The sequence below is a fragment of the Varanus komodoensis genome, unplaced genomic scaffold (assembly GCF_004798865.1).
Source record: "Varanus komodoensis strain SLA01 unplaced genomic scaffold, ASM479886v1 scaffold18_1, whole genome shotgun sequence".
Lineage (NCBI taxonomy): Eukaryota > Metazoa > Chordata > Lepidosauria > Squamata > Varanidae > Varanus > Varanus komodoensis.
In genome coordinates this window covers 6,744,793-6,888,971 of record NW_025335548.1, presented here as the reverse complement: position 1 = coordinate 6,888,971, position 144,179 = coordinate 6,744,793, and the positions used below count along the sequence as shown (strand labels likewise).

Genomic DNA, 144,179 nt, shown 5'->3' with positions numbered 1-144,179 from the left:
TTCTCACTGAGAATCCCAAATGCAGCCATTTTTCTGTGGCTGCCCATTCAGTCTGATGCTGCACGTGAATGTTCACGTTGAGTGATACGCTGCCTGGGATATTTTGCTTAGGCAGAAAGCCCCTGGCAGATCCCGTCCTCCTCTAAATTCCCTTTGCTCTTCTCTCCAATGATCCAGGAGCGCAGTGGGCCAGTGGTTCCCAGCTGGTTCTCCCAGCCAACTCCTTTTGTCTCCCTTTCCTCACAGAGGTGAAGGAGACCAGAGGAGAGAGAGGAGCTGGCGGACAGGAAGCCATCTTATGTTCTACCTTTAACTCAGCCAGCTCAATCTTCTGGGTGGAAAGAAATATTTTCAGGGAAAGATAGTGCTGCCCTGGTCCCAGTCCCCAGTTGAGGTCACTGGAAGTGCCACTTGCATGAAGGAAGGGGTGGTTGGTTCTTTAGGCCTCTTCGTCGGTTAAGGGAACCATTCCCTTTCGGTGACAGAAGTCGCTGTAACAAAATCACAGACTGATCTCCCCCTGCCACTTTACTATGAGGAGGTGGTTGCTGAAGTATATTATGGGCTTAAACCTGCTTCCTCCAAGAAACAAAGGACCTGCCTAGAAGTGGCAAGGCCCAGTTCAAAGCTGGCTGGAGCTTGAGGAGCATTTGCAAAGGAAAAGCATGGGGCTATTTTTACAGGGACTGCTGTCCATGCAGAGTGGTGTTCCACCCTTTCAAGGGGAAGGTTGTTGCTGGAAGAAGTGGCAAGTTTGGGAATTGGCTATTCCAGAGGCTATTCCAGAAGGAATCCCTCAAGGATCTGGAAGTTCTACCATAGCTGTTGAGAGCTTATGAAACGAGCACAATGTGAGGTTAGGCAGAGCAAGCAAGGCAGGTGTGTTGCGGTAATCCTACAGAACATGTTTGAACTCTGCAGAAAAGCAGGAGCAAGGAACTTCTTAAAAAATATGCCATTTGAAATTTGAATATTCTTCAAAACCCAATGCACCTGTTGTGGACATTTGGCAGCAAACGACAACAGTCCAATTTGTCCTGATTGGTCCGGGAAAGTTGCTCAAGTTCCTTATGTTAAATGGGCTAGGATTCCTGTGGAAGGTCTCCAACGGTGTGAAGGCCTCAAAGGTTTCATAGTTTGGAGAAACTTTGGGATTGAATATCCTTACAGAGGCTGAAAAACAACCTACTTGATATTTGTGATCTTTGTTTAGCACCTGAAACTTCCTCTACAATGTATCCGGCTGCTATCTTTGCTCCTCCGGGATCTGCCAAAAAGGTGCCAGTTTCAGAATTCAATATGCCAAGCACCCAGCTTTGATTCAGGTTTCATTTCCTGGGTCTCTGTAGCACCATACAGCCTGTAGCACTTGCTCACTATGAAACTGAGATAATCTCATGGACGTTTATCAGAAGCAAAGACAAAAGGTATAATTGGTAATACCGTGTTTCCCCGAAAATAAGCCCTAATCGGAAAATAAGCCCTAGCATGATTTTTCATGATGCTCGTATGATAAGCCCTACCCCACATATAAGCCCCAGTTAAGATCGTCAGCCAGACGTCCGTTGCAGCACAAGACAGACGTATTGAATTATAAAATAATAATGTTAATATATAATTAACTATAAATAAATAATATTATTGACATCAATACTTCAAATAAATGATAATATACATTATAATTAAGTATTTGTAAATACTGAAGCAGACGCCATTGGATGAGAGGTAGATGCCTATGTAAACCGATGAACGCGAGACTTATTGCCAAATGACCAATTGGAGTACAGGCACAATGCACGAGTAGCATCAACACATTGAGCATCGCAACGGATGCACTTAATGCATGGATGCAAAATTCAGGATGGGTGCAAAAAGGAAGAGCTATTTCATGGAGCACAAGAAAGGAATCGTGGAGGACCCTCGGGGCAGGAATCTTATGGCTTTTGCATGAAAAAATAAGACATCACCTGAAAATAAGCCCTACTGCATCTTTTAGAGCAAAAATTAATATAAGACCTGGTCTTATTTTGGGGGAAACATGGTATCTGAAGAGGGCAAAGGCAAGGTGGGATTGGAACTTGGAGAAAGCACCTGGCCTGCAAATGAGCACTGGATTCTGAGGATGACAGAGAACAAAATAAATCAAGATTTTTTTTAATGGATTACAAGAATGAGAAGAGGGAAGTGCTATCATGTGCAGGGACATTTGAAAAGCAGTTACATCTTCATTGTATTAAAAAGTTACATGCAATGGAAGCATAAACACATGGGCCATTCAGTCAAATGTAACAAAAGGAACATTTGTGTGCCTGTGTATGAGACTATATCTTTGGCAAATCTTAAGCATGGACTTCCCATCACAAAATTGTCTTTTCCAAAAACTGCTAACATTCATAAACATTTATGGTCATGTAAGCAAATGGGCAACGGCAGCTTTTAGCATACATGCCTGTTTGTTTCTGCAGGAAATCAATAAAATAAGAGAGGCTTCTCTCCCATGGAGATTTTCTTTGGCCAAAACATGATGCTCTTCAACTGAACCATTTCACACAACCATCAAAGGCAGGGAAATTGAATGCTGAGAAATCATTTGAGAAGGCAATACCTGCGAGGACTGGCCTGGAATGCTTATTTCCAGCACTAACTGCATTTCCTGCATTAACTTTGTAAAACATATTAAAAATGAAAGTTGATTTACAAGCCCAGTGCTGCAGGGTAGAACACCACTTATGAGCACACGTCTTGGTAGTGACATCTGATACTTGCTCAATCCGAGAACCTGTTCCTTCCAAGCCTTTATTCTGGCGTGGTTGGTACCAGCTCTTGCCAAAGAGGAGTTCAGATTCTAAGCAATGTTCCTCATGTAAAATACCTGAAGTAAACATTCACCAAATCAAATATAAGCATGGGAAATATACCAAAGCTTACAAATGCCACATATGCTTCCAAGTGCAGTTGCAAACATGAACAGAGTGCAGAGGTCTAATGTAGCCCCAGAAAAGCATGATTCAATCGTTTTCCACCACGAAGGAAGTTCGACTCCTGCCTTTTCCCATTTCTTTTAAAGACCTGTTACAAACCATCCACCCCACAATTCGCCCCAATTTTCCTGGGCATGCAGGGGGCACACTTGTTTACAGGTTTAGGTGCAGGTGCTTAGGCTGATGCTTCCATCTGGAAGGATGAGAACAGGAGCTCAGGGTTTCCTTCCTTCCGTGCCCTCCCTCAAATATCCCTTCTGCTACTTCAAGAGAACTCCCTGGCCACTAGCGCTCTCCTCTCAGCAGCTGCCACCCCCAGTAAACTTGGCTGGTTCCTTTTAGCAGGGAAGATAGAAATGTAGGTCTAAGTCACGTCAGGATCAGAAGTGGGAGCTCCCGGGGACCTCAGGAACTGCGTGAGGACTCTACCTTGTGGCACAGTCCCTGAAACAACTGATCAGGAATGCTGATTGTTTTAAAAGACTGTGCATAGGAACATCTGCTGCCGTGCTTGCACACACTTGGACCTGGGCCCTCGCCTTAGGTAACTTCCACAACATCTGCTCTAATATACACATGAATATGAAAGCGCACCAGGTCAGGATTCCAAGTTGGCACATTTAATGAAAACATAGTTTCCATGAGAAACAAAAGATATGAAACAATGTGGCACAATCTAGGCCAAAAGATCAGATAAACAATCATACACTTTTGTTGAATAATTACAGACATACACCCACTTTCATAATGGAACAGGATATCAAATATTAATGGCATGGAAGGGCTGGCATGCTTGTATAAACCATTTTAAATTTGATACACCCTTTTCTTATTTAGCCGCCTAGTGCATGTGCCAGTCGAAATTTCAGGCAATTTTGAATAATTCAGATTGGACTCATTTTAGGCCCAGTCTTTAGGGGGACTTGCCTTGCTTTGTGAATTTACCCTTGTTTGAAGAAAGATCAACTCATCTGGGTTGGTTCTCCTAGATCTCTTAGCAGCTTTCAGTCCCAGTTGCATGGTGACCTGCTGAAAAGGTTATCTAAACAGAGAAATAGAGGCACAGTTTTACAGTGCTTCTGTTCCTACTTGGATGGCCAGTTCCTGAATATGCAGTCTGGAAGCAGTGCCGAATTGAGCAGTGAGGCTGCTTACTGGGACTGGCTGTTTGTGACTCCGGTGCAGCATCAGCTGTACTGGTTGCCATTCAGTTCCTGGACGTGATTCCATTTAGTTAGTGCTAAATGGCTGAAGGCAAGTCTGCCTGCAGAAGCATCCCCTCCCAGATGTCCCTGACCAAGGGCCATTGCTCACTAAACTACACTGGGTGACTAACATGGAAACAGCTTTCTCTACAGTGGCCCCTGTCTGTGGATGCCCTTCAGAAGGTATCTGCTTAGCACCTTCACTGTGTAGGTTTGCATACCCGGTGAATACTGTCCTCTTCCAATAGGCATTTAATTTTTAATCTGGTGCCCAACTGGCTTTTTTACCTTTTTATATTTTCACTATGTATGGGCAAGAAAGCTGGACATTGAAGAAAGCTAGCAGGAAGAAAGCAGATGTGTTCAAAACATGGTATTGGAGAAGAGCTTTGCAAATACCCAGGGCCAACAGAAAGATGACCAAATGGGTCCTGGACTACACAAGACAGAGCTTGTTCTGGAAACGCAAAAGGGTAAAGTTGAGATTCTCATACTTCAGGCACAACATGAGCAGGGAAGAGTCTCTGGAGAAGACAGGCTAGTGAAAGTTGGACATGATGGTGAAGAGAAAGGTCAACTATGAGATGATTGACTCCATATAGGAAGCTCCAGTCTTGAGTTTACAAGAGCTGAGCAGGGCTATGAAGTGCATTCTGAAGGGCATTCATTCATAGGGTTGCCCTAAGTTGGAGACAACTTGATGGCACATCACAGCAACAAAAACTATTGTTATTTTTTGTTGTTGTGTTTTTGAGTTACTGCAAACTGCTCCAGAGGTACCTCCTAGTTGGAAGAAATATGAGTAAAATAATTTTCAGCCAGAGCTTGCCTTGATCCATACCAAGGTAAAACAACTGGCTTTAGGTAGTACTGGATTTGAAAAATTGGTGCCTAAAAGTTGCAGCTAGTTGGCTCAAGCAGGTGGCTGGTGTAGTGATATTATTTTATTTCAGGCTGTAAAATGTCTTGGACTAAATATTCATTGGATATCAAAAGTCTTCCTGACTTTAAGGATCTGACTTAAATTTAAGTCTAAAGTTTAGTCCATTCCCCACAAAGGGGGAAGGAGAAAGAGAGAAATGCTGTCTGCAGTTTGGTCTAACAAAATGGCTCATTCTCTTTGTGCTTCCTTGGTGGAAGGCTGGGCCCTTCCAAGGACAGAGCTGAAATGAAGAATAAAAAATCATACCAGAGCTGTATTAACTAATAGTTTCCCCTTCACTTTGTGAATATGATTAAAATTATTTGTCTTCTTCCTGTTTTTCGTTGGTTCATCTCCTAGACAGCCCTGGCAAATTATTCCTGTATGCTGGTGCATTCTTTGATTGAGTTCAGTTTTGCTGCCTTGCATATCCTTTCAACCCAGTCTGAGTTGTCATCTTTATCTCATATCTTTATCTCTATCCCTCTCCTCCTTCTCCTCTCCTCCCCATATATATTAATCTCTTTGGTTTATAGGGGAAGTTTTCATCCTTTAGTAGCAACAAAGGAACTGGCTTGCTCAGGCTTCTTTTTAATCTCAGCAGACAATGAGAGATGATTTCAAAAGAAAGAATGTGCTAAGCATTTTGTGAATACAGAGCTGATGGCTCGCTCCTGCCAAATATGCTTTTGCATTAAAAAGCAATGAACAGTGTCTCTTTCTATGCACTTACACAGCTGGTACTGTATTTGGCACAAGACCACTAAATATACAGTGCTATAAAATTAGGTGGAATGACGGCATGCCTTCACATCAGGGTGGTATCCAGAGTCAGACCATGGGAGAGCTGCAAACTCATGGATATTCTCTGTCATCCGCCCCACTCCACCCTACCCCATGCTCTGCCTTCATTTGAACCTAAGTCTCTAGCTCTTCAGCCTGTGGTGCAGTGGCATCAAAATCTAGTAGCTGTTGTGATATTCTGCATTCTTTATTTAACAGATCTGTACACCACTTACCATATATCTTTTAAACTCTTCTGTGATGCAGTACAGAGCTGGGGCAGAGCAAAGTGAATTCTTTCTGATCTTGTCCACATGTAGGGCGTTTTTGGGTTTGTGGACAAACTCTGTGAGGACATCACAGTCACTTAGATCAAGAGCCAAGAAGCAAGGAGAAGGTCTCAGTGGGTTGACTGGTTTTCGAAATCCATTCCTATGTTTTCCTTTGAAGCAAAACTTCCCCATTACAGCTCACGTTGAAAACAGAATACAATCCTATGTGACACATCACACATCAGGAAAATCCACAATTCAAAGCTAAAATATTAGAGCAGCAGCAGTTAAAAACTATGCTAAGCATCAGGCAGACTAATTAAAGCAGGTTGATTTTTTTTAAAGGTCTTCAATGCCTATTTACATATTAGATATCAGCTGGTAGGAGAATAAAATCAACAGTATCGAAAACTTTGAGGTTTGGCTACAAAGGTTAAGCGTATTATAAAAAAGTGATTTAAAAATATATTGTTCAATAACTGCAACACTGTCATCATTGCAAGACGATCAGGCACTCATTTTTCCTTTCTTTTTAGAAATAAATGGTTTATGCTTGGGTGTGACTAATACTTAGGAATATTTAACTGTAGAATACAATAGCCATTCAATGACTGTATTCAGACATCATGTCCACAGATGCAAGAACGGGGGAATATGGGCAGTGCGATTCTTCATTTTTTCCAGAGCAGGCAGGGATATCATCTTCCCAATTGCAAAAGGAATTGATAGATTCTCCCTGCTTTGGCAGGTACATGCAGTGATGACAATAGCACTGCCTGACTATACTTTGTGACAGATTAGCAGAGAGGAAGCCGGAAATAAATAAAATGTTTAAGTAGAGGCAGGATGCTTCTTTCCTTATCTCTGATGGGGTTCCCGTACGACTGGGATTCCAGTTCTGAGCAGAATGAATGGCGACACTGTTTTGTGAGATTGTTTACATTTCTAAATCAAAGCTCAATGTTGGCGGGTGATCTTTTGCTAAAACTTTAGAAGCTGAACTTACACGTTCAGAAGGAAGCAATACTGAGTTCTATAGAGGTCATTCTCAGGGAGCTATGGACTGCTACCATACTGTTCATAACGAACAGGGTATTCCTCTATGGACTGTTGCGCTTTGGTGTGTGTGCTAGAATTAGTGCCCGTTCGTGAAATTTACCATGACATCACGACAGCAGTGAGCTTTCCCTCCCCCGGACGCATCCTCCTCTACCAGCGCAGCCATAAGGAGGAGACAAAAAGATTTGACTTCCAATGTAGATCAATTTTGACAATAAAACCCACATTAAAACAACAGTCAAGATATTCTAGATATTAAAACACTAGTTTCTGACTGCATGTATTCACAGTGTATGTATCTGGTGCCTTGGAACGCTGTCATTCTAGATATTTTGAGCAGGTCAGTGTTCAGGCCCAGAGAGTTTAGCAAAATGTCTTTGCCAGAGAAGACAGCCTTGGGTTATTAGCCCAGCTGGACCGATAGCATAAGAAGGTTGGCCTGGCATATGGAGGCTCCATGGATTTCAGTGAGGGATGGATCTCTCCTGCTGTGTTTAACAGGCTGAAAGCACTGATTTCAAAACAAAGTGATGGTTCATAGTCTGTATTTTTTGGATTAGTCGCAGTAAGTATTAAGAAGAAACTTGGTCTAATTGCATTTATTTTATGCGGGGCACAACCTAAGTCTTGTTAATTTTTCTTTTTCTTTTTTGGGCTTGAGCCATGTGTTTCAACAATAAAGCTTAATAAAGGGAAGCATAACATATAAACCAATATCCTGTCCTAGCATTAAGAATACAAATACACACAGAGAGAGACCCCAGATCTGTGGGAATAATGAAATCCATTTGATTAAGGAAAGCATTAGGATCCACCCTACTTCAGAATAACTTCTGGTAATTAAGAACAACAGCATAACATGCACTGAAAGTTGCCCTGCTGGGAAATAATGCATGATAACCAACTGACATTTTCAAGACTTTCTTTTACACCATCATGGAAGTGAAAGAAACTTTATACTGAAGATGCAGAATTAATCGCTGGTTCTAGCAGGCGCTAGGAAGATGGACTGTTCTCATGCAAAGCAATGTCTTGCTCTTTGCTGTGGTGACTCCTGAAAAATGAAAGAGTTTATGAAGGTTGATTAATGCATAATTAACTCCAGTGAAATCCATCATTTTGCTCACCACTTCTAGCCGCTAGAAATGAAATGAGTAGTGTTGAAGAGGACCAGGATGTAGGGATGGCATCCCTCAAAACGCCTTCCCAGTTAGAAAGATCAGATTTGGAATGTGAATTTGACAGAGAAGGAAGGAGGTTGGAATATGGCACAGAAATGTCAAGGTTAACGAGTGAGATTTGAGAGACAGCTGCTGAGAGCCCAGTTCTGTCAGGTTTGGAGGCGATGTTGTAGATCAGGAGGAAAATGGGTGTGAATTCATTAACCAGGAAGCCAACATCAAGCCAAATGTGTGGCCCAATTTCGTGGTGTTCCTGCCACCCGGCACATGAGCTGTGCAAACCTCCCTGGGGATGGAGTCAAATCTTGTGGGAAAGGAAGGAAGGAGGTGGTCCTCAGTTTGGAATCTACTCTTCACATGTGCAAGAGCTGCTTCCAGAGACTGGAGAAAATGTTACTTTGACTGATGCTAGAGAACAACCCTCTTATGAAGCACCCTGTATCAGAAAAACCTGTCTGGATCAAATGGAAGACGGCCTTTCAAAAGCCTTTGGTTCAGATCTGCTGGAAAGGGGAAATGGGGAGGAGGTGCCTAGGACACCAGAAATCGGGTTCAAATCTCCACTCAGCCATGGAACTCACTTGCCAGCCCTGGGCCAATTATCATCTCCTCTGAGGTGAAAATAAGCAAAGATGCAAGGACCATATCCCTGAGCTTCTCAGAGGAATGGTGGGGGAAATTATGATAAATCTCCCCATTAAAATTTCCTAATTTTCTAACACTAGGCTTTTGATGCTTAGCTAAGAACATTTCCGTCATCTGACTGTGCGTCAGACCAAGACAGCATCCTGAAGCATGTCATTCAAATAAATAAATAATAGCTGGTCCAGGACCACACCATTGTGAGAGAGGAGGAGACCTGTAACACTGCCCTCTCCAGCCGTGATCATGACATGCTGCTATTTGTTCCAGAGGAGAACACCAGTTGGAGCTTTTGTCCCTGGTGATGGGTGGGTTGTCATCAGAGTCATGTGTGTGGAGGGAATGTTTTCAGTCTCCCCTCCTCTCTGTGCCCATGTGGTCATGCCAACTAAACACTTTCCCCAATATCCATCCTTCCTTCCTTCCTTCCTTCCTTCCTTCCTTCCTTCCTTCCTTCCTTCCTTCTTTCCTTCCTATCTTAGCATGCATGGGAATGATACATTTAGCACCGAATCTTCTCTGGTCCTCAGCAGTGTTAGGACGAGGGCTGTGCCTGTGCATGAGCGTGCAGGTATTTGCTTCTTCTTGTTCTGAGATCTGGTTGATCTTTTTCAGGGACCTGAACTGAAGGTGCTAAAGGGCTGTTGTAGCCTGCCTTGCTGTGGAAAGCCATAATTCCAGGACAGGCCTAACTGCAGGCTGGAGGAACCTTGGGCTGGAGACTATGCTCTCCGGCCTACATTTGGTCTGATGGTCATTTCCTTTCACTGAAGAGGGATATGTTTGAATTGTCACTCCCCAAGTGGATCTATGGCTGGATTTGGATGTGAAGCCACCCTGCCTGCATTATAACCCCTGTCACAGTTCTTGGTGTGTCCATTTTTATCCTTTGCGTCTGCTGGAGTTGGCCTGAGACCACAGTATGTGACTGTATCCTCTTCTGCCTAAACTCTGCCCAGAGACTGCCGCAACCTACTGCTGAGGCTTACCTCTGTGTGCCAGCCCTGAGGGAGGGTGGCAACAAGGGAGAGCGACTTTCTAATTCAGGAAGAGGTTCCCTAATTATGGAAGTGTCCTCCACTGAGGGCCATCTGGCACTAACACGGCCATCTTTTTGGTGCCAGGTCAAGACTGTCCTTCACTCCTGGGCATTTGATGGCAGATGACAGGAAACGCCAGCTGCTTTTAATAGGTCTGGTTTTTAACTGAAACTTTTTTCAGCTATATAAGCTGTTTTCAATTTTGTATTTTGCAACTGTATGCTGCATTCTACGATAGTATCTATGTCTTGTATTTCACAAACCGCTTTGAACTGCCCAGCGAACTTCAACCATTTGGCAGTACAGGAATGAAATAAATAGTTAATATAAATAGTGATAATAAAAATGGCTAGACAATGGAGGTTGGTGGGATATTCAAGAGAGTGCTATTTCTCTAGCAACATTCTGATCATGGAATGCCTTTCCCAGGGACGTGAGATTAATTCCCCATTCATTCATTTAAAACTTTTGTATGCCGTCCCTTATGCCTTGGCATCTCAGGATGGCTCACAATTCATAAAATTGAAATGCAATAATACAATAAAAATAAAATCACATGTATGAAAGCATAACATTTTCAATAACATTTACATAAAAGACAAAATCAAAGCGACTGTTCGACACAATTAATATATTAATTTTTAAAATAGTGATTAAATAAGAAGGTTTTGACCCGGCACCGAAAAGTATATAAACTCGGCACCAGGCGCACCTCTCCAGGGAGAGCATTCCATAATCTATTATGGTCTAGGAGAGCAGCAAAGTCCCTCCTACTGACCTTTTGGTGGTGCCATTTTATGCCACCCTTAAATGTCACTCTGCAATGTTGTTGCTGAACTTTTACTGGTGTGTTTATGTTGCTATTGTCATTTTTATTTTAGGATGCGGTTGTCATTGCAGTTCAATTGCATATGATTCCAGCTACTTGGAAGAAAGAGGTGCAAGACACCCGTTTGTTAGGTGGATTTCCTCTTTTGTGTTTCCTCTTTTGGAACAGCGCCTGTTATTTGCCTTGGGAGAGTGTGAGATACCATTCTGCGACAGTCTTCGGGAGAAGGAATAATAAAAGTAAATGGGGAAATTGCTTTCTTAAAATCAAACATTTTAAACATCTCATCAGATGTCAAAAATCTACCTAGCCCAGCTTCTATCCATAAGCCATTATTAACATACCGTAGTTCCTCAGTTTATTTGTGTTATTAAATTAGTTAACTTCCGACATCCAGATTGGTGGTCTCAGAGCCTTTTTTTCAAATAGCGTATAGCTCCAGAGAAAGACTGTATTAATGGTGCTGTTCTTGAAATATCTTCTCTCTCTTTCTCTCTTGAGTTACAAGGTCTTGCTTTGTAAATGTAAATTCTTTCTATTCATTTTGTTAGTCAGAGGATATTGCCTGATAAGTAGCATGACACATGAAATGGGCCAAATGAAAATTAAACAACTTATCAGACAATCCTCCCCCACCACCCCCAACATTTAGAAACTGTTGCAGAATGCGGTGAGTTGCAGAGGGCAAAGGAAGCTGGGGGAGATGACATAGATCATGGAAAATTGGGCAGAGCCACCATCTGTGTGCAGGGACCTCAGACCAGTTTTGCATTTTGTAATAAGGGAGGGTTGCTTCTATAATTTTCTAGATGTCTTTTCCAAATCTAAAACATTACTGTGAAGATCATGGAACATAAAACACCCAAGGGTTGAGGCAGGAAAAGTACTTATGAGGGGAGGAGATTATACATTCTTAATCTCAAATTTTATTATGCAACTGTGTTAAAATCCATTCTGTCCTGGAAAAATAATAAAGAAGAAATCCCATGGCTGAAATTAGAACAGGAACATGCATCCCACTGTCAATTCTTTCACAGTCAAATAAGAAATATTAGGTTATTAGGAGAATCATCCCATGTAAAGAGACTGCTCTGGCAGTTCAGGAACAATGGAGAAAGATACCTAGTCCAGGTTTATTACTGTTGACTTTTTGCATTGTTTTGTCTGTGATGATATTATGTTGATTTAAGACCTGATTGACGAAGACAGGCAAATAAAGATGTAATTCTGCTTTTTGAAAAAGGAGATATTCATCTTTTATGGCAATCACATACTATATAGGAAGAGACACAACAGTTTGGTTCCAATTGTTTTTAGCTGACTTTTTTAAAGTTGGAATTTGCAAAGTGGAGAGAGGGCCCTTTCATAGGAATGACCACAGTTTGAAAACTTCAGGTACAATGAGAATAAACTGAAGAGTTTCTTCTGCTAGTGCACTTTCTGCTTATATTGCATGGGGGGTGGAGGTATGGTTTCAAGAAAGGATGGGATAATATCCTGAAATATTTAAACCTTCAGGCAAGAAACAATTTATTGTGTGGTGAAGTGTAGAGCCAGTGTGGAGTAGTGCTTAAGAGCCTGGGACTGGGACTCAGACGATCTGGGTTCTAGTCCCCACTCAGCCATGGAGCCAACTGGGTGACTTTGGGCCAGCCACAGACTCTCAACCCAGCCTACCTCACAGGGTTGTTGTTGTGGGGATAAGATGGAGGAGGAGATGTAAGCTGCCTTGAGCCCTTTGTAGGATAAAAGCAGGATATAAATCGAAATGATGATGATGATGATGATGATGATGATGATGTTTACTAAAAGTGATGCTTGATCATCCCAAGTCAAGACTGAGAAAAGCCTAATATTTTATATCAGCATTATGTCACGCCATATGAGCAGAATCTGCAATAATATTTGTAATAAATGTTGGAGGTGTGGCCAAAGCAAAGTGAATTTTTACCACATTTGGTGAAGCCATACGGAAAGAGTTGTGTGTGTATGGGGATCACATGCTCTTTCAATCTAATGATGGGTAGTGTGGCTGAGTGGTTAGAAGTGTTGGACTTGGGAGAGCTTTTCTCCACTTGGACATGGAAATTTCTGGATGATTTTGAGCCAGAAACCAACCATTCAGCCTCACTTCCCAAGATTATTGTGAAGGGAAAATGCAGAGGAGAATTTTGGAACTTGATTGGGTTCATTGCAGGAAGAATGGTAGGATATAAAGGTAATAAATATAAAATAGATTGGGTGTCTGGAGGGAGCTTTCTGCTCTGTCTTCCTGGGATATGCAGATGAAAGGAATTACACCAAATGGCAAAGTGTTGGTGTGGCAGTTATTAACCACAGCTAAGTATTGACAAGCACCTACAGAGTGGAAGGTGCCTAAAACTTTCATTTTGCTTAACATCGTCTCAAGCTTGGTATTCTTCAGTGGGGTCATTTCAGTCGTTCAGCTGTTGGTCAGCAAGCATAGAGCGTTCTGTTCAAATGCAGACAATTGAATGTGCACACAAATGTGACCCATGCTAGAGAGTCCATGATATCATCCTCCCATCTGATGGTTTCCAAATTTCCATTGTCCCCTGGTAGTTCTGCTTAGCTTCGCGCTCCTTTCAGAGCCAGGTGAAGACCTTCTTTTCCCAGGCATTTTAGTCTTTCGGTTCCTGTTGTTTTCAATCTGTTATTGCAATTTAAATATTTGCATTGCTGTTCTGTTTTCATTTGTTTTTGTTGCCATTTCAATGTTTAATCCTTTATATTATGTTTGATTGTGCTGCATTTTATAGTTTTAATGGTTAAAAGTAAACCAGAGAGCTTTGGCTGTTGGATGGTCTGACACACCCCACAGCCTCGCCTTTATGGAAATACTTAGTAAAGGGTTTATCCATTTTTTAACCTTATGTTTTTAGTATGAAACTTCTCTGCTCAAGCTGTGGGCCTTTGTACTCAGACCCCACACCCAGTTCACTCTATTCTGCTCAGTATCTTGTTTGCCTCTCATCTGGGATCCATGGAAGACACTCAGACTCTTCCGCTCAGACTCCCTTCCCAGTCCCTCAGAGACTCCAGCAGCTCCAGACTCCCTCTCTCCTCAGGCCTTCAGGCCCAACCACCTCAGGCTAACCAGACTAATGGCCTAAATAGTGGGTTTTCCCTCACTGTCCCCACAAAGATGGGCTTGTTCCTTCCCTTAGTCTCTTGCCCTAGCATTAAGAGTTCGCTACAACAACAGCAAAGTAGTTCTACATGTGGAAACAGTTGATACATTCAGGTGTTTGCCTTTCTCAAGGCTGAGGTACCTTGAGTGGAAAAGGTCTATCCAAGGCTATGGTACCTTTTCCATGCACTGTCCCTCTACAGCCTCTACTCCTGCTTCTGATTCTGTCCCTCAGTGGTTTCTCTTCTCCAAACCAAAGGCAGCTTGCCTCTCAGACCTGCCTCTCACGGCACTGGATTGGCTCTGGTCTCCCAGGATAAGAGAGCTGCCCATCACAACTCAGCTGCCCATCACGAGTGGTATAGAAATCTAAAAAAAAATGTTAATTTAAAATGTTGTTTAGAGAAACATGCTAAAATTATACCGGCTGTCCTGTAATACTTTCTATCACTCCGTGGGAGAAAGGGCATTGGCAATATATGCCTCATGGACTTGCCAGGCCTCATTTTAGTCTCTCCACTGCACTTTCCTATCCTTTTACCCATTTCCCCAGCCCTTTGAAATGCATATATTATGAGCCGTCCGAGGCTTTGTTGCGATGGGGGCAGCATAGAAATGTTTTAAATAAATAAATAAATAAAATATATTCATAAGCACAACAAAGGTCAATGAGTTCATGCCTTGGCTGATATCAGCAACCTCCAAGGCATCCTCGATATCTCGCTTCCTCCTCCTTCAGTTAAGTCTTTTGTTAATTCCTATTGCTCATGAGGCACATTCCTGGTCCCATTTCCTTATACGAATAATCTTATTGAAGCACAGAAGAGCTATGCATCCCCATTGTCCCTCAAGGCAAAACTCGCATTGATTCTATATGTCCATTTTTGTTGGCAGTAATTTCATTTTAGGGGAAAACTTAAATTGGTTTTATCAGAATAGGAGTAGAATAGGATTTCCACAGTGTTGCTTAAGTCAGAACTGGGAGCTAGACTGGGGAGGCAATATTTTTGGGCCCTTGAGCACACTTGGTAATTTGAGAAAATATTCTGGACACTGCTAAGAACACATGCCACGAGAGGCATAGCTGCCTTACACCATTTAGTATCTTCTTGCATTCACACCAGTGTGTGTCCATTTTATTTTCCTCAGTTGGGCAAGGCTTTTCTGAAGGGAACTTCTTTTTTCCCTAAGGGCAACCTTGAAAATGCTTGTTAACCATCCCAGTGACTTCAGATTGGTATTACAATATAATCATGTTTGTAATAGTTTATGGTGTCTTAAAGACAGAGCCCCCTTGTTCTCTTCCAGATAAGGTTTATACAGTATACTTCTTCAGAAGAGAACCATTTCAGGGGCATTAAACACTGCAGCATTCTAGTAAGGTTATTAAATATACTTTATGTGACTCTTGTGTTCAAAAATTTAGTAAGAGAATACTAATATCAACTCTTCAAAAACTCTCCCACATTCTAGTAATTAATCTTATCGAGAACATCATGGTTCCCAATCATAAAGACCATTCACATTTCATATTCTTTCTGTTCCCTGCTATATCTCTTTGAAGTGAATAGATTATGTTGAAAGGGGACGATTCTTTGACCAAGTGAAAGCAGGGATATCTTACAAGGCAGAAATGGTGACCCCAGACTTTTACAAAGCCATCTAAGTTTAGACATACGCAGACTCTTTCACACACATTCAATTCGTGCCATTGCAAGTTATATGCTTTTTGGAGGGGAAGCATTTTTTTTTACTTTTTTACTTTTCATTCCTTTTTATGTTTTAGTTTATAATATTTAATGTTTTAATAATTGTGGTTTTATTATCGGAATTTTATATTATGTAAGCCATCCTGAGTGCTTGTGTGGAAGGACAGGATACAAAGGCTTGGAATAAATAAATAATAATAAATGAAAAATATGTCCTGCCTTTTTCCCATTTTAGTTTGCCATATTAATATTTAATACACCGCTTTTGCTAGATACAGATATTTTATAACAATCAGCCTTTTGCAGCAAAGGAGATAGCAATGAGAAATTCAAATGCAGAAAGAAAAATGTTAAAGTTTTGCCCAAGATCACTGGGCACATCACAAGATGGGCTTTTCCCTAGGGTGAAAATGACAGTGACCCACAGACCTGAGAGGAACTCATCTCCCTCCTCTCCTGTGTGCATCCTTAAAGAGTAGTTGAGAGGCAGAAGGATAAGATAGCACCTTCTCCCAAGCTGACTGAAGCAGAATCCTTCTTCACTGTTGGCAATGGGACAGCATTTCCCATCACATCAGGAGGTCGCAGGATGGCTTCATGGGTACAGAGCAGGCCACGTGGCCAGCAGTGCTTTCCCCCAGCATCTGTCTACCACCTCCCAGCATCAGCTGCCTGAGCAACTACCTCACTCCACCTCATGGAGAGGCCAGCCCTGGCCTTGCTGGCTCACTTGCATTTCACCCCCAGTTTCCCTCCACTCACCATGCAGGCAAACACCAGTTTGGGGGTTCTGTCAGAATAAAAGTGTTAGCCTTTAAGGAAGGTGCTTAGAAACTTGCAACCAGGGGCCAACATTGTCCTTGAAGAGTTCTAATCTGGTCCTCTGGAGTTCCTCAGAAGGCCGAATCCCATATAGAAAGAGGGAGATAATCAGCAGCATAAGGGCTGCTAAGGACTCAGTGGCACTGAAGCCTGCGTATCAAAACCATTTCTCTATAAGTTCTGCACTGTGGGGCATGAGACTTGGGGAAGATTTTTTCCCCCAAGTGAAATGTCCAACAGTTCCACCAACACAGTTTCATCGTATCTGCCCTCCTTGCTACATTAGGAAAGTGATTTCGATGGAAGGACTCGGCAGATGTGCAGAGAGACTCATACAACAGCGCTGTACATGTTTCCTGAGAAGTAGACTCCATTCAGTGGGACGTAGAGCTAAATGATGTGCCACTCAATATAAGCAGCATGTAGCTGAGGACTGTGTTTTGCTTTACTCTAACTGTGTGTAGTTATAATTAACGTGCAGCTTGGCACTTAACCCCTGGTAATTGTGTTCTAGAGTGCAGGCTTAAAGAATATCAAACAGTGTAAAGAGATGCAGATGGATCCCCATTGCAATGTATAAGGGACACTGTGAAGGGTGGGATATAAAAGCTTTAAATACATAAATAAATAAAATAAATATTCTTTGCTTCCAGCTGAGCGATACCAAGCTCCCCTGCTTGTGGAGTCATCCAGCACCTTGCATTGCATGGTACTGCTTCTAACACCTTTCTTTATGAGCTGGTCCACTAACATCAGTCCAACGGTTGTTAATGCCACTTAAGCTGCACTAATCTCTACCGCAAGGGTGTAATACTGTGCCAGGGTTAGTTTAGGGTTACAAAGATTCAGTTATCTGTACATTCTTATTATGGCATTCTGAAAGGAATTTATTTGCAGCTAAAACTATGTAAACAAAAAGGGAACTGGCCATAGGCATCTTGGGAACAGGAAGGCTAGACCTGCTGGTGGTGAAGTTTTGCCCTTAGAAAGAAAATGGGTGGGTGGGTGAGCGAGAGAGAAAGAGAGAGAGAGAGAGAGAGAGAGAGAGAGAGAGAGAGAGAGAGAGAGAATGCTTTTAAAGTATTTGTCTGTGTATAGAACATTTTTAGCAAGAATGATGAACTGAAAATCTACAGTTCATCAGTTTCCTGATGAAAAGACATCAGGAAAACACAAGCTCATGTATGCCTCTCCACAATTTTTCTGCTCTGCAAGAAAACATACACATATGCCAGTTGGTGCTGTGAGATCGCAAAGACCTGCATTTACCATGTCTTTGGGGCCTGTTTAAAACTCAGAAGCTATTGAACTTCACCTTAAAAGATATTAAAAAGATGACAAGATATGATATTTCTCTTGACCCTCTGATAGTACAGTTTGGTTATGTAAGGGTTCATGTTGAAGAACTTATCGTGGTTATACATACTCGTACGCTGATCATTATACCACAGCTGGAAGAAAGCTGAATTGGCATCACCTAGAGAATGGCTAAAAGATCTATGGGGTATATGCGCTATATGATTAGACCAACAAATCAGGTAAAAGTGAGAGAGGGGAGACAACAGGAGAACAGGTTTATAGACAAATGGAATAGGTTTATATACTTTTGGAATAATAAGGTTCTATATATTATACACCTGTACTGATTGTTAGGGATGATCTAAAGGTACAATTTAAGATATATGGCTTACTCAAAGGAATTTTTTAGAGTATGTAAATTATTCATTTGTTTAGAGAAGTATTTTATTGATATGCATAGTTATTAAATAAAAAAGAAAAAAGGGGCATCAATTTTCATAGCATGTGTATATGCTAATTTATAGAGATAACTATATATAGAAATATAGTTATCAGAAGCTAATTTAGAAATAACTAATTTTAATAAAAATACAACTCATAGCATGTGAGGTATGTACCTAGCACTACTGTTGGTTGCCAAGTTTAAGATATGTGAATCAGCAAAATTCAAGTTCATTATCATCCTGAAGTTCTTTTGACTTGAGTCTGGCTTGTTTTTCTTTCCACATGAAAATGCATTTAAATATATATATCAAAATGTACATATCAACTTTGCGCATCTCTGAAAAGTATGCATGCTTCCTCTATTGATAAAAATATACTTTTGCACATTTTTCAAAAGTATTTCATGCCCTCAAAAGCAATTTTTTAAATTCATGTGGCCTAGGAAATACATGGGCTACAGCTGCAGATTGCATCTGAGACCATTTTCAGTCTGGAAAGTGTGAACTAGCCAAATCTTGATCAAAAAAGAAGAGGAAACAAATTTCTGGTACATTCTTAGGCAACTTCACGTTCCCTTCAAGGCCATGTCAAGGGTTAGTTTTGTTTTGTTTTTTGTTTTACTTTAAACCAGATTTGGACTGAACAGCTGTTCAGCAGCAGAAAGCCTTCAAACTGAGGACTGTCCTCTGTAAATTAGAGCACCTGGCCACACGATCACTGTGCACCTTCACTGGATGCATGGATTAGGGCATGGTTGACTGACCGAAAGCGGAGGGTAACCATTAGTGGAGAATCTTCGGGATGGCGGCCAGTGACAAGCGGGGTCCCCAGGGCTCTGTCCTGGGCCGATCCTGTTTAATCTTTTCATTAACGACATGGAAGAAGGGGTGAACAGTCTGCTGATCAAATTCGCAGACGACATTAAAACTGGAGCAGTGGCCACAACTGAGGAGCAGGTACTCCAGATCCAAAAGGATCTGGACAGACTATGGAAGTGGGCAGGAGACAACAGGATGGCGTTCAATATGGATAAGTGCAAGGTGTTGCACTTGGGGCATAGGAATAGCTGTCATAAGTACAGGTTAGGTGATAAGTGGCTGGAGAGCAGCACTTGTGAAAGGGACCTCGGGGTGCTGGTTGACTGCAGGCGAAACATGAGGCAGCAGTGTGATGCGGTGGTCAAGAGGGTGAACGCCACCCTTGGTTGCATAGCCAGAAGAGTGGCTTCAAGATCAAGAGAGGTATTACTACCACTCTATACGACTCCGGTGTGCCTGCAACTGGAGTATTGTGCTCAGTTTTGGGCCCCTCATTACGGGAAGGATATAGCCAGGTTGGAGTCAGTGCAGCGTAGGGCCACAAGGTTGGTGGCCAGTTTGCAGGGGATGGGGTAAGAGGTGAGACTGAGGGAACTGGGTCTCTTCAGCCTGGAGAAGAGGAGACTCAAAGGGGATCTGTTGGCGACATACAGGTATGTGAGGGGATGTCACACGGAGATGGGTAGAGACCTGTTCTCCCCTGCAGAGGAAGGCAGGATGCGCTCCAAGGGAGCAAAGCTCAGGGAGCCGAGGTTCCATTTGGATGCCAGGAAGCATTTCCTGACAGTTAGGACCCCGAGGGTGTGGAATGGGCTTCCACGAGAGGTCACTGAGGCCCCATCGGTGAGGGTGTTCAGAGATAGGCTGGACGTGCACATGGTGGGCATGTCGTGAGTGGGGCCGGCTGGTGCCGCAGGTCAGACTAGATGGCCCGGGAGACCCCTTCTGACTCGCTCTGTTTCTATGTTACTATGCTTTTTTCATTTATTCAGCTGCAGAAATGTAGGTATCCAAAGGCCTCACACTGGAACTACACTGCAGTGCTACAGTAAATCTTGCTGTGTATCCATGTATTTATTTTCTATCCCACCTTTCAGCCAAAAAACAGTACTTAGGTGCATGGAGAATAAAATCTAATTTAAAATAATAATAAAAAGCAACAACATGAAACAAAAGGAGTAAAACTTCCCTCCGTGATGAGCAAAGGCCTTCCTGAGCACAGATGTTCTCGCCTGCTGGCAGAAGGGCTGCTGGCCTGAAAGAGGCCCAGCTGTGAAAGAGATCGCTCAGGTTCCACTTTGGCTTACGCGAAGAATTCCCTGGGCAGCCTGAGGCATTGCTCATCCTCAGTCTCCCACCTGCAGTGTGAAGCACAGGAATGCAGAAGGCTGCTTTAACGGAAGTCTGGAGAGTGGTCCATCCAGTTGGACTGGCGGTGGCTCCCTTGGGCTTCGGGCAAGAGACTTTACCAACCTACCTGGACATGGTAGGACTGAAGCTGGGAGTCTGGGCATCCCAAAGCAAAGCCTCCATCAATCAGACCCCTACCCAGCAGACCCCTGTAAAAATTGCTGAGAAACCACAGGCGATTGGAACACCCCAAAGCAATTCATAAATGCTTGTTATGCTGCCTATTTGTGATCTTTGCACTCTCATCTCTACAATTAAAATTATATGCCAAGGCTATTTCACAAGAATAAAGCTTTCAGTTGCATGATAAATAATACAATTTGATTTGTCATCTCATTTATTATGAAAAATACAGAGACTTTTCCCCAAAAGTAATGGTTTACAACATATTGTCTTAATATCTGTTACAATTTTTTCATAATATTATTACTCAACATTAGCAAAGATGCATTACTCAGGCCATTTGTCCGTGCCAAAACTAGTAAAAAGCTTCTCTTTTTTTGTTTTTAAGGAAAGAATAAAAATCCATCCTCAGCTGAACTTCTCTATTTTGAATCTTCCAGGCATTGTGTATGATTGGCCCAAGAACTACTACAAATTTTAAAAGTGGAGACACTCTTAGAATACCCAGAAGATACTAATAACTTTGGATAATTTCTGCTGCATAGAAGGCCATTGTGAAGTGCAGATCTTGCGATACCTAACTTAGTAAGCCAGTCTATATAGACTCCTAGAGAAGTAAAGGGGTCTGGCATCGACTTCTGTGACTGGTCAACAGGACAAAGCCTCTGGATTGGATTGGCCTCAGTGAAAAGCCTGGCACTTGGCCTGGTGGAAAGAGCATCCATGGTATACTGGCTATACTGGAACTATTTCATTTCCCTGGGCAACAAACAGGTATAGCTTCCCATGATGGACTTAAGAATAAAACCAATGAGCTTCTCTTTGTTCGATAAATGAAACAACTGGTAAACTTCAAGGTGCCTTCAAGAAAGCCCAGTGCAGGTCTGGGACATCCTGTACTGAGGCTGAAAAGGGAAGTATGGCTTTTACCAATACACTTCCATCCATAGGTTTGTGTGTGTATAGATGTCTTGTGCATATGGTGCATAGTCTTCGTTAAGCAAGTTCTCCAGTATATGACCTTTCTGTGAAATATGTTGATCAGCTGCCTCCATTAAAATGACTGACTGAGTCTCAGTAGTTGTGTGGACTGGCCTACCCTGGAGCTCCTGTGCCTGAACTGGACACTCACTTTAAACACAAGGGGATCACTCTGTCTGAAAGGCTTGTCTGTACTGGATGAGGGCATGGTGAAGAGTGATCTGATTTAGGATATCGCCTGTTCATTAAATGTCTTCACTGGGAGAGGCTGGCAGACTGGAGGTTCCCCAGGCCAGCCCTGTCGTTAAGTAGAATGAGCCAGCTGCCTTGGATGGCAGATTCTGGGCCATGGGGAGCAACAGTAAGAACAAAGAGGTGTGTGCTGCCACTGGGCCTGCCCTATACCTGCCTCTCAGAATCTGACCGTTCACACTGAAATGAGATTCAACAACTGGTTTGCTCAGTTAAGCCAAGATTTATGGCTCGGTTTCCTTCCAGTTTTTCTGGCATCTGCAGCTCACTGCTGCCTTCAGATAGGGCTATCTGAGGATGCAAGGTTTGGTGCGGCAGTGCCAGCTGGTACTGGCCACCACCACCAAGGGTAAAACAAACCCAGCCCGTTCACTTCTTGAGCTGTTTCAGTCCACCAGGGTCCCTTGTGTTGCACTCCTTTGCAGTTATGAGGAGAGCACAGCTCTCCTGCACATTTTATACAACATGTTGTGTGCAAGCTGCAGATTGGAAGAGTATTTGTGTGACTCCAAAATGTGGACACACCCTTGTGAGCCCCCCCACCCCACTTTCATCTGCAAAGCTCCCAGTCTGGGTTTTGATGAAAACAGGTAAAGTATTTATTAAGACAAATAAACATTTCAGAGTGGTGGATCAGTGGGAAAAGACAAAGGAAAAAATGGGAAAAATACCGTCCAGTTAGCTCAACACTCTGCCAATTGCCTACTGGATTCCTTGAAGACCTACCAGGTCTATGTAAGGTGCTCCTGGTGACTTTGTCAAGTCTTTCCTCTTAATTACCCGGAGGAGGGCTTTCTCTGCGGTGGCGCCCCATCTATGGAATGCGCTCCCCAGAGAGGTCCGCCTGGTGCTGTCGTTATTTGTTTTTTGGCACCAGGCTAAGACCTTTTTATTTAAAACTTATTTTAATTGTTAAATTATTTGTATTTATAGGATTTTAAAATTTTTAGCCGAGATGCACCGGGGGTTTTTAAATAAAATTTTTATTGTTATATTGTTATTATGTATGTATGTATGTAGTTGTTTCTGTTGTGAGCTGCCCCGAGGCTTCGTTGTGATGGGGGCGGCATAAAAATGTTTTAAATAAATAAATAAATTAGGGAAGAACTACCCCTGAGCACTTGTACTGGAGCAGTCTTCATCCAATCTCTCTTGGCACTGAAAGACAAAGACCTCAAGCTTCCTATCTAGTGGGGCATATTTCCTCTGCTCCTTCCACCCTTGCCTGGATGGAGATTCCTGAAGAATCTCTTGTTTTTTGTCTGTGCCTGTCCAGAAATAGCTTATCCTCAGCTCTAAGATAGATTGTAGGAGATTCCTCAGGTGCAGGCCCTTGGACAGTGTATCATTCAGTAGGTTGGCTAAATGGTCATGCTTGGCCTATAGGTGACTTCAGCCAGGTCACCTGCCTTGTAATGCCATCATCCAGATGACCTGCCCTTTTATTTAGGCAGAGGCTTGCTACTGATTGCAAAAGGGAAGTTTCCATTTCTAGAACCTGGGTAAGATGGAGTCGACTGAGTGAGTCACTCCTGCCCACTTCAGGCTGACCATAACAGAACCAGAATAGCTATGCAGGGATAGAATGATTATTCTCAGCTAGATGAATGAACCGTTGCCAGAAAGGTTCCACCTACCATTGACGATCAGGAGCCAGGATTGAGAATATCATCACAATGCTGCCTTTCATCTTTATAATGAAGTTCTTGCCTTCCAACACATCCAGAAACGAGTATGTCTTGCTTTGGTAAATATGCAAGGTCTCCAAGTTAAACACAGCACTTTTTACTACCAGCTGAATGCTATCTTTCAATTAAAAAGCAGTAAAAAGAACCCCAAGGACTCTGAGGCATAAAGCCAGGATGATACAACTTAATTATGAAAATGTGGTGATAAATAGAAAAGGGCATTTTATTTGGAATTTAGTAGATATTAAAACATAACCATATAGGAGTATTGACAGAACAACGCAAAGCAATACAGGGATGTCAAAATGACTGTTATATGTTGTTCAATGAACAGTTTCTGACTAGCTAACAGTTCTAATATTTGAAGTAGCGCTGTTAATGTTTGACACTTCTGCTGTGTCAATACATTTTTGTACATTTCCCACCAGTACTACTGCTGGTTCCTGGAACAAAATCACACAATAGTTTCCAACAGGCACACAGAACAATAGTTGAAATATTGGAAGATGCTTCAGATTCGTCTTCCTGTGGGGCTCTGAAATAAAAAGGCAGGCACTTTCCAAACATAACAAAGATTGGGAAATGCATAGAGCATATCCACACTGCAGACTTAAGCTGTTGTAGATACAATTTCCTCTCAGCAGGGGAGGCTGGGAACTGTAGTTCTGTGAAGTTTGTATGGAGGAATCTTTAACACAGATGTTATAAATTTATGGGTGGGGGAGCACTGCCAGAAACCATAATACGTCCAGTAATTTAAAACTAAATTATGTATCTGTAGTGCATTTATCTCTGAAACAGAATGTTTAACATCATATGCTCAGCTACGCTTTGTTATGCTTACTATGTTGTGTTTTGTTATAATTATTTATTGTTTGATTATTTGTGGTTTGCAAGCCATCTTGGGATGTTTTGTAAAGGATGGGATATAAATATTGTAATAAAATAAATTAAATGTCCACTATGAATTCACATATTAGGATTAATATTATTTGCAGTTTGCAGATGCATAACAAACTTATAACTTTCAGGGTTCCCTGGAAGGAGGGAATGATTGATAGAGCAATTTAACCTTCACCCCACATTCACAAAAACTAACATTTGCTGCAGCTGGGGTCATTTTATTACCCCATTAAAAAGTGTCTCAAATCAGCATAAAATTTGCTTTCAGTTCTCAGCAAGTATGGGCAATTTACAGCAGAACGATAAAATCTGCCTAACAATGCTTGGCCTATTGGTGAGAAATTGGTAAGGGCATTTTATTTGGGATTTAAGCATAACAACAGTTTAACCTACAACAACAACAGTGCTTTCCCACGTGGATTTTAATTGTGCTTTGCTGGAGGTTTTAACTAAGAATCTTAGCTTTCAAAGGGCACCAAGATGACCTTATTGAACCTTCTTTTCATCCTTTGGGGCTTATCATTTGGAGTATGCCATAGAATTATTCTCAGTGAGATTTTGTGGAAAATTTAGGCCACTGTTATGCTTTGGTTTATAGAATAAACAAGAAAAAGTATACAAGTCAGGAAGCTGAACTCTGGGAGCTCTTGGGCAGTTTATGACAATGTTCTAGGACAGGTCTGTAGGACTACTTACAGTAAGTGTAAATTAAAATATAGAATGTGAGCCAGGGGTCCAACTAGTTATCCCAGAACATGGGATAAATAAGATGTGATTTATATTTGAATGCATGCATGATACAGCACGTGCTTTTAGGTGTCTAGTTACACATTGCAGGAAAAAAAGAGCACACAAGATGCTAATTTATTTGTATAGATACATGTTTAGAAATAATTCCTACAATTTAAATTGAAGTATAGCAGTTGGTGCCACACTTGCAAAGACTGTCCGGATTGCTCACTTGGTTATCCAGGTGCTTCCTGTAGGCGGAAGATCACCCTCTTATGGTTCTTTTTCTTTAAACTAGTCTTGGGCTGGGCAGCTTTTAAACAGAGAACATCTTCAAATACAGAGTTGCCTCTGATATACATTCAAATAGAGGAGTATCCTCTGTAAAGTTGGACACCTGGCACCCTATGATTTCTATGTAGCTAAAAGGATCTCAGGTAGCAGGGTGAGGAAGGATCAGTTCTTGTAGACTTGCTCTCACTGCCTGTGTTATGTAATGCAAACTCCATGGTCTGACTTGGTAGAAGGTATGTCTAGCACTAACTCTTCTTGTTGAGTCCTGCTACACTGTGCTATATTTCACAGACTAATAGGACACAGCACATCAGTACTAAACATTAAAAAAAAGTTAAACAACTCTGCCTAAAGGCAATATTACTGAAGTTAGCAAAAGTACCACATTACTGTTGGATTTTTGTTTAATTTTCTTTCACATTTTGACAGCAGAAGCATGCGAAAATTTTAATGATTCATGTGGGACTGAATCTTGTTTACAAACCATGCATTCAGCCTAGTTTATATCCTGTGAGACTACTATTCCACTTTCTTTTGACTGTCACAGTTGTGTTTCTGTGCATGAAATCGAGTGCCTAAGGGCATAACATTGAAATGGAAAATGCTCTTTGGCTCTTTGAGGGAGGATTCAGATATATTCTCATCTCTCCGTTTTATACACCATTTGTGCACCTCTGGAAAATGATCATCCAGGGGCCCAGCATTACCCCAGTGGGGCAGGGGGAGAGAATTTAACCCTCTGCTGTCCCCTGCTCCCTTTTGGCGTCCTCACCGCATCCCCATGGCTCAGGAGAAAGGCTGCTATGAGGGTGGTTCTCCTTTGGAGAAGCTCTTAGGGGGCACATCCAGCTACATCTGTGCGTGATCAGGTGGGAGCCATGTTGAGCATAAAGGGTTGGTGCCCCAGCCTGGATCAGAACCCCAATAGCTGCTGTTTAGTAAGCAAGGATCAAGCACGTAAGGGTGGATTGATGGTCTGGAGAAAGAGGAAATTACTAGGGGAAGGGATGGGACCTTAGAAGGCTGAGTTGGGAGCCCAGGAGGAAAAATTTTCTCCCTGCGCCCAAAACTGAGGCTTTGCTTTCCTGTCCTAAAGCTTTTGATATGTCCATATGGAGTTACTATATGCGTAAACGATTTCTTTTGATCATACTTGTGAATAACAAATCCGACATTTAAGCATAAGATTCTATTGTGGAGATATAATTAAACTTCGTTATATATTTATTAATTTCCATGGTTTTCCTTATGCTTTTCTTGTCTGTGCAGGGGGAGGTTGTTGCTTAGAACACAGTCGGCTGGCTCCAGGGTTTTCCTTCCAGGAATGGGAGGCGTGCTTTTGGCAGAGCAAACTAGAGTCTTCCCACTGGAGGACGGTGGGGTTGGGGTGGGGGGTGGTTTTGCTGATCTGTCCCTGCCTGTGCAGCCACCAAGCACATCTCAGTCTGTTCTGGAATCCCTCATCCCCTAGAGCAGACTTTCGGGAGCAGCTGGGTGTGAGGGGAAGAAGAGGACGCAACAAAAATGGCTCTCCCTTTTCTGCCAGTAGGCGCATACCGGTGTCAGAGTCCCACTCCTCACAATGCTGTTTCCAAACTCTTATAGTCTTTTTGTTTCTGCAGTTATTGACCTTAATATTTTCTGCATTGGCACATTCACAAATTTAATTAGAGAATGATGGGGGAAATATATGCATATTTACATATTTAGCGTGTTCCATTATGAATAACCTAAATGCAGAAGTGACAGTTTGATCCTATTTATTTATTAGATTTATCTCTCTCTCCCCCCGCCCCTTTTAAGGACTCAAGGCAGCTTACATCATTCCTCCCTCCTGCTCTCAGTCTTATCCCCACAAAAAACACCCTGTGAGGTAGGCTGAGCTGAGAGTCTGGGACTGGACCAAAGCCATGAAGCTGGTTCCATGGCTGAGTAGGGACCAGAACCTAGAATGCCTGAGTCCCAGACCTGAGCTGTTAACCACTGCACCACAGTGGCTTCTGTTCATTTAGTGAACTTCCTTTGGTGACACCCACCTGATCAACAGAGATGGGAATTGCTACCAGCAAGCATTTTCTCATTGGACATACACTGTAAAACCCAAATGGTACATTCATCATTCTCCTCCAATGTTTTTCTCTTGCTTTGAAGGAATCAACTAAAAATGTCTTTGTGACAAAACAGTGAATCCCTGTGATGTGCCAAAATAGTTGGTTATTCAGTGATCCTATGTACTTTTTTAAAAAGGGTTATTTGGCTGAGTATCAGCAAGTGACTTCAATGGAGAAGTGGGAAAATTCTTCGTCAGATTTTCCAAACTTTAACTTTCAAGTAGTCTGAGCCCAGGCTACTTCCATGAACTATATTTAAAAAGATAAACAAAGGAAAGCCCCATCAAAAATACAACCTTTACCCCCACAAACCTACTAAAAACTCTCCAGAATCATCTATGCTGATGTGATGCCCATACAAATGTATTAAATTTGACAATACAGATGTATTCTGCATTGAGCAGTATCCAGTGCTGTCCTTCTGCAGGCTCAAAGATCATCCATGCACCTCCACCAAACCTTTCCCTTGTGCAGTACACTTGCACAAATATCACTTTAGCTGGATTCTTATTTTGGACACAGAACGTCAGTGTCTCCTGCTCCTAAATCCCCTTGAGACTGACCATCCTTTGTGCCTCACGTGGCTTCCTTAGAAATTGAGAAGAGCCTGCAGTAATGAACACGTGTGTGTTTGGTTCTAGCCGTGTTTGCTGCTGCAAAGGGTTTGTGAGGTGGGGTTTTGGCCTCACACGCTGAGCCTGTAAAATTTTTATGCCTGGAAGTGATGTTGCTTTGGAGCTGACATCGTTGGTTCTTCGAGGCTGCAACTATAAATCTCTTATCTGGTGCATCTCTAAATAAAGAGACTTTTATGAAGACAAAACAAAGTCTCCAGCCATCTCGCCTCCAAAAGGAATGAAGTCTGTTCAGGTTTCAGTAAAACCTCCCATCAGCCAGAAAGGAGGACCGATGTATTATAGCTGCTCACTTACATGTGCAAATTCCAACAGGGTACTTTAAGTTAGGTGTATCCAAACAAGCTCTTTTGTTGTATTTAATCTCTGTTGTGAAGCTCACTGTTGCTGTAAGTGCTCACACATGCATTTCTGCTTTCCTAGAATTAAGGGGCACCTCCATGCAAGGTGCAGGACTTCTTTTCTCCAATTTGCGGCCCTCCCATGTGTTCCCATGGCTCCTTCAGTCTTTTTTCTTACTAGAGAACATAAGAAAGGAACGACAAAGTAATGCATTTTAATGCTTGGCACTAGGAGCCCTCCATCTGGAGGCACCCTAGCAAATTTTGGGATATTTTTCCTTTTCTGATAAGAGGCTGAATTTGTAATTTCACGCCAGCACTGATGAGAAAATACCAACTCTCCAGGCAATAACCACTTTCGTCAAACAACATCTGCAGATTCTCTGCTCATTGCACTGGAAAAGCCTTTCCAAGGACCAGAGATCCTGCTGAGGAGATTGAGCTGTGGTGTGAGGGGGTTTGTGGGAAACAGGAAAAGATCACCAAAGCTTGGGTGGAGAAACATCTTCCATGATCAGAACTCTCGTTCATGCAAGACTCCTCTGCCTAGTTTTTGGAAATCTATACTTTTTGCACCGCAACTCGGACCACATAGCAAAATCTTCCCCTGACCCCAAGGAAAGGTCTTTCCTGGGGCTGCCAGAAGAAGAGGAGGGGTAGAAACTCAGTCTTCTGCTCACCCCCTCTGTCAGCATTTCTCTGCACCCAGTCCATAGTATGTTGCCCTAGCATCTGTTATATTTACATTTTTATGGCAATGAATGATGGCCTGAATTCCAGTGCTGCAGAGCTCAGACTGGAAGGAAGGGCCTGCCTTGAAAGCAGAGATGTCAAAGAAATCTTCAAATATTGTAAAATAAATGAGATGCATTCCTATGAGTCTGACCTGTAGAATCAGCATTGAATTAAAAAAAAAAAACTTTTTTGGGGTGGGGATTTGCATGATGTTGTTAATTGACTGATTACATTTTAATACAGCCCAATAGCTGACATTCTGGGGGCTATTGGGAGCTTCACATTGGTGCAAATGCACACTTGTACCAAAAGTGAAATTGTCACAGAAAGCACCCAGTTTCATCAAAAAGCAGATGCTGGAATGAAAGATTCCTATATGATGAAAAGATTGAACAAGATCAGTCCCAGGACAGAGCCCTGGAGGACCCCACTTGTCACTGGCCGCCTTCCCGATGATTCCCCACTAACAGTTACCCTCTGCTTTAGGTCTGTCATCCATGCCCTAATCCATCGGACAGTGCTTTGGTCTATCCCAAAACTCCTCAGTTTCTCAACCAGGATGTCATGCAGCACTTTGTCGAAGGCCTTGCTGAAATCCAAGTAAACCACATCCACCGTGTCCCCTGCATCTAGCCACCTTGAAACCTTGTCATAGAATTCCACAAGGTCCGTCTGACAAGACCTGTTTTTGTGGAAGCCATGTTGTGTGGCTGCCAACCTCCCTTCCTTATCTAGGGTTACTAGATCTCACACTATTACGAGCCTTTCCACTGTCTTTCCTAGAATGGACATAAGGCCAACTGGTTGGATGGGGAAATGGCAGAAAAACTGATGTAAGGGGATTTAGCTGCCTCTTCTAGACCACCATGGTCCTGATGTGAATATTGAGAACCTATGCCTACATGATAGCAAACCATAGCTATACACTAATTAATTGGTGTACCATGTATTTTGGCTGTGACAATCAAAGAATATGAGTTTGGTGGTGGTGGCAGGGTGAGATATGTTACCTCTGAAGAAGAGTAGGAATCACCAAGGGATGCGGTGGCACAGTGGGTTAAACCACTGAGCTGCTGGGCTGGTTAATTGAAAGGTCGACAGTTCAAATCCGCAGGCAGGGTGAGCTCCCATACTCTGTCCCAGCTCCTGCCAAACTTGCAGTTTGAAAGCATGTAAGTGCAAGTAGATAAAAAGGTACCACTTTGGCGGGAAGGTAACAGTGTTCCGTGCACTTTGGTGTTTAGTCATGCTTCCAACATGGCCACGGAAACTCTCTGTGGACACACGCTGGCTCCCTCGGCTAGGAAACGGAGATGAGCACCTCCCCCTAGAGTCAGGCATGACTGGACTTTAATGTCATGGGGAAACCTTTACTTTTACCTTTAGGAATCACCAGGAGCCTTTTAGGGATCACAAAGCAATGATATTTTCTGACATTTTATTAATTGAATGAATCCAAGAAGAAGATAGATATTCATTCATTTGAAGTAACTTCCATCAATATTAACATTCACACATTTCAATAGATATCAAAAGTGAGGTGATAGCCTTTACAAAAGTTTCTTTTTCTGACTCCTTGACATATTTTCAGTAAGTGACTGAAAAGGTGGTTTTAAAAGAGAACCAAAGTGCCTTAAATATCCCAGTCTTGCAAAATGTTTCTTCTCTAATTATAGAACATTACACCATCCATTGAATACCAATGGCCTAGTGCGCAAGGTTGAAACGATGGATGGTCCTGGGATTCAAAGCTACTAAGTGCACCCTGGTCACCTGGCTGCAATGGCAGTAGCTGACATACAGTATGTGTCTGAATAAGCCATCACAACGCCTCCCCTTATCAATGGATACCCATTCAAAGACAACGTTTTTTTCATAGAGAAAATTCCAATGCACATCTGAAAGTCCACTATGGACCAAAGAGGACATAGTGTCGAGCAGATTAGAAAACCTAAAGGGGGGAGTCTCTTCCAGAGAAGCACTGTGTGTGATAATACAGGGCCCCAAAACTAATTGAGTCCGTGGAGCTTGCTGCTGTTTCCCCGAACAGGATGGCTGGAGGGATCATGTGATCAAAAAGGGAATAAGGAAGCCTCCAAATGAGCATGTGTTACAGTGAAGGGGACTTTAATTGCCCCATGTTGATAAATGCATGCTCCAGCCATGGCAAAGAAACCAAACTTTCAGTGTCCTAAATGACAGGGCCCTGGAGCAGCTGACCGGGAACTTACTGAAGGAGAGGTGATCTTGGATTAAATCCAAAGTGAAAGGTTGCTGAACCCTTTGGAGGCAGTGCCCACAGTGCTACCAGGTTTGATACACATTTAAGTGGAAAATTGCCAAGGAAGCCTAACCCAGAAATTAAGATCATTTCTGCAAAATGAGGGAGCTGGATATCAATGGTGGCATGTCCCGAGGACTGATGTGCTACGTTAATATCACAGGCAGTATTACTTGGCACACCACTTGCTAGGGAACATGGGCAAGAGTTGGACTCATGTGCTGCTTAAGGGTTTCCTGTGGGTACTGAGTTGGTCACCGTGAGGACAGAAAGTTGGACCAGGAGAGTCTTTGGCCTGCTCCAGCATCTTAGGAGTGATCAAAGATAATGCAATGTGCATGCATGTTTGAAAGAACCCCTGAGCCTGGGAACAGTGTGACACCACAGTTAAAAGTGTTTTCCTCCAATATCCAGGCCAGCTCAGGGAAATGATAGATAAATTATTCCTTTGGTGGGTTTCCTAGCAATAAAGATGGGAATGGCTGTTGCAGGGTGTGTCACATGAATACAGTCAAACCGACCTGTTCTAATGACTTCCATAGTTTCAAGGAAAGAAAAACTCCAGGACACACAGCTATTCCACATGGCATGTACAGAGCATTTTGCTTCCCAAAGAAAGTTGCACCATATGCTGAAATCTACAGCTTGGCCTTGAATGCAAGGAACGACTCTCACTTTCGTCAGATTTGTGCCAACCAAGCAGACCATAAGATAAAAAGTTATACATAGAATTCTATGCATAGCATCTGAAGGCCTCCTCTTGTGACACTTTTAAAAAGCAGGGAAGAGTTCTAAGGTACCACACCCAGGACAAAGAACCATGGGGAAAAAAGCTGTAAAATAAACATCCATCCTTCAGTGATGTCATTGGTAGAGCAAATGGCAGAGCTTGTGTGTCATGTCCCTAAGAAGGACACATGCAGTATAATCAAAAGCATGTTGCACAGCCCAGCTGTGGTTCTAGATAATGCTAGCACAGCACGTGTGTTTTAAACTTTTTTTAAGTTTGAATTTGCCTTACAAAAAATGCCCATTTCATCTTATTTTGCATAATGTATTCTGCTCTTTATCTTGGGGAGGAGCTTTATGGAGACTGGAAGGAAGACTGGTTCTGAGATAGGAACACCTGCTTTTAAACCTATTTTTACAATTCCTAAAGGAATTTTATTAAAAAAAAAAGATTTTTGCTTTCAAGAGATTGTGAATTTTGCAGACTTTCTACACTGCTTTGGAATTACAGCCGATGCACACACATTATTTAAAATGAAGAAACGGAGCTGATAAGTCAGTGACCTAAATTTTATAATGCCACATAGCCATTCCATTATTCAGCCAAATGCCATCCAGGAGCATACTGAATAAAAGCGCAGAGTAACACTCGTTTTCTGAGCGACCCCTGATATTGCCTACATAAATATGATATTATACTGATGACAATCATCCATAGCTGTCAAACCGTCCAAACTGCTAACAGATCACTTGCCAACTGATGGAAGCCTGTTAAATGCAGCCCTGAACACCTCATCTTCCATCATGACACTTAAAAAGCAGATACTGTTCTGAGAATGATGAAGCAGCTTCATTTCATCCCTTGCCAGTTGTTTTCCCAAGCCAGAAGGATTTCTGTACAAGAACATCTGTTAGGAGTAGTGGTGGCTAAATACCTCTGCTTCTTCAGCTACATATTGAAGACAGCACATTTTCTCTTTCCTCTAAGACTTTTCAGGAATTTATTTCATGTCGGTCCATGTGCTCTCACAGCTTTACTTTGTGCTTCAGTATAAAGACATGTTAAAAAAACAACAACAATCAAAAGATTTCACAAAGGCACAGCAAACTAGAGTTCAATAAAGTTCTTATCAGATTTCCTTGCAAGTGTTTTCTGCTGTTACATCTTATCCACAACTCGGATCAGTTCACAGACCTCAGTATAAGCATGGGCAGCAGAGTAAGTGCAGTAATGCAAGCCAACATGAAATTATAAGGAACATCATAAGCCAGCCCTTGCATAAAAATCCCAAGAGAAGCCCTTTGTAAGGCTATAGCTGCAGTCCTTCAAACAATCAGAGTGCCTCCAATTCCACTGACTTCCACTTCTTCCTAGCTGTGCAGGATGCAGTTGGCACCTGGACGGTACCGGAAGGCACTTCACTTGCCATCTGAGGCAAACTCTTGGTTGTAGGCTCTGCAGAATTTTTCTCAAGATATAATAATCTGCGTGTCTTAGCTAAGCGCCTGTTGACTTCAGCACTCAGGGGCAAAAGAAGCCAATCTTTCCAAAGAACCGAGCCCTTGGCCAGTGCTTACACCATCTATATGAATCGTCCAACCTAGCTTAGGTGCTTGAGCAGAGGTGCCAGCGATTGACATCATTGGGTCCTTGCTCATACTAAGCTATTTCTGCAACAGAAAGGGGGTGCAACCTCCTCATTTCTAGCTCTGGATTTCTGGCAAGTGTTTCTCTGCCTCTGTGAAAATATATGGGGGCCAGGGCCTCAGATGGCTGCAGCTAGCAACTGTCCATGTGTGGAGTCAGCAGCAGGCCACTCTGTCCAACCACTGTCGAGCTCTACTTTCTAGTACTGACCCCCAGCTCAATTTCCGTTCTTTGGGAGTAGTCGAATAATTACTTCAGTCTCCCACACCACCGTCAGCCTGCTTACACCCCCCCAGTCTTCCATAGCCTCGATAACAATAAAATAATCAGAAGCAGTTATGCTGATGCAAACTCCTGGATACTTAATTGTACTTTCTGTTTTTACTGCATCAGCTACGAAAGGTTTCTGCTTGTTGTACCCATTCCATAAGTGGGGTGGAAATCCATGGCTATTTTCCGCAGAGCCAACATATCTAGGCTGACTCACTTTTTCCATCTGCAGATAACCTACTAGGTTTCTGTACCGCAGGAAGACTGAGCAACCTGTGCTCTGTCTTAAACACCTGACCAAGGAGACAAACTACAGCTTAAGCTGTATCATCTTTTACCAATTAAGGTTTCTGAGGTGAGTTAAGTGCCTAACTCCTTTCCAGTCCAAATCAACCAGAACCAAAGAAGGTTATCTCACAATGTATCTCGGTGCATGCTCAGGGCTACTGCAAAAGCCATTCCCTTCCCTGGAGGACTTACATCAATGCAAAAGAAAACCGATCCCTTCAAGAGAAGTCCACCAAGAGAAGGCAAGAGAAGTGCACCAAGCAGAGAAAATCCACAAAAGCACCACAATCCCCTTGCCTACAAGAGACTGTTGGGATGTGACCATGCCGACTCTGCTAAGCCATTAGTTACTTGGAGAACTTCTATATAGGAACTGGAAGAGAAGCATCACAATTATACCATAAAATGCTTGCTCTAAGGTTTCTAATGGCTTTGCAACACACTCAGTTTAAAATGTTGCAGATCGCTATCTATCTTTGTCAGAGTTAAATGTTGCACAGTCAACATGAAGAATGCTTTGCAATTACTGCATCCCTTTTCAATATTTAGGTTGCATTTGTTGGCTGCACTTAAGACAATACAATATGATAAATACAATATTTACAGGCTTTTGTGAGCAAACAAAATGGCCTCAAAGACAACCCAGTCATTATACAAACTGCTGAAAAAATACAGAACTTTTCTTTGATTCCTCTCATACAAAATAATTGCCCACTTGGTCTACACAGTAGAAACTGAAGAGGCAAGGTTCATCTAGCTTGATAACACATTATATGTACAAAACATATAAACACATAAACTAGAGCATGATTGATCCCAATTAGAATTTCAACTAGCATTTCTCTGAACATGGGGAATCCAGAAGTTGAAGTTTCAAATTTCATTTGATGGGGGTGACCAGCTCCAGTGTACAAACAACAAAGAACAAACTCTCACATGCTAAGATATGTGAATGCATGTGAGCATGTGAGAAAGACATCGAAATTCATGGTTTCTTCCAAGAACAACCATCTCTAAACTTGACCCCAAAATGTCCTCTCTGCTCATGGAGTCATTCAGTCAGCATTTCATGGGGGTGGGAATAGACTCCTCCAGAATCAACCATACAGCTTTTCGGCTTTAAGAGCAATATTGTCCATGTCGTGAAAGCTTTTCCCATTTAAATGTTCACTGGTGCAGTCATGATTGTAGCTGAAGCTTTGCCCATCTGAAAGGGAGGTGGAGACTGTGAAGGAAGCTGAGCGAAGACCATCTGAGTGGGCAAAGCTGTGCTCAAACTGGATCCGGTACTGATTCCAGTGCCTTCTCAGAACAGACTGGACCTATTCCGGGGAAGAGGAAGACAGAGGATAGTTATAAATCAAAAGATGGACTGCTTTGCCACTACAGAAAAAAGGAAGCACGATGTGTGTTGTTTCTTCATCTTATCTCGCCAGCCAGCAACTCATTTTTAACAAGTGATACATATTTGAGCTGAGCTGTGGCTCAAGGGATAGGAAGATTAAATTCACTGATGGCGCCTTCCTCCCAGTGGCATTAGAAGAGGTGACAGAGGTATTAGCAGAAATTTTCCCTTACGGGGTGACTGCGGGCAAATAGGAAAGGTGGAGAGAAGCCTGCCAGAGCCTCTTTATTGCTGTTCAGACTGAGGAGGGGAAGGCTAGAGAGCCTGCAAATCCTCACCTACAGACCCTTTGGAATACTGCCCCATGGTTTTCCAACCCATATGTTTCCTGATTACTCAGGAAGTCAACTTGCATTGCTAGATGCTTCGGTCATTCAAGTGATTTAGAGCCAGGATTCTCAAACTCTGGTGTGAGTTCCTTTAGACAGGCCTAGCCAGGCACGAGGTGAGGCATGACTGCCTCATCAACCCACCCCTTAACTATCTGCTTGCTAATTTCTAGTACTCCGAGACTTCGACCATAACCATTCCATGCCTCTGTAACAGCTGCCTTGGCAGAATAATGTGCCCCAATCAGATTGTTCTGGATTTTGACCCTTGAGGACTTTAACTGGCTATGGGCACACAGACACCCCCTCTTTCTTTCCCCATTATCCAGGGGCTTGCAGGCACATGGATGAAGCTGCTGCTGATCCTCAGGAAATGAAACTGATGCAAAGCATTTCCTAGAGCAGTAGCCTGAAGCAACACTGAGTGTGCTGTTGCACAAACAGAGGGAGTTGTGCACTTGAAGAACTATTTTCTTCTGGAAGAAGCCTTCGTGGTGTGAAATTGTATGTGCATGCACACACACAGTTGATGGAGGATGGCAAACAGGAAAATGAAATGCAGAAAATACAGAAGGGATAATAATGATACATGGTGTCATTCCAGGGAAGCAGAAAAGCAAATCTGGTCCTGTGAATTTAGTATGTGAGATTAAGCCAGCCTGAATTTGGTGAGCACTCGGTAGGAGGTTGCCTGGGGACACCTGTGCATTGCACTGAGCAACCTGGACGATGGATAAAGTGCAAATGCAAATAATGGATATTCCATGAATATACTGGTTGATACAGATGCTCATCAGGCTGCACCAAGCACCATATCCTTCTAAAAGTTATGCATTCACTTAATCTGGCAGGAGATTTTAATCAGCAAACCTGATTCACATTTCCATCAAGCTGGTGGAAAAACTGTTTCCTGAATAGAGTTCAGCCTGCTTTTCTACCTTGGTTAAAAATACATGGGATAAAATAGATGAAGGCACATGAGACCGGTGTTTGTTTATCCACCTCTTTGGAAGGATGTTCTGTTTGACAATAGTTTCCGTTCATACAATGTGGCAGGCCACCTGTGTGACAGGAAGTGTGATTTACTAGAGACCTTGGTGAAATGAAAATGGAATTTGTCTCTTCCAAAAGCGGTTGACTCCAGGAGTGAAATGATGCAAAATATGCTTTGTTAAAGGTTTTCGGAAGGGTGTTCTTTTTCCTTTTTCTTTCGGAGAGAGTAGAGCATCCTTAAAAGTCATCAGCTCCAGAACAGAACTGGCCTGGTGCTATAGTGTAATATCACTGCCATTGCTGCAGATCAATTATGGTATTGAGCTAAGCTGCTCCAGAGAAAACAGTAGCACCAGCAGGCTTCTATCGCTCGTTATAAAGGTGGGGGACTTAAGAAGAAGGCCATTTTTCTGTCCTCCCTTCCCCTGCACTCTCCACATCCCATCCCACTTTGTCCAGGCGATATCCTCCTCCTCTTGGAAGGATTTCTTGGGGCAGAGGCTGGAGGCTGTATGGAGGGTGAGAGGACAGGAAACTTCCCCGCCATGGACTTCCTTACATTCATTTATTACAGTAGACAAGTTGCAGTACCACAGTATTCTGCAAGTCCATTGACTGGTAATAGACCCTCCATGGGGTCAATGACAAAGTGTGGCATTCTGTTACTATATTGTATTTTTGTTAATGGGTGGCAAAGTATATTAGGTTGCTGAGCTGGGCAATACTGGGCACTGTAGGCCTTTTTCTGTCTAAACCTGCATGGAATTGCACCCTTAGCCCTTTAACTGTTTGTAATTGGCCCAGAGAACATTCATTATTGGCCAGATTAAAAATAAAATATAAATAAATAAGTGAATAGTAAGACTCACATCTCCTTCTTGAATAAAAAGCTTCCATCTCATACTGACATCCCTTCCCTACAGAGAACAACTAAAGGAACTTGGTAATCTTAACCTGCGCAAATTGGGCACGTGGTTTTTATGGCCCCATTTTTAAGCTGCTTTATTCTAAACCGGTCCCTAACAAGTCATTCATACAAGTAAAGTAAGTCAGTTACTGTACCTCTCCATTAAAAAAGCAGAAAATTGTTGCCACCAACAAACCCTGCAGAATAAAATAGGAAGCTGTTAATGGTTTGTACATACACTAATGCAAAGAAAATTATACTTAACGGCTTGGACCCAACATAACTTGCATGGGCAACTTCTGCTTGTGCTTCCAAACTGTTCTGGCTTCCCTGCCTATTGCAGCCTCCGGTGCTTAATCCTGTGCCATTCTAGGGGGTCCTCCGTCATCTAGAATGGGCCTTGTGGTGGGTGCACAGGAGACTGCAGGGAAGCCATACTACATGAGTAGAGTTTTGTTCCCCCTTCTCTGGATCCAGCCTAACAAAAGTCAGATTCAAATGGGCTGAACCAGAGCTTAGGTGGGAAACATTTTTAGTACCAAACCAGATTAGTTTCTAAAGCTGTTTTTCAATTAGTTCTTTACTGCTTAGACCTTGACCTGATCCCAATTTTCTTTTACCCTTTTCTTTAAATGCCCTTCTTTGCAATGTCACTACTCTGAATTTGCTTCACCCACTCACTTCAGTGTCATTAAATGGCCAAATGCGGCAGGCCACATGGTAACTCGACTGTGCACTAGAAAAAAGGGATTTTGAAACAAATGACAACAGTACCCAAGGAGCGGCCAACAAGGGCTACGAAGAACTCGTTTGCATCAGTAGTACTGCCCAAATACAAGGTGTTGGCAACAGCATGAATGGGCCCTTTCTGTTATACTCCAGCCCTGCTAACACTTTTGCTTCTTTTAATATAACTTGAGAAATGGCAAAAAATGAAATAATAATATAAATAAATAAATAAATAATAAAATAAAATAAAATAAAATAAAATAAAATAAAATAAATAATCTCGTGGCAGAGAATGCTCCACAAATTGTCCTGCCGCCATTGAAAAAGGGACACATAAAAGCATGTATGTGTACATAAATGAATTAAACTGTTGCTCTCACTATGGGGATTCATGGCACAGTACTTAAGCAAAACAATGAATACACATTAGGATAAGGAGCTGACTAAAATATTCCAAATGCCCAATTTGGTGGCATTCCTGTACCAGGACCTAGAAATTGAAAAATCATATTGAGAACTTATACCTGATAGTGCATGAGGATATGCATCACGTAATCATAAATCTCTTCGGCAATACGGCCCTCGGGTCGCCATGGAAACAGCACAAATTCAATGCCGAGGAGTGGCACTAATATGAGAGTAGCTCTTACAGCCTTCATGTAGAGGTTGGATTCTGCCTGGTGGGTGACTTTTAGCTTGGTTATGAGAACTCGAACAATGTTCAACAAGAAAAAGAGATTCACCTGCCGAGAAACAGCTGCAGTGAATGATAGTAATTTTGTTTTACAGGCACTAATGTTTGTAAACAAAACAAAACAGGACTACCTGCTGTGGTTTTATAAATTAAATGAATGAATACATACATACACACATAAAAGAAAGCAAACATCCAGGCCTGTGCTCAGAAAGTGTCAGCATGGCTTGGGTTTTAAGTCTGAAAGTACTTGTACACTGGTGGGTGGGGTTCCGTTCATTCTGAAAAACCCTAAAAACCTAAAGACAAGCACACGGATATGCTTCCATAGGAGGGCTTTAGGGCACCATTGCCCATCTTCGTGTTATTTTACAGGCTCTCATATGCTTCCTCACTGTCTCTGTTGCCTTTTTTCATAGTATAAAAACAAGCATTTAAGGAGGACAAGATAGAGAAGATGCGCCTGGTAGCCCTAAGAGTCATCCACCCAGAAGCACCCCCTGTCGTGGTGTGCTCATCCCCACACGGACAGGACTTTGACAAAACTGAACACTGTGCCTACGTACTAATTTGTGGAACTTCTATCGTCACCTCTTGGGCTGCCCTCTTATGTAGACTGGCCTGGAAAGAAAGCCCGCTTGAAAGGATTTCTGAGCAAACATGTCTTGTGCTATCAGCCATCTTTTGCTTTTTGAAACTCCCAACGGATCTATGTAGATCCCTTGATCATTTTTGTTTCCTGTCACTGCATCTTTTCCATCTCTTATGATAAATGTTTTTAACTGGGTGGCCAGAATGAGTAGAAAATATTGTTAATCTAGCCACACTAGAAATTTATATTATTCATTTATTATTACTGATTAATGCTATTTTCTTAGGCTGCAGTCCTAGGCATGCTTAGGCAGGAAGAAGTACTACAACTCACAACATCCTGGGAAATGTAAGCCTGTTTTCTGTCTAAATATGCACAAGACTGCACCTGTAGTTCCTTTTTCACTAAAGAAAACTAAAGCAGCATTCAACATTAAAATCAATCAATAATAACATTATCGAGCATGATATTTTGTGTCCAACCCATTTTCTTTAAAAAGAAGTGGCTGAGGCCCAATTCTCCCTGAGTATTCAATTAGCAAAGGCCCACAAGGGAATTTTCAAGTCTCAGAGAATGTTACTCAGGAGAGTTTGCTGAGTTTCATGGGAATTAGCTCTTCCTAGAGGAGAAGCAGAAAGACCCCATGCAGCAAAGACTTCCATCCAGCACCCCTCCCTGCCGCTCCCATCCCCTCAAAGTGGCACTACATTGATGGGGCATAAAAATGGTGCCCACATATTTCCCACCCAGCCTGTTATAGTGCCACTAGTGGGCAAACCAGTTTGCTTGTCTTCCAGAGACGGGTGTTAGCGGCACTGATGGGCTCTCAGCAAGCAAGCTTTCAACCCTGGTGAGCCCCTCCGGGAAGCATGGACCCTGGCAGTTGCCCAACCATGCTGGGTGCTGATCCAGAGTCTGACACTACAGAATGCATGCACAGCAGTTTAGTTCCCCACCACTTGACTTCTGCAGCATTGAACTGAAGTATTAAACATGTACTTCCACCCAATGAAAAGCCCCAGAATTCAAACTTCATAAGATAATCCTGGTTGCTTTGTTTAAATCTCTACATCCATACCAAAAGAGCAGCACAAATAGGACCATGGACGATGTACAGCAGATGAGTTTCTGAACTGATCCAGCAGCTGCAGGGTACAAAAAGAAGAAAGAAGGAAAGAAACTGAGTTAGGCAAGAGGAAGAATCTGACCTCTCTTAAAAGAGGTGCTTTCAAGGGACTGTTGTAAAGATAGAAGGGTGATTCGGTTTTGACTTACTTGTCATTGAAATATATGGTTCTTGCTACAGCATGTATGCAGGCAGGAATCAAGGGGAATCCTGTGAACAGGAAATGATGTGCTTCTTACTAGGAAGTCTACACTCCATGACTGCAGAAGTGAGGAGTGGGATAGCTTGTGGTGGCCTCTGTCCCACCAGGACCAAGGACCCTGGGAAGCAGCACCCCCTCCCACCCAGGAAGAACCCCAGGGCAAGGGGAGGGCCAGGCTGATCCCAGGGGCTGCCCAATCACAGGAAGCACATTTCCCTTCCCTCTGGGGAGAGCCTGGGTCCCGCCACCCATCAGAGGAATTAGGGCTGCCCAGCAGCAGCTGGAGCAGCTCTGTCCAGGCAGGGCCTGCAGCAAGCAAGTCTGGCCCCAGCTGCAGGATCACAGGGTTGGCAGGGGTCATTTAGGCCACCAAGTCCAATGCCTACTCAGTGCAGGGATCCAACTCAGCGCATCCTGGCAGATGCCTGTGCAGCTTTGTTTCGATAGGTCGTCCCTAGACTGTTGGTTCCACTTTCTGATTGTTCTGATCATTACAGAGCTGGATATAAATGGGTGTTTCTAACACGTTGCTTCAACCTGGCATTGTCACACAGCTCTGCCTACTTTCTACATGTCCCCTCTAATCTCCTACTTCCGTGTGTCTTCTCTTTTTAGGGCAATGTCTACAGCTTAATTTGTGTAACTGATGTAAGCTGCACTGAGAGAAATCACTTGTCTGAAAAGCTTGATAAAAATAGAATGTAATAAATACACAAATTACCTAGGACTAGATTTTTTATTCATTTAACCAAAAGAAAAGGAAAACGTTTTTCAAATCCCAATAACCAAATTGGTCTTGAAAGAAAACATTCTTTGCAGCACTGCTAGGCTTCAAACAATCATAAATTTAGATTATGCTGGTTTAGATTTCTTGGTATTATAAGCTAGGTGAGTCCAGGCTTTGCACGGATAGCATAAGGTTGTGTGCAACCAGTTCAGGGGAAGAGCCCAGTAAAATTGTGGAGCACAGCAACACACAGGCCCTGGTGCTGCTGCTTAGTGCTGGTTGTGCTGCGGTCCATGTGCACAGTGCTCATTTTGAACATTGGATGCACGGAAGCCAAAGTATACTGATATAGCATGTGCTCTGCATGCACGAAGACTCAGCTCCGATTCTGCTCTTTCTTTACATGAGGGCCAAAGCCCCCACCATTGCACTGGCTCCAATAAGATCTTTTTTCTTCTAACTCCTGTATACACTGGGGGGAAGGACACTGGGGGAAAGGAAGAAAGAGGCTGAGTCGGATGTGCAGTGGTCCCCATCCGGACTGGAGCCCACGCTCTCACAGTAAGTAGAGGAAGCGATGTTTGGATCAGGCACGTGCTGCAGTTGTGTGTCAAAAGGCATGTAGCCTCCTCCACAGCTTGCCAAGCTGCTGCTAAAACCCAGTGGAGTATCCAGCATGGCTTCTGAGGAAGTTCAAGCACTGGCCGCCATAAGGCACGAAGAGCGTCTTTGCTGTGTACGTGGCTGAGCATGCTATGGACCAAAGGGTCTTGCGAGCTTCGTGTGGACGCAGGAGCCCATTTCTCATTCCGTCTCAACCAGAGGCTTGAGTTACAGGCAACATTACATGGCCACCTGCTCTTCAGCCTGCAGAAAATGAGCAAAGAGCATCCTGCCCTCAAGGGAAGAAATGAGTCTGCTTCGCAATGTCAGTCATGCAAGGCCAGCTTTCCCCAAGTTGCTGGCTTCCTGATGTGTTGGACGTCAACCCCCATCAGCCCCAAGCAGCTAGCCAATGGGTAGGAATGCTAAGAGTTGTAGTTCAAAACATCTGGGGGCGCCCGGCTGGGCAAGGTGTTGCAGCGTTCTTTACTGTCATGGCTCTGCAGTTGTCCTTCTGGAATTTGTCAAGAGAGCCATGAAACCATTTTTGTTTGGGAAATGGAAAGCTGTTATTTGTACAAGTTTCAGTTTTGGCACAAATAATTCGTTTAGTTAAGAACCCTTACTTGATTGTGTAAACCTTTTTCTGTGATTTCATGACACAAATGCAATTTTGGCCTGAAATCGGCTGGGTTGATGTGCCTGCCACATTGAAAAATCCGCAGCTGAGGACATGAGCTGTCCCAGATTCACAAGGAAGCCACCAAGTACAAGGCAAGCACTTAGGTGCTTTCCTGGAACCAAGCCTTCACAAGAAAAGCACAAACCAACCTCTTTTGCCCCCACAGATGTTTCCCTTTCGTAGCCATACAAAATACAAATGGCCTGATACCAAATTTTGTTATTCCAGCAGTGCAGGGGAGGGCAGAGAAGATTTATGACTCTGTGAAACATCCCAATTCTTGATGCTACACTAGCACCGGAAAGTTCTGACAAGGCGTGGAACCTTCAGGATGGGGGTCCTCCCGTCTGCCTTGACTCCAGCCAACAGAGATTGCTCTAAGGCCTTGAGGCTAAGCCTGGCTCAGAAGGACTCTTGCATTTTGCTCTTCCTGGAAAACCTCCCTATTCATTAATTCTGGTCATGAGGCTGCAGAAACAGGTGAAGAAAGCAAGCACCCTGAACCCACATACTGAAACAGAATGAAGAGAGGGGCTGCAAGGCCCAACTTCTTCACAACAGATTTCTAGGGGCAGCTAGGAATGCCCTGAAAGCATTCCCAAATCCTAAACATGGTCAGTAGTCACAGTACGCTAACATAGGCATATAAAGTGCTACCTTTGCCATTGAAGTCACATTGTGATACCCAGGCTATGCTCAGAGGCATATCTCCTTGGTGATCCCACTTTAATTCTTTTGCACCTTTATTTTTAATGCATTCAAAATTAATAAGGAGAGCCACTTGTTGAATATATCAAAGTGCTACAGTTTACGAGTATGTATAAATGAATGCTAAAGGGAGTTTAAAAAGGAAGACCGCTTTAACATAAAAAGTTTAATGTTAACATTTAACAGCCCTGACATTTTTATATTATATATCAAATGGAATTAAGCCTTGATGAGTCCAATCACAATGGCATTCATATATCTGTGTACATGAGACTGCATACGTTAAAGCTGCCAGAAATGGGATAGCCTGGGGTGGCTGGTGATGATGGGAAGGAAGTGTTTTGCGCTAAGATCTTGCCAGAAGAAGGTTATACAAGCAGGCAGGAAAAAAAAGGATAAAGTGCCCAAGCAGCCAGTAATCCAGCAGGAGAAGCTTGGGTGCCAGAGGAAGAATGTACCCCAAAGCTGGACCTGGTTGTAAGGCTATTTGTTTGGGATAGAAGTTTAGGGAATTTGGCCTGTGATAATAGAAGTCCTCAGAGGTTTACAACAGTATCTCTTGATTCTTAAATAATTGTCACTCAGAAGTCTTTGAAATCTCCAAAGTAAATGCTAATAATCTCTCACAGAAACTATCTCTCACGGAAACTAAAACTATCCTTTTAATCAAACACATTGTTTAACAGTTCATCTTGGTCTTAGTGTTTTTGTCCTTCTCATACCTGTGTCTCTCTAGGAGTTGGTGGTAGTGGGAAAGGTTAGTTTGTATTGCTCTGAGTTACAGTGGGCAAGGAGTCCCTTTGGACTAATCTTGACCCTTAGGACAATCACTACGGCTGTGAGAATCAACCCTTACTCAAAAGGACCTGGGCAATTTCATTCTGGTGACTAAAGCTTGCTCATTTCAACATCCTCTCTCTATGGCCTAGGGTCAGTTTTTTTCTAAATATTGTTGTTGTTAGTTGTGAAGACACATCCGACCCATCGCGACCCCATGGACAACATTCCTCCAGGCCTTCCTATTCTCCACCATTCCCCAAAGTCCACTTAAGCTCACGCGGACTGCTTCAGTGACTCCATCTAGCCACCTCATTCTCACAGTCTAGATCTACCAGGACTTCAAAGGAATGAGCTAGCAACCTCATTCAGGCCACAATCCCATCACCTGAGGTCTTGATGCATGTAGGCCTCCAAACGCAGAGGCTTGCATGCCTCATATGCCCAGAAGAATGGGCAGGAGCAGCAGAATCTTTCTCCACTGTGTCCTGTATTTAATCTAGATGTTCACTTCCAGGCATCTAGATTAAATTCCAGGCATGGGGCAGTTGGGGGAGGCTGGAATGCTAATAGGAAGTGGCATTAAGTCTGTGGCCCCGCTCTCTTCCCCTCCCTTGGCATGCCTCTTTTTTCCCGTTGTAATCTGGGGCTAGGACACTCAGCATGGGTTCTTCTGCACTGGCTGCAAAGTAGGTGGAGTGGGAGCTTAGCCTTTGGAGGTGCCGCTCTGAGGTTGGGACTCCAAATAATCCTATGGCCTCCCAGATGATGTTGGGAGGCCCTAGGATTGACCCCTCAGTGAACTGATTTGAACAGCAAACTGAAGCTGACCTTGGTTCCTATGTCTTCATCGAAAGAATGCAGTGGTGGCAAGAGCTGTGCAGGGGAACTGTATCTCTCTTTGCATGACTGAAAACAGAAGTTGCTGTATTGGTTTAAGAAAAATTCCCCAAACCACAGAGGGTGTGGCAGAAGTGATTGCTACACTGTGGCCTGCTGTTTCAGCTCAACAACCTATGGAATGAGACCATAAACCAACTAAAATGGAAGTTCAACAAAACTCTGGTGTAGATTGGATTGTGCAGTATTTGTTCTCCCGGGGCTAAGCAGCCAGTCCAAGCAGGCTGAAATCCTGTTCTTTAAAAAAACAACAACCCTAACTGGATCAACTCCAAAGCATATCAGCCTGCGTTAGAGATGAATGGCTTGCTGCCTTCAGCACTGTTGCCCAGTTGAGATTTTTCATTCCAACTAGTGTTCGCCTCGCCTGGTGAACAAAACAGGTCAAAAGGAACTGCTGGAAAAATAAATGGTGGTTCGACCTCCTACCCCAGGAATGGCGAGACTTCTTTGAAAACAAACAGTCATTCCTGTATAAACACCCCCAAGATGAGAAACAATGAATAATTAGCCCTTATTGCCTTTCCATAATAGAAGATTTTTCTCAACATAAAGGAGGAGCTACTTCCTGACTCTACTAAATGCATGTCTCTTTTAGCTAAGATAAGCTTGCTGCATCAATGGGACATGTTTAAAGTTTATTCCTTAATTCAAACAAAGTGGAAAATAGGAACGGGGTTTAATTTATCTCCTATTTTATTTCTTAGTCATGCAAGTAAAACAACGGAGGTTACCAACTGCTGGTGCACTTTCTAGAACAATGCTATCAAAATTCTCTTGAATTAAAATGTCTTTATGACTGTGCCATCGAATGGATAGTGATCTACATGTCTGGGAGAGGGAGAAGAAAAAGAAGGAAAATAGCATACCCCATCCAAGAAGGTAATACCACAGTAAGTGCTGTTTTTCTGCAAATACAGCCACCACAATGAGAGTGTGCAGGTAAATGCCTTCACAGAGCATCCAGAAGTAATTGCAAACCATTAAATAAAGGTGGAAGAACTGGGCCACTTTGCATCCGACCTATGGGGGAAAATACCACAGGCTTTATGCCGTATTCAAATCACACGTCTTCCTACAATGTAGGTTAAAAATGCTACACATGAATGGCTTTAGCAACAGTTTCTTATTGTGGAAAATGCCCTATGTGGAAATACGTATTTCTGCTTCAAAAGGCCAAGGTAATGGCATGGGCGTCACTCTTAAGGGCACAAGGCCATGGAGTCCTCTTTCAGTCGTGGAAGCTTTTCACTTGTCTAAACACACATCAGGGTATGCCTGTAAGGAAGTTCAGGGAAAGGAAGCCTCTGAAACCCTTTTTACCCACCCCAATCCCCCAAAGGCCCCTCTGGAGGATCAGGGTCCATACAATATAATGAGGGATGGATGCTTGGGAAGGATTGGGCCAGATACAGTGGTACCTCGGCTCACGAACGCCTTGGTTCACGACCAAATCGGGTCGCGAACAAAAATTTCATGAAAATTTTGACATGGGTTGCGAACTCCGCATTGGGTGGCGACCAAGATCACAGCCATCTCCCCACCCCCCCAAGTGGGGAGATGACCGCAATTGTGCTGGGGGTGGGGGGAAGGAGTTGGCCAAAATCGCGTCCATCTCTCCCTCCCCCAGTATGCCCCGTTCACGCCCGTCTTTTTCTCCCCCAGCGCACCTGTGATTGCGCCCGTCTCCCCCCCCCCCCTCAAAGTGCACCGGGATGATGGGCGCATGCAGGGATGACGGGCACGATTTTGGTCATGCTGGGGGACGGGGAGATGGCCGCGCTTGTGCTCAGGGTGGGGAGGGGGAGACGGCCGCGATCTTTGTTGCTCTTTGTCACTTTGCTTCACATTTTTCTGATTAAAAAAAAAATGGTTACAGAACGGATTAACCTTATTTACATTGAACCTTATGGGGAAATTTAACTTGGCTCATGACCAATTTGAGTCATAACCAATGGAATGGATTACGTTCGTGAGCCAAGGTACCACTGTGATTTCCTTCAGTGAACATCTTTAAGTTATTTATTTCTTTTTTTCCCATTTATATCCTGCCCTTTCCATTTCAAGGAACTCAAGGAGGTGGACATAATTCTCCTGCTCCTCCAGACCTTATCTTTGCAACAACAACCCTGTGAGATAAGTTGATCTGACAACCCAACTTTTTCTCTGATTGGCCCAAAAGTCACCCATGGCTGAGAGGGGACTAGACGCCAGATCTCCTGAGTCTCACCCCTCAGACACACTTAATGTCTACACCAACTGGCTCTCGTACTGTGTGATGCTAATCCAAGTTTGGGCAATTCAGCCTCATGCCACATTATCCAGGAGGGCCTCCAACTGTCTGAAGAGAGTTTTGTAAGGGTTTAGGTTGCTGCAGTTTGGAGTATGGGAAACCTTCCCTTTCATGAACTCTATTAAGTTTATATGCTTCTAACTTTACATTAGAAACAAAATCATAATCATCACAATAAAAACAATAAAGTTTCTATACTTCAGCAATTTTGACCTAGGCAAATGAACACCCTGTTCAAAATGTTGGCAGAAAAACAAGACAGCTTCTTCTGTGAAGAGGACAACAGATTCAGCATTCAGTGTGGGGGAAAGATATTCAAAAGTATAGTTCCAAGCCAAAGAACATCTAACCTACAAGTTACCATCTACAATTAAACATGTTGGAACACTCTTGCAATACCTGTTAGACTGTAAGACTCAGACTGCTTTCTGTGTTAAAGTGTGAAGTATACCTAAATTCCAGAATTTATTAAAAACTGACACCACTGCTTCAATTTCTCAGATTTTTCATTTTTTTTTCTTAATCCCAGGGAGATGCTGACACTGAGAAACTCATCAATTGGTTTGATGGACTGCCTGCCTGCTTCCGATCTGATGACTGGATGCAGGCCAGGTCAGGTTTTCTTCTGTGAACTCCTGAATCTAAGATTGGCTATGGCTTGCATATTTTTAAATGCTCAGAAACTTCACACAAATTGCACAAGTTGTGTAAATTTATAAAGTGAATGCATATGTACAGAAACTATATAAATCGTGGTATGTTTCACATTTGCATGAAGGGGCATTTGCAGAGCATATGAATCTTGCATGATTTGTGAAAATTGCACAAAATCACATGCTTTTGGGGTGCCCCTTACAGCAAATCAGCTGAATTACAGATATTTCCCCCCACCCAAAATGCACAAATCGTAGCCTGCCTTAGCGATGGAACTCTTCAAACTGGCTCATTTCACACCCTAATGGGTCAGTACCAACACAGGTCTTGTAAAGCAGAAGGATGGTGATAGAGGTGGTAGGGAAACTGAGTCCTAAATATCCATTGGACTTCAATCTTTTATTGGATTCATCACACATCCTTACCGCAGAGCAAAGTCACAAAGTGCATATAGGTAATACCCGAACAGGGATCATTAAAAGTCTTAGCAAAAGATAGATACTGAAGTAAGATCCTTGCCACATTTCCTTGGAGTTCATTTAGAGGAAATACCAGTTCATAAGGGCTTTCTCTCTGCTTTGCTTCCCTTTTCTCTTTAAACTCTAGAAACAGTACAACCACAGGGAACCCCCCCCCCACAAATATTCTAGCACACTACAAAGGAAAGCCTCTACAGAGACTAGCCGCAAAGGCCTGTAGAAATGTACACCAAGTATGAAATGGTGCATTTATCATCTTATACATTGCAAAGTGGTTTAGCCAAGGAATGTTTGCCTTTATGGGCTTATTTCCCGCTCACAACTTCAAATGGCATTTATACGACTACAGTGGCGAAGCCCTGCTAGGCTGTCACACGGGCAGGCTGGCTCAGGTGGTTATGCCAGGCCTGCCCACTCCCCGCCACCCCCTGCCCTCCACCCCGGGCGGTGCGAACGCAGAAGCAGCTGCCTCCTGCGATCCAACTCTGGCATTGCCACACAGCACCCCTAACGCTACGTCTCTCATTTACAGCGCAATCCTACACATGTCTACTCAGAAGTCGATGGGACTTTCTCCCGGGTAACACATACGAAGGCATCGCAGCCTGCATGGCTGTTTCGTCGCGGAAATGTCATTTCTGATGAAGGAACAGAACAGGCAAAGAGCCACTTACTGGATTAGCTGCAACCAGCTGTTGGTTATTGGCAACTCCTGTCAGACAAATAATCGTGACGATGGAGTTGCAAACAAAGGAAAAAAAGAGGTTTTTATGTAAAGTGATCCTCTGGCAACTCAGGCTCCTGCAAATAAACACACAAGAGAAAATTAATGGGGGTGGCCAAAGGATTCTCAGCTCACTTTGTTCCTGTCTCAGAGAGCACAGACGGCTGCGTGGGGACCGAAAGCAGTCCTCTGGGACGGGCGACCTGCATGCTGCACTGCGGCGGAGCAGGTTCGGGTGCTGGACGGAGGGCAGCTCCTCACGTCTCCATTCGCTGCAACAGAAGAACAACCTGGCACGCTCGGACATGCCAGAATCCCTTGAAAAGAGCCGCAGGCAAGCGGGGAAAGGAAGCCTCACCCAGTTATAATCACTCATGGAGAGAGGCCTCTTCCTTCCTGGCCCTCTGAAGAAAGTTAGAAAGGAGACCAGCCAGTTCTCCGCTTCAGCCCTGAAGAGCCCTTGGGAACCCCACTGGTCTGCTGGCCACTTCCACAGGGGGTCTTGTCTGCAGGACACCTCAGCCTCGCGTTCCTTGCACGAGCATCCTCCTCCTGGCCGGCAAGCAGGCTGCAGCATAGTTTATGTATTGCATGTATTTATTTTCTAGTTTTGCATTCAAAGCCAGCCATTTACCCCTTGGGTGGCTTCCCTAATCCTTCCTTTTGTCCTCACGACAGCCCCGAGAAGTCAGTTAGGCTCAGAGGCAGCACCGGGCCCAGAGTCACCCAGTGAGCTTCATGGCCAAGTGGGGACTAGAGCGTGGGTCTCCTACACCCCAGTCGGACAGCATAACCACTGTGCCACATGGACTCTCAGGAAGATGTTCAGATTGCATCAGATCTGTGAATCACGGCAGGGTTCAGAGTGAGGAAGCCCCATGAGCTGCTGCCACCGCTCCAGTGTGAAGGACTCACGGGGAGGAGGTGTGGCACTTGGGCTGGAGTCCCTCACCACCACCACCACCCGCAACAGACGCTTGGTGGCACTGGCTGGACATGAACTTTTAGCTGGCTTCTGGCCGCTCAGTGAACAGTTCCCCTTGTGCGTGGCTGCCTGCGTTCTGCCTTCCTGCAGAGGCATCCTGCTTCCGGCCTCTCTCACTCAGCCAGGCTCCCTGCTGCCTGTGCCTGCCTTAGCCCTTCAGTTCTCCCCACTCCTAGGCAGATTTTACAGTCCTGCCCTCTACCTAGCCTGGCTTTAAGGCTGGATCAGGCTTGCCACAAAACCTTCCTTTCTCAGTGGTTCTTGGGCATAGTCTGGTACGTTCAGAGATCTTTTCCTGGCATGGCACAGCAGTCTTGTCTCTGATCCTGCCCAGATTTGCAATGTCTTGGCTATTTGCAATGCACACACCAACCGGCCACTGACGATTTGCAGCTCAACCTGGGCTGTTCTGTGTGTAAGCTGACAATATAGCACACTTCCCCAACTGGGTGCCCACTGGAACTTTTGCACATCAGTGTTCATCAGTACCAGAGAGCATAGCTAACTGGTTGGGAGTACTGGGGGTTACACCCCAAACATCTGGATGGCATAAGCCTGGGAGAGGCTTCAATACCCTCCTGCTGGCTGAGACAGATGATCCAGAGTGTGGCACAGCTAATAGTAGCTGTGGCTGCTGCAGTGTGGGGCCATGGCAAATCACTGATCTATTCAGTGGGCGCCTCAGTAACAATTTGGGAGCGACTGCAAATGTTGTGGAGAGTGGGAGGTCTGTCATTCAAACAGGGAGAGCACAATCCTATGGCGATGCCCCAAAACCCTCAAACCTGGAGGGTCCAGTGCAGAGAGAGGAGATGCCAAGACCCTCTCTGTCTTCCCACACAGGTGTTTTTGTCCATCTTGCTGGAGAAGGAAAGAAGGAGGGAGGCAGTGCCAGGGCATTCATTCACCAGTTTTCCTGCTTGCAGCTGGTGGAATTGTTTCTATACTATCTGGGAAGGGGAATGGGTGGAGGATTGGAGCCCTGGTTCCCAACACTGTCTTCAGCCTTGGAGATGGGCCTCTGAATGTTCTCTAAGCCTCCCACGTTCTCTAAGCTGTTGTGCACAGATTTAAAAAATCCCATTCCCATGTCACAAATGAGCTTAGACAGCCATGTTGTGGCTTAATAGGCTCAGACACAAGTGGATTTTTTTTTGCAAAAAAGGCAGTCCCTTAACCTCAGGTGCCCAACCAACGAGCCTGAGAATACTTTCCTTGGCACCTACCAGGCTTCTTTTTTTTCCTTCTTTTCCTTCATTTACTAAGATGGCTTTATTAGATTTTAAAACTGGGGGGCTACAAAGTGGAGTTCCCTCTTCCAGTGCCATCTTTTTTGGGCTCAAATAAGTGTCTTTGTGCTTTAGACTTTGATTCCTGGCCTAGTTACTTTTCTTTTAACCTTGCTCACATGCCACCATGGTAGCCGTTCTATAAATGGCAATGCATTTGCACTGCAACCATTTTGTGTCAGAGCCCACGGCATTCTAAATTCTAAATGTGCACATCAATCCGACAAGGCTGGGGCCACTTGGTCCTACCCCTTGACTTCTTCCCTATGTGCTCTCCCGACCCTTGCGATCTGAGGCAGAGGCCCTTCTTCGGGAGCCCTCCCTGAAAGAGATTAGGAAGGTGGCTGCCCAGAGGAGGTCCTTCTCTTCTCCTGAATGGATTTTTGGCATTAAAGAAAGGGACTGAAAATTCAGCAAGGAGACACGGAAGGGTCACACAATACCCATATATGACCTTTGCTAGAATCCCATGAGACAGGGCAAGTGTGCCACAGACGCCATGCCTGGAAGCAGATGTTTACAAGGGAGCTTAAGACTGTGCTCCTACAAGCAATAGGAAAGCTGTGTGACTTCGCATACCTGCTCTGATATATAACAAGGTCCTTCAGCTTTTGGAAAAACAAGTGCTTGTTCACGCACTACAATGAGTTGGACAAAGCCTAGGGCAGATTCATCACATTGCAATGCAGTTCTGCTTTCTTCCTTGACCTTCCCATGGATTGCACCTTCTTGAAGATGAATATACTCAACTACTTTAATCTAGCACTGAAGCTGCAGCTGTGGCACTCAGTCTTGTATATGTCAGAAACACAAATTCATACTGGGTTTACTGCCTCCTGGCAAAATTCTGAAATCTTGATAAGAGCCACAGGAAGGTACACTTACAAGTTTGGTTAAAAGGGTTATTGATAGTGGGTTCATTAGGGCCCAGCATGTCAAAATCGTCAGCACGTTCAGTTTCTGGAAAACTGCACGGTTCCTGTGTCTTCTCTGAAGTGATAGCAAAACTCTGAAGAACATGAGTACAGCATGAACATATAGGGTTGTATTCAACATTGGCTGAATGCCACCAGACTGGAAACCACTGGCAGAAAGATTGGAAAGAGGAATCTTTCCTCTTGCAGCCCTCTTGCAAAACTGGCCCTCTGGCACAGATGTGGGGAGGAGGAGAAAATGCTGGACTGCAAGGGGAAGTTGGATTTAACTTCATGGCCAATTCTTCATGTCTTCCACTTAAAATGCTGGATGCCACATGCCATTTAGCAACATACAGAGGCTGCAACCAAAAGAAGTAGGTTTCAGATATAAATAATTATACTTACTTAAAATATGAGAATATGCCAAGGGAGATCAAAAGTGAAACAATTGAAAGACTGTGGCCAATGATAGTAAGATAATATAAATTCAGAGCTGTCTGCAATAAAACAAAGGAAAAAAGATGTCTCAGTATTGCAAACTAAGTACAAAGTAAGTTCTGTCCCAAAGGTATTCCATGTAAGATAAGATTAGCCAAACAGATTAGCATGTTAGCCATGGTGCATTAGCAAGAATTCAGCTTGTTACTGTGACTGCCCACACTAGCCTTTCCTAATATGGCACCCTCTAGATGGCTTGGACTGCAATTCACATCACGGCCAATGGTCAGCGATGCTGGGAGTCACAACCCAAAACATTTGGAAAGCACCAGGTTGGGAGGACCTGGCCTACACACTCATGAGCCCACCTAGGCTCTAAATTTGGCCTCAGAGACACTGTTCTTTGGCCCACCATTAACAACAACCAGAGGCAAGGTATTTCCAATGATGGATCTACATCTTTGGAATCCCCTTCCCAAAGATCATCACTTCAGAGGGAACTTTTTGCTCAGGTGTGTATGTAGCTTCCAGAGCTCTGAGCGATTTGTTGCTGGGTTTGCATTTGTTTTATTTTGCTTATACATTGCCTATAATAGAAGTACATTGTACAATAAAATAAATTCAGTCAGATCTCAGTGGACTTGAGGGGTTTCCCTTCCAGATATTATTGAACTATCTACCCATCCATCCATTCATCCCATTTTGCTTCAAGGGTTGGCTTACAAATACTGAATCTGTACATAAAATACAATCAATAAAATAGATAAAAGCAATAAAATTAAAACATTAAAATGTATCACAATATAATAAAATTATACAAACCCATATATAAGACATCTCCAAATATAACTAAATAAGTTAAAACAATGAAAAATTAAATAGATAATCATCAACAAAATACAATTTTGATTAATCAAATGCTTGCCAGAACAAAATCATTTTTACCTGGTGCCTGAAAGAAAGCAAAGGCAGTGCCAACCACATGTCTCTGGGGAACTATGACACTCATTACCCCTTGCCATTGCTCAGGATGGCTATGGATAATGGGAGTTGGAGCCCAACATCTGAGCAGACATAGGTTTCCCCATCCTGCCATGAAGCGCCAACAGAAGTCCTATTAATTTGGTGTTCGGCTTTGCTCATTTACAGAGTGCCCACTCTGAAGCCAATAAAGCCACTTCATATGTTGAAAATTGCAAGTATTACTTGCAAGAGGAAGAGAGGAAGAGGAAGAAATCTCTCCTGTTATGGTTTAACACTCATTTACTTTTTTGAACACATTTATGCATTCAGCTTGATTCATTTCATGCTGGGCATATTACACACACCCAGCAAATGAGCGTGCTTCTGAAAGTGCTTTTATAAAATCCATGTGTGTTGTGGGCGGATGCTAGGCAGCATATGAAAGAAATCTAAAAAAACCCTGCAACTGACACAGTGAAACGCTGGTTTTCCATCAGCGTTTCTTTCAAGACAAGGAGAAGGAAACAAATTCTAATGTACATACAATTGTGATTATCTGACAGACATTACAGATACCAGAATATATTTCGGAAAGCAACGTGCTGGCATCGCGCTTGTCTTCCATTCATTCTGTCAGTCAGTTCTGTCTCAGGACCACACTGGCTGAGTGGCAGAGAACAGTTGGAGGGCTCCACCGTGGGTGGGTGTTTGTGCTAAGATCTCATGCCTGCTCGTACCCCTGGCTCCAGTTTTGGACGGTGCTGCATCACAGACAAGTACAATGCCACTGAGGGCTCTTTCTGCCCCTCGTCTGGGAAGCCGAGCTGTCTCCCAGGATCAATCAGTTCGGGTCAAAAATGCACAGTGGAGAGTCTGAAATGGGTTCTACCTCAGGGAGGCCCTGAATGTGAAACACACAGGAGAATGTATGCTGGTTCCCATCTTGCTTTCCTTCGCAAGAGGCCTGTATGTTACTCAGGGATCCTTAGCAGCTAGCAGGTTAAATCAGTTCCCCTCCCACCAATCTGGATAGAAGCCACTGACTGATCGAGGCCCATCTTAATTGACCTTGAAAAATCTGAGACCAAATGCACTGTAATTCAATAGGGACTTAGAGGGCCTCAAGCTCTCATTAAACTGAATGTGCTTCAAACAAATGTTAGTTGGCCACGCTCCACTCAGAGACAGCTTGAAGATTAGGCTGCCAGTGGAGGGAAGACTTGCATGTTCGTTGGCAGCTTTCTTCCTTCGACCTTTGTCTACAGTTCCTGGCTTCTTGCTGATCGTTCCTTCTCATCTAATGTTTCTGGAAGCACAAAGGCCCAGTGACATAAGCTCTGCTCTCTTGACATGTCCAGGTTGTGTGAACCCACAGGGAAGGGGAAAGTACGGGTTGTATCCAACTGTGTTATTCCATCATGGAAGAAATCTGTTGGCAGAACTGATTTCCTCCTTCTCCCTATAGCTTCCCACTCCCAGGGAATGTTGGGCCCACCACTGGGATACACTAAAGGGGCTGCAAGGGGGCAGAGAGAATGGAAAAGTCTTGTCACAAGAGCAGAAGTCCCACTACTGAAGTGGACTTTAGCTCACATAAGGCTTGGATTCAACCCCATGACATTCAATTGAAAGTCTAGTGGAGTATATTCAATCATATGTCACCAAAGAGAAGGTCAACACAAGCATCAAAGAGATATGTCAGGCTGGGCAGTAGGCTGGACCACCTGGTCAACCGGGCCCCTCTTTCCTCCCCGTTCTGGCTCCATGTTTCCAACCACTCCCTCCCTCAGTGTAGGCACTGAAGTATTGAGGTAAGGCAACCTAAGTGGGCCCCCTCCCTTGGTTAAGTCCCTTCTCACTACTATTGTTACCAGCTGTTGTAGCTCCTCCACTTCTTTCTCACCAGGGTTACCACTCGCTTGCTTAAGAAGCAGAGAGTCAAGGAGAAGGAGGCCATGGCACCCAGTGCTGCTGCTTCTCGCCAGCGTTTTGCTGTAGGCCAGAGGAAAGGGCAGGGGAGCAAGCGGGTTGCAAGCATGGTGAAGAGGAGGAGTAGGACCCAAGGGCTCGTCAGTGATCCTCCGCTGGGCTGTGGGCCTTTGGAGGTCTTGACACTGGCCCTGCTTCTTCTCTCTCTTGGCTTCTCAGGATTTTCAAGAGGGTTTCCAGCAGAAAACTAACCATTTCAACTCAAGTGCAAAAGCCACAGCATCTTTTTGGGAGAAGCGGGGAGAGGAGGGGGTTGGCTCCTCCCCAGTATTTTGGGAAACATTCCAGCTTTGCTGGGATAAATCTGAGAACAGGAATCACAAAAAGACAGATGCAAAGATCAGTGTGCTCCTAACATGTTTTCAAGATGTTTAGCAAAGAAAAATGCCCATATTTGCTAACAGTATGATCCTCCAGCTTACATGATTACTCAGAGATAACTTTCATCAAGTTTGATGAAGTTCACTCCCAGGTAATGTATCGCCTAAATGCATGTAAACTCCACTGAAATACAAATGGCATAGCAATGAAACATGAACATTGCATATGTGAAGGCGGACTCATGGGTCTCATAGCATTTTTCAGATAGCATCCATTTTCCAACCTACCTGCAGTTTAGACTTTACTCCTGCATTACAAAGCGTGTAGTTTGTCCATGTTCTGTTACTGTCAGGGTGAACAAACCAGTGACCATTTTCTTCACAGACCTTGAAAGCTTTTTCTTGTTGAAGATAAAAAACACACATCTGTCAGTACTGAACAAATTAATAATAATAAAAAAACCCATCCAGACCGGGTCATATAAAACCTAGTCCTTACTCTCTGTCTGTCTTCCTTGGAAATCAAATGTGAAAATATTACTTATGGCTCCATGCTGTTCATTCACACTGAATGAGAGAACATGTATTAAAACAGAATTTACATCTACAGCGGTGCATGCTGGATTATGATCAACGCAACTTTTTAAAGAAAATGGAGCTCTCCATAGTGGTGACAATGGTTGTCCATGAAATTCTATTCCAAGTATCAATTCCATTGCCTGCACTGGAACAGGCTGTTTGTTAAGGGATTTCGATTCCTTTACTTTCGCTTCTTCCTTAACATTCTGTACTCCCCACCTTGGCACTCTCGCTTGTAGAAATTCCCTTTATCGCTGTGCTAATTTGTATTACCCTCCTCTCAGAATGTCTCTCTGTGCATGCGGCCATGTACATTCCATACCCCTTCCCTGTCTTTTTCATAACGCATCATTCTTTGAATGCAAAGGTTGCCAAACTCCATTAAAAGTGCATTTTCTCAGACAGTGGTAGGGTGGAAAACAACTGCATAAGACACCTAATTAGACCATGAACAAAAATACTATTTAGGGGTACAGCTAGGAATTGCAAAATACTCAAAGTTTCTGCTGTTGAAGAACAAAGCCACTAAAGTGACCAACTTCTTCAGTGCTGGACTTGCTGCAAAGAAAAATTCAAGGAAAATGATGCTAACTTCTGTACTCCCATCCCCCTGTTTGCATAAATAGCATTTTTTATGATCATGGCTGTATAAGCAAAGTTTTAAAATGCCTTAAATCACTATGGTTTACAAGAGATTTACAGGTTACCATGCTGGTAATAGTTGATGTGTTTTCCTCTCCAAATGTACACAGGATTGTACCCTTAGTGAGGTTACTTATCAATATTGTAGCTCTCTAGCATCAACTCTTTAGGTTGCAAAATAATGTTCAGAAGTATGAAGGGCATCGCATTTTCATAATTTAACACAATTTCCAAGCAGGTTGCGAGCTACACCCCGCATGCTTTGCAGTTCCTGTTCTGTCACCACATCACCATGTCTGAAATACGCATACTGTTTGCATCCTTCCAGTGGATACAGCCTTGAAGTGTCCCTGTATATAAATTGATGGTGATGTGGAGGAACGGGAAGCGCATTCTGCTTGCATCTTCTGCTATTCTGTGTTGCAGTGATAGCCAAAGTTGGTCCACATCTTGTCCTACCTACACATCTTCACATAACATGGAAGCATCCTCCCCAAATCCACCTTCCCCAGGGGCTTCCTGAGGACGACCTTCATTGTCCATAAAGAAATCAAGATGGAGGTGTACCTGAGGGGTCAAAGTCTTGGAAGTAATCTGGGCAGTTCTGTACTGATGTCTGTCCCACGGCAATATCGTCCCAGCACAACCAACCATCCCACGTTCTGTTGCAATGAGGCACTAGGAAGGTTGAAGAGAGGAGAGGCAGTAAAGTTGGTGCTCCTAATTTACCATGGTTTGGACAGTCATGGATCCCTCCCTTCCTTTGATGGAAAACTCCCGACGGAAACCACCACCACTCTGTACACATCATTCCATCTGACTTTCAACTGTATATCCCGCAGTTTACTACCTATAAAAGAGCTTGAGAACTTGAGATTTGGTCACACTCCAGAGCAGTGCATCCTCATGTTACATCCTAGTAAAACAAAGGCTCAGAATGCAGGAAGAGGCTAAGCCAAGGAAGGGAAAGATTTATGCAGATAAGGGCAAGCTTAATTCTCAGTGGCTCCCAGTATGATGGGGAAAAAGAATTTGCTCAGTCCCATTCCTTCGTTGTTCCTTTGTTTTGCTCTAGGCTAAATGATATCCCATGCCGTCAAAATTCTAACTGAATTAGGAACATTTCTAAAACTCATTCTGGAATTGGACCATGCACAGGTTGCCATAGTTGTTAGTTCCTTGAATTCACTTGACTCTTTCTCCCCATTCCTTCTCTGTATTACCAACATCCAAGTGTGTGTTCCTAAAATATACCGGTATAAGCCACGGTAAAAAGTAGCAGCCCCCTCCCGCCCTCCCTCCCGCCCTCCCTCTGGTGATGCTTTGGAGGCCCTCCCTCCCTACCCTTCTGCTTCCTCTCTCTCTCAGCTTTGAACAGAGGGCTGTGTACAAGTTTTGGTACAGAGTTTTGAAATGTGAAGGTTTGCATTGCCTGAAATCAGAAGATGGTGTTAGGAGAGATGACCTTCACCCATATTTCCTTTCCTTTAAGATAGGAAGGAACACCCTCCAAAGATCTGGGATCTATTTCCCCACTTAGAACTTCACTTGGGCTCACTGCCCATGGTGCAGCCCACCCTACAAGTGCTGAGGCAGTCGGACACTAAACGTCAGTGCCACAATTGTCGGTTTCATTCCATAATGCCCAAGAATTCTGGAAAGTTGTTTCCAAGCTAAATTTAACAATTAACTATTCCATAGTCTAACAGATGTCGGTGCTTGGTAGCCACTACTGGCTTTTAAAAACAAAATCTGTATGATTGGTGGGGGGACACCAGGGAAGGAAGAGACTGCATACGGCTGCAGGCCACATGTTACTGACCCCTGCTAAGATGGTTTAGCTACATCACTCCAACAGCCTGAATGTTGCACACCTATCAGAGGAAAAATAAAAGAACCAAACAAGGGAAACTCATTCAAACCCCCTATTCAGCATTTGCTCTGTGGCCAAAGCCAGTGTATTAGATTGTGCTGCCTGATGCATTAAATCAGGAGGAAGGTACTTGTGGCCCACCAGATGCTGCGGAACTCCAGCTTGGCCAGCGGATGGGAGCTGGAGTCCAACAGCTTCTAGAGGGCCACAACTACCCTGGCCCTGAATTAGATCTTTGAAAACCCATTCCACACTGAAGTAGATCATCCTGCAAGTCTCTGAGGGTTTGCTGCTACAGCCTAAATGAGATTGTCCTTCAGAAAATCAGCCACATTTATATGGCCAATACAGACCATCAAAATTTTAATCCACTGCTTGCACAACAGAATTGATGAGATGGAAGGGAAACAGTGAAGAGGAAAGCACCACGTTGGAATGTGGGGCCCTTGATTGCTTTTCCCGGCTCTAAGGTACCCCTCAAAAATCAAGATGTGCCAAGATGTACCCCAAACCATTGTCACCATCAATATATCACATTCCAAAAGCAGCGAATGAAGCCCCAGAATGGACCAAGCTGGAAGCACTGCATGCCAGATTGTGCCCCAAACCAGTCCAGCTCGCCCCGTGAAACCTTCAGTTGTCAGCGGAGAGCATACAAGAGGAACTGTCTCAAACCATCCATGGATGGGTGCCATGGCGGAAATGGACCCTCTGAACTCTCCCACGGGTGAGGGGCACAGCCACTAGAAGGGCCTTGCTTGAAGAGCACCGGGCGGGCCAGGCTAGGCTCCTTAGCTGAAGAGGTTCCCTTTGATATGCAGGAGTCCAAAGCTGTACAGAGCTAAAACCAGTCAGCGCTGGGCATCCATCCTATCGGCAACCAGTGCAAGCAAGTCAGGATCGGAGAAATCTGCTCACTTTCACTTGCAACATGTGAATGGTTTCCAGAGGATGCTTAATGGACAGCACATTTCAGTGGTTCATGACAAGTGGTCCTTGCGTGAATGATGGCCCCGTGCATTCATGGAGGCTGGTTTTGTGAGAAAAAAGCCTTCCATGAGAAATCTGCTTCCGTGCACATCCGATCAGGATTGATCCAATTTTCACCCCAGGAAAGGAGCATGGCTTTGAATACAATTTGTGGTTGGAGTCTGCACATTTCCGAGCTTGCAATGTGATTCAGAGAACTAAAAATGTGTTTGACAGCATTTATACTTTTGAAAAATGTGCACAAACATGTTTGAAGCAAAAGAATGCCTGTATTTCAGAGGTGTGCACAATAGATGCATACATTTGCTGGCAAAAAAAATGATATATTAGACTGTAATCTAATATAGATTGTAATCTATATTAGATTGTAATCTAATATAGATATGAGACAGAATGAGTTTTCAGAGAGAATTTGGAGAACTTCAAAAAGCTCAGGTTTTGCTTGGAAACACATCCCCATTTGGAACATTAATTTTTTTACCTTCATTATCATTTGGAGTTTGCATAATTTTCTGGTAACATTCATACTGTGCTGTCATGATTTTATTCAGAGTTACGCCTAGTGAATGGTGATCTGCCATTGGAAAATCTTCATTGGTCATGTTGTTTTGTATTTGCTCTGGAATTGCTGTGACAAACACCTGAACAAAAAATATCAGATACTGCAATGACTACTTGATGATTAATTGGCTAGATTAATTAATGTACAGAATTTTCATTTAATAGAAAAATTGTCTTCCAACTAAATGGGCAGCAGAACTTTGAAGAAGTCATTCATTTCGAAAGGAGCAACTGGCACAATCACTAACACTTGTCATCATCTTAGACATTATTTATTGATTTGATAAATTATTATTTTATTACCATTATTGCATTATGTTTCTATACTGCCCATAGCTGAAACTCTCTGGGTTTTCTCAACATTTTAAGTCACCCATCCACATTTTAACCAGGCCTGACCCTGCTTAGCTTCCAAGGTTAAGCAGGATCGGGCACTTCAGAATTTATGTAAATGACATTAAATTCATGTCTCACCTTTCCAATAAAATAGCACTGAAAGGGCCTAACAATTAAAGTACAGATACTTATGATTAAAACATAAAAACACATCAATAAAATACATTGATTAAAAGCAATTCTTCTCCTCATTTGCCCTACATAGGTAATAGGTGCTGTGGCCCCTGCCTGGGTCACCTCAAGCAGAATGGAAGGTTTTTTGCTCCTACACAGATTTAATCCATGAACAGTGGTGTCCTGTGAATGTTATATTCCAAAGTCCTTGTGCTCTGTTCAATGTGATTCATACCCAGGAAAGAATCTACAGAGTTGTAGCCTCTATTGTTAAAAGTCCTGCAAGTGATTGATTATGAATTCTTTAAGCAGGTTACCTTGTGACGGAATTATTCCCCACTGCTGTGAATGTTAGATCATGCTGCTAGCACAGTGTGTAAATTGAAACTGACTTTTAAGGAAAGAATGATTTCACCAAAATCAATTTATTTGGTCTAGTTACAAGCACTTTATTTTCAAAATGTCGTGCCATTCATATGGAGGGTGAGATACAGACTCTTCTCCTTCCTTTTTTACAGGAGGTTTGACTTTGACATAATCATGGCTAGACTGTCTTTAGATATGGCCACTCTAAAATGTGATATTGCTTTGCTCCCAACCGAAAGGTTTTCAACCAAGAAGTAGACATATACTAGTAAAATGCTGAGAACAAGGGAAAGCCCCCTCCCCAAGATATGACTAACATCCTTAATTTGGCCTCAATTCTCTAAGTCCAATAAAACTCAGTTAGGCTCACTTTCCAGCAGACATGTATTATGGAACTATTCACCAATTTCTATTGCCTGTTGCTCAGGGACCACAATCCCCCAACAGTCCAAATGTTCTGCATGCAAAAGGTCCCAGGTTCAATCCAGGGAGGCATTTTCAGTTAAAGGGATCAACGAGCCTTTAAAGTGGGGAGGGAGGGGAATGCGGGTGCCTTCGGCACGAGTACCTGGCAATCCACTGCCATGTAGAGTCAAGACTGTGGAGCTAAGTGAAGAAGAATGAAAGAAGAGCCTGTGGAACCAGGCCAAGGGTCCATCTGTTCTGCTCATGGAGTGGCCAAGTAGCTACTTGCAGGAAGCCCACAAGCAGTAGCACCTGCTGTAGCTATAAGAAGCTTCTGGGTTGTAATGAAAGCTAACATGCCATGAAGAAGTGATTTTGGGGGCCAGACAACAGCTTATGTAGGTGGATCTGTAGATGGATTTCTTTTCTTTAGGACAAGAGGTCATGATCAATGCTGTTGGAGGCATTTCACCCAATATATTCTGAAACAAAATACTGCCTTCTCCAACATTCTCTTTGCCTGTTGGAGGGCAGGGGCTGTGCTGGAGAGCAAAGGCAGAAACGTGGCAGAGATAGCAGGAAGAAGGGTGTAAGTGAGCAGAATGGTAGGGATAGTGTATGGCATCACACACATATCCTACAGAATCAGCTGCATAAAGGAAGCCAGGAAGTGGCCTCATACGACATCAGGCTATTAGATCATCTACCCTAGTGATGCCTACACTGATTGGCAGTGGCTCTCCAGGATTTTAGGCAGGCAGCTCATTCCTGCCCTGTTTGGAGATGTCATGGATTGAACCAGGGTCCTTACACAAAGATGGCATGTGTCTGGACTGCCTCGCCTGCTGTTTGACACCCCCCCCCATAAGACTAGGTGGATTGGTTGACCCTTGTGACCTGTGCAGAAATGAGATGGGCAGCACATACCCCAAAGTGATGAAGCACATCATTTGTCTCTCTTCATGTCTCTCTCTGCTCTTATCGTACTAGCTGAGTAGCTCCAGAGGGACATGTGCGCTAGGTGGTGGGGGGGAAACTTACCGAGGAAATGGCGAGCAGGAGCAGCAGCTGTATGATCCAAGAGGTCTCCATCGTGAAATCCATGCAATGTAATTTTGTGCTAAAGATCAGCAAGATGAAACTGAAATGAGAAAGAAAGAAAATATTTTTAAAAATAGACCCACTGACCTGGGAGAAAATGTAGATAATATTGTTGGCTACATGAACCTGTTTAAGAACATTCATGATAGTATCATGTTAGGCAGGACAGTGACAAAATTACCTGAGTCACCACAGCCAGAAGAAAAAGAAGCATGGAAACTGTTCAAAAGTGGGAGGATAATGAAACATGAATATATTCATGAGGGCTGAAATGGGACGCATGTTTTGTTGTTCATGAAAGCTAAGATGCAATGAGGAAGTGCTTTCAGGCAAGCTCTACTAATATGTACATAAACTTCCCATAAAAACCTATAAGGCCAAGGAACACAAAGGCAAACACAGTGGGATAATTCACTCAGATATTTCATTTTTTCTAGCCTAGGCTGGATGATTTGGTAAAGATAACTAGCCCTTTCCTGCTTTAATTGCAACCATTGATCCCTGGAGCTTCTCTAAGGCACATACTTCTCAATTATAGATGGAAAAAGGCAGGCTTGCAATCACTCGTGAGATAAAGAAATGTCATACATATTAGTTCATATTATAGATTAAAAATAATTAACTTAGACACTTAACCAACAACTACAAGAATAAGTAAACAAAACATCCACCAATTCATCCCGGCCTGCAAACCACTAGTTAAGTAGGTGATGCCCATCATTTACTGGAAAAGTCCTCTGTCACAAAAAGTTCTGCTGCTCATATTGACTCTTCTACTTTTTGATGTTTTGGCTAGTTGGCTGCTCCTTCTTCTCCTTCCCCTTTATCCTCCTTCAGACTGACTTTCAGAGTATGCCAAACTCTTTCACTGCGTCTCCCCTTCTACTCTAAACTATCAACAGCCATCTTTGTTCCTTTGCTCTTCTCCAATATTTTTCTTTGTTCTTCCCTTCCCATGCTCTGAAGTCCACAATAGCACAGGAGACACCATTGCACATTTCCTAGAGTGGACAGCACACCAAGCTCTTTGGTTTGCTCACAGGTGATCTATATGAAGGAGGAAACCATTCGATGGTTGCTATTAGCTTCTCAAAAAATGACTTCACAGACACATTTCTTGAAAGCAGTTAACCACAACGGCTACATGGAACTTTCAGCAGGCCATTGAATAGTATAAGGATGCAATGGAAAAAGTATTTATTTCATGTTATTTTCACATTCACATTTATTTAGTTTTTCCTCGATTTTAATTCCCTACAGTTGACTTGCCCTTTCTTTTAAAATTGAGATTCATGTGGCTTCTAAAGGTGGTGTTTTCTTTTCAGACTCACAAGCACTGCACTATTCTCCCCACAATGTCATCCTAATTTCATGCAGATAACACCAAAGCAAGGGTCCAAATTGAAAACAAGTACTGAAATAAACAGGAGGGCCTTCATTTCCCAGTCCTCCTTGCTTCTATCCCAGGAATATCCGGCTGGCCATGACTGCTGTCTGATCTGCAGCAGAGCTAAAGAAGAGGCACCCTGTGATGGTGAAAAGGAGGCATGTGTTCTGGGAATCATGTCAGTAGCTGCTGCTGGGATGCGGACCCCTGGCAAGTGCCCAGCCATGCCTGTCCTTGATGCTGGGCCTGTGCTTCCACCTTGTTATAGTGACCATTTATTTTAGCTTGACTTTTAAACCAGTTCTACATTATGGCAAGCTAAATGCCTACATGTACAGTTATGTCTAGACTCATTTCCCCATGTGCTCCACTCCCTGTAATCTTCAGACTTTTTTTTTCTCCAACAGTTATGACCTACAAGATAGATTTATGACAGTAAACAAACAATGGACTCCATGGATACTATTTCCGACAAGCACAACTCTTTCTTTCTTTTTTTTAAGCAGGCATGACAACATTCTCACCAGACTGGAGTTGGAATGTGAAGTGTGGTACCTGATCCTGTGCATGTTTATTTAAAGGTAAGTGCCATTAACCCTAATGGGGCTTATGCCCAGTGAGCACATAAAAGATTATACTAATTTTATTGTCTACAGAGCTGCCTGTCAAGTGTATGTACTTCTCACAATTCTTTATGAAGATTTATTAACTGACTTGGACTACACCGAGATTCGAGCTGTTAATAAAGTTCAAAGAGAAAAAGCACGAGTAAAACATGTGGGCATTTATTTGACCCAACATGTGAATCCGTTTCTTGAAATTTCTTACCACTGATTGTAGAAACATGGGAAAATGCATTTCTTACAATTCAGTTTTAACATGTTCAATAATTATTCAGCAGGATAGAGATTCCTTCATACTGGTTTGCTGTGCAAATTTGAGATGGAAATCGGCACTAAATAGTTTGGCTTAAATCCCACTGAAGAGTGAAGTATGTGTGCAGAACTGAGACCTTCATTTGATATATCAGCTCTGATTCTGATTGACACCACCCGGCTTATTGGGCAATAACCAACATTTTCACCCCTCTCAGGTTACTGATGTAGCAACAGGGTAAGCATTTAGCTACAAGCCAAAAAAGTTATGTTGGTAAGTTGCTTTTTCCAGGGAAACACGTCATAGAGGCATCAGCTTTAGTCATCATGCTAAAGGTTGGCTCTGTTAGCACCAGGTCAATGGCAGAAGCTGAATGGCTTCTGGAGACTGGACTCTGCTTATTATTTGTGTTTCCAACAATGCAAATGTTGGAATATTTACCACTGAGATATTTTCTTTTTCAGAAATCCTCTAAAATGAACCTAGGCTGATAGGGAAGAAATATGCCTGTTATACAAAGAAGAAAGGGTGGCAGCTTTGTGCACTGTAATGTGCTAGTGTCTATGGAAATATTAGATGCAATGAGGCTGAATGAATGGGGCTGGAATCCTATACAAACCTACCTAGAAGGAAGCTGCAAAGGGGATTGGATTGCATTGTAAAGTCTCTCTCTCTCTCTCTCTCTCTCTCTCTCTCTCTCTCTCTCTCTCTCTGGCTTAGCCTTTCTTCTGAATATGTTAAAGGTCCATGGGGAAAGCTTAGGATTGTGCTTCAAAGCAGCCTTTCCTCTGCAAGGGCTGAACCCGTCTTTTTAAGAAAAAAATTAATAAAAGTGGAGAGGAGGTACAACTCCATTTTCCAGTGATAAATCGCCATAGAACAGCACATTGCCACCTTCTTGCAGAAAAGAAAGTGACTGCTGTCCAGCACAGGCTTGCCTTTTCTCCAAAAGTGGGACTTGATAAGAAATTATAAGAGAAATGGGAAAAGATTTGGAGGAGAAGCTTGCAAGTGGATATGGCAAACTGTGACGAGCCAATTTCCAAACAGGGACATTATTCGAGATAATATTGAATGTTCAGCCAATGACCTCCTGATTACCACACACATTAGAAGCTTAAATTGTATACAAAATTCCTAGATGCTTTGTGATTGTAATCCTAAATCAAGTTACCTGTAAATAAATGCTAATAAATTCAATGGGTCTTATATTCAAGTAGGTATGTATAACACTGCGCTATAAGGTTGTGTCACCAAGGGTGATTTTTGGGAAACCTGTGAATCGTCCACTGCCAAATTCAGTGGCAACTTTGCTGTGGGAATGGGCCAAGGGACACTTATAATATGCTAAAATATCTCCACTGTGTGAAATACCTCTTTTGAAAGACACTTGTCTGAAATCACAGAGAGTAGGAGTTTGAAATGTATTAATCTGTATCTAAGATTTGAATTGCTCAACACTGGAAAAAATCATTTGCCCTCATTTGATTTCTACTTGACTATAGGGACATACATAAGAACATACACAGAAAAGTACAGCCATGCTAACTGAAAACAAAGGAGTGAAAAAATGTTAGATTTTGAAGAATATGTATACTTCTGGCATACAGTTGAATGTAGCAATGAACATTTTGTTTGGATTAGTGTTGTGAGTTTGCTTTTGTGTTATTTATTACAAAGGTTGTGCTGACAAAACAATGCATGTGTTTCTCTTTTTTCCTATTCTTCTTAGCCAAGTCACCTCTTTCTCTCAAGGTCTTGCAACATTTCATAGGCAGGGTGTAAGTGACATCCACGGCAGATGGTAGAGGTCAACAAGAGAGGAAGATTTTGTATGCTATCAAAACATTACTGGGACAGCTTGAACACATTTGCTTTTCTTCTTCCTTATACACCAACAGATGTTTTTGCTTTCACTCTTTTCCTTTCCTCCCAGGAGTAACTGCCATCCTGATGAAATGCCAGAAAAAGTCTATGCAATACTAAAGACAGAGTAAGACTCAACTTGCATCATTTGCCATAGCAGCCAAGAAGAAGATAAGCCCAGTGTTTGGGATACTACTACAAATAAAAGAGCTGATTCCTCCTTTACGTTGAGAGCTTGGATACAAAAAACCCCTAGTTTAAACAGGCAAGTAGACTATGGCACACTCTGCCATATTCCTCCATGATAAGAAAGCACTGGGCCACAGCAGTCTCATGCATTAACACTCTAGATCCCCTCCTCAGCCAGAATTGGGTATGGTCATTTTCCAGGTCAAGTAGAAATGGAGATGGGACATAATACAAGGCACTGTAAATGGACCACTGGTTTGCCAAAGTAAAGGACTTCATATAATAACCAGAGTGGGCACAACGGTTTGCCTCTATTTTCATAGGGCTTGATCTAAACTACAGCAATTGCAGTTAGTTCCCAAACAGGTTATGTCATGACACTATTAGGTGCACCTGAATTAAGTGCCACTCCAACCCACATGTTTATATTGGGTTTTGTGGGTAATCCAAACGTGTAGAAATGCTAGTAGAGAACAAACTTGAACTTCCCTGTATCAAAGAAAGTTTCATGAAGGTAAGCCTATCATATACCAATTGTTTCCTACACACATTTCTTCTAAACCAAGGCAGCTACAGCTTGAAACCAGTGAAAAGGGATTAATAGCAATCAGCTTCATTCTCAACCACCAAAACTCAAATAGGAGCCAAAACACTTATTCTCTCACAACTTTCTGTGAACATTTTCCATTGCGCACATATATTAAGATGGAAAATACAAAAAGGGGTTTTTTTTCTTAAAAGAATCATGATATTAGCATTCTTCTTTCACTATCAGGCAAATACAACTCACTATGCCATTATGACAATATACCTTGTTTTTTAAGGTGTTCAGGGAAAAGAAAGATACAATCAACAAAAAGGCATCCAGAATAATTTCACAATAGTTCCTGGAAGCAAGGTTGTTTGTTGTTCCTACTGGAGGGAAAAGGCAATCACATTTATGAAGTATTTCATTTAATACCTTGTTTTGTGATTTAAAAAAAATCTCAAGCTAGCAAGCCGGAAGAAAATCTACTGGCTTTTTGCATGCTTTGAGAATACTTACAAAAGTCTGATAGAACTCTAGGTAATTCTGACATTGCCCAATGAATAGCAGGATGTTTAGTTTTGCAGAAAGACCTAAGGTGGTATCAGTTACATTTCTTTTAGAGAAAAACAAAGGACTCCTAATATGACACAGTACAAAACAACATGCTAGCTGCTTCAAGGGGGGTAGCTCTCATGGCATAAATAAAACAATTCTTTCAAAATACACACATCAAGTGTGTCTGTCTTCACCATGTCCAGCTCCTGAACAGTTTCACGGGTGGCAAGTGCACACCCTCAAAGTGCTGGGAGAGAAAAGAAAAAAGGAGAGTTATGTTAGCGAGCCTGTGACCTTTCCTATAAAATACAGAAACTTTAGATCTCCCAGATACTTTACTCACTAAGAACAGCAGTAAAGAATAGACTTGTTCAGTGCCACTCCGGCAAGATTAATCCTCTCCCTTATTTTTATGTTGAATATTATAAGACAATATCACTGATTCCACAATAAAAAGTATAGTACATAAACAAGCTCAAAACTGAAGCTCAACACTGTTCTATGATCATGGTTTAAAAATGTCCATGGTATGATGTGCATCTTGCTCTTTTTGCCATATTTTATTTACAAAATCTATTTTTTATGCATCACATACAATACAGACTAATGGCAATGGTTTTTAAGCACCATTAACGCTGCTGTGTTATATTATTCTAGGGTATATTTTCCCAAAAAGAAAAAAAGACAGTGTTTCCAGCACCTCACATCATGTACTAGGATTCTTTCTGTACTGGGATGCAAGGTAGAAGCTAAACATTGCAAACAGGAAAAATGGGAGATTTCTGTGAAGCCTTTTCAGAAGAAATATTCCAAGATGACAGGGGATTCCCGTAGCAGTGCTGGGATCAAAGTAAGTGATGTACCAAATGATGAGGTGTCTCCACTCCATGAGAATAAATGCAAATCATTTGCATCTGTTGTTATTAATAGGTCTATCAAAAGCCAAAGCTCCTATTTTCCCAAAGTGTGGGCCTCGTGGCTCTATAAGTACAGAAACTGGACTGGAGTCATCGATCTCTTTGGGGAGGGGGTTGCAGGCTAATTTGTCACAGGTGGAAGATAAAATGTTAGAGAGAGAAGACTGTACAAATGCCAGAGCAGGAGAGATGATGTGAGATAGCAATAGGCATTAGACAAATGAAGAACAGAACTACAGAAGTAGAATAGTGAAGAAGTTGATACAAAGAGCGGGTGGATGAATGAGATGCAAGGGAAATCTTACATGCTCAACTCTCCCTCTTCTTTTCCGGCATGGCCAAAAGGAGAGATCAGAAACTTTGATTTCTATCTTTAACTAACCACAATCCATCATTTTATATCCAAACCAGGGATGGTGGTTAGGTTTAGCTGTGGTTTATTCAAAATGCCAACAACATAAAACCTGGATTGAAGAAGGCTTTCTCAGGCATAAAAACAAGCTGCACCGAATTGAAAATGAAAGCAAATACTTACATAAGATGTTCCTTGATGAACCAGACCCAAGTCCTATCTAGCCCAGAATCCTGTTTTCCACCTTGGCCAACAAGATACTTATGGGAAGCCCACAAGAAAGATGTGAGGGCACTAACTCACCCCATTATTGTTCTTCATCAACCAGACATGTTTCCTCCAAACTTGGAGATGGCCCACAGCCACCACTGGTCAGCAAGCACAGCTCTCTCCTCTGTTCTGATTTTCTCCTCATGGTTGCACCATGGTTGGAAGGGAGGGAGAACATCTAAACCTGAGGCTCATCTAGACTCTTTCTTAGGCAGTAAACCATGGTGAGGTTTCTTGAGTGAGACAAATTAAGAAGGAGCTTAAATGTGAATAAAAATATTCTCTTAAAGCATAGATTCATGCAGACAACGTGATGTGGCAAAGATGGCTATACAAAGTCTCATTCTTCCTAGAGGATATCAAGATGTAAACTGATCCTGATATCCTCCTAGCTGTTCTTAATGAGTGTGTTGGGAAAGAACAAGCTCTACCTTGCCTACAGATCCTGTCACCATCGTTCCTCTTCACAAAGCATTTTGAGTCTAGCACAATCGCATACATGGCAAGTGAGCTAAAATGTGTTTTCAAGTGGACCCAGAATTCCACTGAGTGAATCTCTGCCTGAAATACTGCCACTTTAACTGAGAATTCATTTAGGACATCACGTTCCATCTGAAAAAGATGGCAAAGCCATTTATGCTGTGCTAACCTTTACAGCAAACTATTATCAACGCAGCCCCATGTTTTTTCCTGTTTCAAAAACATGTCCTCAATGGACATTTAAAATAACTTTCTTTCCTGCACAACCTGGTGCCAAGCATTTTCTAAAAACACTATTTAAAACAAAGACCTATTAGAGAAGAAATGCACCGTCATGCTTGAAAGATCTTAACCAGTGGAGAGACACATTTCCCAAATATTCACCCTTCCTAATGGCAGCACAAGGGCATTACTAGGCAAAATCACTAGGGAAACAATAGGTGTCAATTTCCAAAGAGACATCATTTATTTAGCAGGCCATCTCAACCCCCAGCCATTCAGAGGGGAGATTTAAAAATTGCTTTGCTGTGTTAAATAAGATCCTCTTTTTGGAAAAGGGAAAACATTCTGAAAAAGCACCATGGAAATCAGTGTGAACATGAGGAAAAACTTGCTATAAAAAGGTTAAACCTACCAGTTCCTTATAATGCAAACTGAGGAAATTATAGCCTCCAACTGCTCAATCTGAAGTTCCTCCACCCAACGAGTGCCAAGCAAATTGTGTGTATGGGTGTGGGCTAATATTTGCATTTATAGTTTTTGTAATCTTAATCATGCTAAAAATGCAAGATTTCAATATTTCATATTGCTCTGCTTTAGGGCAGGCATATAATATTTAATATTTTTCTCTGCCTTCAATATATCTAAATTTGTAATACTTTAGGACTGCGCCAAGCAGGAGTCTTACTATTAATTTGCAAAAGCAGCAGACAACTTGGAAGTAGTTTTACTTTGACTCAGTGGGTCTGGTCCTGCAACCCTTGTTTAGGTCCAGGAGCCAAGCTTATTTAATCAAAGCAAATGTGCTTGGCAAAATGCAGTAAGGGAAATTAATTACTTTGATGCAAAAGGCTCAAGTCATGGACCTCTTAGTAACAGACAGGAGAACTACATTGGAATTAAAACTGCTCACAATACAAGTAATCTTGAAAATTCGGAATTCAAAGCAGGAGGGAGGTAAGGGAGAGAAAAATACAAATCAGCAACTGGCAAAGATGGCGGGTCTCTTGATACAGACCTGTATTGGAAAATGCCACATGTCTTGCTAAACGTGAATGGGTTGCTTTCCTGGAAGAATTCAAGGTATCCTTTTGCCAAAGGGGTGGGGGCAGGGAACACAGAGGACATGTGGGCTCTGGTATTTCAATAGTCATTTAAAAAAAAAGAAAACTCCCCGGGGTAGGCGAGTCTGTTTGTCTGTCTATTGGGAACTGATTCATTTTCTTGAGAATGTCAGAGGAGGAATATGTGCCAGGATTAAAATCAAGAGATACTGACCTCAACACTATTACGCATGTTTGTGAGGCTCTTAGTATTGTAAGCCATCCATAGAGTTTCAGTTACTGGGTGGTATAGAAATGAAATAAATAGTAATAATAAATGAAAATAGTTTTTTCTTTTTAAGAAGCAGAAATAAAATATGAGAATATACTAGGTTTGCTTAATTCACTGAAATCAATGGCTTAAAGTGTTAATTTTAAGAGACAGCCTTCATCAGTAGACTAAAAGGTGTTTTGTGTTATTGACAAAGCAGGGTGGATAAAAATCAATGGTTTTTAAAAAAAAAGTTAGATTTTTATTCAAATTGGGTTATTTTAAAAATAAAATGCTTTTTGAGAAAGAAAAATCTATCTAAAGGTCAACCCTATTTAAGATACATTATAGTGCAAAGGTTATTCACCCTGAAAAAAGAATTAGTTTTTAATATGTAGCATGAGGCTGTAATTCATGCAATGTTTAATTTTTTTGGTAAATGCATTCTATTAATCCATCCACAGTGTCATGTTCTTCCAGGGGTTTCTGTAAAATTATTGGGCAATTTTTCTTGTCTAGAAGACATTGTCACAGATGCTTGGTTTTACAGTTCCCAAAATTATGAATGTATGATAATTCATAATCACAGTGATAAGGCAGTGATCACATGCCTCTTTGCTGTGAAGAAATATGTTATAAAATAAACATACAGAGTGATAAAAATACCTTAATCCCAGTGTTCCTTTGCAAATCTATGCACACAGAATCAGCCCCTTACCTCTTAAGTGCTACATTTCAAGAAAATCAATGAATATAAGAAGATAGTTGGGAGTGCAATAGACCTGTGCACAAAGCAAAATTTGAGGAGGGAGGGTCAAGCAGGAAAAAAGAAGCTTTTTGAGCGAAATATCCCTCAAGTCTTTGGATCTTTTTGTGGATAGCCTGAGGTTTATCATTATATTATTCTTTCCCTGGAGGAGAAAACCTGTAATGGCAGCAGGCTGTAAAAGAGACCCAGTGTGGAAATATTTTAATGAAGTTCCTCTACCTGTGGGTAAGGCAGGCATGTGTGCAAATTATGTAGAAAACATGATTTAAATCTAGTCTTACTGCAACAGAGACAACAATGATAATTTGATCAGGTAAGCAAGTTGTTGAATGTGACCAAGAAAAAAATAAACCAGAAAAGTTCAGACCGAAGGATGGACATATTATTGCACCTGCGAAGTATGATTAACAATAAATTTAAGCAAGCATAAATGACCAAGTATCATCCTATTGTTTGATGTGAGTTATACTTGTACTCAAACACAACGAGGGCCACTGTGGACTTTTACGAATGTTCTGCCCTCATAAATCACTAGCATAGATTAGAGCCGATACTCAGATTGGGAAACCACATTAAGTGTGTGCAGCGGAAGAGAATTCACACCAGACTTTCCAGCCTGCCACCCACCATGCATTTAGACTATTTCCCATCATTCCTGACCACTGGCCATATCCCATCTTTCTCCTTCAATTAGAGGTACCACAGGTGGCTTCAAACAACAAACTAAAAACTTCTTTCAAATATATATGAGGCTTGAACACATTCCAGTGGCATTAAAGGTACAAAATAAATATGTATTTAGAGCATTCTTAACCAACTCTCTGGGTGACATATCCTCACCTGACATCAGGAGCTTCAGAACGTTCTTTTGTGGCAGCTCATTCTGTGAGTGGGACACAAGTGGTCTTTTCTTTCATGGGAGTGGCCACTACCAGAGGATGGTCGTCATTGGTTTCTCTGGCATCCTACTGCTTATATCAACAGCTATTTGTGCGGGTAAGGCTGCGAATAGAACTTCTGCGCCGACTGTGAGACTACTACCAAATTTTATGCCATTATCAGGAAAGCAGTTAGTTTGAGGTAATAAATTAATTAACACAGTTAACTTGGAGAGAGGAATAGAGAAGATCCTTCCATTGGCACATGGAGGTGACAAACTGAGAATAGCGGCCAACAAAAGAAACTGCTTTATCTATAACTCTGCTAACTCACATTCAAACCACTGTGAGCCGCACAGCTTCTTGTCCGTTACTGCAGTGAACGTAAGCATAGTAACATTCTCTAGACAATTTTTTTACTTTCTTGGGCTGCACTCCCAGGAGTGAGATCCATGAACGCGACGAGCAGGTCTGTGCAACTGTGGCACGATTAAGAACCCACAGATGCCTGTTAACCTTGCTTCACATGATAGTAATGTGGCATCCTGATTTCTCTAATTATCCTCCTTGGCACAGTTTGCAATGTCACCTCACCCCAGGCGGCATAGCTTTCTTGAGGGGATAGCAACCCTCAAGAGCCATTGGCTCTGCTGGGTAACTGCCTTCCTCTCAACAAGCCATATCAGATGGGTTTGGATGATCCAACAAGCCATGCCCAGGCAGGTGACAAGGCAAATGGCTCCCACTCATTGTGATCCTATAAGCCAGCCCAATGGGATCAGTTAATAGTCATACAAGTAAATAAATTAAATTTTTCTGATCAGACTTTTCCATTCAAATCTACTACATTGATTTAACTCCAATCCTGGTCAGTATTAGTTGGTCTTTGGTTGAGAGAAACTGGCTAAGCAAACCACTTGGTCATGACAGAAGATATGCTGAAGAACAACAGTAGTTGTCCTAAAACCTTCTGTTAAAATGCTAATCCTTTGGGGTCTGTTCACACTTCCTAATCTTCAATTTCGCAAAATAAATAAGCAAACAAATACTGATGAGATGTGGTGCACTGTGCTGTTATAAGAGCAAAGAGAGAATCAGAGAGAATATTTTCAGAAGCGGGAGGCATACTGCACACACTTGAGAATTGTCTTACAGAAAGATCTCAGCCTGGTGAAATGAGTCTATGGAACCAGCCCAGTCCACGTCTGCTGTGCAGCTGTTAATTGTACAGGTCGTGAGTGACACAGTTGCTTCCTCTGCGCAATCATGGCCCTTGCTCAGGTGTGAGTGCAACACAAACTCAGGACCTGGAGAGGGCCATATAAACATTTAGGTATGTCAAATACAATTGGCTTTCTTATCTTCAGATACAATTGGCTTTCTTATCTGCATTGTGCTCAAGTTAAAGTCTCAGCTCTAAACTCAACCAAATTGTAAATCTTACATATCATCAAAGGATCAACAACCTGAGGGAAAGGTTTAAGGGATTAGAGTCCTACAGAAAAAGCCCTTTCTACTTGAAGGGAACTTAACAAATATCTTGTCACCCTTCTTAAGAAATATCAGCTTGTGCTTGGTAGTTACACAATATTTTATTCTGAAGGACAAATTATCTTAATTCCTAGTATATGTTGATGGATGCCATACCATGGCATTGGTAGGATTACTGATGCCTTGCACAACATTATTCTTGTATCCTGCTGCTTCCGCTGTCATGGAGTGTGTTGTTAACACATGGATGTTGTACACAGTTGCACTTCACTTCAAGACTGAAAAATCTAACAATGCCCACATCATATATGCAAGTGGAGATTCATGCTGTCGTTTTCTTTTACTGTGAGTACTATTGCAGCTTTCCTGTGATGGGTGGCTTTATGTAAAACCTAACCAAACCCTGAAAGTGGATATCACAGTCTGTAGGTAGTCTGAAATAGACCGAAAATGGCCACAGACCAAATTGATATAAAAGTGAATAGAGGGATTGCGAATACAGAGCAAACTTTTCTTTCAGGCTCAACAGGAGACGAATTAGGCTGGGTTCCCACTCACTTTGGAATACCAGAAATCTGTGAAAGGCAAACTGCAGGTTTCACACAGCAGAAATGAGCTTCAAAAGGTATCAGCTGGGCCGTTTTGCATCCCATTAACACCAAGCTGTTGGGTGATGGTGGTACGATGCTCTGATGTTCCATTAGCAACACACCACTATACATGCCAAGTCAGAAGTAAGTCCCACTCTGTTCAATGTGATTCATTCCCAGGCAAATGAGTATAGGATTGCAGCCTGATCCTATAGTTTGACTTTACAGCTTCACATTTAATGTAAAACTCCTAGTACCAAATTTACAAAGACATACATATACATACACTTTCAGTAAGTAGATATATACATTTTTAAAAAAGATTCTGGACTGTGCAGAAATGGACAGATTGACTCTATTACTGAAGGAGAAAGAAGATACTGACTTCTTTCAAACTTGGCATCTTTTTTATGATTGGCTGGAGAAACAGTTGATTATAGAATGTTAAAAAAATACGTTATAGGGGGCTGACCCAGTACATCCGATGTATTTGATGATTGATGTTTTTAGTTTTTAGTTTAGAAAATTTAATAAAAATCTTTATTAAAAAAAGATACATATAGAGGAATTCACTCTATCCTGAATGAAAATTCCACTTAATTAGCACCTAAGTAGAGAAATGTTACAAAACAGGGGAAAGATAGTATGAGCAGAGCCAGCACAGAGGGCTAATTTGGATCAGTGAGACCTGCCAATCTTAAGAAAATCTCCCTCCCTCCCTCGTGTTCAGTATTCATGTAATGATGACCAGCCTCTGAGAGACAATCATACTGAATTTCAGGGAAGGCAAAACTGCAAACAGTTTACACCTCACATTGTCTATGTTCCTCTGGTAGTATTTTAAGTAGAATTTGTGCATTTTCTGCTGTGCTGAGATGTGTGAAATTTAGTTCAGAGTAACTAATCATTCTGAAGAATTGTAGGGCTTTCCATCTTAGAGACTGTGCTTTTAAAATGACATAATTCATGTGAAGCAGGCCTGATATTAATACTTGTATAACAGATTGTAAAAACGTTGGGCCTGGTTCATTTGCTGTCAGCAACTTTCTGTCAAAACTCTTGCTGCCTCTCTTAACTTAAACTTGCTAGTAAGCTCCCACCAGACATACATTAAAATAAGCACTCCCCTGATATCATATTGACTTACAGTAGTTTGACAAATATAACATTGGCATGATGGACCCAGAACTGAGATGAACAAAAATAATATATGCACAAATTGGATTTATTTATAGCTTCATACTTTGTAAAGTTACTAAGGCACTACTTCTCTCTGATCCAGGCCTCGCTCTGCTCCCACCTGTCCTGATGATGTTTGACCACTTCTTTTTGACCATGATACTGAAGATGCTGGCTTTTCAAAATAACTCCTTGCTAAAGCTGTGAAACATCCTGAGATGCTTGTAGTAGACAGTATATAAAAACTTTAAATAAATAAATAAGCAAGCAAGCCCATCTGTTACTTTAAACACAGCTCTTCTGAAACTAATATTTCCAAGGCCTTCCTCTCCTAGTTCTTCTTTAGGCTATGAGTCTCTCAAGCCCAACCTCGTCTCCTCCTTCTGGCTATGCTTCTCTGCCTACATACTGCATCAAATGCTCCCAAACAGTCCTGTGTCATTTAATTTCCTTTTTATTATTAAACTTATATTCTGCTATATTAGCCCAAGGGCTCGCTAAGTGGATTACAATAAATGAAAAACACAATCTAGCAATACGAACAATCAAACATGTAACTATATTCAGAAGGAAGTGTACAGCTGAGGGGTGATAATTTAAAACAGTATAGATTAAAACCATCCTTAAATTATCAAGATAAAATCAAGTATTAAAATGTCTAGAATATAAGGAAGGTGACAGGCGGACTGCTTTTGGGAGGCAGTTCCATGAGGCCTTTTAAATACTGCCTTGGGCAGATCCCAGGTAACCAACGCCCAGGGCTTTTTTCTTCTTGGGCTCTATGCAAGGGTCAGTCAAAGTTCTCTGAGAATAGAGGCAGGTGACCTGCTGCCGCCTGATAGTCTAAACTACAACTCACAGAATCTCTTACCATGGCCATGCTGGCTGTGACTTATCAGAGCTGTAGTCCTAAAGATTTTGAGGACGCCAGGTTGCCTACCCCTCAGAACCTTCGCCTGGTTTCTTCTGTCGAGCAAAAAGTATTCCAGGAGGCCTTTGCAATGAATGTGGGTCTGCTGGGCTCGATTTTGTCACTTTGGGTTTTGAATTGTGTTTGAATTCCTGTTACTATTATTGTTTTAATTAAGTTTATTTGTGATTGTAAGCTGCCTTGAGTGCCATTTCCTTGGTTGATGAATGACCGGCATGAATCAAATCAACAAAAAATAAATAGCTAATAAACCCAATTATTTGATGCACTATTATTCTAAGGTCAACCTATTTTTAATCCTTCATTTTAACGTGGCAGAGCCCGGGAAACAAACCCTAAAAAGATCAGGTGGGGTGGAAAAGTGGATTTGTCAATGCACACAGGCATGTGTGAATCACATGCATTCAAACCATTATTTTCACTACATCACATTCGACTAAGTATGTCAACTTCTGTCACTGAGAATCGGACAGAATGCCAGGATGAATTTGGGCCACGTTCACATTCTGGAGGTGTGGCCATGGGAAATTCTGGTACATATTAGACTTGGTCCCTAAAGCCCAAATAGCAGCCTTCATGAGTTATAAGCAGATTTCCCCGCTATCCTTTAGCGTGACTCCACCCTTTGACACTCCACTCTGACTATGCATCCAATATTAAAGCAAATGAAGCTGGAAATGAAGAATTGACACATACTCCAGCAGAGAAGCCTACAAAGCTAGCCAGTCTCTCTTGAAACTTGGGCAGGGCTTTCTTTCCATGGAAAAAATTAAGCTCAGTGTAGACTAATGAAAACATCCAAGGTCATGTGCACACTGCAACAGACATCACTATCAATTGAACATGGTGTGAATGATGGTACAAACCAGGAGAAGCTTGGCTGGAGTTATTCGTGCATCTTTTTACACCTAGAAATGTTTAGGGGTCAAGTTCTCATTTTATTTTCAGACATCAAGGAGGTTCAGACCTGAGCTATTGGATGGGATGAACTAGGGATAAGTCTTGGGGAGAACTTATGGTAGATTCACAATAACAAAAGGGAACATTTCCTTCATGGAATGTTCCATCAGCCGTTTCATTGCTGATCATCTGCTAGGGCGTTTAATGATTTCTAGGCCACTTCCCAGAGCCATTTGGATCACAGAAGCCAAGGCAGCACAGTTGGTTGCGTGGGATCTTCCTACCTGTTGATTATTTGATTGGACAGAGTCATTTGCCTGGTTCTTTCCTTGTAGTGCATGTATCCAAAGGCTTCTGAAGCAACACAGGAAGGAGCCACTCTGGTGAATCAATTCCATGGCCATTTAAAGGGATTTGGCAAATTAATGGGGAGCAAATCTGTAAATCATAATAGTTCGAATCCCCCTCTTCAGGGAAAGGGTTCATTTAATTACTAGTGTTAAGAAAAGGCTATCAATACCATGCCTTGCTTGAAGAGACATGAGTTGCACTAGAAGACCCTTTGGTATGGTTGAACATCCCATGTGTTATATACAAGGGATGTCCAGAAAGTAATGAAAATGAAGTCCCTACGCTCAAGAAGGGCTCTGTGAAGAAAGAAGCTGGCCAAGGTCACATGGGGTGAAGTTGCATTCCAGCCCTGTCAGAGTTGAGACATTCTCTTTTGTGACACCCTGTTCAAGTGCCTCGTATTTAGAAAAATGCAAGCGAGTTTGGAACAGTGGTATGCAATAAAATTGTGTGAAATTGGGTAAAAGTGCATCAGGAATTTTGAAAATGGTGAGAAAAACTTATGGAGAAGCTGCCCTATCAAGTGTACTGATGGCACAAGTTGAGATCAGCTCAACTTGAATCCTTCATCACAACAGCGCACCAAGTCACAGTGCTTTGTCTGTCAGAGAGTTTTTGGCTGAAAAACACATTACGGTGCTTCCCCATCCACCTTACAGTCTCAACTTGGCTCCTTGTGACTTTTTCATACTTCCAAAGATGAAGAATGCTTTGAAAGGACACCATTTTGGTAGTGTGGATAATGTCCAAAGAGCCACTACGCAGGCTCTGGACACCATCCCACTTGAAGACTTCCAGGGATGCTATGAAGAATGGAAAAATTGCTGGGTGTACTGGGTACACTCACAAGGTGCTTACTTTGAAGGAGACAATGTTACATTGTAAAATTGTTTGTTAAAAGAATTTTTAAAATATTCTCGTTACTTTCTAGACACACTTCGTATTAAAGGGGGCATGTTCAGTATGAGTACTGAGCCCTCTGTGGAATGGTGCTTGTCCCTTTTTGGCCATATATGCAACCTTTCTCAGAGAATCAACCTTAGGGGAAAATGGTTTCCTTCTGTTTCCAGAAGAAGCCAGCTGTGCAGAGCATTGGGCGTCCCAAGGGACAGCCAACAGCAAAGCAACCCCCTTTTCTCCTCTCCAGTGAGCTGTGGAGACAAATCAGGAAACCCTGTGACAATCACACAGCCGCTCTTCCTTCCTCTTGCATGACTGGCTTTAAAAAAATGGGAGGTCATGGTGAATGCAGGTTTAACTGGATAAAATTGGTGGGCCCCAGACTTTTTAATTGTTTAAAATTATTTGTTTAGCTGAAAGCCTGCCTGGACAAGCATTGGACTGAAAATGAGGCATGCAAAATGAGTGGACCAAAAGTCAGAGAAAGGCCAGTGTTTCAATTGTACAGGGGAAAGTAGGAAGGTTCTTTATGAAATCTGCAAGTCTCAAGTTCTGACATATGCCACTTTTAGCAAAATAATTCCCGTGCTGGTATTCTTCTAAAAGCTGTAGCTAAGTAAGGGAGCTGAAACACCTCTGTCAGATATGCCTGTGTTTTTCCTCACAAAAGAATTAGCATTGCCTTCTCACATTTCATGACTGAACTTTCTGTCAGGAGGGTCCGCCTTCAGGTTCACTGTAATGGCGACTAGCAAAACTAGCAAAGGAAAGTCAGGCCATGACTGAAGTCATTACCCACATTGTTCAAACCACCCCTGGCCTAAGCAGTGTTCGCCTGCCCTTTACGTGTGAGAGTTTACGCAGCTGTCTCCAACGTTCCACGGTGAAACAAAATGGCTGCCTTTGGATTCAAGCTCCCAATTGGCCCGCCACAGCCTCACTTCTGCTGTGAGCTGCATTTATGTTTCCTGTTATCTGCTGGGACATATGCAACATAAAATTCCACTTGCCAACAGATTTGCTTGCAGCTGCTAACTTGGCAGCCTTTGGAAATTGAGAAAATTTTCCAGGCAGTAGTGGGAACATTACAACGAAGCTTTCATCATCAATGGCCTTGAAAAAGTATCACCCAATGTCAGTCCCATGTGACTAGAATACTAAAAGCTCTCCTAAATTTACTTCCTCTGGTGAACCATGTGCCAATTTTTTTTAAAGGTAACAGTCTATCATTTATCATCAGCTTCCTTTCAGTGCTGATGGAGTAGGATATTCAGAGAAGCAGTCCACACTCCAAGTGCTTTTAGATTAATCATGATAGAAAATGAGATGAGATTCTGTGTCAAGCTGCCATGATGATAGCACAATCCTAAACGTTCATTTGGACATGTGTTTTCCCGGTTATGGAAAAGTGCTCTTTGAGCACTAGCTTATCTGTGATGCTCCCAGGCACACAGAAAACTAAAGGAAGGCTTGGATTCTACAAGACGTAATAGCACATCTCAGAATGTAAAGCTACTCCATTTATATTACTGTAGAAAAGTATATTAGTTCATGTAACCTATATGCCTGGAAATTTTTGTCCCTTAGGGTATTATGGCAATGGGAGTACAATTATCTTTCAAAATAATTTTACACACACGTCTCGGATTCCTAATGTCCCATAATCCAAGGAAACAGAGTACCATAATCAGTATATTTCCATCTTTTAGTCTTTAGAAAAGTACAGTATTTCCAAATATAGTCTAGCCACAATGAAACCCTCAGAGTTTATCAAATAAAAAATCTTGGAATAAATTATTTGCAAGTTGCCTCTTAGCTCAGCATGGACTGAATAATTTTAAACTTGCATCAGGAACTTGAATTGCCCTGATTAAATCCATTTTAAAAGCTGTTTGTCATGAGTCAAATATTTCACATGTCCAGTATAAACAGTATAAACATACTGTAATTCCTCTAATGAAGCTTATTAATTGATGATACAGGAATTACATATTTACTTTGCCAAACAGACTCTTTGCCTCTGAAATGTGTTTCCAAAGTGGCTATTAGTATTACTGGAAATGCGAAATGGGGAGTTGAAAGTCAAAAGGCAAATGTCTGGTTCTGCGAGAAATGTCTGGGTTGCATAAGAAAGGAGGGAAAGTCTGGGAGTGTTTAGCAAACCAAAATTTGGTTTCTAAACTATATGATAGATGTTTCTAATACTAAGACAAATGGCTTTTAACCCCGCCCTCCATTATTATTCAAGTATAACTTGAGGTCTTTTTGAGGGAACGGTTATTCAGAAACCTGTCCTTGTTAGTCAGTGCAAGAGGCACTCTGTAGAGAAACAGATTTTGCCAGAAGAGCTACAGCAAACGGATACCAAGAATGTATTTGGGCATTTTTTCCCCCTGTGTACTTTGCATTCTTCCTTTTGAAGGCTGTAAAAAAGGACCAGAACAAGAAGTTACAGTACAGATCAAGGAAGCCACTCTGTCTGTTGAGCAGAGACATGTGGGCAGGACATCCCCATGGACTGAACATCTAGCAAGAGTCTCCCTTCCCCATGATTTCTCTTGGTGGCCAACATAAGGAAATCTTCCACATTTACCTCACACAGGTTTGCACAGTGTGTCAACCCACACTGCAAATAAGCCACGCAGTATGGGTTGTTCCATGAACCTAGTAAACCTGAGAGAGAACTGAGCTTGCCATTGGTTTTCTCCCCACTTCTTCCCTGCCCCCCGCCACACTCCTCCAGCCAGCATCCCAAGGCCTCGTCTAACAGAATCCATTTGTTTTCCCTTCCTTGCTCTTCCAGTCTCCCAGCTTTGGATGATAAAGCAAGGCATCGTGAGTTTAGCAACACCTTGAATAAGCCATGGGTTGTTAGGGCAGCTGTGGGATGCCGTGGGTCTGTTCTATTCATTTATTGTAAGCCATTCCGAGATGTTCTCTAAGGGATGGGATATAAAGGCTTAAATAAATAAATAAATAAATAAATAGCTTGTTATTCCAAAACAAGTCACCCTTCGGGAAGTGGTCTGGGTTTGGATGACATGGCTAGTAACCCATAATGGCTTGCAGTGTCCTGTTAACCTAATCTCTCTCTTTCTCTCCCATCCGCCCTCTCTCTCTCTCTCTCTCTCTCTCTCTCTCTCTCTCTCTCTCTCTCTCTCTCACACACACACACACACACACTCTCACAAGCAAAAGCACAAGTGCTATTCAAGAGAGAATGTGAGATGTATGATGCAAGCTTAGACAGAAAAAAGTCCTGTAACCCCCAGCTTCCCAGATCAGTTAGTCTCAAAAGAATCCAAGCCTTTTTGCCCTTTTTACAAACATGCTTAGAATACGAGTATATGCACCTTTCTAGTACGCAACTCTGCAATGCGCTGACACATCTCCAGACAGGCTGACAAGTGATGCAAGAGAAGCTTTGAAAGCTTTCCCTAACTTGAAATTGACTACGACACTGCCCTGTTCCACTTATGTTCTTGTTGCAACATTTTAATGAATTTAATGTAATGCATTTAATGTAATATTTCATCTTTCAGATATTTTTGGATGTTATACTAAAAATAGTATGTAAATAATAAAATGTATGTCAACCGTGCATTCAGGAGGACCAACTGAAATGCCTCAAAAGGGCTAAAGAGATCTTTCATGAAACGGGATGCCATGTGACAACATGGATGGGAAAATAACATGCATTCAGGGGTCTACTCAGGTAGCCTTCCTGGGCAGCCCTGTCATCTTGGAATAGGAAGCAACTTTCAACATCTTGAACTGACCCACTCCTAAAAGCTTTTCCCTCAAAGTCCCCCAAGCACACCCCCTCATTAGCTAAAAAAGATTTAACTAATGTTTGCAGTGGAAGGCTCCCAAAGAAAATGCATCTCGTCTAGAGAACATGACACGCCTCATTCATAAAAGCCAGTTTTAATGGTGTTCTTGCTTTTTGCCATTCCATTATACACTAATGGCCTGGGAATTAAAGAAAAGAAATACAAACAGAACAGAAATATAAATAAAGAGAAAGAACGGTGCGACAAATAAAACTGTAGTGAGCCACCAGTGAAACGTTGCTGCTAAAGATGCTAAGGCAATCTAAAGCCACATTAAGGGAAGCAGAAATAAGCCCCAATGAGGTATGATTAAAAGCAGTGCACTCAATCGTGTGAGCAGGAATGGGGGCCCTCCAAGCAGGCCCACCCTCCAGTGTCACAGTGAAACTCCTCCCAGTCCTGCCCATGTGTGCAATGGGAAAGTCTGCAGCAAAGAGGCCTTCATACCTTACCAATACCTGCTCAGGCTTTCAAGCCATTTGGAACTCTGCACAATCACCTTTCCAAATTGCATGGAAGCCTGTGTGCAAAGCGGTAGGTGTGATGACCCCCTTGGTGAAGGTATTTGTGTAGATTCCTATTAGTTGGGAGCTTTGTTGGGGTGCAGTGTTGTGGGGCAGAGCTGCTTGGTGTGGTCCCATTCCTGCCCAAGGGATCAATTTCATCCCATCTGAATCGGGCTATATTAAAGATGTGTAACTCTGGGAGTTCTGTTCTTTTTAAGTCCAATGGGGTTATGTGGTGTTCCATGTTGGGAAGCAGTGGTGGACTGTAGGGATTTTTTGTTTCTGATTCCAGAGGACAGGAATGTGCACTTTTCCTTGGTTCTGCCAGGTGTGTATTTTCAAGATCATTCGGCTCTACAGGCCTACCTAGCAGAATGGCAGATTTGTGATCATGCACACTTATCATTTTTTTAATGATACTGTCTGTTCAGATTTCAAGATACCTCCCAGTTGCGCAAACTGCTCCCATTAAAAAAACAAAAACAATTTGCATACTGGCTCCATGTGCTATAGATTGAGTTGACACCAGTGAGAGGCATCGGACAGAGGAAATGGAACAAAATCCATTGAGCGTTCACCCCTTAAACACAAACTCTCATGCACGCCCAGGCTAGAGTTCCACTCCATTCTGTTCCAGACAGACTGTGTCTGAAATACTGTGTCCAACTTGAAGGTGTCAACCGGCAAGAAGGACACTGAAAAACTGGAGCATCCCTAAACAAGGGTAAACAGGATGATGAGGGGTCTGGAAACCAAGTCCTAAGAAGAACAGTTGAAAGAGCTGGGTACGTTTGCGCTGGAGAAAAGAAAATTATGGAGAGACAAGAGAGCTATCCTCTAATCTTGAAATGGATGGAGCAAACTTGTTCTCTCTTCTTCAGGGGTCAGGATTAGAACAAATGTGGGGGAATCGCAGGACGGTGCAGGGACTGCTCAATGGTAAGAGTTGTCTGTCAATGGAAGAAGCTACTTGATATGGTGATGGACTCTACTCTGCTTCTGGAATTTCAGCAGAGACGGGCATGCCAGGTGTCAAAGATGGTGTAGGTATATGCTACATTGTAAATCCTGCACTGAGCAGGGGGTTGCATTACTTGGCTCCCAAGGGAACATTTAACTCAAGGCTTCTATATATTTCTGCAAAAACAACACAGCCATGAATTGATTTAAATTTGATTAAATATAAAGGGCGACGGCACAGAAATGCGATGTCTAACGACATCACATGGCAAGCATTTTTCTCTGCAACATTTAAAATGTGGGTTCTGTTGCTGCTGGTGGTGGTGGTTTTGGGGAGAGGAGTACAGTAGCATGTTCTGAGTAGAGAAACTACATAAAAACACACATTAGGCTGGACAGCCTGCCTGCTGTGACATGAGTCTAAAACAGGGAAAAGATGGATCCTGCAATTTTCAAGAACCCAGTGGAATTTGGTAGGTCCAATTATTTTGTGTCTGCACATTCCACGTCGGGGTGAGCCTTTTTATTCATACTCACCTCGTCCAGCAAGGGTGATCCAGATGTGGACGGTGGGAGCCAATGCTGCTGTCCAGCCAATGCCGGATGCAGATGCGCAACTGAGTATTTGCATCCCTGTTACAATGCTCCTATGGGCCTCCCTGGATGTGAAAAGACTGCATGTGTCTGTTGATGTGAAGAGGAATGAGTGCACATCACCATCCAGGGTCTCTGGTCAGGATACGGAACAGCTGATGCACAAACAGACCTGGATCAGGACTAAGCTCATGCTTGGTCAAGAATACTATACCATTCAGAACATGGGCAGACCCATAAGTCTGTGGGTCACACGTGATGCCAGCTTGGGGGCGATGCAACAGATGCACGGAGACACAGGCATGCATCCAGCTTGCTCTTTCCCTGCTCCGAGCAGCAGAATGAAAAGAGTGATTTGTATAAGGATCTCTGCAAGACTGATCGGCGAGAACAGGCAGGAAGGAAATTGGGTAGCCAGATCAGGGAACCCAAGAGAGGAAGAACTTGAGGGGTGGGAACACAAGCTGTTCGCCCTGATTTAGAACAGGAGCTAGATTATAGGCGGCTGTTTGAGACAAAGGGGTTATGAGCAAATGACATTTCGGGAGGCCTGCTGATATTTTTAAGAAATGACAACTCCTAGCTCCCTTACAAGATAATAATGAGTAGTACATGCAACAAGGAAATGAAAATGTATGACCTCAAAAAGCACACAACATTTTTCAGGGCAGTAATCCTGAACGTTCAGAAGGCTATATTCAACTCAAATTCAGCTTTATTTATTCAGGAATGGACGAGCATCAGTCAAGCTTCAATAAGGCTACAATCTTGAATGCGCATATTGAAGTCCCACTGAACTGAGTAAAACTCAATTCCATGTAAGCACCACATGCAGCCTGTTACAGAGACTGACTGAGAGACTCATGCTGGAATCCTAGTAGAAGCCTATTGGAGATACAGTAAATGCTATATCAACATTACTTACATTACTTATTTTATTTTAATTGCTTTTTATTTATATCCTGCCCTTTTTCCAGCAAGGAACCTGAGGTGGCTTCCATAATCCTCTTCCTTGTCTCCACTTCTCTTGACAATAACCCTGTGAGGTAGGCTGGACTGAGAGGCACTGATTGGCACAATGTCACCAGTGAGCTTTGTGGCTGAGTGGGGACCAGAAGATCCAGATCTCCTGAGTCCCAGGCCAAACTCAAACCACCATGTCACACTAGCTCACAGGTGTCTGTTCCTCTGCCACCTAAATAAACTTGTTAGATGTGTGAGCTTGCTTAACGGGAAAGCTCCTATTACTATCCCCTATTGATTGCAACGGGATGAAAAGTACAGAGGCTTCCATCTATGTCCATGTACTCTGATGGGCATATGTGTAAGGTGAAAAAGAGCAAGGGGATCAAGAATAACCCTCTCACAGCCCAAGGGATCGATCCACACTCAAGTGAATGATAAAATTTAAGTGAAGTGGGCAAGAACAGCCAGAAATATTATTATGAAAGTTTTCCGCTAAAGCCCAGCAACGGCGCTGAAGTAACATGATTTGGAGGGATGACAGAGCTTGAAGACATCTGGAGAAGAATTGGCAACCTAAGCTACATGGTTTCCAGCAGCTGCAAGCTATTAAAACAATTGTTAGGGCAGAGAAATGCAGCCAAGTGCACTTAGATTTGTCCCATCAATAGTGTCTCTTTGTAGCAGTATATTTTAAAGACCACGTTGTGTCAAAGGAAAAAGGAGGAAGAAACGAACAATGCAGAGACTGTTTCCATGCCATCAGAGCTGGCTCCAAGATTTCGGAGGCCTTTGGGGAAGATGTCCTCAGTGGGAGCCTCTTCTGATTGGGCCCACCTTCTCCTCTCATTGCCATTGGCTTCTGCTGCTCTTCATGGTTGTTGCCAGTTCCCTTGCCAGAGGGAGAGACAGAGAGATGAAGCTGGCAGGAAAGGCCCTCTTCCTGGTCTCTGTCATTCATCTCCTCCAGGCGAGAAGGAAAAGGTGGGCAAAAAAAGAAAGAGGAGTGGCCCTGAGGGCTTTTGGAGGCGAGCCCCTGGTGGAGTGCCGGTTGGCATCAGCAAGCGCTCAACCATCTCAGCTGCAGATGGAGGCCACATGTTTCACTGACTGAGAACCATCTTCAGAGCATACACAATGAATGAAGGAACAAGAAAGGTGGTTCAGGCAAATTTGCAGCAGTTCAAGAGACCACTCACCCAACAGCTTTTGATGGAATTGGAGATGGGGTGGAGAGAGATCTGTCAACTCCAATCTCTTTCTATTTTTCCTTTTTCTACTTTTCTCTCTATTTGTCCTGAACTTGGAGAATTTTATTTCAAGATTGCATGAAAATTTGTAAGCGTTTTGTGCACATTTCTTCTGCTGTGTGGATTGTTGCCAGATATAAACAGTTTAGCAGGCATTTTCGATAATCTAACGCTTATTTGAACATTATTTTTTTCAAAGCATTTTTGGTTGGAGAGGTCTATTGCAAATTTTGCAAACATGCACTGTGGTTCCAAATGAATTTCTACCCTGTGAAATTATGAAAAAAAATCAACACTGTCAGAATGAATGAATGAATGTATGACTTTATTTTGGTAATTGACTGGTAAAATCAACACTGCCAGAAGGTTCCACTGCAAATGGCCCTTGTCATGTGGATGCATTCATTTTTAGAGCTGTATAACATAGGGCATTTTCCAACATTATTGAAAACAGCATGTTCCAACTCGATAATTATACAAATGATACCCTCCTTGCTAGCATAAACACTCTGTTTAGTTATAAATAGACATGGTGGGAGGGGGTGGTCTTGATTAAACAAGTATTTACATCCTGTTGTTTAGGAAATATGTGCAGTGCCGATGGAAACCATGTAAACGAATGGTCTGACATTAGCCTTTCCCTTGTTGTATAAATTAATTAAACTGAATTAAATTACAGTGGAGTAATATGGTAAGAAGTTTGTAACCAGGAAACCCTGGTCCAGATTCATTGAGTGGGTTTGGGCAAGTCAGACTTCCTCAACCAAAAACATTTTACAGAGTTGTTACGATGTAAAGGCGATCATGTGTAATGACCACTGATAACAAACAACTTTTGGCTACCCTCTATTCCATGAGCCACGAGGGATGAAAAAGATCAGAACCATAGAAAGTTTTGTCCTCTTAGGACACCAGACAAACTGTCAGAGAGGGATTTCATTACTTTACTTATTTCTTCCCAGGACTCTCTTCTTTGCCCTGTAATGTTTACTCCAACATTAACACTGCAAAATGACGCTACTTTACAATCTTTAAATGGGAATAAATGGAGGAAATTTGTAATCATGTTACATCCCCAGAAACAGGAATCAGCTAATTTAGGAATAATTAAGAGGTTATTTATTAGTAAAAGGGTTGTCCTGCTTAACATGAAAGGAAAATAGGGAGTGAAGATGCAAGAAAGAAGTTGCCAGTTAAGGTTGCAGGGCAGCTTTGCTGAACAGGAATAACTTGTGAGTGCAGCATCGTGGCAAGAGTTTTTGCTATGCGGAACTGGCATTACTGGACTGGGTAGTGCTATATTAAGTGTTGTGTGGAATTCTATTTCCAGCTGACTGCAGATAAGCAATACCACAAGTAGAAGCACTGGAAGGCCTAGTGTACAAGTGAAACAGCTAGATGCTAGGAAGAATTCAGCAAGCAATGCCTAATTAGGTGTATGTGCATGTGTGTGAGCGTATTCTCTGTATTCATTTATTTTTATTCTCTGTATTAATTACTCTCTGTATTCATTTATTTTTATTTTCCACATTCTTTTTCTGAATCGGTTACTAACTTGGATCATGGCCAAATGGGGACTGGAGCCCTGAACTTCCATATTTCAGTACAATATTCTAATCTTCCCATTACAGTGTTTCTAGAGGGAAGGACATGAACCATCGGGAAAGCATTGCAAGAAATATACAGGCATACTGAGTCCCAGAGTTATTATTCATGCAGAAAGGCTTGGCTTGTTTTGTTTTTCATTCATCATTTGAGAGTCATACTTTCCCCTTCAATAACATTCTCAAGGCTTTTGTACCCTCATGGGGCCTAAGGGTTAGATAGCATCCAAGATTATCAACCAAAGTGTGCCATCTGGAGGTACTTCTAGGAGAGTTAAACACAAATTAAAGTAGGTTCTGCTGCCGAGGAGCAATTTTGCACTTATCGGTCCAGGCAATTGCATTTCCCAATTGGCCAGTGCATGGTGTCAATGCCTAATTCATCTTGTATGTTTGCAAATGTCCCCTACCTTGTAGATTAGAACTTGAACAGATAGAAAGAACTGGGACAGGTGAATGGGTCAATTCATCTTCCAGCAGCACTCAGTACTAATTGTTTAAGGGGAACAGAAGGCCTGTGAGGGCTGCGTTGCCAGTTTTCAGACAACAGTTCTAAAATGGCAGATCAGATCACTGCAATAGGAGATGGCCAACACCTGGCCCATGAGGCATGAATACGCAGGAACAGTATGGAAAGCTAAGAAGATGTTACTCAGAGGTGACTCCCAAGATAAAAATCAACTGGTGGGCCCCAGATTGTTTCAGAACAATAAGGTGTTTTTTCTTGCTTCTCAAGCAGCATGATGGCGACCACTTCCACAGTTCCTTCAAGGCTACTTTTGGTATGTCTGAAGGCTTCTATACAGGAAGAACCTTCAGGACTGGCACTTTTATCCACAATATCCATAAGGAAACAGATGTATTGTAGTTGCAACCCATGTGTGTAAATTCTTTAAGAGCTATGGACACATTTGCACACGATCAGGAGAAAACTGAAGTGTGGGGCATCCACCATTATGAAGGTGAACCATTATAAATAATGGGAAATGCCCATTATTTGTGTACTGAGGTTGTGAAAGGAGAAGGTGCAACCCTTGGGAACAGGCTGGTATTTGGACTGTTCTTAACTTTATAGGTCAATGCTTTAAATATTTTAAGCATTATTTGTTCTGGCTTTGTGTTATAAATGGCTTGAAACATTCATTTCTGTGATGAAAAAATGAGTGGCAGCCTGTTGCTCAAGAAGATTGATCTGGACAAGGTTGAAGGAGAAAAGGTTGAAGGAGAAAGTGATGGCTGCAAAGGAAAGACTCACTGGAATATACAGTACTTAAAGTTTGATTTTGGACTTATTAGGACATTTCATTCAGCAAATACTATGTGTGATGTTACTTGACATTTGAAGCATGATTGAACATTGTATATATAAGAGACTGGTAGAAGTTATTTGGTTTTGAGTAGATGTCTGTTGTGAGCTCTTCTAGAAATACTGTATTAAAATTCTTGGTTTACGGTAGATAGAAAGCAGACTGGGAAAATATGCTCAATGTGCTTAAGAAATGGATTCTAGACTACATTCACTTTATGTAATTGATTGTTGGTATTTTTTCAGGTCGCTCTCAAGAGAAAGGCTATATTGACACGACAGATGAAGTAATATAAACATGCTTCTTGGAGATCAAAAAGTGGGAGGAAAGGGACTGCTAGCATCCCGAGGCTGATGTAGGACAAATTAATGACGGAATAAGGTTAGCAACAGGGACTAACATTGGCAGCTGTATGCTACCTTCAGGGTCACATGGAGAGCAGAAATGGAGGGCACTTATGGCCTCCATGCCCTGTATGGGGTCTTCCTAGGAGGCATCTGGTTGACTACTGTGGGGAACAAAATGCTGGAGAGGCCTTTGGTCTGATCTGAAGAGGCACACATTTCCTCAAGAATGCACTGGCTGCATTTGACCATCATTACAGTTTAGCAAGATGTCAGCCTTGCTCCAGGCTCACACGTTCCCTCCACAGAACTGCAATTAATCTTAATTGTGCTTAGAGAGAGGAGAGGAGAGGAGGTCAGCTTCATAAATAGCACTTTCATGTGGGCTAAATCTGCCTTCTGCCCAGGCAAAGGTCCACCTAATCCTGACGGGGAGTGGCCTTCCCGGGCTTGAGTCAGGATGCTTTCCTAGCTGCATTTAGCAATCCTGGGGACTGAAGCAGAGGTTGTTTGCAGAACTTGTTTTCTGTCACTGCACTATGACCCTCTCCATATTAGCCAAAATGAGCCACAGCTTGCCGAATAAGGACAACACGGCAAGCTGTTGTTAACCAGAATCAAACACTTCTGAACACTTCCCAGCCGTGTTAGAGGAATGTAAGGGAGGGGAAGTGTGCCAATCTGGGAGCACACGCATTTCACGAAGACATCATTTGGCATGATGCCCAAATCCTGCCACTGTCAGCCTAATTTACCTTACCAGCTTGTGGAAGGAATAAAGAAATGGTATGTTTTGTTAGGATAACTTCTGTCTATAAAATATACTATTGGATTTGAAAAATTTGGTAAAATTTAAAACATGTATGTCCCTTTCAACATTAGGCATTGGTCCCACAAAACAAATCTATACCAAGCATTGATTTATGCCTCAACTTAAAAAAAAAAACTTTATGGAAAGGATTGATCAGCTTACAGAGCTGGAGTCTGAGAAAGGAAATGGAGGCTTGTCTTCACAGCTGCTGTGTCGATGTGCAGAAGACCAAGAGCCAAGGAAGTGCAAAGATATTTCCTTCTGAATGTGTAGTTTTTACAGAAAGTGGCGACGGGGGGTGGGGATGGGGGCAGCAGAAGCAGGCAACGAGTGGGGCGGCTCTGCTCCATTCAGGCAAAATAGCTGAGAAGCTGCCCCCATTTTCTTTGGCCAGCAAGTTGGGATGGGAACCTCATTAGAAGAGCCCCTCTAGTAAAAGTTTAGATACTGTATACATCATAATAATCAACAAGCTATAAATAATGTGAGAGGGAGGGAGGAAATTTCCATTTGTGGCCTGAGAGTAGGAACTGCTAAAGAATGGAAATGTTTGAAATACAAGTAACAACTAACATTTTCCCAGGTCTCTGTGTGTGGATAGAGTGTGAGGGGGCATGAAGGTAAGAAGTGACTTTTATTTCAGCTGTGTTTCCAATTAAAAATCCATTAAATTAGTCTAGTGTCAAGCACATGAGCATACAAACTAGCAGGCATTAGGAACCTATCAAGCTGTGTCAGAAATGGTGGTCTAGTCATGGTGTATTCTTTTACAGAGACTGATCAGAAAGAAAGAAAGAAAGAAAGAAAGAAAGAAAGAAAGAAAGAAAGACAGAAAGATCTAGCCAAATCTACAAATATTCAATGAGTTTTTTAAAAAGGACATATTAAAAAATTGGTACAATGCCCATTGCTATAACAGGTGTGGTGGAAAGCTTGCATGCACTGCAGGACTCAGTAACAGAAATGTCCGGATCAGGGATATTTGGGATGAAGTTAGGCACATCCAAAGCTGCCCAATACCAAGTCAGGCCATTGGTCCATTTAGCCTGGTATTGGCAGCTGAATATGTGCCACAGAACATGCCAGCATCATTAGGAACAGAGACCTGTCCAGTCTGCATGACAGCACCCTGCATGATCTCAGTAATTTTACAGAACATGGGTGCTGGGCCCCAGCTCATCTGGGTCCCCCATTTGACCCTCTGTAGCTCTCCAGAAGACCCTATTCCCTTCCATTGGCCTCACCCCTTTCCCTCCAACTGCTGATTTCCCCACTTTTTCATCACCTTTACCCCATCCATTTTAAAAAGGCTGAAATTCCTCTCCTAAAGCTTGGTTACTGGCCAAAAGATTTGTAAGCTAAATTATGCTAGTAGTTAGTTTCATGGTTGTGCATATATTTGGACCTTGGATTCCTAAGCCTAAGGTTTCCCTTCCCCTTTTCTTTCCTATCCCCATGAAATTTGTGGCCAAAATTCTGTGCCAAAAGAGCAGACTATCACTTGCCCAACAGGTCTTCTCCCTGCCCTCCTCAGTGTAGGGACTGAGCCTACTTCTGCCAAAGCACAGAATTCCAAGGTGCTTAGAACAGCCTCTGAATCTGAACTGAAAATAGTCAGGATCAGAAAACTTAGTTAAAATGCCGAGGCCAACAAGCTTTTAGATAAGCTACCAGCTGGTGAGAATCAGACTGCCTCTGCTTTGGGTAGGGATGCTGTGGGATAGGGAGGGTCAGATGGTCAGGGATATAATAAGTCCCACTGTTTGATGCCAGCTGAATAACATCTAGCATCCACACTATCTGTCCCACAAGGATTGGGAACCTCCCTGAGGGTGCAACTTACTCCATTTGGTAGGGAAGGGAAGGGAGGGGATTCAGGTTGGAATCAGCTTCTTAGTGTGAGCCATGCTGTCTCCCTAATTAGCTCATTAATTTGATGGATTCTCTCCCTCTCACTCTCTGCTAATGACCTCTGCAATGCTCCCTTTGATTTATAAAGACAGTCCTGGCTAAGCTGCTTTAAAATAATAAAAGACTGTAGTTAGAAGCCTGTGACTTGATCTGCAAGGGAAAAGGCGAGAGGTAGGTAGAGAGACGAGCTCGCAACATTCCCCGTGCTCCCATTCCCATCCTCTGGAACATGGGGGAGGGGAACCAGTTCTGTCCGTGGTTTCCATTTTGCCAGCTGACAGTGTTAGATTCAGCACTATACTAGTGAGAAGAAGTACTAGCAACACAAGAGATCCTGGTATCAGGTACCAGACAGGAATGTTTGGAGTCTGGTTCTGATTCCACATTTCAGGATTGGTAAACAATATTAATCCAAGCCATCCTACCAATATCAGCACCCATTTAAGAGGCCCCTATAGCATCATTATGAAAATTTAAGGGCAGGGATGGACAAGGCAGTCAGTTTTGGTTTCTTACATTTTCCAATTTTCAGTTCTTTTTGTACAGGTATGATAATGGTTTATGACTTTAAAAACCAAAACAAAAACTGAATGAAAATTTTCATGAACATTTATCCTAATTTATGTATTTATTTTCCCATGTTTGTCTTTTTTGCCATTATGGAGAGCATTAAAAATAATTTACCCTGTAATTATATGCAGTTTTATGTGCACTTTCCTTTAAGGTAAAATCCTATGCATGTTTAGACAGAAAAAATTCCTGCCAGTATAGCTGCCATTCTCATAACTTAAGAATACAAGTTTAGACAGGACTTTTTAATGAGCTTTTTCCCAGAGAAATGCATTGCAAGAATGACTGAGAAGTGCAAATACCTTCATTCTGATCTGTGTATTGGTTTGGGAAGTACAAATGTATTCAATTCTAAGCAAAATGTGAGTGAAACAAAAACAACACCTATTTAAAAGTGTTGGCTATACCAGAAATAACTTTCTATCGTTAACAAGACTGAAACTTGGATCTCAGTGTGGACGCATCGGATCCTTCAGTACTCTTTGGAGATACCAAGCCCCCGTGGACTTGCCTTGTACAGCTCAGTTTCTTCATAGAACTGATAACCTGAGCAAAAGGGTTGAGCCAGCATAGTGCAGTGGTTAAAAGCATGGCTCTGGGACTCAGGCAATTTGGGTTCTAGTTCCCTCAGCCATGGAGCCAACTGGTGATTTGGCCCCAGTCACCGACTCCCAGCCCAAGTCACCTCACAGGGTTGTTGGGAGGATAAGATTGAGAGCAAGAGGAGGAGAATTATGTAAGGCACTTTGAGTTCTTCAAAAAGGAAAAGAGGTGGGATAGAAATCTAATAAATAAGCAAATAATCAAGACTGTTCTGGTTATTATTACACTAATTGGACTCACACAGTAAATGCTATGACATCAGTCTTTGCTATCAGAAAAAAAAATAAAGGGAATGATAAAAGTATGCAGAATAACAGGAAGAAAGTAGTTTAGATAAGCTTAAAATAAAATTGTATATTTTTAAAATCAGTACTGAACAACCTGAGCAAAAGAACTTGACTAACCAGGGACTTGAAACTGTCTATCACATCCTAAGCAGTCATTAGAGGGCTTTGCATTCAGAGGGAGAATGCAAATATTCTCCCTCTGAAGGCTGCAGAGTATTTGTGTGTTGCAAGGAGCAGCTGAGCCACCATGAGCTTAGCAGGAGACAGTCTTTGCAACAAGCGCTTCTGAGGCTGAACTTATATATCCTTTCGCTCCTTACCATGTTCTTTCCCACTGGATAGTATTTCCCGAAATATACAGGGCTGTGGTGGAGGTGGGAAACCAGTATTTTTAGGCAGTGTTTGTGGTCTGAATAGTGGCAGGAGCTTTCCCATTTGTCCTGTTTCTTCAAGGGTCTCTTAAGCCCTCACAAGATTCCAGCCCAGAGATCTGAGCAGACGGAAGTGCTACATCAACCCATTCCTTGGCATTCCACCTGACTCACAGTCAGGAGTAAGGATTTCTCACTCCCCTCCTGCCCTGACCTGCACTTTACCACCAGCTTTCTTAGCAACATGAAGCTCTCCTGCATGCCAACCCCCATGCAGATTTAGCGACAAAGGGTGCCGTGGGGCAGAAGTGTAGGCTTGGGGACCAAATCCAGCCCTTTGGGATTCCCCAGGTAAATGAACTCTGGCCCATCCCTTTAACTCTGACTGTAAAATATTTGGGGGTGGAAGACTTTCCCACAGCTTCTCCCCTACCTATTATTTTTTTAAAAAAATCCAAATGCCTCTCTTAAGGTTTTATTACTGGCAATAAGAGCTAAAATATGTTGCTGTTCTTAGCATTTTGGGAATTTCGGGCCTGCCTTTTGGCCTTCGGTCCTGCCCACTGTTGGAAGTGGCCCCCTAGAAGCATCTCTGAAACTGGCTTTGGCCCAAGGGCTGCCAGAGGTCCAACACACCTGCTAGGAATGGTAGCAGTGCGTCATGGTGATGAATCCGGGGACTCAGCTGGGTCACCGTCCTCAGGCCCACACCCAAGCAGTGGTCAGAGTTCAGACAGGCCAGTTAAGCAACAAAAGCAACTGCATTTAGCACTTTCTAACAGATCTTGAATTGCTCTGTCCCCACCCTTAGCTTTTATTATTTCCTGTGTGCAGTCCTGAGTAAATGAAGTCATAAGAATAGACACAGTCTACTAAGAAGCTTGATCTCACTTAGCCAGATGCTTTGTTTCTGGTTAGCAAGAACCTATTTCTTGGGCCAATGCCTTTCAGTTGTGAAAAGAAAAGAAAAGAAAAGAAAAGAAAAGAAAAGAAAAGAAAAGAAAAGAGAAAAGAAGGCCTTCTGACTCCAGTTGCTTGCCAAGGACAGAGAATGTGCTATGCAGGTATTTCACGAGCAAGCAACTGAGCCTGCCTCTACATCTGTGTCCTCAAAAGTGCTGTAATGTGAAGCCAGGAGAAGCATAATGTGTCAGCAGATCGAGGCCTTATCTTTGGGTCTCTAAATAGAGCAGGTCAGGTGCAGCTCCTCAGGTACCAAGCAGATACAGCATGCAAACTGAAAGGGCCTATTGATGTTATTTTGGGTCTCGTATATGAAAAGATTTTAGATGCAGCATAGGAAATAAGTTCATTGAAAACTACAGGTGTCCTTTTCCTGGCTGTATCTGCAGTAACTAGTTGTTTTGAACTTCTGCAAACCATCTTGAGAGTATTTTGAATAATTGACAGTATAGAGAAACCTTAAACAAGCAAACAAACAAACTTCATTCTGGATATTTGCAAACACTGAACAGAATCCAATGGGGCCCTTGGGACCACACAAATTCCCTTCCTCAAGAGATGTAAGGAAGATTTGGTGCTTCCTAGGGGAAGGTCTAAAGTGAGCAGAAATGCCTCCTATGCTTTTGATAGGAGACAAGTTAGCAGCACTCCCTTACATGAGCAATGCTGACCTACCTCCTTCAAGAAATGAGTGTTTCCACTTGTTCAGGGTTGCCCCAGAAGCATTAGATTGCTACTGCATATCCATGGAGTATTGCAAGGGACTCAGTGGGATGAATCAAGACATACATGCTCATGGAGAAGGAGACAGGGACTGACCTCTGTCACTTCTCTTACAGAAATCAGCATCACTAGGTGATGCATGACACTCTTTTTTAGGGGGCCAGGGGCAGCAGAAGGAAAGAGGAACCAGAGGAAATGCATCCAAAGTGAGTGGAATGCCAATGAGTGCATATCTGGACCTAATCCAGTATGTAGATCCAGCCTTAGACCTGAGCAGCTAAACAAAACCAATCCATCAAAAAAGTCCCTATTTTAACAATGACAGGGTAGAGCCTTTAAAGCGGCACCACCCTCCATTACTTATGGTTAAGCTCTGAAAGATAAAGAATGAATCTTTAAAAAGAGATAATGTGGATAATTCTAGGCGGACCTGTGCAAAAATATATGTTTTTTCTCTCCAGGGATGAACTATAAAAAACAAAACATCACCTGACCATTTGGATAGAAGCTAACGGTGACATCATAAATCTGATTCCTCTGCCTCCACATCCCTGGAGTAGTGTTATTAAGTAAGTGCATTTAAAAAAAGATTGGCAGGTGAGGCCAATCAAAAAAATTGTGGTCTTCTTCATTATAGTTATAAGGCAGAGAGCATGCCTGACAAAATAGAAGGAAGGTGCCAGTCTCGGTTGAACCGGTAGTTCAGTTTGTTTGCATGTATGTCTAACAGGCACATTGCAAAGCCAAGAGGAAAACAAGCTGAAGTGCTTGCTGAAAGGTTTCTTTTAGATTGCATCCGTCTTCACTCAGTGAAAACCCTCTTTTGCAACAGCTCTGTCTTCAGTGAGAGCCTTTCCTGACAAAACAGGATTCTTTTCCATTTTCTGCATGTATTTGATTTAAAGGGCTATAATCATGTGGAATATCTGCCCATTCATTATCCAACTTCTGCACTTTTGAACATCATTAGTTTTCCCATTGTTGAAGAAATATGCTTTCATGTATATTATTTGCAATCAGCTTTTAATCAGAGGGCGGCTGCAGTTTACCTGCACTAGGTGAATCTGGATGTTGGTCCTCACTTAGCCAAGAAGTCCACCGGACAATTTTAGGTCAGGGATTACTCATTAATTTAACCAAATTTACAGGATTGTTGTGAGGATAATTCAGGGTAATTCTCATATATGCTATGCAGTTTTAAAGGTAGGAAGGCCTTTACAAAAGCTAAAAGTCCCATTTGTATGACCTGGAATATGTATCTGCCAAGGTGTCAATTCTGCACTTAATCACAAATATAGATTTGTGAAGAAATAATTATCCATTTGTAATCTCCCTGCCTCTTAAAAGCTATCATGGGGGGGTGGGGTTTGAAATGGAAGAAATTAAAACAAAAGAAAACTACATTTTATTGTTTTCCTGTTCAGGCACCTTTAATCTTTTCAGATTAATTTTGACAGTGTTGTCAAATATCATCCAACTTCAGAGGCGCATATCTTGTTTAATAAATTGAGCTATGACTGAGACGTGTGTCTGTGCACAGAGCCCTTTCCTGCTTCTTGCTTGGCATGCAGCAGTTAAACCCAGCTATTTTGAACTAACCATAGTTTTCTGTTACATCCAAACTGAGAAACTAGGCATAGCAGGCTCAGATCAAACCAGGATATTAGCATGACCTCAAGCCATAGCTTAAGATTCTGGTTTATTCCCACTTTAGATGTATCCATTACACTATGGTTGGCAAAAAACAAACAAACAAAAAACCAAAACAAAAAACCTGGATTAATGTTGGCATGCCAAACAAGAAGAAAGCAAGGACATAAGGACTGCACAAATTTCAGCTTAAGCCAATAACTGTACATCCAAAACAATCTTGTACTATAATTATCTTTTAAATTTTTATACACCCAACTGGCACATGCCCTCTGGGTGATTTACAGTTATAAAACCAAAGAATATAAGAAATGAATGAAACAATAACACAACAAAGTATATAAAGGATCAAAATAATAAACATTAAAATGTTAAATATAATAAAACATTGAATACACTGAGGACACAGCAGTAAAATCAAAGAATAAACAGATTAAAAGTTACATGCTTGCTTAAACAGGGAGATCTGGATATGATGAGATCTCAATATATACAATCAAGCCACCAGGCCAATTTCCCTCTGATGGATATGCCATAGATGGGGGGCCTCTGCTGAAAAGGCTCTGTCCCTGGTAGCCACTGGATACAACATGGTGAGCTGTGACATCCAGACAAGAGCTGTTGAAGGGAATCTCATTGATGGCTCATGGGAAGATGGGTCTGATGCTCTCAAAACACACTCTCAGTTAGGAGAAGAGGTGTTTGGAATGCGGCACATTATTACCAAGGCTAATGAGCCAGATTTCTCAGACAGAATCCAACTGCCTCAGGTTTTGGTGTGTGTGTGGAGGGAGGGGAGCAGTTTAGAATAGGGAGCATCTGAGGAGGAGCAGTGTGGTTTCATTAACCAGCTTGAGCTAAACAAGGGGACCAATTAAGTAACAGCCAGCGTTCCTACCGTCTGGCCACAAAGCGGATGCATCTCCCAGAGGTTTGGTCAAGGCTTTTAGCAAAGCAAAGCAAAGCAAAGCAAAGCAAAGCAAAGCAAAGCAAAGGGTCTTCCGTCTGGGATTTATTCTTGCCCATAGGCAGGAGCTGCTCCCACAAACTGGATGGAACGCAACTTGGATTGCAGCTGACTGAGAAGAACCTTGCTATGAAGCATGCTGTAACCCTATACCCCTGTCTGGATCAAATAAAGGCCTGCATTTCAAAAGCCCTCTGTCGAGATCTGCTGGAAAGGGAAGAGGGGAGAGACGTGCTCACGACAGGTCAGGAACATATGGGAGAAGATGCTCCTTCAGGCAGTTTGGTCTCAAGCCACCGGGGGTATTAAAGGTCAGCATGAGCACTTTGGAATCAGGCCCAGAAACTGAGTTGCAACCAGTGCAGTTCAGGCTGGACTGCCGCCAGCTGGTCGAGCGATCAGGCCCAGTAAGCAGTGTTGCTCTTCTTTTCTGCACTAGCTGATGTTTCCCTGTGTGCAATGCTTTTAAATTATCCATGCAGGAAATTGCTAATGCAAGGATACCTGTGGCCAGGTTGTCTCTGCCCAGATTGGGCTGAGGCTGGTATAAGAGCTGCAGTTGATGAAAGGCACTGGCTGCCATCTGGGTCTCAAATCACAGAGGTAGAGCTATAAGGAACCCCATCCAATCCCTGAGATCCAGTATGGTGAACCGGGTAAAGGTGTGGGACTGGGACTCAGGAGATCTGGGTTCTAGTCCCCTCTCAGTCACTGGGTGGCTTTGAATCAGTCACAGATTCTCAGTCCAACCTACCTTACAGGGTTGTTGTGAGGATAGGATTGAGAGGAGGAGGAGAATTGTGTATTTTTATTATTTATTTATTAAAACATTTTTATGCCACCTTGAGTTCTTTGAAAGGAAAGAAGGCGGGATATAAATTCAATAAACGAATAAATATGGATGAAGCTTCACTCCTTTCCCTGGAACTAATTTCTCCCAGTTGTTTCATATAAATGTTTAAAAGCATGGGGAGCAAACCAGAATTCTAAGTGATGCCACAGCATTCTCACGAGGTAGAACTAGATTTCCCTAGCACTTGATTTCCCCCTGCAACTAGGTATCCAAGTAAGAAGGAAACCTCTATAAAACAGTGCTCCCGTCTCCCATTTTGGACAATATCTCCAGAAGGTTACTGTGGCTGAAGGTACTGAAGACCACTAAGAGGTCCAGGAGAGCCACCAGGAGTGCATTTCCAATGTTTTTAGGGCAACTTCTCCCTCAGACCCTCATTAAGGGCATTAATTAATTTGTTGTTAATTAATAGCAGCAGAAAACATGATGGTATGCTGATAGGACAACCAGTAACTGTCTGCTTGGAAAGAAAACCAGACACAGAAGTAGACACTAATTGTCTGCTCCCATGTCTCCTTAGATGGCCTACCCCATAATGCCATATCTCACCATCCCCTTCCCATTTCTTCTCTAGTGGCATCCCCATCACCTCCTCCTCAGTTATTTGCAGGCATATCTCCAAGGGCTGACAGAAGAATCTGTTGGGTCTTCCAGAAGCCCCGTTCAGGCCCAGCAAGTTACCTTCCCGAGCAGACAACGTCCAGTTGGTGTTGGGACAGAGAAGGGTGGGTGCTCTTGGCACACATTCCTATGACGGGCTGAATGGAGGAGGAAGAGCTCAGAGGGTGAGAAGCAGCACCAGGGGAGGCCTCAGAATGGGGGCCACTTCCAGGCACTGAGGCAGCCAGTGCAGAGGGGTTTATTTCAAGGCCAGACTCCCCAGGTGCCCAGGCAGCCTCTGAGAATGGCCAAGATGTACAGTTGAAACAGGGGAGTTTCTCAGAGACAGATGAGGCTAGTACAGCTCTGGACCCCCTGGCACAGCATCAGGAGGGATATCCAACCAGAAGATCAGCATGCAGAGAGGAGCTGTGCTCCTTTCCAAAAGGCCCCTCCCAAAAGGATGGGGCCCAAACATACTCAAAGGGAGAGTTCCAAGACTGGGTTCAATGAACTGCCCTGTGCCTGCTCAGAGAGTCATTCTGGGTGTTTGTGTTTCTGGGAACCAGTTTAGTCAGTAAATAAGTTTTTGCAAGAAGGGTCAGTGGCTCTGCATGTGTGAAGGGAGGAAACCTGGCTCTCAACAGCTAGAATGCAGGGAGAGGGGCAATTCCCTAGTCCAAAAATCACAAATGCTTAACCCAGTGAATAGAAAGCCTGCATGCAGCCGCAGGGAGGAAGGGAGAGGTGCCATCAGACTGAGCCTTCTCATCCACCCTCCAAATGGACCAGTTGCTACTCTGGACGCCTTTGGCAGTAATCAAATAGAAGCTTTTCTGTGTAGAAGCTTATCCCATGGTCATTGACTGGTCCTACCTTCCCAAAGCATCGTTGCGAAAGAGGAAAGGGCTTCTACGCAATCCCATGTTAAGAGCACATTAAAAGGCAGCAGGGGCAGTCCTGATGACACTGTAGAGCTGAAGCCTGCGGGTTTCGGGAAGTTTGCATGGCTACATTTTAATGCCTGCCAAAATGACTCATTCAATGCCATTGCTGGAGAGGAAATGGAACAAAATAAGAAAGGAACAGGATGGACTTACAGAGGAAAGAAAGGAAACAGAGATGCTTTATGTGGCCTGAGGTTGCAACTTCTGGAAGTATGCATAAGATTAATTATATTTACTGCTTCTCTCTAGTTCAGCAACAAAGAATTTCTAATAATATCCTTATCAGGAATCACCTAGCCTCATTACAGCTAGCCCCATGTAAAGCCTTTTCTGCGGAGTCTGCTGGAGAAGCATTTGGTATGCTTCAAGCCAAAGAACAGAAGGAGAGCTGATCTTTTGGCCAGATCGCAAGAGTGATCCTTGGAAATGCTACACCAGCGGCTAGTGGAATATGCACCCACCCGATGCATATATACTCAGAGGTAGCTCTCAATGAATCAATGCAAACTCAGTATGTGCTCACTCTGGCCTAATGAACTACATTGACTTGCATAATGAATTCAAACAGGATAACATCAGTTTTCAGTTACTGCATTTCCCCTCCAGATCTGGTCAATATATGATTCTTTTTATTAAAAAACAAACAAAAAACAACCTTGTAAATTGTTAGTTGTGCAATGTCCTAACAAACTTGGCATTTCATTTAGTGTAATCCATGTGAGCTATGCCAAACTGATCTGTAGAACAACCGGGAGCAGCGCCTCACAGGACAAATGGGTTACTTGTCTGCGTGGAATGTTCTGCTTCCTCACCGGTGTGTCAGTGTAACTCAGTTGCTGACTGAGTCCAGAATAGTCCATTACATCAAGACATCTAATTTGGCTAAAAATAAAGAAACATGGCCTCGCGCAAAAGTCATGACGCACTCAGCAAAACCAGTGTTTTATGATGCCTGTACCGTACGGTTCCTTTTGTCAGAGGCATTTTTATGGACAAACCCATAACATTCCCATTTGTTAGCACTATCAGAAACAGAAGTGTTTTTGCTTGTGTGCAGTCCTTTGTAGCTGCAGTTTCTCAGGACATTCATACCCCTCGTACCATTCTGGGGCAGTGTTATTTTGTCTCATAAGACAAACTAAAAGGCATAAACTGTCGCCTAAATCATGCCTGGAAGCTGCTGTGCCACTTTGTGTAGTAAAAGCAGCTGCTTATAACCAACTGAGACAAATGTAACAGCAACACCACAGGAAAGGGCTTCATTCTTAAAGTAGATCACACATCAAAGTCATGGCATCTTGTAACAAAGAAGGTATCCGGTAAAATCTCCAGCAGATAGGAAGTTGACGGGGCCAAGCTGAGAGAGAGAGAGAGCACAAGAAAGAAAGAGAGAACAGCAATAAACAACTTCTTTAAAAGAATGGATTTTAGAGGAAATATATTATGTCAGCCTGTCTTCAAATGCACTTGGTTGTAAAATTTCACTCAGTCCCCAGAGTGACACCTGCTGGATATCACAGACAAACAGCAGATGTGAATAAATGTCCATTCACATGATCTCAGTGTAAATCTAAAAACTATCTGCCCAGCAATATCTTCTCCACGTATCATCTACCGCATGACAGAAGTTTTCTTTTTGAGTTGTAAAAAAGCTATTTCCAGAGGCTTGCTGACAAATTAGCATCAATTGGTTCCCACTGAAATCAATGAGTTTCAAATCACGGCAAACGTGATTTAACTGAGATCCTGCAACAGCCAAGAATTATCCAGCTCATTGACATTCTACTAAGGACAGCTAGAAGGAAGAGCTGCAATCTAAGGCGCTACTTAAATTTGTGTTGGGAACCCAGTATGTATTAATTCCACGCCACAGCGCTAAATTGCTGCTGATAATTCCCTCCGTTTCAAAATCCAGTTTGCAATTTAGCACTGACGAGTCGGGAGACAGGCAGACAACAGCTCGGTTGAGAAGGCAAAACTGGTCCCACAGTTCCTTGGATCCATGCCACTTATTGCTGTTATTCAAACCAAGAGCCAAGTGCAAACTGCCTCACGAAATTCCCCATCCTGTTTGTGGAAGAGCAAGGAGAAACGAGCTAAGTATTCCTGATGGATGTTACCACCGTGTGGGGGTTTCTGAGATGTGGCACTAACACAGCTTGATCCTCCGCTCCTGCTGCAGTGAGGGTCTCCGTCTGTGGTGGCAAGAACACGAGCCTGTGACCTCCTCCACCCCAGGCCTTTGCCACTGCTGGTACTGCTGTTGTGGCAGACATCACAACCATGCTGGTAGCCCGGCCAATGCTTTGTATCCCCCACAGAGCTACAGGCTTAGAACGGAAGGGTGCGGGGGAAGCAGGTGCCATTTTTAAAAAGTGGTAGTGAGTATTTGGCGAAAGTTCCGCAAAATGGCCTTCTTATTCCTGGGAAGAGGGATGGGAAGTGAATAAAAGAAAGCCAGGCCTCAGAAAATCTGAAAAATGTGTTCCCGGAATGTGAAGCCCAGGGCTAATTAAAATATACACAGTATGATAGATCTAGAAAGCAAGGAACTGCCACACAGGTCAGTAACCTTCAGCCTGAACGAACCCAAGGGGAGTCAACTCTGCTAATTTATTTCAATGTTTCAAATATTTCAGCTGGAAACCTATGAAGCCAGGCCATTACTCCGTTCTGTTTTTGGAGCTCCTAGTTATACAATAGTCCAAACACACTCTTATTTATCGTATACTTAACCTCTCCCCGGCTCCCACCCACCATGGCTGCAATAAACAAACGATTTCATTCAGGGCAGTCCCACTGAAAACAATGGAATGGTTTCAAATAAAATGTTTCAGTCCTACTTCCCAGTAATCAATCAACATGCCATGTATCAGAATTCTGCACAACAGAAACAGATTTTTAAAAAAATATTTTTAGCTTTTTTAGCAGTGAATTAGATATAATAATATAGATATAATAATAATACGACTCAAATTATTATTCCATTCCTAAATACATTTTTAAAAAGCAAATGAATGGTTTCTGGCTTACAGATCAGAATAATTTAACTCAATGGACTCAATGAACAGAAATTTTTATAAAACTATCACTGCTCCAGAGAAATATTATTAGTAGTATTATTTCCATAATAACAACAATTATTATTGTTATATTTGAATAATAATAATAAAACAATTATTATTGTTATATTTGAAGGATCTAACGAGATCTTTCTGATTCCATATAGATCTCTGCAAACAGAAATGCAGTCTTGTACAATTAACTGTGCTGCGTTTTTCCCTTGGAAAGTACACAGAAGCAGAGGTCCAAGCTTCTCCTGTTTGTCACTTTGCTTACTGGGCCACGAAAAGTCTTTATTGAACTTTCCTCGCAACGTCTGCAAGGCGGGTGTATTTGGTTCTGCATTTGAATCCACACACATCCCCTCCTGTTGAGAAACAGCCCTGAAATATCTCTGTGTGCCTGATCTGGAATGCATACTCAGTGTTAAGAGTGAGATTGGAAGCCGCAACAAGCACTGCTCACACGCAGCTTCTCTTTTCCCATCCGTTTTCAGGTGACCAGTGGAGGCATCCCTTTCCACTGACTGTAGCGCCAACAAAGGCAAACACATTGGTGAGTTCCTGAGCTGGGCAGAGGAAAATTTGCCACATGAATTAACAGAAAGAGGAACTTTAACTGCTGCTTGGGCAATAGAGGAAAATCTGCAGTGCCAGAAACAAAGTGGATGCTGCCTCAGCAGGGGTAAGATATGCAGTGGATTATATCTGGGCTTCCTTCCTGAGGCATATGTGATGCATCATATCCATGGATCTGAGTACAGAACGTAGCACGGCATCAGAAGCTCAGTGAATGCTATGGTTACCAGAGGAAAATGGACTTCGGAATCAGGAAACCGTGGTTAGCCTAGTACAGTGGCTAGGGCTGCAATCAGATACACACTTACCCAGGAGCAGTGAATGCAGTGGGGCTGACTTTTGAGTTAATGTGTGTAGGACTACACGGGAAAAGACTGCAGGTCGAATTAGGCAGTCTACCTGTGCTGTGAACTCTTAGGCGATTCACTCCCTCAGTTTTCCCCATATGCCATGCACAGATAGCAATACTGATTTACTCTGCTGGATGGTTGGTAGGAGTGCAGACAGAAAACTCACGTGAAACTCTCTGAACATCGGTAACTGCTGTATCGGTGCTAGATATGGATCCGGTTGTAGTAGAGGTGTGCCACCAATCCCAATCTGGGTTCTTCAAACCCTTTAAAAGATCAGAATGCCACCTGATCAATCTATCCTTCCCTCCTACAATTTCGTGGCAGCAATTTAAACTTATAAATTTAGTAAACAGATACTATAGATTTGTTCTGTTCAAGGCAAAAACAAAACAAAACCAGAAGGCAGAAAGTTTTCGAATGGTCAATGCTATTCGCAATCAATGCCAAAGCTAGACAGCTAGGCAATAAAATCCAGACCATAAGATCTAATCTCTGTGAAGCCTGTAAACAGGAACTTATTTCTGTTTCATTTACTCAGAAATCACCAACAGTAACAAAATAGGAATCGGAAGAAACTGTGTTTGAAATGTTTACTTCCAAAGTGTATTTATACTAACCGGAAGCTGAAACAAATATTTCAAAGCACTCCTTTCCAACAGGATTTTGAAAAAAAACCCTTGCTCTGGGAAATTACCGTATATACGCTTCCAGGAGCATTCTCAGACTACTGTGATTAACAAGGACTTAAAAGCCACTGTGATGCAAAGGCTTTACCGTGCACTTAGGATGTGAGACACTTCAGGATCATATCCCTGCTCAGCTAGGATGTTTCACATATCATGCAGCGGCAAAGCCAAGTCTTTGTAAGGAAAACTTAATCATGCGATTTTCGACCCATATAATCATGTGCTATAGTCATTCATTATGTACATTCAGTAGGTTTGTATACCAAAACCAGCTTGAACATTTAAAAAGAAGAGCATGTGAAAAATAACTGACTATTTTATGACTTCACCTTTTCACAGGATGGTTTGGAGGCAAGCATGCTAGTCTAGGCACCTCAGAATAAACGCAAAACATTAAATAGCTAGCAGTGGACCCCTCAGCAATGGTCTGCCTCTACCTCTACTGCAGACCTATCTATATCAATAATTCCTGTGGGCTAAATCTGAAGGATGCAGTAAGCAACACACCATGCAAACCCCAGCATGAATGCTGGAACATCGCTATGCATTAAGTACTTTTATGATCCCCCCGCTTTTTCTCTTTTTTTTGCTTTCATCTGCCCTTAAGATGCTTATTCACATCACTGTGCACACATGGAACAGGTGGCATATTTCACTGAAAACAATCGCAATCTTTTGTGCAATGACAGAGTTAGCAAATCGAGTTGCAACACACATTTCTTGAAGAACAGTGTACACAGAGTCTTCATTAGCAGTGAGGCACAGAGATCAATAACTTGTCAGGAATTTAACTAGAGGAGGCAAAGAAACAGCTTGACTTTCAGGACCTTATTCATTAGTGTGGAACTCCATATATATCATCTTAGATGCCACTCTAATTCCTCCATGCCAACTCCGGAGAATCCGCAGAGTCCACCAGTGTCTCTAGTGACCTTGCTTGGGTAAGGCTGGGAGGAATCTATTTAGGGAGTGGAAATCCCTCAGTTTGGTCCCCAGGATTCTGGTTTGTTGCCTGCACGCTGGCACCAATTCACTGCAGCATGAGTCAAACTAGCCGGGGGACTTCTGTCTGTAAGTCAGGTCATGATTTGTGGATTATTTTGAAATTGCCAATGGAGTTTATGGAAATCATCTCTGGAAAAACAAACTGACTCGCACATTTGTGCACATTTCATTTTCTGTTTCAGTTTTGCATTAAGGCTGGATGTTTCCCAAGGTGGGCTTCCATAAATTCAACTAGTGGTTTCAGAAAAAACATGCATATCCCATGTACATGGAAGTCCACAAACAATACTGGAATTGGCCTGCTGCCTCACCATCACATCAAAAGTATGCAGGGAATTCAGCAAGCTCGCGTGAACCAGATTTCCTTGCTTAATCGCATTTCTGTCCAAGAGTACCTTCAAGGTATGAACTTAATCCTTTAGGAGACACGTGAGCCCTTCTAGAACAGATTGACTATCCTTCATCCAGGCAGATGACCTGCCCCTCCATCTCAATTTATTGGCCCTTATCCAGTCAACAATGCTGTGTCCAGGCAGTGATTCAGAAAAACCACTGCCTCACCTGGATTGGGTGAAAAGGAAAAATGGATTTCAGTGTCATTGGCATAATGAAGACACCTCAGTCCACACTTCCAGGTAGCTTCCTCCAGCACTTTCATGTAGATATTGAACAGCCCTGTGGAACTTCAGAGTATAAATGCCAGAACACAGAGCAGTAATCTTCCAAAGGATCTTCCAAAATAGGCATCCAAGGAGGACTAGAACTGCAGCATTGTAGTGCTTCCAGCTCTGAACCCAGGCAACTGATTCAGACCAATGTCAAGGTCAATGCATTTGAAAGCTATAGAGAGGTCCAAGAGAATCAAAATGGTCACACTCCTCTTGTTCTTCTGGCAGAGGTTATCCAACAGAGCAACCAAAGCAGTTTCCATTCCAAAACCAGTCCACTGCTTTCAGTTTATACTTTGAAGTTTGTATTTTTTTTTCTTTCCCTGCCCTGGACCTCAGGGATTTAACCACAGAAGTGCAATATACACCACTTTCCCATGAGATGCTAAAAAGCATCTTTGAGTCTCTCCTGTGCCATGTGAGAATTGCCCGCTTCATGTCCTCCTTGTGGGCTTCCCACAGGCATCTGTTTGGCCACTGTGGGAAACAGGAAGCCAGCCTAGATGGACCTTTGGTCTGATCCACTGTTCCAGCAGGCCTCTATGTTTTACTGTTGTGAATGCAGGACAGGGGAATACGATGCTGATTCCTTTCAGTTGGTATGGTCATATATAAAGGAAAACTGGATTCCTTTAAAGGTTGTGTGGAAGAGGGAATTCTACACCTGCTGAATTTTCCTCTCCAACACAGCCCTTAAAGGTGGAGAAGCACCTGGCTACCTTGTTGTCAATGTAGTTTTATATTGACAATAGTGTATGCATTACGGAGGAATGGAAATAAAAGGTGATCTATATTGCATGAGAGGAAAAAACAATTTGAGCTGAAGAATTTACACGTGCTTCGATAAATTTATGATGCTATACTTGGATATAAGTATGCAAACATGCCTATGCAGAATATGCCCTACCAAATTCGCTAGGGCCCTAGTAAGTGGGATTGGGATCGAGTCCTTAACTATGGGATAAGATTCATCAAAAAGAGAAACTTTGAATTCAGGTCCACAAAATAGAATCCACAGTTTGTACAAGATGGTCTTTTGGCTGCAGTCCCAAGAATAAGGGCTAAGTAAACATACTTGGGTCTGTTTAAACTATGGCGCATACAACCACCAGGCTGGGCACTTTTATGGGGGAATTAGACCAGTTCATGGAGGATAAGACCCTTAATGGCTACAAGTCAGGGTGGGTCTACAGGAGCTCCAGTATCGGTGTCTGTGTGCCTCCAAATACCATTTGCCGTGGAACAAAGCAGAAGGATGTTAGAACACTCAAGTCCTACCATTAAATTCATTTCTTCACTGAAGCTCTCTTTGCCCCAAACTTTGAAGTCTAGATAGCCTTGTAAGTTGCATCCGTTCCATGCAAGGTGCACAAATTGAATACAGGGCAATCAAGAACAGGTGTAACACTGAAGGTAAGAGCCTGTCCTATAAGCCAGGAAGTCCCTAGTTCAAATGTGTGTCTTGCAAATTAGCTAGATGGCCTCATCCATCTCCATCTTGCACAGCCCATTTGTGACATGGATTAATATGAATGACCTGCCTTGCACACTTCTTGTAACAATTACTTAAATATTGTGGGTGAAATGTTTGCAAACTGTTTTGATCACTCTAGGTGCCATGTTACCATATGTATTACTAAATAGGTGATTTCTATTGCAAGGCACTCTAGCTTGATGTTGCAGATCTTTAAACGGTACCTTATTCAGAACAGGGCCAATTTTGTATGCATCATCTTGAATTACTACTACATTTATATCCTCCTTTTTTCCCTCTTCTGAGGAACCCAGGGATGCTTACTTAGTCCTTATTCAGTCCTGACTTATGAGGTAGGTGAGACTGAGGGTGAGTAACTGACCCAAAGTCCTGGTAAGCTTCATAACCAAGTGGGGGAATGGTTCCCCAGTTCAATATTCTACCTACTGCACCACCACACCATACTGGCTCTTGAATAGATACTGGTCAGCAGCCATCTGAATTAATCTCACACACACACACACACACACACACACACACTGATTTTTAGCTATGGAGACTAGAAATGCATTTGATGAATTGCAAAATAGTGCATTCCCTTTTAATTACCGTTTAAAAGACAAAAATGATAACACATGCTTACGTCCAACAGGCAAAAGAAATGCTGGAATATAAAACAAGGGCCTGCTCTCTTTGCAAGCAACACCATTTCTAACCATTGTATATGTAAGCACACCCGTGAGCCTATGAAGCAACTTGGGAGCTTTTTGGTTGGGGGCACCCAAAATACTTCAAAAGATACTCCTGAATTCGCTCATAAAGGTATGTGGCTGAACCTTAATCCAACTTAGTTTGAAATGAATAATAGCTGTCCTTAATTACCAAAACAGAACAGCCTTAAATTGTATGTACTGAACCACTGCACAAGTAATACCAGTGCCATTGCTTTTATAAAACTGGAGTTGTCTCGGGAATGTGCACTTTCCCACTTTGGGCAAAATCAAGTCCGACTAAACCATTCAGTTCCTCTCCTTGTGCTCCAGATAATTCACACAGGTTTCCTTGAGTGCCTTGCATTGACTTCCAGGTCAGTCCAAAATGAAGCAGTACAGGCAAGGGTGAATTTCAAATGGCCAACATAGCAATGAAGTCTCCCTTGGATTTCACTTCCTGTACCCACAAATCCTGAAAAGGCCAGGAATGACTTTCTGATTTACTGCAGGGCTGCCAGTCTGTTTGGGCAACCAGTCAAGAAGCAAACATTTCTAGACAGCGCTCCAGTCACAATGTGTCACATCTTCCTGGGATTTCTGCCACCAAGAGTTAATCACTTCTGTCCACCCTGCTTGTGCTCTTTCCGTACACCCGAAAGTCAAGCACCAAAGTTAATGATCATGCAATTTACATGTAAATGTACATCCAAATCAGAAAAGTAAATCAAACTGTTTTGGATAACTCATCAAGTACACCAGGGGCGAGAAGATCTCAGCCTTGCAGGATTGACTATTCTTCTTCTTCTTTTAGCTAGAACCTCAAGATCTTCCAACTGAAACCAGCAGCAAAAGACAGACATGTCTTTTGAAGTAAATTAGTCTGAGCCTAGGAATACCTTTGGAGTACCAGAACTGAACACACAGTCCTTCCAAAAAAATATATCTATTCCAGGTCCTGGTGGACGCCACTGCTTGATTCATTCCAACAGTTTAATATTGGGGGGAGGGGGGGTCATCTTGCAACTGCACACTATTAAAACAATTCAGTCAAAAGGACTTACTGATCTATTTCAAACCATCCAACGATCTACCGATAGATCCTGATCTACCCGACAGTCACACACTTTCACATGTTCATCACAGCAACTCTTTTAAACTGAAGTTTCTAAAGTAGAGGATCTTTCAACCCCTGACTGGGAGAAGACTCACGATTGCCCCATCCATTGAATCTTACCCATGCAGGTAGGTAATTACGTTCTGTTCACTTCATTGTGATATTTCTGAATAAGTGTATATTGCAATAAATGTACAAAATTGCAATGTACATTGGCTTCAAAGTGCTGTGGGTTTCTGCAATGGGTTTCTGCAAGTTCATTCAGCATTGCTGCCTCAAGCAGGACTTCTCAGCACATTTCATTGCAAGTCGTTGCTGTAATCCTAAATCCACTTACCTGGTGTACGCTTTGTTTAATACAGTGGGGCTTTCTTTGGGTTGGATATGCGCAGGATTGGGTTATAAAGCGCCATTTCTTGAAAATATATTTACTCGAGTGCCAATCCGAGCGAAGACAATTACTTCAAACAAAACGCAATTCGTGCTAGCCTGCTTTACAGCCTGATGCTACGAAAACTTAACTCAGAAGTAAGCACCACCGAGTTGCAAAGGGCTGACTCCCAAATAGCTACAGGATCGGGAGCGCAGTCCCAATAAACGCAGCGGGTGGTCTGATAGCCACAGCGCGAGGCTACAAGCCGCCTTGCCTTGCCTTGCCCAAACTCTCGTCTCAGTGGCATCGTGGCTCCAGCGAGGGTGCGGAACCCTCCGCGCCGCTGTAACTCTCACGCCTCTTACCCCGCCAAACCGGCTTGGGTGGCAGCAGCAGCCGAGGCAGGCTGCCCAAACTTCAGGATACTCGCTCGACCTTTCCGCCTTTCTGAGCTCGCTTTAAAGGATTATTTCTCACGCTTTAACATGCTGAAAGTTTCCAGATGCCTGGAGTGAAACTTGACTCTTCTGATATCCTATATTACGGCTTCGCAGACAGCATGACGAGTATGTGTCAAAGTGAACGCATCCCCTGCTGCAGAAGTCAACTTCGGCTTAGTTTCCTTTCACTCGCAGCTCGATCGCGCCCGTTCCTCTCCGTGCGAACTTGGAAGTCGCGGGGTTTTTTAATTTAGATTTTGCGGGCGGGGCGGGGGGAGAGAGATCCCCCAGCCTCCTCCTCCCTCTCCCCAAGAGACAAAGGCTGTGTTTTCTCAGATAAGTTTCTCCTAAGATTTTTTTTTTAAAGAAAAACTTATACCCCTTTGGACCAAATAATCTCAGAAACTGAGTGGACCGCCTACTTTAAAAATCGGATCAAATCAAGCATCATGTATTCGGATCTGGACTCACCAAGGAGAAGGTTTCTGTGGTCCTCTTCTGAAACAAGATGTGTAACTCCGTTGAATTTGCGCTGCCTGATTTTGGAAGGTTTTTGCCCGCCAAACAAACAAATGAAGGAGGGAAGTAAAAAAAAAAAAAAAAAATGGGGGGGTTGGAATCTGCAAAGTGATCCCGAGAGCGGGGTACAATCCAGTGAACGGAGTTCCTTAAGGCAGGCGCTTGCCAGCCCGCTCTGCCATCAAGAGGGAAGACGGTCTGCTCTGAACAGAATTAGAAGCGCTGTCGGATTGTAAGCGCTCGGCAGCAGGAGGGAAACATCCGCGCTTCCTGTTACATCAGTCAGAGACCCCGCCCGTGCCGAGTATTAGATTACTTTCTTTCCCAAGCAGCGCTCGTACGCGCAGAGCCCGGGCGAGCGGTTCCCAGACAAGGTGCCTGGAAGGGGGCGCGCCACGCGTCCCCTCTGCGCCCGGGCGCGCAACAGGCTGGTCCGCCCGCCTCCCCGGGCGCCCCGCTTTCACCACCTGCTCCAGCAGCCGGCCAGCCTGGCGCACACACAAGATCCAAGCACCTGAATGAGGGGCAGGAGGGAGGAAGGGGGCCGGAAGGGGGTGAGCGAGGGAGACAGAGGGTGCTCAAAGGCAAGGCACCAGCGCTCCTGCCACATTCACGGACTTTTCTTCTTTTCTCTTTATGGTGGAGGGTCCACGGGCTCCTGCCACTTCCACTCATAACTCTCCCATGTCTTCAGAGAGCTGCTTCTTTCTTAGCTAGAAGGCCTGCAAAACAAGAAAAGGAAAGGCAGATGTGGTGTGCCATGCCTTCGCAGAGGCCTCTATCTGGGGGATCTTCTGGACAGAGGAAGAGTGTTACCAGTCCAAAGGCATGGTGCACCTATGTCTTTTTCTCCCTGTCAGATTTCACCCTCCACCAGGTAGGAGAAATGAAGATGGAAGAACTGGTAGGAGGGAGTCCCCGTCCAACTCCATGAATCAGCAGGAAGGCTGGTCTACATAAAAGCTAGTTTGGAATTTCCCTGGGACACAGTTGCATGCCCCATAGAAGTCCACAAGTGGGACCATGTCTGAAACCAAAGAAAGCAAAAAGGCTGACATCAGTTCCTGCTTTTTAGCTAGAAAACACCCGCCCACCCAAAGATTGGCTTCACAAGCCTTTCTGACTGAGAGCTTCAGGAGCCGTCTATCTAGAAACACCCCTGGATTCAACTCCTTTCCCAAAGCCAGACTCTAGATGTGGTATTGGGAAATTTGTGGTTCATTCCTCTGTGGGGATGGGGATTTTCCCAAGATTAAACCCAGCAGCAGAACCCTGAATCAATGGCAGTTTTCCCAGTCTCAGTTGTCCTCAGAGCTACCCTTTGCCCTATAAGTACTGAGCATCATTCCACTTACGCCAAGGTTGACCTTTGCAAATATTAAGTCTTTAAGTATTATTTAACCATAAATAAACACAGAACGCCATGGAGCTCTTGAGGCACCGTGTTTAATCTACTTCACAGGAGTGCTGTGAAGTAGAAAGGTGTCTTCTTGAGCAGCTTGGAGGCCAATTGGGATGATGATGATAATGATGATGGGAGTGGTGAGCATCAGAGGTAAGTCCCCCTAAGGTCAAATGGATGTGGCTAGAAGCAAAATCTGTGTTTTATTTTGAAACGAACTTGCATGGTAGGCTACTGTTATTTCCACTTTGCAGATGGTGAATTTAACCTGAGTCTAGATGAGTCAGTCTCTTGAGCCCTGTGATTAACCTTGGAACTGATGGATCAGACCTGGAACACCTGAACCAAACATACTTTCCCATGAGCATGTGCTGACCGCCTTCCCCTTCTCTTGCTAGCGCGTTTCTAGGGTGATAAGCCAGAGCAACGTTTTCTAAGGCTGCCTTGAAGCCTGGCATCTCCTCCTTTGTAAATGAAGCATTAAGGAACTGAAAGAGAAAGCTGCATTATTGGATGAGTCGATAGCACAGATGAGGCATGTTTCCTAATGGCAGCAAGAAGATAGAATATGTGGATTTAGGGGCTTCCTCTTAGTCAGTGGGGCAGAAAGGCAGGGATTGTTGACCCCCCCACACCACCCCCTCAGGTAGTTATATCTGTAAGGAAAACATCTGTGAGACACATACAGAGGAGCAGCTAAGCACCAGAATTGCCCCATGGGATGGAGTGAACCCCCCATCTCAGGCAACTAAGTGGGGGGCTGTTGGACTGTGCACCACACCAGGAGTGCTAGAATGAGGTGGCATTACCATGAATGCTCCTGCAGGAGCTGGTGCAGTCTTCTGAAGCACATGCCTACCCTGTTTCACACTGAAGACCAGTCCAGAGGAGACAGGCCAGCTCTCACATCCAGAGGGCACTAGACTGGGGAAAGTTGGGAAAGCTGATGTATAAACATCCCCCGCTTTATAAACATGTGAATATGCATTTGCCTAAGCAACGGAACTTCTGGTGCTTGGATGGCTACAGAACGCAACAGTCCCAAATCAAGTTATCACACTGACCCAGGAGAGGGTTAGGGAACATGTGGCCCTTGAGAGGTTGCTGGACTGCAGCTCTCCTCAGCTCTTGCCAGCACGCATAGCCAACAGCGAAGAATTATGGACTCAGCTGTCAAGCAGAATCGGGAGGGCCAGACATTCCCCATCCCTGCTCCACAGAGAGTCTTAAGATTTATTCCACACAAGCATTTTGCCAAAAGAGTGGAAATTCTAGTGAGCAGGTTGCCAGTGTATCAAAGGCCTGCATAGCCGGCTTCAGCCTGCCTGTTGAGGGGACTCATGTAGAAGAGATCCGTGATGTGAGCAGCGCAGGGAATCCCCATACCAGACTGCTCTTATTTTTAGAAGCTCCTAGCCTGGGAACACCCTATGCTTCTTATGTAGCTCTGAAGTTCAAGTGCCAAATGTACAAAATTCCCCGGAAGACATACCGACCTTATTTGGGAATGTCAGGGCAACTCAATCCATGCAAATTTGTTGGCAACCTCCAGCTTACAGCAAATAACCTAGTATAGGCCTAGCTTTCTCCCCAGCTCCTCTCCTTTTTGTTCCTTAACCTCTAGGAACAGAAGCCTTGCGATGGTGCTGATGTGAGCTATGAGGAGCTTGGACGCTGGTTCTAAGGGCAAGTTACTTTTCTCTAAAGATCACCTATTTACCTTCAGGGAATGAGCGTTCTGGCGACTGGTTTCACCCACTGTGCCAGTCATTTTATCAATGGATAACCCCCTTTCTTCCACAATGTCCTACACATTTCATAGACCCAGAAATGCCCTGGTTTGCCTGTTAACTCTCCCTCTTTCTGCCAGCAGCAGCACATTTTTGACTTTAATATATTAATTAAATTTCTGTCTCACCTTACTAGGTGCTAAAAGCGACATATATAAATTTTCCTCCTGCTGCTCTCAACCTTAACCCCACAGCAACAACCCTGTAAGGTAGGTTGGGCTGGGAGCCTGACTGGTTTAAAGTTACCCAGTTGGCTCCATGGCTGCCATATGTGACATATAAATTCAATTTAATGATGAAGATGATGATAATGGAACTGAAAGATGTACATACTATTCACTCCCTATCATCTAATTATTTATTTCACATGACCTTTATATACCACCTTTTTGCTTCTTGCGAGGCACCCAAGACAGCTTACATAATCCCTTCTTCCACTGCATTTTATCCTTACAACAGCCTTGTGAGGTTAGACTGAGAGTCAGGGACTGACCCAAAAGTCACCCACTAAGCTTCCTGGCTGAGCCTGGGTCTTCAGGATCCCCAATCCAATGCTCTAAACACTACACCACAGTGGCTCTGTTAGGTAGCCTTCTTGATCTTTGACATTTTTGGAGATCAAAGCAGGTATCAGCTATTCGGAGGGACTGATTCCTCAGGTGCAGAGGTCAGAGCAACTATAGCTCATTTGGCAAACAGACAAGGGCAAGTGTTGCCATCACACACCAGAACATCCCTCTCTAATTCAGACTAGATATTATGATTACATTGAGACCCTGACTTTTCTTCAAAGGAGTCCAAGGTAGCGTAGATATCATTCTCTTTTCTCTTTCACAGCAAACCTGTGAGCGTCAGTGACTGACCCAAAGGTACCCCAAGTGGGGTCTTGGAGCCAACCTGCCTGGAAACCCTGTTTCCTAAAACTAGACTTGTTTAGGCTGACTAGTTCTTAGTGAATGAGGCCCACACTTTGTATATGTTCAAAAGTGTTGTCTTTAAAATAAAAAGTACATATTCCAGAACAGAAATACAGATTCCATATTCCTGCTGAGACTTAACCAGTGATGTGAACTTTTCTCCCTGCACAGAAATCTGGGGTGCATTTGTTTCTGGCAAATCATGGGAGCCAGCAAGATTTATTCAGAGTCAGGTCTGAGAGAGGGAAAGCTGGAATTTGGCATGCATTTCTGTTCTCTTGTATGTGCGCTAGCCATTCCCTCTCCAAATAACTCTTTCAGGCAGTGGCTCACTGGCAAGGGCCAGGGCTGAAGCTTATGTGGAAGTCATCACTTTTGGCAAGCCAAGAGCCTGTCACAAGTTTTGCTGGCACCAGAGGATTACTGGATAATAGCAGATTTTAACTGCAACACACTAGAATTGCTTGCATCTTTGTATTCCTCCAAAGAGATGTTATTCATTTCTGAAATTATTGATTACTTACATTTATGATTTGGATGGTGCTTTGGCCCTTATTTGCCACATGGGCAGACAGCATAATAAAGTCTTGAACATTAACTGGCATTTTTAAGCATCCACAAGGATTTCTCCACATTTCTGCTACAAATCACATTTCAGAGAGACTTGAGTAAGCAGGGTTCTTCTGCTAATGTTTAGCCCAGCTCACCAGGAATAAAAGATCTGAGTGGCTAGAGGAAATGAATCAGCCCTACCCCCACGGTCCAGAAAAAGACTTGATATGCTGTGTCATGCTGCCATCTAGTGTGTATGCGCTGGCCGACCACCCACTTTCACGTCGCAATTCTTACTAGTGGTGTCTGAGATGCATCCTGGATAGTGATGCTCTCTTTGTATCTTTGCCATGCTGCACATAGTACAGATAAAAGTAAATGCCGCAATGTCTCTTTTGAGAGTGATGGATGGGCAAATGTCTGTACTCTGAAACTCAGAATGTAGGCTTCACGCTGCACTGATCTCTGATGGGAATACTCTTGATTTTATAGAAGCTGGTTCCCCCTGTATATCTTCTGCTTCGCATCATATAAATCACACTGTGGTAGCACCTGAACCTTAGTAGAAGGCAAGGGGATCCTGAGCTCCATTTGTGCGGGGACTAATTTTTCAGGGCAGTCTGGGCAGTGAGGTGAACAAAGGGGCGTAACTGCAAACAGATGGTGGGACTGACTAAACCAAAAAAGGGAAATTGCTGGCTTCTGTTGATATATTAATCCACACTCAAGGGGTTGTGAGTGTGGGTTGTTGCTGAAATGTGGGTTATTCTGCTGTCTGAACCCAGCTGTGCTAACAAGGCATGGCTTGTTAACCATGAACCACCCATGTTGAGAACCCATGGTTTGTTGTTGGGTTACAAACTCGGGCTGCTCACCATGGTTTGTTCCTTTGGTGAGGAAGGATACCCACATTTCAAAAACAATGCACAGTTCAACGACAACTCACACTCAACCCTTGAATGTGGGTTATCATGTTGTCTCAGTCAAGCCATGCTTGATACATAAGGCCAGGTAGGGTCCTATCACTTCCTGGCAAATAGATGGGGAAGAAATGGAGGTAGTGACAGATTCTCTTTTCCTGGGCTCCAAGATCACCGCAGACGGTGACTGCAGCCAAGAAATTAAAAGACTCTTGCTCCTGGAGAGGAAAGCTATGGCAAATCTAGATGGCATACTAAAAAGCCGAGACATCACCCTGCCAACAAAAGTGTGTATAGTCAAGGCTATGGTTTTCCCAGTTGCAATGCATGGCTGTGAAAGCTGGACCATAAGGAAGACTGAGCGCTGAAGAATTGAGGCCCTTTAATTGTGGTGCTGGAGGAGACTCCTGCGAGTCCCTTGGACTGCAAGGCGATCAAACCGGTCAGTCCTAGAGGAGATCACCCCTGACTGCTCTTCAGAAGGCCAGATACTGAAGATGAAACCCAAATACTTTGGCCACCTAATGAGAAGGAAGGACTCACTGGAGAAGACCCTGATGCTGGGAACAATTGACGGCAAAAGAAGAAGGGGACGGCAGAGGATGAGGTGGCTACATGGAGCCACTGAAGCAGTTGGTGTGAGCTTAAGTGGACTCCGGGAGATGGTGGAGGACAGGGAGACCTGGAGGAATGTTGTCCATGGGGTCGCGATGGGTCAGACATGACTGTGTGACTAGCAACAACAAGGCTTACATGCAACATAAGCTTGTTCCTTTTCCCTGCCACCATCACAGAACACAGTGACCACCAACACAGTGGTCCTCCCGCTGCCGCACGATAACGTCACTGCAAGGATGCCATGCATAACTAGCAGACTGTCTTTTCTTCCTATGAGGAGGCCCTGCGGATTGTGCCACAGCCAACAGAACTTCGCCACATAATATTCCCAAGACAGGGCTTTTTAGGGGCAGCATCCACCCTCTGAACTAACCTTTCCACGTGCAGTTTGTGGTGTGATTAAAGCACTTCTTGAAAATGCATTTGTTCATGCAGGCTTTCCCTGGATTGTAATGAACTGAAATTGATCACCTGCTGCTCCAATTTACTGTTCCTTGTATGGTTTTGTACGTACTGCAACTGGGATTTATTTTAAATGGATCTCAATTGCTACTGCAGCTGAAAAGTTTTAAATGTGATTTTACAAAGTGCAGGTGAATTGCATAGAATTTTAATTATATTAAGCAGTATATAAGTGTTACAATGAAATATGAATAGAACATCATTCTATGGGCATGTGTGGAGGGGGGGGGCAAGGAATGGCTGCCCTCACCACCCAGTGTGGCCCACCATTGCCCAGCCCCACAAAAAAGTCCAATAGTGGCACGACATTTCAATGTACCATGTTTAATTTCCAGGACACCTAGCTAATGACCCTAAGATGGTCATTGTGGAGCACAGGAATTTCAGAGACAAAGATCAGCCTGAAATAACTGAAATATAAATTACCAAGTGATTAAAATGTGTTTCCTATGGTCTGAATAAGGATCAACTTTTTTTTCCAAATAACACCACATGTGCAGATTAGCTCATTATGCAATTATGTCTGCATCATCACACAGCAATGTTTTATGAATGACATCTGTTAATCTAATTACCACTGTCTGTACTTTTTTCATTTCAATTTCCTTTGACAGCACAGTTTACACCCCACCCCCTGCTCTTTTGACCATGCATGGTTTATGCATCATCCAATCTAAAATTAGCATTTCATGCATCTGATTAAGTATACAGTGTCCTTGAAAACTTTGACAAGAATACATTTTTTAGTCTTTAAAATTTAGTCTTTTAGACTTTTTTAGATTCTTTTGTTATATTGCAATGGAGCATGCTTCCAAAAGAGGCATTCTGGAGAGAAAGGGCTTCCAGGATGCTTGTTTCAGTGTTGCTGCTGTGAGGGGAAAGCACTGGGTGCATTTTTTATTATTTTAAAAGATGAAGAAGCCTCTTCTGCTACTGCCTTTGCATGTAAATTCTCCAACCTCTGAAAATGTTATGCTCCCCCCCCCCCAACCCTGCAGTCCAACTGCTGCTTTTTTCTCCACCAACTTTCACCTCCATTTCACCTTGGATATTGCTAACCAAGTTCTAATTCAAATGTTTACTAACAACACATTTCCTCTTCTACAGAATTCTGGTCTTAAGTGTGGGTTTTTTAAAAAATCAGATTGCTGTTGCAGAAACCTTTCATCTCCACCAGAACACTGCACTTTGGATCCAGATCACAAGGGTTTGTATTTGCAGTTTGCGTTGCTGTAAAAAGATCCCATAGTGGACTGGTTGTTTCCAAGTCACATGGACACATGGACCATTGTTTATTTTGGCAGTGGGGATTTGTACACATTTATTTACTTAATGAAAGTTTTGATATACCATTCAATTAGCTGGAGGCTCTCAGAATGGTTTGCAACAGGAAAACAAAGATCAATACCATAAAAGAATACAATCAAGCAAAACAAAACTAAACTTAATAAAACAATAATCAATTTAGGAGGAGTGCAATCCAATTCAGAACAGGGCAGATGTCCTCCTCCTGGACAAAGGCCCCACCTACCAACAGCACCTCGGTCTCGCCTGGTCTTAAGCTTCCATTTATTACCCCTCATCACCCTGCTCAGACACCGGCTGAGAGTTATCAGTGCCACACCTGGATTAGATGTAAAGGAGGGGTTGAACTGAGTGTCATCAGCATACTAGCGACACTTCAGCCCAAACCTCTGGATAACCTCTCCCAGTGGTTTCATGTAGCTGTTGAACAGCATGGGGGATAAAATGGAATCCTGTGGTATTCCATGCCATAATTGCCATGGCACAGAGCCACAATCACCTAGCACCACCTTCTGGAATCAGCCGGTTAGGTAGGAGTGGAGCCAGTGTAAAGCAGTATCTCCAACTCCCAGCCCGACTAGCCTGTCCAGAAGGAGACCATGGTCAATATTATTGAAAGCCAGTGAGAGGTCCAGGAGAACCAAGAGGGATGAACACTCTCTCCTGGAAAAGGTCATCTGACCAGGCAACCAAGGCAGTTTTGGTCCTGGAACCAGGTCTGAAGCTGGACTGAAATGGATCCAGATGGTCTGTTTCCTCCAAGAGTGCCTGAAGCTGCCCAGCCACCCACCCACTGAGCACCTTATCCAAAGGGGGAATGTTGGGCAGAGGCCTTTCATTGTTAATTCTGCCCTATACCATGGAGGTGAGCAGGCTCTGCACATGGGAAGAGGGCACGTAGGTGCAACTGTGTCAACTTTCCAGGTCATTTCTGTATTCCACACAGCGGCCTGGCCTTCGACAGGACCACAACCATGTGAGGCGGGAAAACCCCCAGAACCCTTTGGAAGTTCAGTGGATCCATCAGATTCTGGGGCAGACCATTCTAATGGGTCCCCCACCCTCTCAAGGGAAAGAGCAGTCAGAAGTCTAAATCTCAAGCGGAAGTGATCCAGTCATGACAAAGGGGTTAATGTCACACCCCCACTTCAGACCACCATCTTCCTGCCCAGCTGAAAAAAAACAGGTTGAGAGTGTGGCCTTTTTTGTGTGTGGGGCTGGTGACATGCTGAGAGAGCCCCATGGTAGCCATGGCAACGGTGAAGTCCTGAGCCACACTGGACATAGCAGTCTTGGCATGGAAGTTGTGGTCCTCAGCCCCAGGTCTGGTATCACCTCTGTCAGCTCAGGTGCAGCAGGGCAGGAGGTACTCCAGCAGAATCCCTATTCTGCCTTGATTGCCCAACACCAGGCACAGACACTCAAGAGCTGCTTTGGACAGGAGGCCTTGAGAGAGGAAATGTACTCCTGCAGACAACAGCCGCTTCCACTCCCCGGCTCCCAGGGTGAGGCTAGTGCTGCACCAAGTGCTCAGGTGGGCAAAGCTGGGAGTGTTGTCTCCTGCCTGCTCCAGCCAGGTCTCCGCGATATAAGCCAGGTCAGCTTCCTCATCCACAATCAGGTTGTGGATGGGGGACATTTTATTCTGCACTGACCTGGCATCTAGCAGAAGCACCAAACCTGACAGCAGTTGCCTTAAATCATCCAGTTGGGAGAGGAACCAGAAGAAGGGACAGCAGTCAAATATCTGACCCCCCTTCTCTTCTGCTGGCCAGTTAATCCCCCAACATCATACCTCCTGCTCCCCATGACCACACTGATGGGGGTGCCCCACTGCTCCCCAGGATCTCCCCAAACCATACTAAAATATAGAATTTAATTTAAATCACTAAAACCAAGTGCCATGGATGAAATGCTATGGGACCTCCCCCAAAAGAACACACACACACAGAGATCCTTGAGCAGCCACGAGCCATTGCTGAATAGTTGTTGCCCTTTGGCAGTTGCTCTTCAGCTGCCATCCAAGACTGCCAGTCTCTGCAGGACCACAGAAGAGGCCCTTGCCAGAGGTAGGCTCTGCCCCCCAACCCCAGGCGCTGATGTTGCCAAGCCTCTTGACAGTTCCCTCCCCCTGCAGCTCCTGCCACCAACTGGCAAGCGGAGGTGAGTCAAGAGCACTGGCATCCAAAGCGTTGGGAGTCAGGCGGGCCGCAGCATGGTAGGCCTGGCCTGACTGGCAGGGGGGCAGTGGGCAGCCCTGGTGGTGCTGTTGTCCTTGGCTAAACTAATGCATGTTAGTGCTAATGCACATTCATAGCAGTGAAACAACATTCACATATACCCCTAAAAAAATCCTTTCTGTCAGCAAACATTCAGTGACACCAGATACTTGGCAGTCTGTAAAACATGGACAGAACAGATGTAGCAAAATCCATACATCTCTCGGCCATTTTAGACTCTGGATTTCATGATCTTCTGGGATTCACACCTCAGCAGTCATATGCATCAGATGCAAAGCACACAATTCAGATCTCACTTCCTTCCCCCAGACAGTCACCATTCCATGCTTTATAACTGCTTTTACATTCCTGATACATCAGAACAAGGGCAACATGGCCATTTTCTGAGCCTCCATTTTTGTTAAAGCAAGGTTTTAAAAATCCATGGAGCATGTGCAGTTTTTCATGTTAAACTTATTTATATCATAGAACCAACGTGGCTATGGGAACTAAACGCAGTTAGTACCCTTATTACTTGCCCCTTTCTGGATGTCATTCAGGTGGCCCCTAAACTGAAGCCCTCGACTTTGGCCTCAGATCCAACCCAACTGCACCACTGAGTGCAGAATTGCTTTGCTTCGTGGAGCTTTCTAAGGGTGTACACCTGGGACACAGGTCCCCCTTCAACCACGAAGCCCATGGGGTGAGCCTGAACCTGGTCACTCTCCCTCAGACTCCACTAACCTACTTCACACTGTTGTTGCGAGGATTAAAAAAAGTGAGGGGGTGTCAACTTGAGCTTCTTATGGCAACTTACACGTCACAAAGGGCAAAAGAGGACACCGATTTGTGTAAAATGCAGATTTAGGAAAAATATAGTCTCATTTCAAGAGAAATACTACACATCTCATTGTCACGGGGAAGGCTGACCAGATGAGCTGTGGGCCTGCACAGTATGCTGTTGATGGACGCCTTCGAGGCCCCTTCAAACGTTCGCTCCCCTTGGCTCTATATCTTCCAACTACAGTGAGAGTTGACTGCCTCTGAAATAAAGGATTGTCCATGGTAAAGTAGGATACATGGCCACCCAACCTGAGTTCCTCAGATGGAAGGCAGAATCGGGTTGCGATGATCCTCTCAAGAACCAGCTCTCTTCTGTTCGTTGGACTTCTTGCTGTGCTGGCCCTGGCTTAGGATGCCAGCTGAGCCAAGAGGAAGTCTGCACATGCTCGCAGAACTCTGGTCATGCAATGGGCAACCTTCAGCCAAACCAAGGCCACAAGTGCGAAAGAGGGACACTGCTTGTGCAGCATTTGTGTGGGCTTGATTCCTGGGTGTACCCCTGTGAGCGAGCGCTCAGCATTCTCAGTGCCAAGTAGGATTCACACCTGGGATAAAGCAGCCCGGCGTCCAGGGAGTCAAGCTGGACTGAACGGTCCATGGCAGATTCCTTGCACATCCCTAGGGTAGAAAAAAAGTGAAATAATGAGCAAATGATCTTCCTGAGTCATTTGCTGTGAGGCTTGTACCACCACCCTCTTCTATTAATTATTTGTTTGCTTGTTTGTTTTAGTTATATCCTGCCTTTTTTTCCTTCCAAGAAACTCAAGGTGGCTTACATGGTGCTCCTGCTCCTCGTCAAATCAACCCTGTGAGTTGATGGCACATGCTGGACCTTGTGCTCACAAAGAGTATTTTCTGGATAACTTGTAAAGTAGAGCTTGATGGTAATCAGTCTCAGAACCATGGCAAATAACTATGAGATGACACAGCCAAAGAAAAATTTGATTCCTAATACATATATTTCTGAAGTTTCTTTCTTTACTAAAGCCTTTCTTTGCAATCCCACAATTTAATCAATGGAGTAACCAAGTTTTGCCTGTCAGTGTTCCTTTTATGTATTTCATCTAAAAAGTCATCAACGTTTAGGGTATTTGACATGTTTTCATATACGTCAAGCAAAAAAGAAAAAGAAAAAACAGAAACTTGTAAGGGGGGAGAAAAATCAAATCCTAACATTCTTTTTATTAATATTTCACAGCCCACTTTTGAATTATTCTTAGAGAAATACAGGGTTTTCTTTACCCATCATCCTTAAAAGAATCTGTCACCTTCCCACGGTTCATCAATGCAAACTGGAGAAAGTAAGTTTTTCCTTAATTTTTTAAAAAACATTGAATATGTATCCTATTTGCAGCTGGAGCACTGCTATTCACCATGCAGAAGAATGTTTTGCTGTTATCGTCATCTGGTTGCAGTGAAGGAACTGAAAGGAAAAGGAACAATATTGTGTGTGTGTGTGTGTGTTATATAAAGCATAGTGTGTCATAGGGAAAGAAAAGTGATCTAATCAATAGCAGGACTCTTCAAGCCATATTATTAAAACAAAATGTGTTATTTTAGGTTAATCTGTTTCTATATCTGCAGTCATTTACCTCTACTTTGTTTTCTGTGTCATAGCATTACCAGCATGTAGAAAGTGGAGCCCACCTCATGCAACTGATTTGAGGTGCCAGAAAAGGGCAGCACATTGCAGGTTATTAAATTTATTATTGTGGTTTTTTAAAATTATTATTGGCCAGGGAAGGGGAGAGGCAGCTGTGGGGTTTTGTGCCTCAGATATTAGAACAACTTGATCTCAGGCTTTGGCAACTGAATAGTTTCACTGGAGAGCAAGTGGAAGGTCTTCCAGGCCACATCGCCTCAGGCAGTTGAGTATCTTCTTTCCTTCTGGGTCCTTTGCTTGCGTTCCTGAATGAGGATTTAATGGCTACCACCCCGTGCAAGGGCCTCCCAGTACACAGGCCCAATCCTCAGGGAAAGAAAACCAGGCCACTGAGGAGGAAAGTTTTATTACGTTAGCTTTATTAATTACAAATATGGTACCTGCACCTATGAGGTCACCCTCCAATGCAGGGCCCCAAGCAATGCAACTGTTGCCATGCCGACGGAATTTCCCGGTGGGGGATGTTAGGACTCTCCTGAGTTCCTCACAAGAGGAAAAAAGGGCAGGATATAAATGCAGGATGATGGTGGTGGTGGTATGAGGCCATATAACAGCACTGATGTGGCCGGGTCCACTTTGAGATATGCCCACTGTTGGCATGTACCCCTCAGGCTGCCTGTCCAGAGCCAGTTCCGCCCCTCAGGATAAAATAAGTTCCCCACAATACAGAATATTGCCCATAATGTTTGGCGTCCTCTGTCCCCATCCTGGAGCTCTGTAATCCTTTTCCTGAGAACTAGGTATGTGCATAAGGTGACTTAAAATATATCATCTGCAATCCTAAATACCAGGGGGAAAATCCCTCAGAACACTGGAAAACTTGGATGCACTGAGAAAGATTAATTCAGGAGGCATGCCATGCAGGGATGAGCATGATGAAATCTCATCAGATGATTTTGAAATCAGAGAAATAGAGTATGAAGCTGGTCAGTGCGAGGCTGCTCCTGCTGCGGAGTCCTTTAGGATTAGGCCTTTCAACAGCTGTGCAAACTATATGAACAACTATCTGCTCCCTTGGAAGCCCACTATTTCCATCTTTGTTACTATAAAACAAGAAGCCCAATATTTCCATCTTTGTTACTATAAAACAAGTAAACACTGCACACTGGTGAAGATGACTAAGTGCAACAGCTGAGCTTGTTAACAGAGTAGCTGCTGGGAACATCATGGAAACCAAGGAAGAAAAGGTCAGGCCTCCATACAATGAATGCCAAACAGGTGCAGCATCTGTGGAAAACTGATCTGCGGGATATTGATCGGGGTAGTCTGTTGATAAACTGAACCAATTCTTGTTCAGGATAGGGGCTGACAATTTCAAATATTCCCTTGTCCTATGCATAAAGAGGCTCCCTTTCCCATCATCAAAGCTAAATGCTGTATGTTAGCAATACAGAAGAACATCTGTTCCTTACCTTTAGGGGTGGGCAACATATGGCCTGCCAGATGTTTTGGCTTATAGCTCCCATAATCCCTCACAACTGGCTAGGGCTGATGGGTCTGGTAAGCTAGAACATCCAGAGGGTCACATTTCACCAACACACACTGTAGGTCAGGGCAAAGAGCATTTTGAGGCTGAGGGCTAAATTCTCTTCCAGAGCAGTTCTTGGGGGCACATTCTAGTCTTGGGCAGGCTTAAGGAGAAAGGGTAGGGGCCAACATGCTGGTGATGCCTGCATACTTTAGCGTAAAGCTCTTACTGCCAATAACTTAGAAGGGGCCTTTCTACCTTTCAGAATGGAGGGGTGGGGGAATGGAACAAAAGCCAGGAGGACTACAAAAGATTGGAGGAAAGTGGTTTCAAGGCCCTTATTCTGCAAAAACAGACTCTAGTACATAGGGGACTCCAAATCAGGGTTTTGTATTTTTATTGATGCGAATCCTATGGAAAAGCCCAACAGTCATGTTCTTCTAAAATTATATAGCTGATAACATTTTGGTTTGGACTCCATGCATAATTCCGCAACATTCCAACATCTAAAGTTAACTGTATCACAGACTCATATAACTTGGTTTCTATTATTGTGGTCTCTGCAGCTCAGGGTGGAAGGAAAGGAACTTGAATGCTTCCTGGGCAAGCCTTACCACACATTCACAGACAACTCCCTGCTATTCTGAAACAAGAGTTTCTAGGAGAAATGCCGAACCATTCTGCATATCCCACAGAAACCAGTGCCAGCTTTGCAAACTGCATTGCAACCTCTGTGTCACATGGGTCCAAAACCAAATTAAAAGCAAATCCAAACTAATTGCCCACATGTGTATAATTCAGAGTCCAAACATCCCACCTCTGGAATCTCTGTGCCACATGGGTCCAGCCGGAGGAAAGTCCACAAGTCAGTAGAACCCCAAGATCACCAGGCTTTGGGCTCCTCATTGTTGAAGGCTTCTCATCCATATCCCACAATAATGACAGGCTGAGAGCTGTTTTCATGGCAGGACCTTAATAATAAAAGTGCAAAGAAGCCAGGATTGAAATTGTATATCAAGAGTGCAAAAGCTCCAGCAGAAGTAGATCCAGACAGAAAGGATACTGGCAGCGATAACATAAAAAGCCGCAGTCACACAAGCTCTGGTAACTTGGCTTGACTATGGTAATGTGCTCTATGTGGGGCTGCCCTTGAAGACGGTCTGGAAACTTCAACTGGTACAGAACAGGGTGGCGCAACCGCTGGTACAAGGAGGTTTGTGTGCCCATATCACCCCAATATATCAGTTACATTGGCTACCAGTTGAGCTCCGGACCCAATTTAAGGTGCTTGTGCTAACATATCAAGCCCTAAATGGCTTGGGACCAGGATGCCTGAAGGACTGCCTGCTTCCATATATACCTACTCAGTCCCTAAGATCTGGTGAGGAGGCCCTTCTGAGAGATCCATCCTTTAAGGAGGTAAAGGGGATGGCAAATAGAAGAGGGGCCTTCTCAGTGGCTGCCCCCCATTTATGGAATGGCCTCCCAAAAACAATTTGCCTGGTGCCATCTTTACAATCTTTCTGATGCCAGATGAAAACAGTCCTCTTCTCCAGACATTTTAGTAATTGATTTTATACTTGGATATTATTTATACTATTTTTACCTTTAATATATTTTTACTTATTAGTATCTGACCGCAGCTGCGTATTTCTTTGTTTTATTGTAGGTTGTTTTTATTATTGTTCTTTTATGATATAACATTATTTTATTTAATATTGAAGACTCTCACTTGGAGAGTTTTCAGACTAGTGTAGCAAAATAAAAGTTGAATAAATAAAATAACAAATGAAAATGATAATAAATGACAAATGTGTGTAATGAAGGCACCCAAGGCTGTGCACCAACTTAAAAGTGAAGATGTGGCTCCAAAAGCCCTCCTGTTAAACAACTATCTGACAAGGGATAGTAGCTCATCAATGTGGCTCCTGTTCCTCGTCTGTCTTTCAAGGGTAAGGCTTCCAGCTGTGTGACATAATTGAAGAACACCCCACCACCACCACCACCTTCTGCTAGGTTCTGACAGAGGCTTGAAACCGCTACCATCGCCAAGGATGCGTTTAAAACTGCAGCTGCACATAGGAAGTAATTTGACTTTCTCCTGCTTTCCCCTGAGAGCCCTCACACAGATAAGCTGACAGTGATCTCGACATTCCACAGACTGACTAGGCCCAAACCCATCCACACTAATTCTCGTCAGGTTCTATTGAAGAGGAGGAGGAAGAGCTAGACAACTGTAGAAGGGCTAGTGTTCTCCCCATCTTCAAAAAAGGGAAAAAGAGGAACCTGTGAACTACACACCAGTTAGTCTGACATCAATCCCTGGAAAAATTCTGGAACAAATTATTTAAAAAATCAGTCTGCAAGCACCTTGAAGAAAACACAATGATTAATAAAAGCCAACATGGATTTTTCAAAAATAAATCCTGTCATACTAATTTAATCTCATTTTTGACTGGGTAACCTCCGAAACAGGCTGAGAGAACACTATGAATATAATCTACCTTGGCTTTAGCAAAGCTTTTGACATAGTGCCCTACAACATCCTGATAAGCAAACTGGCAAAAAATGGAATAGATAGAAACACTGTTAGATGGATCCAAAATTGGCTGCTAATTGAACACAAAGAGTGCTCATCAATGACATCTTCTCAGATGGGAGGAAGGTAACTAGTGGGGTGCTGCAGGGTTCTGTCATAGGCTCAGTGCTTTTCAGCAACTTTATTAATGATTCAGATGAGGACGTATAATCACATTTGCTGATGGTACAAAACTAGGTGGAACAGCAAACACCCTTGAAGAAGAATGAAGGTCCGGGATGAACCTGATAAACTTGAACACTGGGCTGAAAGCAACAGAATGAGATTCAATAGGGTCAAATGCCAAGTCCTCCACCTAGGAAAAATAAACCAAAGGCATTGATACAAGATGGGGAATACATGGCTCAACAGAGCTGAAAAGGATGCCATCAAATGCGCTGATGGCAGCTCACAGCATAACAGTTAAAAGTTGGAAAACTGCAAAGCTTCTAACTGGAGTCCTGTTACATGAAGTTGTGGCAAATAGCCAACAGATGGAAAACTGACATGCTGAAAGCAAAGGAAGCAGAAGACCAGGTCAAAATATCTGATTTCTGTAAAATAAATAAAGAAGTGGCATTCTTCCCAGTGACAATTCTAGCCGAGTCTTCCTCTACCTGGTGTCCTCCAGATGCTCTTGACCTCCGCTTTCAGCAGCCCTGGAAAGCATGACTAATGGGTTTGTAGTTCAGAACATCTGGGGTGCAGAGGTTAAGGAAAAACTGTCTTGGACTGCCTCAGGAGATGCAAGAATTGGCAGCTGTGCTCAAGATAGGTACAGGTTAGGGATCTTTGCAGTTATTTGATCCTTCTGAAGAATTACAAAGTCCCTGGAAACATAAATGGAGCTAGCGAATTTCCCCTTCTGAGGATAAGTATACAAAGAAGTGTTTTCTGATTGGAGTTTCATAATAGGACTTTCAGAACTAAAGACCAGAACAGAACTTCCGATGGGGAAGGGGAGGGAGGGAAAAACAAAGAAGAAGAGGGAAGACAATATATGTGTCACTTAATATTTCCACGAGTATCCCCAAATTACATAGTGCATGCATAAAACCCTAGAGGATTCTCTCCTGTTTCCTAAGAAATAGGAATTTATTAGTTCCTTATAATTTTCTATCAAAAAGATCACATCAAGAATCTTTTTCAAGTTGGCAAGGCTCTTACTGACCTTCCTGGGAGATCTGGGCCAGTCTTCCAGTGGTTAAATTTATGTGAAAGCTTAATACTAGTGTATGCAGCATCCCCAAAACACAATAATAATTGCTGTATAATTGCTGATGATTATACAAACAGGCATGTCCTGATTTAATTCAGAGGGTGCTGAGTGTAAACACAACTGAATTTAGTGATCTGCAGAAAAATGAATCCCAGCATTAACAATTCCATAGCAAGCTGCTCTTCCGTAAGGTGGACAACTCAGGCTAGATCACACACTGTCCAAGCCTTACCATTTTAAAACAATTAAGGCCTAGCTATCCAACCATCTGCCTGCAAACCATGGAGGACTTTATCAGAGTTCCTGCTTGTGGCCAGTCTCATGAGCATATTGAACCGCCCTCTTTCATATTTCCATCATAAATGCTTGAAGTTTTCTTAGTGCAGTCAAGCAGCTGGGCATGTTGGGGGTGGAACACACATCTGTGAGTGAACAGAAGCCCCATCCAAATCCTCTTCCTGGTTTTATGTGGAATATGATGCATAAGGCTTCAGCAGTGCTGAAATCTATGATCAGCCGGTTAACTCTAATCTGTTCCCAGCCTTATAGGAGGATAATTGGGATTGAGAAACTGTTGATGTTGTCGGCACCTGGCTTGGAAAAATGCTGCTCAACAGTTGTAGCAAAAGCTGTAAGCTGAGCAAGTCCCCTATCAGCACGGCTAGTGAATGTAGCCAGACTCCTATCTTTCCATTCTGTTCACTTTCTACTAAGGCATCCTCTGTTCTCCAGAAGCATTATTGCTAATTGGCCTGCCCACTTCTTCCCCCTTATCTCCTACTTCACACAGGCGAATATCAGCCTTGTGGGAACAAAGAATCAGCCTTCAAGTGTAATTGTTGATCCACACATTAGAAATAGTTATGTGAAGGCACAGAGAGATCCAGTGCATACTGACGACAGCATGTGAATTATTACCACATTTACTTGGGACACGTATCTCTATGTTATGTTGTTATTCGCAAAGTCATGCCCGACCTATCTCGGCCCCATGGCCAACATTCCTCCAGGCTCTCCTACCCTCCACTGTCCCCCAGAGTCCACCTAAGCTCACGCCGACTGCCCCAGTGACTCCCTCTAGCCACCTCATCCTCTGCCGTCCCCTTCTTCTTTTGCCGTCAATTGTTCCCAGCATTAGGCTCTTCTCCAGGGAGTCCTTCCTTCTCATTAGGTGGCCAAAGTATTTGAGTTTCCTCTTCAGGATCTGGCCTTCTAAAGAGCAGTCAGGGTTGATCTCCTCTAGGACTGACCGGTTTGATCGCCTTGTGGTCCAAGGGACTCTCAGGAGTCTCCTCCAGCACCACAATTCAAAGGCCTCAACTCTTTGGCGCTCGGCCTTCCTTATGGTCCGGCTTTCACAGCCATACATTACAATGTCTGGAAGTTATTCTTCTGTGCTCAGGGAATCAGCTTCCAGAACATACATGATTAGTGGGGAAATTACTGTAGTGCTACGGAAGCAGCTTCTCTCTGGGACCCTGCATGGCTTTTGCCAGGGGACAGACAGTTGGTGGGCCAGTACAGCTGGCCAAGAAACTAGCATGTTTATCAAAGGCTCAAGAGCACGACTTGTGCGCCTTGAGGCAGTTTAGTCTAGGTAGTGGAAGGTCCTTGTAAGGTGTTACTGAAATCACACAAGAGGTCAGGGCTCTCGATGGCCAACTGATAAATGATGCTCTGTTGTCCTGAGCAAATTAGGAAGTGGAGGAGATTTGGCTTAGCCCTGTCAAGAGTTCCAAGGCCAGCAGACAGAGAGCAGGGTCTCTTTCCTGTTTCAGGGAAGGATGCCTGCAAGAGCATTCTGGCCTGGTTTCTTAACCCTTGCCTGCTAACATTCCCAGGCAAAATGGAGATAGGAATGACAAAATGAAAGCGGAGGAGTGACAGAATGAGAGTGAACCAATGCCTGCTCCTCACACCTTCAACTGAATACACTGGATCTCCATTTTCAGGCAGTAACTGGTAGCTCAGTTGTGAGAGAAGCGCATGCTAATACAGTCAGATTTTTATTAGTTTACATTTATATCCTGACTTTCTTCTTCTTGCAAGGAATCCAAGACAGCTTACAAGGTTCTCTCCTCTCTGTATGTGAAGTAAGTTAGGCTCAGAGTCTGTGACTGGCCCAGGATCACCCACTGAGTTTCATAGTCTACTGGGGACTAGAACTTTGGTTTTCCGAGTCTCAGTCCAACACTCTAACCACTATGCTGCACCGAATGAATATTCATATGGCCAAATCATGTGTGCATCCTATAGTGTGGTGTCATGGTTAAGAGTATAGGATGAGGACTCAGGTGATCTGGGTTCTATTCCTCACTCAGTCATGGAACTACCTGGGTGACTTTGGGCCAGTCACAGACTCTCAGCCCAACCTACTTCACAGGGTTGTTGTTCTGAGGATAAGATTTAGAAGAGGAGAATTTTGTAAGTTGTCTTGAGCTCTGTGGAAGGAAAAAAGTGGGATATAAATATAATAAATAAATAAGACATTCCAGCGTAAATTTAATGTGTAAATTGGACTTTAAAGCCATATTATTTCTCATTAAATTATGTCAAATCTACAGACTCCCCATCCTCCTCTCCCAGGAGCACATACTGAGTGTCTTCTGTGGAAGCATCCTCAGGCTTCCATGAAAGATGAATTCCATCCGAGTTCTTCTAGTATTTGCATCTGACCTGGTTTAAGGCAAAGTGTTCATATCATATACCAACAGCTGCAGTACAGCCAAGCTCTTTGAGCCTTGTGTGAGAAGGGGAATGGATGAGAAGGCATAACAGGATTTGATGGTTCAGCTGAAACCTGAATCCAGAGACCAGCTGAAGTACATGGAACACTAACCTACACACCAGGAATTCCTGACTAATCAAGAAACTGAACTGGACTTCCTACCAATATTTTGGCCACTATAATGTGACTCTCTTACTTTGTTGTTGCTCTTGTGACCACATATATGACAAGCTGCTACAACAGAGTGTGTTTCAAGTGCTTGCTCCTGTAATTAAAAAGAACCTGCAGAGTTCCTGAGCTATGAGTTTTACAGTTGGTTTTCCAAACAAAAACAGTTATTTATTTATTACAGACATTTATATCCCTTCCTTCCGCCAAGCTCTCAGAACAGCTTACAAAATAGAAAACTACAATATAAAACCTCAATTATTAAAACAATATAACACAACACAACATAAACTTAATAAAAAGGAGGAAAAGAATAGAAAATGTGACTGCGAAAAGAGAAAAAAGAAAAAATTCAAAAACATCTAAAACCCTTGATTATTAAAATAGTGGTTGACTAAAAAGTTGTGGATAATTATCGCAATAGTCACAATGTTGTTATTTTTCTTTTTGCTGAAAAGATGCTTCAAATGAGTGTTGAGCCAAGCCCTTTGACGATCCATTCTTTGTGGGGAGAATGAGAATGCGGCATTCTCACGGACCAGGAGAATAACAGGATCATGCAACCATAGATTTGTAATTGTCCATCCAGATGGTTGCCAGTTCTTTGCTGGAATACTTCCAGTGATGGAGAGCTCGCCATCTTCCTAGGCAGTTGATTCCACTGTCTGGTAACTCAGAATGTTAGGAAATGTTCTGCGAAGTTCAGTTCAACCAGAACTGCCTTCCCGTGACTTGAGCCTGTAATTTTGTGTCCTACAATCTTGGATGATAGAGAACAGATTGCAACCTCCTGTGTGAGCGACGAGTACATGAAGAGTGCTAACCCACGTGCACCTTAGTGCTCTTGTTTCGAGGCTAAACATGCCTATGGTGTTCCTTCCCTCTTTTCTACTTAAGACTTCATTTTTAGTTCTGTGTTCATCTTTGTTGTCTGCATTCTGAACTTGCTCTAATTTATCTGATTTCTTCTTAAAATGTGATGCACGGAACTAGACACAGTATGGAATCTGAAGTTCTGGCCAGACCTTTAGTGAACACTTCTTGGGAGGGTATGAAGGCAGTTTTGTGATTGCCTTTCTAATCGCACCTTTTTAACTGTCTTAAAGACCTGTTATGCTGTAACAACTTTTGAAAAACTTCACTAGCCACTGTGTAAGGGGTCAGCACTGCTTCAAAGACCCAAGGTCTTGCAATATCATGTAGATGTACGTCCTGCTGGGTGGAAGCCTGTACTACTAACCCTGTCTCTGTATTTGACCAGTACAGACTATTTGCATAGCAATGCGTCTCTAAATCTGCAGCTTCGAATGCTCTTTCTTCTTTATTCTTCTTTATTTATATACAGATACTAAATAGAGCACAATCCTATGACCTCCTAAAATTATTTGGGGGTGGGGACAAAGGTGGCATCATGGGATTATTAAGAGACCTGAAACCTTGGAGCTGGGATCCCAAACTTGCAGTTCTTAATGGTAGACCAGTAAGAAGGGCCTGTGAAAATTATCTAAATAGACAAAACTTATCTTAGTGCTGTTTTGTCCCTGAGTGAAATCATTCATTAGGCTTTGCTATTTTCATTTCTTATTTTCTGTCATTGACATCACAATATGCTGAAGAAGAAAGCCCTGGAATCTTTCATCCTGATAATTGTAATTCTTCCATACCAAAACTACTTTAAATTAGACTATTTATTCAAGTCCATCTCCTAATAGGATTGTTAGGCTTCTAATAATTATCTGATTATGATTCCCATTATTATATTCTATTATCATTAAAGAAATCTCTGTAATAAATTACTAAAGAGTTCCTTCACCCTGTCTAATCCGTTTTTGTTTCCACAGCCTCCAATGACTAGTTCTCTTTCTTTTTCATCACCCGATTTTATCTAATTCCCATTTTCTTGTTCCATTCCCCTATTATTTTCTTGCTATGATCTTACTATGTGCGTGTGTCTCAATTCCTCTAGGTTCTTCTGTAGTTCTACCCTTTAGTGGCTATAATCTTCTTCCATAGATTACACCCCTATAAATGCTAATAACTTCAGTGAAAATCCCCACATTCCTGATCTAGAATCTTCTCAGTTGTTTATTTCCTTTTTTCCCTCTTTTTGGGCCATGATTCCTGATTTAGTATCTGAAAAATCTTGAATTTGTGGTCTTTAATTCCCAGTCTCTTTCTCTAAATGGACCACAACAAACCAATTTTATTTTATTTTTTTACTCATCTATTATGTCTCAGGCAGTGCTACCTGTAGCATTTTGAACTCAGAAGCTTCCTGGTATCCAATGAAAGGCAGGTGTATCATCATTGCAAAGATGGCCTCGGCACTTCTCCAACCCTCCAAAATTCTTTTGCCACAGAGTGAGAGGAGGAGAGGCTGAGGCATACATTGTATTCTGGCAAAGCCTCTCTCCTTCACTTCTCTCCCCTTCTTCCAAAATTTCTACAAAAAATAGAAGACTATGGCAAAGTTGCCGGGATGAAAATAAATATAGAAAAGACTAAACTTTTAGTTTAAAACCTTTCACTGAAGCAAAAAACAAACTTGATGGAACAAGTAAATCTTCAAATAGTTAAATAGGTTAAATATTTGGGAATTTCCTTAACAGTTAGATGTGCTACACTGAAAGAAGATAATTATGTTAAATTATTTAAAGAGATTAAGAGCAATCTAGAGAAATGGGCAAATTAACAATTATCACTTCTGGGAAGAATAGCTACAGTTAAAATGAATATATTACCTAAGCTTTTGTTTTTATTCCAAACAATTCCTATAAAAATTGATAAAAAGTTTATTGATGAATCCTAGTTATCAACCCAAGTCCCATCATGGTGATTGCACCTAGATTGACATAAATGGGCAAAAATGGGATAATAAACCCCCCATGAAAACGCTTGATGAAAAATCCTTATAAAAGAGAGTAGCTCACAGCTTACCTCTTGCTTCCACCCTGCTGGCAGCAGCTTGATCCACAGTGGTGGCTAGGTGCTCCAACGTATGTATGTATGTATGTATGTATGTATGTATGTATGTATGTATATGTTATGGGTAGATATCAGATGCTCCAGCCCGGGATCATCCTGACTCTTTAGCCGGGATTGCCTTGCTCATGAATCAGGTCAGGTATATTAGCTGCCCTGTCCCGGCCCAATTTAAGGCTCCTAGGAGAGACTGGGTTGCAGCTGTGTTCCTGGAAGGGAGACAGATTACAGAGGGGAGCCTGGGCCCATCACTGTAGCAGGTATCCACTGGAACTGAGTCACAAGAGCCGTGTTCTCGCTTTAATACCTGAAATACAGCTGTGTATCAGGGATGGGTGCTCAGTTCTTCCTGGGCTCCCTCGGGCTGTTATTGGTGCTTCCCAGATGAAGTGTGCTTCTCTTCGGAGTGAACAGAACTGAAACTGGGCCCTGTTCGAGCCCTCATTTGCAAGTCAGCTTTGGAAAGGCAGAGTGTGCCTCTAAATGGTGACAGGGGAGATGGGAAGGAAGGGAAGCAGTGGCGGACTGGTCCACCTTTTACTTTCTACAATGGGATCTTGAGAGGGCCATTGTTCCAAGGCTATCAGAAAGACCTGAGAAAAAAGCCCTAAGCTGTTTTCAGTAATTGCAGCACCTATGCCCCTCCACCTATTCTTCAGAATCATATATTTCAGAAATATAAAAGTTGGTCTTGCACAAAAATCCCTGCAGGTCTTCATCTGTGAGATCTGAACCCCTCAGAAGGGGCCACTATTCTTGAAAACTTAAGATCATTCAGTTCTTCTTAGAAATAAAGCTATCTGCAGTCCCCTTAAAAAATGAAAATAGAAAGGTGCATAGCACAAACATAACCTCAGTATGTATTTTTATGAAATATGGCAGGCATAATCCACTACTAAGAAGTTACTATGGCAATAATAACAATACTACTAATAGTATTATGTCTGCAAATTTTGTCTACTTATGGTAAACAGAAAAAGTTATAGCTGTTTTGAAGATCTGTATGATAACAATTAAGAAACTCAGATCATTAGATTTCTGAATTGTGGTTTAGATTCAGTACCTGACTTAAACGGACAGCCTCCAAATCTAAGCAGAGCTGGACCATTTTCTGAAGCAATGGATCAGGGTTTGAGCAGAGACTTGTGGTGATGAACATGTCTGCATATGGACACTCTACGTACAGACAGTTCCACATCATTTGTGTGAGAGGATAGCAACAAATCAAACAAGTATGGATGCTTTGAATTCTGATGAGCACAATTGTCCACCAGAGGGCAGCTTCACTCTAGAAAATTAACCCACCAAATGGCCCTATAACTTAATGAAGTAGCAACCTTTTAGAGTGAATCAAAGAGACATCATCTTGGCTAAAAAATAGCAAGCTGAATGAGCCCACCCCAGCATCTGTAAGGCAACTAAACACAGACAGAGGGACCATCTCTGTCAAGTAGGTACCGTATTTTGCCGAGTATATGACAATAATTTTTCTTTAAAATATTTACCTAAAAATGGAGGGGCGTCTTATATACGAGGGGGCTGAGAGGAGAACCACAGGTGCGCTGGGGGGGAGTGGGTGCGGGCATGCTTGGGGAGGCGGGCATGATCGGGGGGGGAGACTGGTGTGGGTGCGCTTGTGCGGGGAGGTGGCGGGAGCATGCGCGCAGCTGCAGCTTGCTCACTCAGAGATCAGTATGAAAAATGGGGGGTGTCCTATTCATGGGGGCTTCTTATAGTCAGAAAAATACAGTATGTTTAGGTCATGTATTTGCATAATGAGCACATATCCCAAAGGAAAAAGCTATTTTGGAGTGCGTGTGGAAACTTAAGCAAAGTATGAGAGTCTAAACAAAGGGTGATATGTCTTGTAAACATGGCCAGTGACTTGAAATATATTACAAATGTTCCAACTAGATTTTCTTAACACAAATACTTAGGTCAACCATCCTTGCCAAACACCTATTTTTGTGGCACTACGGTTGCAGGAGGAAGAGCCACCCCGTATTTTGTCTCAGGGCAATCATCACCATTCCAGCACGAAAGCAAGTTTTGCAAACCTTGGTAGGATTTGCATAATAGCTGTCCTGTCAATCCTTCACTTAAAAAGTATACTGTAGATCTTTTCAGTAGTAAACTGTAATATTTTCAGGAGTAAACTGTGCCAGATTTCTTCGGGAAATTGTAACCTAGTTTTGTGGACCTCTAGCTTCAAGGAATCCTGCCACAGGACTCTGCCTAGACTAAGAGTGTGGCCCTTGGATAGTGCCAGTCAAGCCCTCCAGAGAATTCCAGAATGTCAAGTCTCCTTCCATCAAGCTTTAAACTGGCTTTCCCACATTTTTTCTCCACTTTAAAAGGTTGAAATACAATCTTATAAGAGTAGTTTCTAGCAGTAACAGCTTCCAGGTAAATATGCCTGTATTTTGTATTTTGACCCCTTTGCATATTTGTATTTTTCCTTATGTAGTTTTGGGTTTTTGTCTTTGCCTACCACTGTAATATGGCCCCCAAGATCATCTCTATAATGGAGCATTATTCTTAAGATGAAAATGGTTCTGCACCCCTGCTAAAGGAGCTTCCAATATGCCTACCAAAATATTGATCAGGAAAGGTAGGAGAGACCTAGGAAGAGTCCAACACTATAATAGTGGACTCCCATCTCCCATCTTCCTCCCATCTAGAAAAATTTGCCTCAAATACCTTATGGGCCTGAGAAGATTTTAAACTTTCCCAGGTGAACTAATAGAAAAGAGAGGAAGGTGAGTGAAAGCCCAGCTAAATATTAGATCTAGGAACTGAACAGTGATATCAAAATCTGCACTTTTGCCAGACAACATTTACCTTATATACTTTTGAAGACTGGAATGGCTGCTGAAAGAATTCTCAGTTCTCTATCTTTCGAGTCTGCAATTTATGCAATCGGGATCTGATGCCAAGGAGTAATGCAATCTGATGCCAAGGATTTATGCAATCGGGATCTGATGCCAAGGAGTGGCACCAGGATGAAGGCTCTGGCAGCCTTCATGTAGACCGTGAATTTCACCGGGTGGGTGACCTTTAACTTGAATTATGTTCAACAAGAAATATAAGTGGAAGAAGAAAGAAAAATTTCCTAAGAAGAAAGAAAAATTTTCTGGTAAGGTAATTTTTGTAAGCAGATATTACAAAATTTACAACTAGGGTAATTAGGTAAGGCAGACAGACCCTAAGGGAAACACGCAGGAACATAACCTTCTGTGGCCAGGTGTCTACTTTCGTACCTGGCATTGTAAAGTCTTCCAGGAAAGCTGGCTTTGATCTGTCTGGAACTGAACAAGCAGGATGAAAGAAGGAAGCTTCTGTTCTGTCTTTTCATTTAATTTAAATGCCATCAAACCAATGAAAAGCAGCTAAGTTGATATGATCTCCCTGCCACGAGGCATGCCACAAGTTATGAAAAATAACTTCAAACTGCTCTGGGTAGGATAGGAAATTATGTTGCTTCCATTTGCTTTACATGGGGAAGAACTTTTCTCTTATGCCACAATAAGGTTGCCACTTATCAATTGCTTAAAGAGAAAAGCAGCATCACAAAAAGAAGACCCAGATAAAATGTAAATGCAAATTTTGAAATGACGGTTATAATTTAAGTGGGAATATAAGACAGACGGCCATGCTGTCTTCTATTAATACAAAGCAGACTAAGAGCCTGGGAGATTGTAAACCTGTCCTGGATGGGGTTGCACTCCCCCTAAAGAACAAGGTTTGACGTCTGGGGGTGCTCCTGGACCCTGGCATCTCCCTGGTTGTCCAGGTGGACTCAGTGGTCAGGAGCACCTTTTATCAGCTTTGGCTGATTTACCAACTACCCCTCCTACTTGGATGAAGGCGGTCTTGCCATGGTCATTCATGCATTGGTAACCTCCAGACTGGACTGCTAAAATGCACTAAACATGGAGCTTCCCTTGACGGCATTATGGTCTCTTCCAGAACAGGGTAGCCTGGCTGCCGAGAAGGACCAGTTCTCGAGAACATAGCACACCTGTTCCCCTGTTGGTTGCACTGGCTGCCTGTTCCTGCCTGGAATGAATCCACGGCTTTAACTACGACACGCAAAGCCCTAAATGGCTTGGGACCACACTATCTTAGGAAGTGGCTGTGGATGATCCTACTCGGGCTCATGGGTCATTCCCGGGACTTTTGGAGGAATAGTCATTCAATATTGTATTAGGAATCAACCCATTAATTACTATTCCCTGGCTCAGTTACAAACAGTAAAAGGACTAGAATGTGAGCATTGCATTTGGCAAGAGAAATGTGATGGTGTTCTATAGTGACTTTAAGAATCATTTCGCTGTATTCCTGGAAAGGGTCAGAAGGCAGTGGCGCTCAGCACCACCCCCGTCCCTGGCACTGAAGCTGAATTTTTCAGTTTTGTAATAGGAAGACCTTGTTCGCACATTACAGAGAACTAAACAAAGCGGCGGCCCAAATGAGTCACGACTGTACACATTTTTCTTTCACCGTTTTATCAGTTCTTTCCAAAGTTTCAGACATCAAGGCTAGAGGCACAAACCTCCTTAAACTATTAGGGTACTTTAATCGCAACCACAAATTACATTTCTTTTGTGTTTATATCTTCTCTTGCGTGCATTATGAATTAACCCCTCTTCCAGTTCTGGGGTTCCTGCTGTTTCCTGTGGGTTCATTTATATTAGTCTGTTGCAATATTACGGCCATGCCAAACAACAGTTGATTATTGAGGCCACGGGGAAGAAATGACTGTTCCTGCAAAGCATCCCTCAAATAGTGAAGCTTGGGGTTGGCAGGGGTTCCTCCTTTTGTGAGCCATGAGGAGCATGGAGGTTCCTGTTCTTTTCAGTGGGGCTGTTCATCCTATGGTGATTTGGGATGACAGCTGAAATTTATGACCATGAAGAAGGTGAATCCATCCCTAAGGTGCATGAAACAGACAGACACTTTGTATGTTGTGAGGTACCTCCTAACTAGTTTGAGGGCTTCTGCTGTTCCTGTGGGGCTGCTGGCATCACCAAAATATATTCCTATGTCAATTTAGACATACAGGTCATTTGTTAGGAGCTTGCCAGTGGGGTGGAGACAGGATCTCTTAGCATGGACAAAGTCCTATTTACTTTTTTGAATACTCTTCCCCACATGTCTAGGCCATTTGGAATTGGTGCTTATACATCATTATGTAAGATTGCAGTCACTTCTTTTTATTATAGTCTGATTTCTTTGCATATATGGAGTTGATCTCTGGAAACATCTGTGTTTGGTAGTCATGGGAAGTTTTCCTTAAAACCACTCCATTAATAAGCATTTGTTAAGATAAATTTGGAGCCAAAGGTTAAAGCATTGTGCAAGCCAGTGATATGAGTGTTCTGTTCTTTTGCAGCTGTGTTTACCATCAAGTGTGTTGTTGCATTCTGCACTCACTGAAATTTTTAAAAACTGTTTCAATCAGTCCTTAATATCCATGTTATTAAAATGATCTCAATTGGCAGTTGCAATTGTATGACTGATAGTTGCCTGATAGTTGGGATTGCCTTTGCTTGTGCAAATGATGGCAATCAATAAAAATAAAAGGTTTCTAACATACACGTTTTCTTTGCTTGCTTTTTGCCTTCTTTCATTTGTAAAGCATCTTGTATAAATTTCAGGTAACATTCAAACTCTGCTTTCATGATTGTAGTGATAAGAAGAGAAAGGAGATATTCGATCACATCCCCTTCCTCCATTGTGGAGTTTCTGTGGATTAGATCCCAAAGCCTC

At 42.9% G+C, this 144,179-nt stretch overlaps 1 protein-coding gene, 1 long non-coding RNA gene and 1 pseudogene across 5 annotated transcripts; 2 read left to right on the top strand and 1 right to left on the bottom strand.

Moving 5' to 3' along the window:
* Positions 1-1,320, top strand: part of LOC123021863 — a 12,046-nt pseudogene extending 10,726 nt beyond the window's left edge.
* A 29,465-nt stretch (positions 1,321-30,785) lies between these two features.
* On the bottom strand, positions 30,786-114,798 carry CALCRL (calcitonin receptor like receptor). Of its 4 annotated transcripts, XM_044426991.1 has the most exons (15): positions 114,526-114,798; positions 107,745-107,844; positions 75,782-75,935; positions 63,968-64,067; positions 61,566-61,725; positions 58,789-58,899; positions 57,289-57,401; positions 53,696-53,787; positions 50,050-50,176; positions 46,819-46,972; positions 41,500-41,560; positions 41,303-41,369; positions 39,463-39,681; positions 38,365-38,406; positions 30,786-35,897 (listed from the first exon to the last, which is right to left on the bottom strand). In XM_044426991.1, exons 4-15 carry the CDS (start codon positions 64,028-64,030, stop codon positions 35,673-35,675), a joined length of 1,434 nt encoding a protein of 477 aa, XP_044282926.1. In that variant the 5' UTR covers positions 64,031-64,067; positions 75,782-75,935; positions 107,745-107,844; positions 114,526-114,798; the 3' UTR covers positions 30,786-35,672. The 4 variants fall into 4 exon arrangements, with proteins under 4 accessions (XP_044282926.1, XP_044282925.1, XP_044282924.1 ...); XM_044426990.1 differs by lacking the exon at positions 75,782-75,935; XM_044426989.1 differs by lacking the exons at positions 75,782-75,935; positions 107,745-107,844.
* On the top strand, positions 81,729-101,907 carry LOC123021822. Its single transcript, XR_006414414.1, has 3 exons — positions 81,729-81,740; positions 92,739-92,744; positions 101,171-101,907. It is a non-coding gene; the product is annotated as an uncharacterized LOC123021822 (long non-coding RNA).
* Positions 114,799-144,179: the final 29,381 nt, after the last annotated feature.

Coding starts and splice junctions, on each gene's coding strand:
- CALCRL (XM_044426988.1), bottom strand. CDS start 75,957: ATGTTTATATGGCCCTCTCCAGGTCCTGAGTTTGTGTTGCACTCACAC. Junction 58,900..61,565: donor AACTCCAAATGATAATGAAG/GTAAAAAAATTA, acceptor CAACCTTCCTAG/TGCCTCATTGCAACAGAACG. Junction 53,788..57,288: donor GAGTAAAGTCTAAACTGCAG/GTAGGTTGGAAA, acceptor GTTTTATTGCAG/ACAGCTCTGAATTTATATTA.